The sequence below is a fragment of the Camarhynchus parvulus genome, chromosome 3, assembly GCF_901933205.1.
Source record: "Camarhynchus parvulus chromosome 3, STF_HiC, whole genome shotgun sequence".
Classification (NCBI taxonomy): domain Eukaryota; kingdom Metazoa; phylum Chordata; class Aves; order Passeriformes; family Thraupidae; genus Camarhynchus; species Camarhynchus parvulus.
Window position 1 is genome coordinate 95,041,826 of NC_044573.1, and position 144,179 is coordinate 95,186,004.

At 38.2% G+C, this 144,179-nt stretch overlaps 2 protein-coding genes across 6 annotated transcripts; both read right to left on the reverse strand.

Moving 5' to 3' along the window:
- Window positions 1–1,139: 1,139 nt before the first annotated feature.
- Window positions 1,140–13,852, reverse strand: SDHAF4 (succinate dehydrogenase complex assembly factor 4). Of its 2 annotated transcripts, none has more exons than XM_030946210.1 (3): window positions 13,271–13,852; window positions 8,523–8,675; window positions 1,140–4,815 (listed from the first exon to the last, which is right to left on the reverse strand). In XM_030946210.1, the coding sequence occupies exons 1-3, from the start codon at window positions 13,323–13,325 to the stop codon at window positions 4,706–4,708; spliced, it is 318 nt and encodes a 105-aa protein (XP_030802070.1). In that variant the 5' UTR covers window positions 13,326–13,852; the 3' UTR covers window positions 1,140–4,705. The 2 variants fall into 2 exon arrangements, with proteins under 2 accessions (XP_030802070.1, XP_030802071.1); XM_030946211.1 differs by lacking the exon at window positions 13,271–13,852 and adding an exon at window positions 11,021–11,100.
- A 1,591-nt stretch (window positions 13,853–15,443) lies between these two features.
- Window positions 15,444–94,894, reverse strand: FAM135A (family with sequence similarity 135 member A). Of its 4 annotated transcripts, none has more exons than XM_030944269.1 (22): window positions 94,207–94,893; window positions 79,584–79,663; window positions 75,815–75,935; window positions 55,919–55,998; window positions 51,609–51,751; window positions 51,423–51,493; window positions 50,935–51,108; window positions 48,553–48,679; window positions 48,040–48,193; window positions 45,175–45,252; window positions 42,962–43,011; window positions 41,080–41,235; window positions 35,285–35,358; window positions 34,839–34,993; window positions 32,295–34,596; window positions 30,117–30,277; window positions 28,377–28,468; window positions 26,218–26,315; window positions 20,932–21,083; window positions 19,903–20,013; window positions 16,789–16,902; window positions 15,444–16,041 (listed from the first exon to the last, which is right to left on the reverse strand). In XM_030944269.1, the coding sequence occupies exons 3-22, from the start codon at window positions 75,889–75,891 to the stop codon at window positions 15,836–15,838; spliced, it is 4,575 nt and encodes a 1,524-aa protein (XP_030800129.1). In that variant the 5' UTR covers window positions 75,892–75,935; window positions 79,584–79,663; window positions 94,207–94,893; the 3' UTR covers window positions 15,444–15,835. The 4 variants fall into 4 exon arrangements, with proteins under 4 accessions (XP_030800129.1, XP_030800132.1, XP_030800131.1 ...); XM_030944272.1 differs by lacking the exon at window positions 94,207–94,893 and adding an exon at window positions 93,727–94,172 and having other exon boundaries at window positions 15,836–16,041; XM_030944271.1 differs by lacking the exon at window positions 94,207–94,893 and adding an exon at window positions 93,337–93,714 and having other exon boundaries at window positions 15,836–16,041.
- Between the last annotated feature and the right edge of the window lie 49,285 nt (window positions 94,895–144,179).

A 144,179-nucleotide genomic window follows, 5' to 3' on the forward strand; every position in this document is an offset into this window, starting at 1 on the left:
TTGATAGGCCATGGGTGTCAGCTTTAATATAAATTAATGTATTAGGTAAGGACCTTAAAAAGCTTCTTTGAACACTCTCACCCTGAAAATGGCAACATTAAGATATGTGATTTTTTTAAAGTCACAAGGCTGTAGCTGACTGAGAGATTTAATGCCTGGAGAATGCATGTCAAAGACTTTCCCACTGCAAGCTCTTTAATTGGCACTTCTGATGCTATTTGAGGAGGAAAAATCCATTCTCACAGCAAAAAAATGCAGAGAGATGCTGAGTATTTCTGAAGAAAATACATATGGTCAAAGTCATTCAGCAGCTTGGTTTCCAAAGGATGGGAGGCCAATATCTGCACTGCCCCTACACTTCAAAAGTCAGTAATTCCAACCTATTCTGAAAAGGTATCAAGGAGAGACTTAAATTAAGTGGCTGCAAAAGAGGTCCAAATAATTCCTCTCGGGGGAAATGATGGGCAGAAAGATGCCCCTGGCCTAGTGGAGATAATGTCAATCAACACAGGAACATGGAGAAAGATGCTCAATCTGCAGGGGGTGTCAGACATTCATAGGAAACAGGACTTTGCTAGTTCCGCCCCTCAGAGCACTCATTTTAAATAGAGCTCTTTTCTCAGGGTTTGCCATTTTGTAACTAAGATTCAGCTTCTACTGGGACACCCTTTCTGCAAAAAAAGTGTTTTAGAAGATTACACATGACAACCCCTAAACAAGCAGCAGTTTTGGAGCTGGAAGAGGGAGCACAGCCATACCCACATTAGCATGTAGCCTGCACATCTCAGCTGGTCTGATATGAAACACTGACCACCAGCTAAGCAAAGGTATTTTATATTGCATTTTACAAAAGCAAGGAAGTGCCCACTAATGAGCATGGTTCTGATCTCCATCAGCACATGGAAACACATTTCAAACTATTTTCTTATGTTCTGATATATTTGATACCATATTATACCTTGATACTCACAAACAATTACAAAAACACAGAACTACCAAAACTGCTTCTCTCAGAAATGAATGCAGTTTTCCTCCTCTTCCTGACATTTCAGAACAGGATGGTGTGGTGCTTTTTCAATAAGAATACCAAAATAAGGGTCATAAAAAGGCATTTAATTTATCTGTCACTACAGACCACTGGAATTTGTCACCATTTATTGCAGTCAACTAAAAATGCAGTAAAGATTTATAACAGCATTCTGTGGTGCTTTACAAACATATGCTACCACCACAGGTAATTTTACTGTGATTCTATTATGTATCCTGTGTTTCAATTTACTACAATCAACACTGAAATACATACTTTCTAAACAAGGCAATATATAGCAAATATTTTCTTTAACTGTAAATTGAAACCATGTATTTTGAAATAAAATAATTATGGTACAATTCCTTCAAACAATAAAGGCTTCATAATTTTAATAATGTACCAAATCTATGTATCTATGTATCTATGCCAAGTAGCAGAAACAGGTTTAAAAGAGAAAACCTACTGCAGAAACACAACATACGGATTTTTATTAAAGAAAAGGAAACAGCAGCAAGCATCCTGCAGTACTGCAAGAATGTGCTTACACACACAGAACAATTTTCTTTTGTCTCACAGAAAGTTAACAGCAAATGTTAGGATTCAGCCCCTGCTGCTCTTCACTGTTTATACTAACAAAAAGAGCTAAAAAAAAATCCATCAGTATTTATGATAAAACCATATCTATGGCTGATCTAATAGCTAATGCCCCAAGCCATTTTCTTACCCTAATGCTAAATTCCAGTGAATTGCTAATAGTAATTATCTGGGAAGAGCAGGAAGACAGCTCCAAAAAAGTGCTGAAGTGCTGCTTTCCTAACTGCTGGCACTGCAAGAAAACAAAGAGAAATGATTGTTTATACCCTACAATATCATTGTATCATTTATTACACTCAATCCCTGATCACTTTTGACAGGTACAAGAGATTTTGCAGCGCCATAGGATTTTGTGCTTAACTGTTACTGGAGCCCAGGGCTCCTCTTTTTGGTAAATGCCAGATTGCCAGACAATGTAAGAGGGCCCCCTTGGCATTCACTCTTTGACTCTTACATATTATTTTGCTTAAATGTTCAGTTTCCTATGTCTTATTGACACAAGTTAAGCAAATATTTGGTTATTGGCATCAGCCTGGGAGGTGGTAAAAAAGGCTTGAAGTTGCTCAAGACTGAAGGGGTATCCTCTATTTCCCATGCACCAACTCCTTATCAGCTATTTATAACACGGGTTAAAAACAGCCTTTTTATTTTAGGAAAAAAATTCAATGAAAGGGCTGTCAAGCTTAAAACAGACTGCCCAGGGAAGTGGTTGAGTCACCATCCCTGGAGGTATTTAAAAGATGTGTAGATGTGGCACTCAAGAACATGATTTAGTGGCAGACTTGGCAGTGGTTGGACTTGATGATCTTACAGGTCTATTTCAACCTAAATTATTCTGTGATTCTGTTTTTTGAAGGAAACCAAAATCCCTGCCTTTATGAGACACTCTGTCCTACTGCTACAGCTGCTAGTGCTCTCAAAATTATCTTTAAAATCCAAGTATGTCATGGATACTGGCATGGAGTGTTTGGACCTGCCCGAGCTCTGACAGGAAGGGCTGCCTGCCTGTGGCTCTGACAGCAGCAGTCATCACCTGCATGAAAGAAGGTGACCTGGGTCAGCCCTTAATCACAAAGCTGAGGGAGACCAAAGATAAGCAAGTGAAATGTAAGGAAAATGATGGAAAGGTAAGACCAGTTCCTCATATGCTAAATCAAAACTGTAAGTCTGCATCCAGGGAGGAAGGTACCTGCAGTCAGCACTGAGTAATTAGATTTGAAAATCAGGAATGCCAAGAAGTGCAATTAGGTAAATATTCGTGGAGTGTGTGCTGGGAAGGGTAAAACCTGGTATGAGAAGATAATGAAGTAATGCAACAATCCATGAAGAAGATTTAGAATTAAAAAATAAAATAACTGCAATATTTCACCGCGTCTTTGTGAATTAAGATGTTAAGCCTATAAATAACGATGCAGAAAAGGCAGAAGCTTCCAACTAAAATTTCCACTTCCTGTTTGAAAAGGTGGTGTATTGTGTGACAAAGTATTTTCCAACACACCAGCAACTGAAAAGGCAAAACACTACTAGAAATAATTAACAAATTAAAGACAGCTGACCGAGCCTATCTTTAGGTAACTGAAAATGTCAACAGATTTTGAAAAGATCTGTCACTATACAGAGCGAAACCAGAATGAATCAGATACAAATACAAGCCAATTTTCCAATATCTAAGCCATGTTGCAGAATTTAAAGGTTCAAAATCTAATTACCACTAATTAACACCTTCTATGAGAAACAGGCTTTCGTTAATCTCATTTTTCTTGTCAGTGAGGTATTTGGTTGATAAACGTATAACTGAATAGGTTCAGTATTTTTGTAGAGAAACATCACAGTGAGACAAACATCCAAGCTCACAACTAGAGCAAGACTGTGTCTCTAACACACACACTGGATACACAAACTGTCAGATTTCAACAAGGAGCTCCTCCACTGGCTGCCAGTCAAGTGAGCTTGAGGGGAGGTTTAATGCTCAAGTTAAGTTAAACCATGCAAAGGCAAAGCTGGGCAAAGCCCACACCCTTCTCTTATTCTGTGACTAGAGAAGATCCATTTGTTCAGGCTATCAAAAAGAACTTACACAGAAATGTTCACATTTCAATAATGACAACTTACTCTCATTAGTAAGTAACCACACAAGTGGTAGATTTGCATGCTACTATTACTCTACTACAATACTTACAACTAGGCAAATTCTTGAATCAAGAACCGAGCTCAGTGTGACTGAAAGATATTTAGTTTGATGCCAGGCAACTTCATTTAAAGACCTGCAATATTAGATCACCGAATGGAATTTGTCCCCTTTGACCATAAGGTTTCAGACAATAATGCTGTATTTTTCCAAAGCAGCATTTAGCCCATGTGCAAAAGGGCACCTCCACTTACAAAAGAAAAGATAATGTAAGTAGCATGAAGAAGACAGGTGATAAAGGACAGTGTTGTAGAATTCCAAACAGAGCACCTCTACACTACTTGCAATCAAGAGCTAACCCTCTCCAAAATTTAAGTCTCCATTTCCATTGTGCTACTTACTGCCCTCAATCAGAGACAAGACTGTCCCTTCCCTACAAACAGGAAAAAAACCCCAACCCACTGAACAGGGACAGAGGGAAGGTTCTTGAGTAAAGGGGGTTTTACCAGGGAACCACTGTGTGAAATCAGTGACTTACTGATCTCAGAGTTGGTTCTACCTTTGATGAATGGTGTTCAGGTTCATGAAATGCAAAGTCCTTTCAACACTTTTACACCGCCACATAAATCTTTACATTCATGAAGAAATATAAGCCTTTATACACCTCAATAAGCTCCTGACTACCAATTTCACACCACTATACTTGCATTTATACTTGCACAGTGTAAATAGTATTAAAGATCAGGCAGACATTGAGCCACTAACAGCTCCATAATCCGAGCTGCAGCACTGTGTTTAATTACATTGCATTACTAAGAAAATTCATCACATGACAGAATGTGGTGGCACAACAGAAACAATAAGCTCCACGACAAATCCAGGTGAGATTTTTTCTGTACATTATATGTTTTAGCAACTAGAAATATTTTATTAGCAATACAGACATTTCAATATTAGAAATCTATACAACGTCCTTTTCTTTCCCAGTCTCCAAAACGTGTAGGTTCAGGGCCTCTGGGTCCACCCCTCTCTTTTGTAGTAGGATTGATTCCATCAGGGAATTCTAAAATAACAGGGAAAGTCCATTAAAATTTCTATAATGTTGACAAATATAAAGATGCTATCATTTATGATGTTTTCCTTTTAGTTTCATTTTCAAAGACAAAATCAATTCTTTTTTGTTTTGAAAGGCAACCTTGAACTAAATAATTCCCAGAGCCCTACAAAATGAATTTCAGTTTTTTTGACTGCAATATATATGACCATATATATTATTTATATATATACATATATATAAAAATACAGATATAATATTATATTATTTATTATGCAAATAAAGAAGCAACCAAATGTCCAGAGGCGTTAAAGGATCACAGCTTCTTAAGTCAGAACTTGCATCATTTGGGTATGCTGTACTTATGTTCATATAATCTAAAACCCCAGGTATCATTTGCTGTTTACCTCTCTAATTTTAAGTACTCTGTTTTAATTTTAGCTTGAATTTATTCAAGATTCTGTTAGTCTTGTACTTAAAACATCCAGGTTGGATGGCTGAGCCATCCAACCTAACCTTGAACACTTCCAGGAACGGGGCATCCACAGGTTCACTGGGCAGCCTGTTCTAATGCTTCACCACCCTCAGAGTAAAGAGTTTCTTCCTAACATGTATTGCAAGTCTGCCTTCCTTCAGTTTAGAACCATTGCCCCTTGTCCTGTCACTATCTGCTTGTATGCAAACTCCTTCCCTGCATTTTATAAACCCCCTTAAGGTACTGAGCCCCCTTTAGACATCAGAAGCCCACAATTATATCTTCCCAAAGCCTTCTCCAGGCTGAGCAACCCCAGCTCCGTCAGTCTGTCCTGGCAGGAGAGGTGCTCTAGCCCTTTGATCATCTTTATGTCCCTTCTCTGGACCCTTCAAACAGGTCCATGCCTTTCTTGTGCTGAGGACTCCACAGCTGGATGCAGCACTCCAGGTAGGGTCTCATGAGAACAGAGAACAATCACCCCCCCTTGACTCGCTGGCCCCACTGCTTTTGATGCAGTTCAGGATTTGGTTTTCTGGCCTGCAATGACACACTGCCAGACCATGTCCAGCTTTTGATCCAACCCCCTACCCTGCTACAAAAGAGAAGCACACTGTCAGCTTGAGCTACTTTCTTAAACACCACAGAGCCTTCTGTACCTCAGCCAACATTCTTACACTACTCAGTGCACCTTTACTCAGGGCCATCTCCTAAGAATAGTTAACTCAGGCCATCAAGCCACGAAGTACTTGTGGCACAGCACCCTCCTAGGCTGACTCTCATCCTGCACTAGACTGTGGGGTTCCCAGAAACTCACAGTACCCCACATGCCCCTTGCCACACTGATTCTCCAGAGCTTCCCACATACACACCTAACTTGGGAATCCCTCACTCATATCCCTAACTCAGCCCGGGTGGGCAACACAGGTAAGGAGGTGCAGGGCTGAAAATATAACAGGAAGACTAAACAGAAATTCTAGAGATCAGACAAAAAGAAAAGTGATGGAGGAAACTCATACAGCTACAGGCAACACAGAATGATACATACCGGGATACCTGTTTCATAACTGATGCTAACCAGGAAAGGAAACATCAGTATCTGAGCACCTCTGGCAGTACAAGCAGTGCAAATGCACCTGATATTATTTTGTACATGTTATCATCCCAATATCAAAGCACTAGTCGTGCTGGCAGTGGATGCTGATGCTCAAAAGATTTCTCCACTGATAGCTACAGCAGTAGGAATTCTAAATCCAGCTTCAATTCTTAGGTTTTTTTGTAATGATATAACAGGCAGTTTGCAAACTATTGCTAGTGTTACATGTAAAAAATACAGGTGCAACTAGAGAGACCTTGAGTCTTGCTCCAAACCTGGAACACCTAAGCAGATAACAAAAGATAATGATTATGCATGCTTTAAATGAAGCAGTAATGGCACTGATTTTCCTGGGAATAAAAAGACGAGGATTAAACAGCTGCTTATACTCCAACTGTGAGTTAGTTCTTAAGCGAGCCACAATCTGAAATTGCATGGAAATGATTCTATAATACGAGAATAATACAACAATATGACAAAGTTGTGGAGAAATTTGTGAAAGGAGAAGGAGCTTTGCACCATGATGCAGCTTTCCCAATGGCTGTGGTGGCCTCAGGGTAATACCCTCTGGAGCTGGCGACCGGTTTTTAGCTCTGCTGCACAAACTAAAATGGCACTACACAGTGCCATTTTAGCCTGTATGAAAAGAGGGGACTTCTGTGAAAGACTGTCTGAGGATTTTGGACGTGAAATTAAGGATTCTAAGGTGGAAGAACACAATCAGTTTCTTAAATGAATGTAAGGAATAATTAGTCTTTATGCTGCTATCATTCAGCTCTGGTGGCCTTACGGAATTAAAGAAGGGGCACATCCTCACGGACCAAACTATGCACGGCACTGGCTTGCCTGGATGTTGAATTTAGAGTCCCTGACAAATGTGACAGCTACACCATCTTTTAATTTTCTGGAGGTGAGTGGCAATGCTCTCATGAGACAGTATTACATCCAGTTCTGGAAAATTACTTTATCCAAGGCTACATCCCAAGAATTGAAGCAGTTACCAGCACTGTACAGAAGGGCACATTAATGTGTTTGAAGGATTTCATGAAGTACTGTCTACAGATGAAGGAAATTCTGCTTCCAGTGGGCACTCTGCTGCCTTCCTTTTGGAGACTATATATCGGTCTGTATTTCTTTTCCTCAGGATGTTAGTGCTTTCAGACTTGGCTTCCTGTTTACATGGTAAGGCAGAATATATTCTGTATATAGAAGAACGAGAAGAAAATATTTCATCAAATTGTTAATGCTTAATTCATGAAGATGTTGGGCAGAAGAAACTTGTGTTTCATTTGCTGCAAATAGTTAGAAGTTATTCTTTGCATTGCCTTTTTGAAAATTTTTGTATCATAAATACTTGTTTAAAAAAAAACCCAAACCCCACCCAGAGTACTGTGTTCAGTTGTGGAGTTCCCAACACAAAAAAGGGGTGGAACTCTTGGAACAAGTCCAGAGGAGGCCACTAAGACAAACACAGGACTGGTGCACCTCTCCTATTAAGACAGACTGAGAGAACTGGGGTTCTTCAGCCTGCAGAAAAGAAGGCTCTGGGAAGACCTTTTAGAAGCCTTCCCATACCTGAAGAGGGCCTTTAAAAAAGCTGGAGAGGGACTTTTAACAAGGTGATGTAGTGACACAACAAGGGAGATTGGCTTTAAAATAAAAGAGGGTAGGTTTAGATTAGCTATTAGGAAGAAATTCTTTACTGTGAGGATGGTGAGGCACTGCAACAAGTTGTTCAGAGAGGCTGTGGATGCCCCACCCCTGGAAATGTGCAAGGCCAGGCTGGACTGGGCTTTGAGCAGCCTGTTCCAATGGAAGGTACCCCTGCAAAAGGCAGGGCTGGTACTAAGTCAGGATACCCAGGCAAATTTGCTTATCTTCAAGAGCAGAGGAAGGTTCTCCGTGTGACTTGCTACAATGTTTGACCACGGTTGTTCTGAAGGTCCTTCTCCCCTGGTGCACCATTTGCTGCAACTCATGCCCACTGCCCTGCCTCCCTGGTTTGTTTTTCAGAGCAGTAAGCAGTAAGCTTAGAAAATTATTCTAAAGAGTGCTGAATGTCTGTCACCTTCTTAAACTGACATCAGCACAACATCTCACACTCTTGCCTTTAAAACACAGCTTCCAATTTTGTAAAACATTACTTACTTTCCAGGGGTTCCTTCTCCATACTGGACTCCTCTGGTTCATCAAACCTCCCCACTGGTAACTTTGGTTTCTTTAGCGGCTGCTTAGCAGGTTGAGATCTTCCTCCTGGCTTAGTGCTGGAGCTGCTTCGTGAGTGCCAAAGAAGTGATGACTCTATCAAGCAAATGGACATGCAGCATAAATGTGGGAGTTTAACAGTGAGTAATGCTGTGACTGTCCAGAACACCTCTGAGAAAAAACTACTTCAGGGATGAGGGAGAGGAAGGCAGGAAAACAAACTCTAAAAATTATTTAACATTCAACTCATGAACACCTAAGAAATCAGCACAGTAATTATTTTTGGCCCTAGAAACAGATGTAGGCAAAATTGTGTTAGTTGTGTAACTCAGTTCACATTAACAGTGTATTTTAAACTGCTTGAACTTATCTTTGCTGTTACTTTCTTGTATTTTAGACTCTTAAACAGCAATTATGCTAGCATAGACCAGTACAGTCTGTTTTCCATGAGAAATCCTAACCTCCCCCAAGAAACCTGCTGATTTCCATATCTTGGCTCATTTCCAGCAGCTTTTTAGTCAGAAAAAGCTTCTGCTTTCCCAAAGGAAAGTTTAAAAAAATAAAACGTTCCCTTAGTAACAGGTTTTCCAGAATGTCGGCAGAAGATAGCTGGGTTTCCCTTAGGATGGTAAAATAATTCAGCTGGTAGTCAAAAGAAGGAAAAACTTTGAGCATGTTTAAGTTCAATTATGTAACTGCATGCAAATGCTTTCATTAAAAGCATTAACTTTTTTTCCTTTAAGTCCTACTAATAGTTTGGTTTAAAAAGCCAAATGTAAATGTCCACAGTGAGCATAAACTATCCACTAAAAATACTTTGGCTGTGGACAGGTGCCTAAAGCAGTTCTAACATTTCTTAAGAAGCAAGATTTAAACACAAATCCTCCCTGTACCAGCTGGGTGCAAAGTACCTGAAAGAATTATTCTTTTACTTTGCTAAGGAGATTGAATCAGGAAGCCTTCTCGAGCACTGTCAATTTGACTCACCTTAATATACAGCAGCTAACAACTCACTTGTATTCCCAGAATTCGCATATTCATTCATTTTAAAATACCACATCTTTAATATCAAACCCTACAGCCACACAAACTGTATTATACCTGCCAACTGCTGCCAATGCCCCAAAGGAGTAAAGCATGGTGTAACAAATTATCAACAGTAAAGGATCCAATCTGTTGCAAACATTGGGTCTTTCTACTCCTGCCAAGCTTCTTGTCATTCTTCAGTAAGCTAGAAAGAAAAGCTAGCAAGAAAATTCAATTATAGCTGGTATTCTAGTCCAAATTAAAATAAAAAACAGATTAAGGTACTGGTATGAAATTTATTATCTTGGTCACTAGAGAAGAGGCAAAACCCATTTTCCTTGATAGATTTACTTGATATTCTTGACCAAAATACACTCTTCTCGACAGAGAGGTGACAAAAGTTCAACATTAAACATCTCTGAAAAAGATGAGATGAACTATCAATATTAGTAAACCACATTGTACAAACTGATCTTTGATTCCCTTCTCTTTTACACAGTGTCACAATGCCCTACCATTTGTTAATTATATAACTGAACTTGAAAATCCCAATTCTTCAAAGTTGCTGCGCTGCAATATTCCATCTTTTGAAGTGGCCCACACCATGTGATTTATCCTAACAAAGCCATCCATGCAGTGGGATTTGGGCACACATCGGGATGCTCAGAGGATTAGAGCATTAGCCACATCTTGCTAGGAACCTAACAGCCAAATGGAGCACAAACATCTAACAAAAATTTTTAACAGCTCTTGCATTAACATACAGTGTACTGGTTTGTTTTAGTGTATTGTATCAACAGCAGGCCAGAACCGCAGCTTTTGATGAGAGGGAAGCACCCAACAAAGAGCCCAAGCTAAAGCCTGCGGGACAGGCTCTGTTACTGAAGTCTGCCTTACTTCTCTAGAAACAAACCACCTGCATTTCCTCAGGTGAAGGGAACGGAGCAGTAACCTCCAGGTCCACAGCACGTTTCCTCCAGCTATTCTCCAAACCTTACACTCCTTTTTAACATTTTACTGCTGTTAAGAAGTACGAAGCAACGACAGGGGAAAAAACCCTCCGTAATAACACACTTGCCCGATAGCAGCAGGTTTACAGTACAGGCGAGAATATTAATATCGAAAGGGCGAGGGGGAAGGCAGGGAAGGGGTTAAGAGCAGGAAAACTGTGGGGCCACGGAAGGTGTGGGAAAAGCTGCGACAGCCCCCGGCCCCCCGGGCCGAGGAGGCGGGCCGTGCCACACTCCTCACCCGCCGCCATCTTGGGCGCTCTCCAGCCCCCACAGCGCCGGCAGCCCCGGGCGGCGCCCGCCCCGTCCCCTGGCTCGTCAGTTCCTGCGGGAGGAAGGGCAAGGGAGCCGGGCAGCCCCTCCGCGGCACAACCGAGGCCCTCCCGCCCTCCGCCTGCCTCTTACTCGCTGCCCCGGGAGCGCCGCGCAGCAGCCGCAGAGCCATGGCCGGGACGGAGCCGTGCGGGGCGGGCAGCGCTGCCGCGCGCAGGCGCCCAAGGGGGCGGCGGCGGCGGCTCGTGCCCGCGGCAGGCGGCGAACGCGGCGCCGAGCGCTGCTCTAGCGGCCTCACGACCCCCCGGTGGCCTGCGCTGCTCCCCGGCTCCGGCAGAGGCGAACGGCGCCTGGGGAGCCACGGTCCCGGTGAAGGCAGCTACGGGCTCATGGAGATGGTTGAGACACACGCTGTAACTCTGCTCCATGTTTGGCTAGGGGTGGAGAGAAAAGACGTCTTCTTTCTTCAATGCAGTGAAGAGTTTAGCGCTGCAAGAACCCGTTTTCCCCTCAATCTGTAGTGTAGTCCAGCTAGGGTTTTTTTTGTTTTGTTGTTTTTTTTTTAATAATAAAAAATTGTACATTGTTCAATAACACACAAAGGCTGCCACGGACATGAAGGAACTTTGGCTAACACCATAGTGATGTACAGACAGTGTTCATGCTTTCAGACAGCATCGTTCCAGTTTCCGAGTTTAAGCAGCGAAGTTGCTTTTAAGGCTCAGTATAAACCTAACCCTGGGATAAGTAACACCTGAGTTCACGGAGTGGCTCTCCATGATTAAGTACATAATCAAGTACAGTTAATGTTTTGAATATGCCAACTTTTGCTTTTTGTCACTAAACTTCTCCAGCTGACAGTGTTCTTAGATAAAACAGAATTCACTGTCCACACATACCAACCCGAAGATGATAACTTGGAAATCTGAATCTAAAATAGCATTTTTATTCACATCTGAAAGCTTTAAGAAAGTAAATCTTGGTAAATTAAAGAGCAGCAGCACTTTCTGGAGTTTATTGGAGCTACATCTGGCAATGCCTACACACTGAAAGTAATTAAATTTAACTGACTGCCTTACGAGTGACATTTTCTCTATCAGCCTTTTATAACATGGTTAATTAGACATTAAAGACTGAAAATAATGGAAACCCTTTCCTTTATTCTAACAGCAAGATGCTGGGCCTCTAGATCAGAGAGATAAAGATGAATGCAGAAAAAAATGCTCTGCCTGAAAGCAGCAAGGAGAAAACCTAAACAAATCTTGTCAAAGTTCAAGAGAACTTATTATTTATGTCTTCAGTACAATAAAAACATGAAATCCTTCCCTTAAAAAAAACTTACCAACCTGTCTGCAGACACCAAGTAATAATAAGCTCTGCTCCTAAACCGCTTAACACATGCCATGAGAAATCATACATGTATGCATACATCATACGTACAAGCACACATGTTGAATTTCAAATTATAAGAATGAAATAGCAGTGAAAGACTATTGAGGTACTGTTTATCCACCTAACAATTACCTGTTTTCGAAACATATTTCTCATCTTTATTGTACTGCTGTAAAAATTCACTTGTAACTCCTGAATTATTCATTTCTAGATCTTTTGGCTAAGGAGGTAATAAATCTTAACATTGGTAAAAACAACTGCAGCATACACCACAGGAATTTTCTACTTTGTGATTAAATGGACTGTTTTCTTGTTTTCCTTCCTCTGTTCACTGATCATTTATCTCTTGCACTGCAGCTTCCTTTGCAGGATGACAGAAACAATATTGTATTTAGCTTTGCTGTTTAAAAAGTGGGGAATGAAAGACTTACAGCTAGCACAAAGTTTGCAGCAGGTCAGTTCGGATGAGCCAGATGTACTGGTCTTGGAGACTACCTGGAAAGCACCACAAGCAGCACTGTCCTGGGCAGCAGGTGTACTGATACTGCCTGAATGCCCCCTCTGCCTCTGAGACCATGTCAAGAACCTTGGTTATCTGAACACCACACCTGGTCAGGGCTAAGCAAATAAAACCAGCTTGGAATCAAGGTTGTTCCATGGTTACAGAGTAAGTTTTCCATCAATGTCAAATCTCTTGGCTCTGCTGCAAATCCTGGTGATTTCCAGTATAATATGAACTCTTTTTCCAAAGTAGTAGCAATGCCTAGATTTACAGTAACAGAAAGTTTAGTTTGTATCAAAGATTCAAACACAACCCAAGGAATTAATTTCTATGCAGGACATGAAAACAGAGGTTCAGACACTATGTCATTTTATGCAGTGATCTCCTCATTACATTACTGAGAGCTTTCTGAAGTAACAGTACCAGCTTACTGCCTTCAGGGAATAAGAGAGTGACAGTTAAAGGAATGTTAAGACCTCAGTTCTTACCTTTCATTCTGTAAGCAGCATAATTCTCTTTGAAGCAACTGTGGGATACCTCCATGAAGGAGAGGTCACTATCTCTAAAGGAAGATGAAACCCTCTTTCAAACAGAAGAGCGGTGAGATGGTGAGTAGCAGCACTTTGGAGCTTCTGCTGCATCAGATGACACTGACTTATATTGACTTATATATACACAGATCTGTATTTAGGTCTAGGAAAGAGAAGGCAGAAAACTGCAGGAGTAGGGGGGAAATGCCAGGCAACACATACATAGCTGTCCAAAATATCCCAGCCTGCATGTGTTGTTCAGGGAGTAACTGCAAGTGACCATACATTCTGTGAGTGAATGTGAACCTCCTAAGCTTCAAGGACATGTTGGGGTCATCACGCCTCTCACTACGGTCAGATGGCACATTCCTTTGGGACTTTGGCATGTCAAACAGCCCTCACAAAAGCTACAGTACTGAGAGGGCTACCACACCACATATGGAGTAGGCAATAAAACTTAAGGAAGAGAGAATGAATGCCCTGTTCCTTGTGATACTTACACGCAAATACCACACAATGTCCTGCACCATCCATCTTCCTCAAAGAACAAACCTAATTCAAATTGCTTTAAATAGATAGGACCTACTGTTATGTTACCACCCCCCCCCAAAAAAAAAGAAAACAAAAAGAAAAAAGTGGATATTTCTGTCATGATACTTTTGCTTTCCTGATCACAAAAGCATGCTTTACATGTTCTGATTTCCAGAGACAGAAAGCAAGACAGACATTTTTCAATAGTGACAGAACCATTTAAATACTTTTTTCCTAAGAACAGTTTAAAGTCTTAATTGTGAATCAAGGAATATTTTGTAACTTCAGCTCCCTTCAACAGCTATTCAAAGTTGAGCCAGTAGCCAAATCCAATAATAATGTTAAATAAAAGACAGTTAAGATACAAGAACATAATTTAAACATTTAGAGCTTAATAGCAACCTCATAATACAAAATTAAAAACGAAAATAGGCATTTTTATAGGGAGAATGTATTAAAGATACCTTTGTGTCATAAGGATTTGCCTAACACAAAACTAATAAAATACTCTGCAGTGTATACAGTGCTGAACTGTAGATGCTCAGATACTCATTTCAGCATCTTGTAAGTTATAGGGAATCCCCCTATATATTACAAAGACTATTATACAACATTCCATATCAAATGCAAAATCATTTAATCTATTATAGAAATTTCATCTATATATAATCACTTCAACTATTATTGCTATATTAATTTCAAAAGTACAAAATTATTATTTATATACAAAAAGCCTCCCCAGAATTCTGGTAATTAGCAGAACATTTCAGTTTCTTTAATTGCTTTCATTAGAGTAATTTGTTCATTTTATTAACACCAGATGCAATAACACAATGCTAAAAATAAACATGCATTATACAACAAATTTATATTTTTCAAAAAATGTTCATTACAATTAGTGTACAATTAGTGAATGCACATATAACTCTTTTTCCCCACCTTTAGTGAACTATTGTTTGAATCAGAGAAAAGGGAAGGAAGAAGAAGCCAAACAATGCTATTCAGCACCAGTAGAAAGTTGGATCTTTAACATTCCTGTATATTAAAAACATTTTATCTGTGTCACTAAACAGGTAAAGTTTACAATAGTCTCACATTTGAAGATGTATTGATTTATATTTACAATACTTTATAGTCAATAAAACATTTTAATATTTAAAAATTGTTTAAATTCATAAAAGTATTGCAGAAATTTATAACATTTACTTATTTTAAGTATATACAAGGAAGTCCATGTAAAATTGTCCATGTTCATCTGAAGAACTGACAGAGTAAGGAACCATCTTAATACAGTTTGCAAAAGCCCAATTATTTGAAGGCAGCTATCATTGAACATTCAAATATCCTTAGTTGCCATTTGCTTCTGAAAACAAAAGTTCCAGTCTTAAAATTTGAGTATGTAAACTAACATGTTTTTGAGATCAGCAGAAAATGTATTCCCACAGGCATAATATATTTAACAACGACAGTAATGATTTTGTAGAAAACTGTTAAGCTGTAGCAGATATAGTAATTTTCAAATATTCAGTATTTTAGCAGCTCATTGTGTTTCCAGTTAAACTTCCTACAGTGCTAAAATACGACAAGTGAACACGTAAGACATTGTTAGAATTTTAAAATCCAATTTATTTTTGGCATCTAAAGCCTCTTGTAAAATATAGCCAAGTAACATTGACTTCTGTTGTTGGAAAGCCAATAACCGACCAAACAAAAGTACACACTGTGCTTTAATCTCCAAATAATTAGGTACCCAAAATTAAGAAAAAGGAATAGAAAAGTAAAAAGAACAAAATAAAAAAATATTGCACAGTCACATTACCTAGAAAGTAAAGTTGATGTTAAAAAGCCCTAACTGTGGATGATATAAATTATCTTCCATATAAAAAGTATAAATATCTCTTAAAATACAGCTGTAGCTATACTTTAACACCACACATTATCTGAATTCATTTTTTAATGAGGTAATAACCAAGTCTCTGACAATGCTTTTCTCTACTGAAAATATTTTAGGGCAGCAACAAGAAAGAATTTTTCTAAAAATATTTCTGAATCAAGAACAGCAATGTGTGCAGCTCTCCCTATGAGAGAATCTGCTGTATTGGGTAATGCATTAATTACATTATAACGAACCAAATTACATTCCTTGTTTTGAAGAACTGGCAGAAGCAGGTTCTGGATCATTTCAGCATAAATTGGTCCTGTAGAGGAAAAGAAAAGTTGTACTGTGTGAATTGCTAGAAACAAACACAATTCTTTGACCTTGAACTCAAAATGAACACATTTCAGAGTAAGAGAAGTAATGAAATGTGTTAGGCTGTGGTTCTGTTAAGATAGAATATAAAGAAAATTTAATTTCCTCTAGAAATGTTGGAAAAATAATTTGAAGCTATGCATTTTAGTATTTGTACATTTATAGTGAGAATGTACTTAACAGTATTAATTTATTATATTACATAAAAGTTATTTGTCAATATATAATACTAGAATGCAATTGTGCTAAGATATCTCAACAGTAAGTACAACAACTGACCCTAACTGATTATGGAAAAATTACCTTTTCTTCAGTGCTATTTTTAAGCCACAGCTAAATACAGCCCAGGGCTTGATGCTACAATTTGATATCCTCAAGAATCAAAATTATTTGTCCTCCCTGTTCATGAAATAGTACATCAAGGGCTGTGTCTATCTCACCTAACTTTCAGCGAAGTCAGTGAGCTAGAAACCTGTCTCATCTCCATCTGCATGTAACAGAACAGAACAGATACAGAAAGCAAGTCAGCCTCCATGTGGATTTTCTCCCTCTACTGCTACTACAAAGTAAGTCCAAAGTTTCTAACTACATAATAGAGGTGCCTCAGTTAAGCAGGCAAAATTAAATGGGAGGAGACTGATATGTGTGAGGTTTTAACCTGACTGGTTTGTTTATTTTGCAGGATATTTATTACCTGATTGTTTATCCTTTAAAGCCGTTTTACACATCTCAATGCGAGCAGAGTGATAAGGAACATAACGATCCTGCAGAGATCCTACTAACACAATGTTTTTGAAGTAATGAAGACCTACAAGAGAAAAGGTATCACTTATTGCAAATCCTCTGATCTATTGTTACTGAATAATTAAACATTTTACAATTGATATTTGGCACTAATTTATTACAGGATCTTGCACAAAAAGGAAGAAAAACCAATTACGACAGGTAGAGCTACAAAATAATGAGTTGTTTGGTACCAGCCTTTCCTCTGTACATATTTAATAGACATGGCCATGGCCCAGTTGTAGAGTTTCCCATTAAACTGAGTATGGTTCAAACCTTCATCTTGTTTCTTAGGAATACAGTGGTTGGTTTCTGGCTATACAGAAGAGAGTAAAGACTCCACATGGCTTAAAGACACCTAAAGATGGATGGTGCCTTGTCTTCACTGATGTTTCAGACAACAGCTGCATTAGAACTCGTGCCTAGCACTAATACATACATGATACAGCCCACCTAGTGCAGGTGCCTCTCTAAGGCACCGCCTCACTGTAAGGCTTAACCAGCTCAAGCACAGGTGCAGAATCCACCCAAAACAACCTTGAAGTATAATTAAACCTTTATAACTAAATCCAGACTTCCTAATTCCTGAACAAGCACGCTCATAGTAGAACAATGCAAAGGTAGGAACCCCCAGTAATGACAGAATTACAGCTCTTAAAGACATTGAATTGTTACATTTTCTGTAGAAAGCTGCAGCAGATTTTTGGCGCTGCCCATCTGCTTTAGACCAAACACAAAGGAGCACTTTAGGAAAATAGTTTGCCTTAGAACAGCCCCTTCTGAATATCATATTTTAGACATAAGTATCATCAGTCTTTCATTATGAATGTGTTTGATCAAAATCTTCAGCAGGAGTAAAGAAAGTATATAGGGTATTTCATAAGATAAGTGATTTTACTGTTTACCTATTCTTATCCATTTTGGGATTAAGCAACAGGATGTGTTTAACATGTATGTTCTTCGGCAAATTTAAAATTCAGAGTCACAAGCCACCATACAACTATGTAGCTGAGACCTTGACCCTCAAAGCATCACCTGCTGGATCCACAGCAAGTTTTAGGTTTTGCTGCCTTAGGGCAAAAAAAGCCAATGTCCAAAGAAGACATCACATTAAGCAGTAACAGTTTCTTCATCTTAGACCCCTATTTAACTCTATTTTTACAAAAATCAACAGAAGTTGCAAATTCAGGGCTACACTTCTCAAAAGTGTTGTCAATCTCTTGCACGTACCCTGGGGTTAAGTGACTTCTGGAAAGACTTATGTTTAGAATCACTGTTGAGACCAGCGCACAAATTCCCTGTATTGAGATTCTGAAAAGAAGAATTGTGCAAGTTGGGGAATCCCAAAATGCCTCTCACCTTGTGTCTGAGGGTCAAGCACAGCCAATACTGTATGCCCATTGAGTGAAGAGAGAGATGGCAGGACAGAAGCAAGCCTTGTACAGATATAAAGAGTTAAAGGCACCAACACCTACATTGTACATACAGTATATTAACTCAGCCCCAAAGGAAAACTTTCTTCTTCTCTATGAGTGAAGCATAAAACTTACTTTCTTTTCTCCTTATTTAAAATCATTAATTTTTAACATCTCTTTCTCCTTCTCCCTCAGCCTTTCCTTCTCCCTTACCCTGACCTCACTGAAGGACCAGGAAACAAGATGGTGTAGCTGAGTCTGTGGCCCAAAATACAGCTCTTTCCATCTCTTTGGCAAGAAAGAAAAAACTGAGCCTGAAGACTTTTATATTCCTCCTACCATTTATGGGGAACAAAGTCTGAAATGCACATTATGACTCTTGAGACAATGCTATGCAGGTCTTTCAAAATTCCTGTCATATAAAGGTCTGCCATCACATTTCTACAACAGACAATAGTACTCCAATGACAGTGTCTCTAGCTGTGTTGAGATACATACACACAAAAACCATGGAATATGAATTTTTTTAAAGCCAACTGATTAATTAATCTGATTATGTCTTAGCAGGGGTCCTACAGTCTTACTCAGCATCCAGTGTGTAACTTCTCACATAATGTCTATTTATATTCAAACATTTCTTTTCAAAAGACAGCAAGACTAGACTGAGTTCACCTTTAAATACCAATTCAGCTATAAATATTACTGTATCATCAACAAAACCACTTCGTGGTAGATTCTGAAGGGTTAAAAAACCCCCAAGTTTTTCTAAAATAAATGTTGGATCAATATTCCTATCTTACAATTTTTCTTTTTGCTCCTTCCTTATTATTTTCTGCTTCTTCCAAGCACCTCAAGAGCTATATGTCAGTCTTTTCCTGCCCATATATTTGTACTTCATTGCTCTTGACAAAATTCCAGCTGTGACAGCCTAGAAATACTTTGATCTAGGAGTGTGCCTGGATTTTTCACAAAACAGCACAAGCATCTCTGGCTCCACAACTGCTTGACTGACACACATTCACAAACATCTGTCAGAAACTACCCCACTGCTGGCACATTACCCACTGGCAAAACGCATTCTTGGCCAGCAGTTGAAATAAGGATATTCAACCTAGAGAAAACTGTATGAATGATATAGTATGAATAATCTAATTGGGGATTTAGCTATTATGCTAAGTACAACTTCTCCTTCCTTTATGAAAACAAGGTTTTGTTTTCCCTGACCATCTTAATGAGGTAATAAAAGATTTATAGTATAGATAAGAAAGGCAGATACAGGAACAGATAATCATAAATGTGTATGAATGTACTTGACTCATCACCCAGTGGTTCATAGATAGGTATTTTAAAAATGCCCTATTTATCTATTGGTATAGTGGGTGCACTCAAGTTCTGCTCATTAGTTAGGAAGGAAAGTCTCAAAGTAATATCCTACCTCTGCAACAGAAATGGTTCACTGTTTACTTTACTTGAAGAATACAGGACTTAAGTAACTCTTAAATATTAAAACTGAAACAGGAGCTTTTTGAAAATAAAGGGGTTTTTTAAGGTTTATATTTACATTTATACACAGCTGTCTTTAAGAGATAGGAAGCATTAACAAAGCTTACCTGCTTTTTTACTAAGTTTATATAAGAATGTCTGTCGTGGATCTGAATGGTCTCGACATGTCAGTTGCAATAAAGAACCAGACTTCTTCCATTTCTGCATAAACCACAGTCCTGCATTGTTAGGTACAAAATTAGTATAGATCCACAATAAAATATGAAAACGAATTAAACACAAGTATAGTATGTAAAGTTCATAACAGTCTCTCAGATGTTAATTTTACTTTTCATGTAAGCATTGTCAAGCACAGAAACAGTTTAAATTTTCATTTTCTTTCCTATCTATCTACACAATGAAGCAGGTAGGCCTTTATTTCAACTAATGTACATGCCTGCCCACAAAAAATAACTTCCAGAAAGTGTAAATACAGTAATGCTAGCCAGAATATACACATTCTATTTCAATCATTTGTATAATATTAGAACATTCTGATGTTCAAAAAACAACAGGCATTACTTCTCCAATTTCTAAACTGAACTCAATAAATGTAACTTGGAAAAAGGAAGCAGAATCTTCTCACAGGAATGCCATAGTAGAAACTTTTGTTTGGTACTATTTCTCTTTATTAGTCAATAATAATAATAGGTGGCTAACTGACTTTTCAGGAAATCTTGCCTCCCTCGCCATGCACATCTGCAGAAACACACTGCAGGTTGTAAGGCGTTTTTGAGAGAGAAAAGACACAATAGTTTAGAATTATTTTAATGCATCTTATATAATTGTTTGGCAGATTAAGTATATTTAAGTTCAATTTATTACAAATTGAGCTCAACAGATTAAAACTGGAATTTATTTTTGCTGCAACAGAAAATCTGACCCAAACATACTGGAAAATACTTAAGCCAATCTCCTCTTGCACATCCTTTTATTGATACTTTATTTTTATAACCCTTCTCTCTGCTTACGACAGTGAAATACGCGGTTTCTCACAATCACAGGAATGCAGAAATGTGCACTCCACATGAAATTGCTAAGTTCATTTCAAAGACAAGATTTCCCCTAAACTAACACTACTGAAAATAATACTTCACCTGTATTAACAAGAGCACTGCTGTTGTAGAGGGTACCAAGATGTGGTCCAGACAGAGACAGGAAGGTATGAAGTTTGTTGAGGTAATACTTAAATCGATGTCTTGTGAGCACTGAACGGATTATTAAATTACCCAGTGAGTGTCCAATAAAGCTGTTAAAGAGAAAAAGCAATATAACATGGAATTTTATAACAGGATGTTTTTTCTTTTCACAGAGAAAAAGAAAACTGGCGTCATGAAATGCTAAAAGAACATAGGAAAAAATTAATGAAAAGTTTCCATTCAGACCTGTATTTTACGTCATTCAGGAGGCATAGCTTGTCCATGTCTCTCAAGTTGCACAAACTCATTAGAAACATGTTTTGAACTCCTCCAGAAATATTTAATATAGCATTTTTGAAAAGCTAACAAAACCAAACTATCCTTCCACCAGCATCTACCACCCAAACCCAAGATTATTTCTGGGTTCATTTCCCTTTAGCACCAACTATTAAGAAAATATTTTATGAGCCATGCATGACTGAAATCATCATTACTTTGGCATGTGATGGCACTCAGTATGATAAATGTATGAGCATTCCTCAAACAATCTAGTGGAGACAGATTCCAAAGGTAGTCCTAATAGGGCTTAAATGAACCTGATTATTTAAAAACAGAAGCACCATCTCAGATCTGCTTAGCAGACTGACCAAAAGAAGTGATTATCAGCTCGAGCAAGCAATTGAAGAATATGTCTCTGTCAGGACAATCAACTTTTAGGTGTTTCCCTGGTTAAACAATTTAAGGGAAAGATGGATGGAACTCTTTAGCTTCTTGTATCTAAAGATAAATATTACTTAATGTGAGGTGCTTACTGTCATATGCACAAGCCTATATAAAGCATTTCTTTAAAATGGACACTATGAAATTAAGCAATTCTAGTTATTATGCTTACAGATCCCTGCTGAGATCAGGCCCACACCAGACTAGGCACTGACTTAAGAAGACCAGACTCACAGAGTTAGAAGGAAAAAGTACCTTCCTGCATTACAGATGCAACCCCAGAGTATGGTAAAAACAGAAAACCATCTAAAATATGTACAGTAGAACTATCACTGCTGGATCACATACGTGCTACAGTATACCTCTAGGATCATCCTTCCTTTTTGCTCTGTATCACTACATTCATCAACAAAAGTAGCTAAAACAAAGCTTCCTGCAGCATCTGGGTAAAACACAGTGCTAAAAGATTACTTGACTGTTTAAAAATTGGAAAATACCAATTTAAAGGTAAATAAAAAAATTCAAACAATTGGTTATAGAATGGCAGAACCATCCGGAACTCTTAAACTTGGAAATAATTATGCATTTCTATAACAGAAAAAGGGGTTTTGTACACTATTAATACAGAGTTTAAGCCTGCATGTATATTCTTCTCAGTTGCTTTTACTACTAGATTTCCAATATTATTTGTATGAGAAATCCTTTGCTTGAGCTTGCTATATTTGCCTAACCAATTCTGAAATGAAAGATTATGTATCCTCTGTGGTGTCAGCACAACAGCAGTGCATTTGCAAAACAAAACACTGAGCTGCTCTCTTGAATACTAAAATTTAAAACTATTCAATTGGAGGACATCATAAAAATCCACACAAGAACAATAAAAACACAGATTTCTTTAAGAACATGTAAATGCACACAGAAATTGAGTTGATCCTGAAGATGATCTGTGTGATGTAACTGCTTTTGAGTAAAACAGATTGTTTTCTAAAGAAGATCTGAATACTAGCAGAGATACTCTCTTGACAGTTCTCCGACAGTTCAGACAGTATTTACTAAAAGTCATAAGGGGATGAGAAACTCTTATACTGTACCATAACAAAGGGCATTTTCTGTGAAAAAGCAGCAATCCATCTATCAATTCTATCATCCCTAAGAGTATGGGCATACCTAACCAAAACTTCAGAAACATGAAAGATCCATTTTGACAAAAACCGGGAGCTCACAATCAGCTGTGTGAATGTACCTCAAAGACTAAAGACTTGTAGTTAATTTGAAAAGCCTTAGAAATATAATGAAGGTTGCAGTAATACATTGTGATCCAATTCAGATGCCTAGGTGAACCCATAATAAGCCTCAAATTTGTTTTTTAATAGAGAAAGGTTTTAAAAATTGCTCAAATCAAAAAGAGGAGGAAAAGGAAAATCCTTCAAATAGGGTCTTGAAAGTGTAAGACAGGAATGTAATCCATCTTACTCATGGGATGCTCTGCAAAAGCAATGAACACTAGGTGGCAATATCACAATCTTCTAAATATATCATTAACACACTGAAGTTAACAGAATTACAGTTTTTATACATGCTTTATGATACAAGTCTACCAATCAGATCATACTAGAACATCAGACACAGGAAAACCTTATTATTCTGTGCCAATAAACAAAAAATCCCGTCCAACTATAAAAATTAATGGAAGGAAGAAAAATCAATTAAGATAATCAATGAGGTGCTGAAACAACAAACAGATGTTTTAATATATACGTAGCATTAAAAACTTTTGTGGTTTTTTTAATGAGCCAATGTTACTTAGGGAAGAGGATGACAAGTTGATTAATCTACCTGAGGTCAAAGTCCAATACAAGTCATCGGAAATTTATGTAAGACCTGACATGTGCAAAATGGTTTCTGAAACTACTCTATAAGAGCAGGTACTTTATTCCCCAGCTGCCTGGTTACCTCAGGACTTCCATCCTCATAGATACTTAAAACTGGAATGGGTATGACTGAGCAATTTGACATGCTTCAAGGTTGCATTAACTTTGATCGTGGCATTAGTATGACTGGTCCAAATGACCTCCAGCTGTCCCCTCAACCTATAGCCTCCTGTGTCTTTTATTAAACAGTTCTTTTATAAAGCAAATTGTATTTGTTTTGAATCAAGCTTCCAGCTCATGCTTGCTCCATGCTTGTTGTGAGCACAGAGATTTTGTTGAGAGATGAAGGAACATGTTAGTGAATTGCTGCAATAGCTGGTATTAGCTCTGCAGGTACCAAAAATGTTTACTGAAGCTGACACTATGCCAGTGGTACAGGGAGTGTCTTTTCTCAGTACAGGAATGTAGCACAGTAAGTAGAATTTTGCCATTACTTGAGAGCATGAGTTTTACTTCTGCATTTATCCGAATCTCAGAACATCTCTGGACTTATCTTGACCTGAGCTGATTTTGATTTATTTAAGCTGTGACAACAATCATCTGCCAGTGAACTACCAAGTCAGGTCTAAAGTTGTATTAGTTTCACTACAGTTTCTATTAATAACAAGTAGTTATTCTTTGTGGCCTGAACAGTGTATCACTAGAATGAAGTGTGGTGTGTATGACTGTAGGTACAGGCAGCATATGGCAGAGGTCCCCAATGGTCACTGCAGGAGCACAGTTGTGTAACTTAGGAGAAAAAGTCAGCGTTAGGGATAACAGAGAATGGGAGGGAAAAAAGGGTAAATGGGAAACAAATGGCAGAGCATATGTGCCAAGTGGACATATAGAAATATGAAATTAATCTATCCAGACTCAAGGCCAAGGAAGCTGGAACTCCCACCATGAACATTACTGTCCTTATACTGAAGCCTGGGATGCTGATATCCAACTGCTTTTTTTGCCGTACAAAATCACAAATTTGGAGACTGATATCTATTTTGACTGGTTATGGAGAAACACTCATGGAGAGAACACTTCTTTAGGAGATGGGGAGATTTTTTGAAAAGAAACCAGCATCATTCAGGACACCACAGATAACTCCTACAAGGGCTGTTTTCTACAGTGGCATAACCAAAATGAGGCAGGAAAGCATTGGCTTCTTGAGCAGAGGATTTCTCAGCAGTACTTTCCCAGGCTTTCTGGGTCATCCCTTCAAGGCCTTGCATAGAGGCACATGTCTTTCTAACAGCTCTCTCATGTAAACTTTCTCATAAAAAAAGCTTAAGTTGGGAAATGAAAACTTCAGCTTCAGTAGGGCCCAAAACAAGTATACACCTTAAAAAGGAAACTAAAATAAAAATTCCTAGGTTTGTTTTTTTCTTTCAAGTGACAAGTAACAAATAAAAGTAAAAAATATTTACAAATCTAAAGTCTTATGAGAGAAGCAAACCAAAAGCAAACAAGAGTTCAGTTCTCAGGTATAAACAATGATAAGATAAGTGGGTGGGTTCGCTCATTACAGCCTTCAGACAACAGCATGGGAGAGAAGATCCTGGTGTATGCTGGTGAGTTACAGAACTCTTCTCTCCCATACCAAGGGTGCTACCCCTTGTATGCTACACCATGTAGCCTGTGAAACAAAAGTATGATCACACAGTGCTTTTTAAATTTTTAAATCAACAGTTAAGACAAAATTAAGATTGTCACATCTTGCCTATCTCAAAACAGAAACATTTGTTTAAATAGTGAGATTATGTTTAAATGTTTTAGATATTTCCTCCAGCTGAACAAGGCCTACCAAACACATGTGAATGCACACACTTGTCAGAAACACGTGACTAGCAAGTCAAAAAACCTTCTGGATGTATAATTTGAAGGTGCCTAAACAAATTGATAAAGTCAGGCTTGAATTAGGTCCTTTCATCTATTGATGAGCTAACTCCAGCAACACTGCTGAGTTAGTAAGGTAGTCTGCCCAAATGGTGCACCCTACCTTGAGAAAGTAAATACAATGGGCATTCCCTGGAAGTAAATGTAAAAGAAAACAGGAGTGCATGGACTGTGGTGAGCCCTCTAATGAGATGTAAAACATGTTCTTTAGCAGATGAAACAATCAGAAAACATAAAAAATAATGAAATATATTTTCATGCATCTGCCCTTCAATGTCACAGGTAAGATGTAAGTGCCCTCTAGGAGTGACAAGACAGTTTGCCATGTCATACTTGGTGAAGGGACTACAGAATCAGAAGGACGCTAACTTCATCCGGGCATAGTGCTATTACAGGTTCCTTTGACTTTCTCAAAATACTATCTGTTTTTCTGCAGAACTCTATTGTGCAGAATTTGTAGAAGCATAAGACAGCAATTCCTTAAATGTAATGCTTAACCTCTGCCCTAAAATCACCAGTAGATGAGCTTTCAACATTGTTCAGTCTTCTTTCATCTGGCAATTCCCTCTCTCTCCATTGTCCTCCTTTCCCCAACTCCTCCCCCATCCCAGACTGCTTTTTCTCATCTCTCTTTTGGCCTGCTCCTGAGCATCACAGTTTAAAACAACCCAGGGCTCTAGTTTTAAGTTTATTTCTGTAAATAGTATAGAACAGATATTACCTGATTTTTGAAAGGGGTAGATTATAAATTTGTATATACTGTATAATTTCATCTAAAAGGCGATCTGTCATGGAATCAAAATCAGCAAAGGTATCATTCTGTAAAATAAAAGAAATAAAAAATAATAACTGTATTTTCTAATGCAGCAATATACATTCTGCATTCAGTCTGAGTTCTTACTCCCCAGTGTTTTGATCAACAGCGCACAAATAAAAGCATCGCTATTAACTCTGAATACAAACACTACAGCTAGTTATTATAAATTTTTCATGTAATTTTCTTGTAACACGGAATAAAGTGATACACATTTTACTGTAAAACTACTTTCTTCTAAAACACCAAAACAAATCTTAACATTATACACCCAGCCTTACTTCTAAGCTGTTCTCTACGCTTAAGATTTGCTGTAGTGAAACAGAAGACCAAATTGTATGTTCAGAATTAAATCACACTGCCCAGGAAATAGAGATGAGTTAATTACTGCAACAGAATTCTACAGTAATACCAGTTATTCAAAATGAATCAAATAAACAAACAAAATCCTTAAGGCCTTATCCTCAGTTCATAGCTGATTCTCTCCAATGATCAGCAGTAAGAAATTAAAAGAGATAGGCAAAGCCTGCCTAGAACTTTTCAAAACAAGTTCCAAAGGATCTGTGCTAAAATCTGTAGTGTTCAACATATTGGTAAATGATCTGGGAAAGGAAAGAAAGAGATGAAAAACCAGTTTGTAGACAAAACTAAATATCCAGAGTAGTCAAATCTAGAACCAACCAGAATTTCACTTACACTAGTGCATGCCTGGGTGATAAAATGGCAAGAAATGCAAAAAAATGTTACACAGAGAAAACCAGCCCTAACTGTATATGCAAACAATAATCTACATGTCTGTGTTGCATATAATCAACATGTTAGGGAAGCAAGGAAAGAAAATAGCAATATAGCATTCTGTCAGTTCGTAGCGCAAAAGCATCTTAAATTCCCTGTCTAGTTCTGATCATTCAATTTAAATGACAAGAAGTTTCAAGCAGGCCAGGAAGGGTACCATGGAAGAACAGAAACTTTTCACGTCTAATTGTAAGAAATAATAAATGGACTAAGTCTCTTCAGTTGCCTCTTGAGGGCAAAATTGTACTTGTTTGTAAAATATATGATAAAAAAATTATAAAAACTGAAGCAGTGAATGAGGAATGATTATCAAGTATTTTTTCCAAAACAAACTGTAACGTAAATTACTTCAATTTCCTTGTTTGCAAGTGAATTACTAATGTGAACAAACCACAGAATTAATCTCAACTGTATGCTATGGATACAGAAGTAAAAAGATTCAAAAAGAACCAGCCAACATTAAGGAGAAAAAGTCTGTCAGCAGCTATTAGGCTCAGTGGTCTCAGTGGAATCCACAAATCAGAAAGTCTCACAGCTGCTGACTGATACAAACTATAGGGCTAGAGAAGAGAAAGCCTGGCTTGGTGCCTGTCCAGCCTGTTTCACAAAGCATCCCAGCAGCTACTGCCAGAAAAATGCTAGTGCACTTAATGAAGCTTTTGTTTGAGCCACTGACAAGACTTTGTTCTAGTTCATCTCTGAAGTATGTCTAATACAATATGTAATACACACATACACACAGACAAAAAGTAAAAATTGGTCTTATGTGCTTTGGCAAGTTTAATTCATAAGAAAATAATAAAATTCAGAAAAGTTTAACACAAGAGGTAATTTGATATTTGTTCAGTGTTATGATGTAGATCTTGCAGAATGCTGACAAAAGAAAAAGCAGCAGGAATTTTGTATTTCTCAGATCCTCTGAAATAACACATCTCCCCTCTTGCCACACAAGTTTTCACTATTACCATTTTTACCACCAGCATTGAGCATATTTTATCCACAATCCAAACTGCTTATGCTGAGAACTTAGGAGACACAGTACACACAACAAATTGGTAGTAACAAATGTTACCCCTTAAAATATTTACCTTCAATACCATACAAGATTTTGTAATTACTTTCACACAAGGCACAGATCAAATTATGGATTCCATGAGAATACAATAAAAATACACAAAATGTGGTAATCACAGTAGTGCAATTAAATAAACGTCTCTGAAGTTTTACACTGTTCATAGTTTTACAAAAATTCATTTTTAGTTGGCAAATACCTGATTCCTTTCAGACATAAGAAATTCAATTCTTCCTCCAGGCAGCCCTAGCTCAATGTAAGTCTTCACTAATCTTAGATCTGCGCTGTTACCTTCAAAAGAAAAACAATCAAGAGTTGGATTCTGCAAAGTTAACTTGCAATAAAAGCACTCAGAATACTGAAATGAATCTTTGGCACAGCTAATGAATATTTAAACACAGCTAATTATAGTCTGAGCCCTAATTAAAATTCAGTAAGACTTTGAAAGATAAACTACAATGTCAAATTAAGTGACAAAATGGTTTATGAAAATGACATTTGATGCAAACACTTTTAAAAAAGCAAGGATGTAGGAAGTCTTGTTTGATTCTGTCTTAGCTTCCAACTGATATATAGCACTGTGAACATTACATTCTTGGAAACCTTAATTTTGATAAAGCAATTTAAAGAACTCAAAGTGAGCTTAAAGAATTCAGTAAAGGAGTATTTAATAAAATGAAAAGGCAGAGTGAACTATCAGCAGATAAAGATACTTTTAGATACTGTGGTACCCAAAACAACAAATGATAGTTTAACTAGAATCCTGAAGATTTTCCCATCAGTAGTCACAGATGTTTTAGAAGAAAGGGTAGCCTTTTTTGCTTCAGGATTTTTATTTACATCTGTCATTTATAGGAAATAGCTTGTATAAGTTCGCCATTTCATAAGAAAATTTCAACTATGTGGACTTTCCTAAGGCTTCAAACATGTTTTTTTAACAACAGGCTTCTTGGTCAAGTTAACTTTTGTGCTGCTTCTACATGCAATAGCATGAGAATATCTACACTAGTAAGAGGGAATACTTCTGAGTCCTGTTTTTAAAAGTACTTAACAAAGGTTGCTTTCTGCCCAAATGAGGAAAGAAAAACTATGCTGTTATTTTATTTTTTCAACTTAGGAATTTGAAAAATGAAGAAGGTGCCTGTGCAGTGTTGGTGCAGTCCAGTACTCTATTCTACTGCCCTCTTGTGTTTCCTTACATTGTTAATTTAAGAAGTGTCTCAAAAACGCACAAAAGCCAGAGGGGCTATTGTTTCTTAATATACATTTATGCTTTGAACTAAAAGCAGATGAATATATTCAAGCTACTTAAACTTTATAACCCTTTCAATTAAAAAGAGGTTTTTCTCACTTCTACCAAAGTAGAATCTTTGTCCTTGGAAATATTCAAAACCCCAGCTGGGTTGCATCCTGAACAATCTCCTGTAGACTCTGCTCTGAGCAAGGAAGTTGAATGAGACAATTTTCAGTGATTGCCTTCACCCTCAACCACACTGTGATTCAGTGACTTAACCTTTTAAAACTTTATAAACACTTGACTGCATTTTACATGTACTGTTTCTTTTTCCTAACAAGACACACATATTTCATTTTTCTTGACAAGACAGCAATTATAAAGAAAACAGTTTTGTCAGTAACTCCATTCTATTACCAAAACATGAAACAATTCCTTTACAACATAAAAAACTGAAAGATACACCTGATGTGAACTATGGCATTAAACAGATTTATGTGCAGGGAAGTTTTATTAAAGACAGAGAATTCTTAATTAAAAAGATTTTATGGAACACATTGTCAAATGTAGCAGTACAATGTCAGATTCCCAATTCCCTCCACTGAACCTATTTCAGGTGTTCAGTTCAGAGTTTGAATGACCAAAGCGAAATCTCATTGGTAATCTGAACTGCTTTCTTGTACAATATCACATTTCCCAGCATACCATCTAGGCCATGGACACAAACTATAAGATGTACTCCTTCTTCTGAACACTCATCATCTTCCATACTGAAATAAGGTATTGAAGAAGCCAGTTTGAAAACATCACTATACATAAATCCAGGAAGTTTAAGTTGCCTCAATTCTTCTTTAGCCTGTAGGAAACTGGAACAAAAAAATACTTATTATACATTTGCTATTGCTAGATAAATGTGAGGTCTTCCAAGCTAACAGTTTTCTACTGTCATTTTGCTTTGTATTCTATGTAATTAATATGAAGGGAAAGATATTTATCAAATCACTATTTTCACAAAATAAGCCATTTCCTCAGAACATTTTTACGGCAGATTCCTTCAGCCTCTTTTGCTCTGTAACAAAAACCGTATCTCAAGTTCTACTCTCTTCTCATCTTTGCAAACTCTCAAGTATTTCTGAAACCACTAAAGATGATGCGTTCATTGTGGTCTTAAGCAAGCAACAGCTTTGCTTCCACACAATAAAAAAATTATAAAAATTATAACCAAGTGGAAGTCAAGATTAAGATTTTCACTGACTTTTGATAATTCTTGCCAAGCCTATTTCTTAGGTCAGAAGAGAGCTGGAGTCAGTGCTGTAATGTCTCACCATAAGGTTCCTGTGGTAGACTGAAAAACTGACACTTGCTTCCAAAACAGCCAGATCCGGACTTCTGATCTTTTACCTATTCTATGAAGGCATACACTATAAGGTTTTTAATAGCTGAGATCCTCACATACTAGGGGGTCCTTGGGTTTCTTCCTCCCTTTCTTCCACTTTGCTTAGCTTTTGTGCATGGCCTTCCTAATTGCATATCAGTTTCCCTGCAGCACATAAAGCTTTATGCTTTCTTATGCTTCCTTAATCCATCTGTTCTGCATGATCCCTCACGGTGTCACGCTGTACCCCATCCTCTTCTGCCTGCTCACTGTTTCCCTCCCATTCTACCTTTTGTTCTCTTGTTTTCCCTGCTTTATCTTTAGCTCCTTCCTCACTAACTGGCAGGAGCAGGCCTCAATGAACTCAGCCTGAACAGAAACCACTGCTGACAGCTGCTCTTATCACTCTGCAACAGAAGCTACTTGAGTTTGTACTCAAGGCATGTTTCCTGAACACACCAAGGGTGGTTCTTTATGGAGCAGACCATACCCTCTGGATTCACAGTTATCTCATATTCCAGTAGACTCTGCTTTTCCTACAGCCAAGTCCTTGATTTTATTCCAAGCTCCCTTTTATTGTTACAGAACAGCCTGAGTAGTCTCTGCTCCTCATCTTTCCCATTGCACACCAATACCACCATACAGTATTTCAGAAGCTACTTTTCTGGCCGCTTCTAACCTGTTTTCCTCTACCTGACTGCTTACTCCTTCTTTCTGTTTTCAAGCTGCTTTTCACAAACTATCTGGTCTTCTATCTCTTCCATCTGCTCAGCATTTGTTTCTACCTCTCTTTTAAATTTTCTCTCATAGCAACATGTTACTTCCTATACAACACATAAACTGCTGCTTCACATGTTTATTTAGCAGCAGGAGTTTATCAGGGAAACTCCTATGTTTACAGCAAGAAGAGGTACAATCTGGGATCCCTGACATTCCTCTAAATTTGGCTTTCCTGGTCTCCAAACTGCAGTGTAATCTAGAGCACTATGGTCTCTGAGGTGTTACATTTCTGATATTTGAAGTTAAGATTTAAAAATAAGGCCATTACCATAGCTTGCATTACACATTTGTTTCACTTAACTAATCTGATGTACAACAAGTTACACAAGGTTTTTTGGATTTCTGTTTTTAAAGTCAAAGCATATTTTGCCAAGCTAGCTATTTTAACAATTCCTATTTCATAAATCATCATTTTTATGCTCAATAGCATAACATTTTTTACAACATCATTCTTCAGCTGGATGATTATTTTTTAAACATAACAAAGAAAAATCCTGTTTTGCTTGTTTTTCAAACCACATGAAATTACAAGATAACTCATAGAAGTGTAGTGCTAAGACACTTTTTATCTGAACATCTAGAACATGTTGTTACTTGGGCATGCTGAATCCACAAGCCACAGTTCTGGGGCATTCTACCCAGAAGCCCAACCATGCTTCTTTTCCCCTTCTCCATTATATTAACATAATTTCCAAAAGTAAAAAGCTTGTTTTAAAACAATCACTTACGCTAACATTTGAGGTTTTGGGGAACTTTCATACCAGGAAACAGCTGAAGCTGAGTTGTAGGATGTGCTGCCTGGCTGTTGTGTAATTGCATCAGATTTATTCTTTGAAGAAGAGGTAACATTGCAGGGAGAGTCTCTTAGAGAAGAAGGGAAAGACAAACAGCCAGGAGTACAGACAGGGGGCACAGTCATTATGTCTTGCAGATGTCCACTGTCAATCATTTCAGATCTCAGGACTCTCTCTCCTGCTACACCATGATCCTGGTCAGCACTGCATGCTCCATCTAATATACTATAATCAGTTTCTTCATAATACCCATTTTCAATCATTTCTTGATCCTCCTCTTCTTCCTCATCTTGTTGGGAAGAACAAATAATTTGTTTTTCATATGCTTCCTTTTGAGGGCTAACAGGATTGCTCTTGTTCATAGGCCAAATATCTGAAATATCTGTGCTGCTTCGAGAGCCAAAATAGTTTTCAACAAGCCCTTGCTTTACCATGTCAGCACTATCAGTTGGAGAAGGATTATCTGTACCAGTTTCACTTTTAGCTCCTGACAGTTCTTCAGTTGTGCCCTTTAGTTCTGAAGGCTCATTATGTTTTCCTTTGTTTGTTTTTTCAACTGCTGCATTTACAGACGAAGAACCTGAAACAGCAGATGGCTCACTCATACAAGTTGTTTCCAAACACAACTTAACTGTTTCTTCTGTAGCTCTAGGAGGCCTTTCAAGGTCCTGAGGGTCCTTGCAGGTTGTGCCAGGGCCTGTTTGTGGGCTGTAACTTTCCACATCAGTAGGTGTGTCCTCATCGGAAACAACCAAGTGTAACAAATCTTTTTTTCCTGAGAGTGAGGAACGTATAGATGGAGTTTTGTTATCCAAGGGCCCTGAACACACAAGTTGTTGCTGCAAGTTGGTGTTTGATGTTTTATTGTCATCACATTTTGTCAAGTCAATTGCTCCTAGATCCAATACTGTTTTGCTGTCACTTAGCTGGCATTCAGGTACAACAGATATCTTTGAATTCTCATCAGGTGACAGCTCATCATCATCTGAAGGAAGTGAATTTATGGATGTCAGGGATGACTGTATTTCACTTACAGCACTTGTACTCTCAGTGCAATGGCTTTCAATTGTATTTTTTATTGCACAGTCTGGTTTTAGTAAAGGCTGAGGAAATGCTCTCTCACCATTGTGTGCACTTTGTCCATGAACATTTTCAAAAACATGATCAGGGTTGGGGTGAGTTGCAAAAGAACTTGGTTCACTTTCTACACCTGAATCTGAAAATCTAGAAGAGGCATACGTCACACTAACATCTGGTAATTTAGTCATGTCTCCACTTGCAGAGATTTGACTTTCTTTTGTTGAAAGAGTAGGTGGATTGCTTTTCATTTTTGTCAAGATGTCACTGGTATGCTGACAGTTTCTCTCATGGACCTCTTCCTTTTCAAGCATGGGGTCCTGTTCTCCCAAATTCAATTTGTTTCCAGATCCTGAAGACTGAATATTGGGTGTCAACAAATTCTCTTTGTGCTCTTCATCTAGTGGAAACTTAGCCCACGATCCAGTGTGAGCCACTCCTTTCTCCTCTTCATAAAGATCCTTATTATTTGCTTTGACCTCAGTTGTCCTGACTCCTGAGGAAGCTGGTTGACCTCCATGACAATCTTCAAGTGTACCTCTGTGTTGTAAAGCACCATCTGCTTGAACAGTTTCACAACCTGTCTGGGAGATGGTCAGTCTATCAAAAATAGCCTCATTTTCACAGTGCACAGGACTACTTGGACCTGGTTGGTCACCTTCAGTCTTGACAGCCATTTCGTCATATGGCATCAATGGAAGGTCTCTTCGAGTTATTTGCCTGATGCAGGCCTTTGTATCACAAGGAATTCCACTTACTCCAGGGTCCAGCCCTTCGTTAGCACTGTATGAAGGCTCACCATCTAACCTTCTACAGGCATTTTCCAGTGCTGCACTTATCAAACATTTGTATCCTACTAACACCACAGAGTCCTTTGAGTTCTGTTTTACGACTTTTTTGGTGTTTTCAGCTTTCATTGTTTTTATGAGCTTAGCAACCTTAGCTTTGGATTTATTTGTATCTTCATTTTTCCCTTTGAAGGTTTTTGTTAGCATCTTTTCAGCTTCTGAATGCCAAAAGACGGAGGCACCAGCAGGTCTCATTTTCAGTTCTGGGCTACTAAAACCAGCAACAAAACCTTCTTCAGCTTCTAATTTATCCAGTTTATTGGACTCTGCCCTTGGAACACTCTGAGCTACCAACCAGGGTACATCCAAATCTTTCACAGAAAAAGGGGGAAAAGAGAAAGTATGTTTACAATAAAATTATGCAGATAAGCAATGCTATAACACACTAGCAATTATAGAATTTTACACATCCTCAAAACTTAAGGTAAAACCCCATATTCTATCAAATAAATGTAGTTTTTTAAAGCCAGCAAGAAATTATAAAAAAATACTAAAGTTTTACATAATTTTGCTAATTTCTTCAAAAGGAAATTGTACTGTGAGCTGTGTTTACCTTCAGTAATTGAATCTAAATACCGATCTTCAAAGATAATAGGCAAGGAGTTCATATCTCCATCTAGTTCACTGCATTCAATAGGGAGGGGTGGAAGAGAACTGCAGAAGGAAATGTTTTTGATAGCTGCACACACCTGTAGATGACTTTGAGCACTGAAAAAAGGAAGCAGTCCTCCATGAAAAAAACAGAACTATTTCTTTTTACATTAACAGAAATTACCAACAGTTTAATTCATTTTAGTAGATGATTTTCTACTAATTAACTATTAATAGCTTGATCATTTAATAACTTCTTATATAACTACCACTACTTTAAATCTATATTGAGAACAAAAGTTTCTCATTAATTTCTTATGTATTTCTGCAATGCTACTTCTACACAATATAAACTATACAGTAACAGTACTACATGCTATATACTGTGCAATTTCAAAGGCTACTCACTGTAGTTCTTGAAAGGCAAGAGCAGCTTGCCTAGGATGCTCAAAGCAAAAGAATGCTTCAGCAAATCTGCGCACCTGCAAGATCCAAATGAAGGTAGAGCTTATTTTACCTTACAAATAATTTAAAAAAATCCACCGGCATTCCTATGCATCAATGTATCATTTGTATGTATAATACAGACAGTTACTTTTCTTTTCAGTTGTTCATTCTGGATGGGTGACACAGACAAGACTAGTGACTGAAACAATTTTAATTTGTGCTCTGGATAACTGGGAATTACATTAGACTCAACTGCCTGCTGAAAATTTTATTTCCAATAAATCAATCATCCAAATCAGGTTCAAACAATAATGCACAAAAATACTATTGGAATTTTCAATTGGAAGAAAGGAAATGACTCTTCAATTCCCACTTCTGAATGAGCCTGAATATTACCTTCAGAAGCAGAAATCCATTAGATATTCTGCTGTCTCAAAATATAGAGGAGAGTTTCAAACTTTCTGTAAGTATCCTCTAGCCCACAGTAAACTACTGTGCAAAAGAATTTTTGTTTGCAAAGATTTCAGATGGAAATGATGAAGACAGTAACAGAATGTATATTAATTTTAAGCACGGTATTAAAGACTTAATTGTATGTTTGAGGTCAATAAAAAATACAATACTGAAGTGATATTTATTAACATGTGGGAGTATATTTTTTTACCATCAAACATGTTAAACCATCAATATTTTACCATCAAATACCTGCTAAAATAGAGAATGTGAATTATACAGCAATTTGCTGCAATTGAAAGCATAATCAATGTACTGAAAATGTAGTATCTAGAAACCCCAAAGGTTTTGTACAAGATTTCTCACATTTCCAATATTCTACATAAAAGTTAATTCAATCAATATGCATTTTATTTTTGCAACTGCCAAATTACCTGCATCTAAAAAAAGCAAACCAAAGAGAATGTGCTGTGCAATGGTTGTTGGCAACAGCTTGTTCGTTAACATTGATTTGGTTGTATCAATTTAAACAAAATTTCTATCCCACTTAGAGAATTACATGTTAGTCTACCAAATCAATAATTTATTTACCAAGCACTTCCTGACCTCCTACATCTTTATTTCTTCAGTATACTCTGTGTCTTCCCCTTGAATTATGGAACTTCCTGAACAGACTGTGGGAGTTTTCAGTGCGAAATTGGCAACAAGTGTGAAGACCTAGCTCAGTTCCCTCAGCTCTCTCACTCAGAGCTTCAGCCAGCATCTGCCCCCACCCCAAGCACAAACATGGCTCTCTGAAAATCCTGTCCGTGAACTGGCAAATATCAGACTTTCAGGACCACATTAATTTTGTTCAGAGATAAGCACTTGCATGGGAGTTCATTTTCCCTCCTGATACACTGCCCACTATACTTTTAGAGAGAACCACTTGGATTAAGTTCTGTAGCTTCTACACTTTTTTGTTTTCTTAATACTAGAAGAACTGAGGAAAAAAGTTTTCCAAGGTGCTAAAGAAAAAACCCAATCCCAAATCACAAACATGTTACCCCCAATCTCTGACTTGCAATAGAAACTGAAAGTCCTGTCCCAACCTCCCAGAATTTATTGTACTGTATTACCTGAAATTAATCTTAGTCATAACATCACGTCTGAATAGTCATGGAAAATGCATTGAAGTAAAAAGAAAGCACACAATTCAACAGTTACTTGTAAATGCAACTTCCACTCTTGCCAGAACTCAATTTGCTTTCTTTCAGAATTTGTTGTTATGAGTTTATACATACACATGTCAGACAAGAATTGATGTTCCAAAATAATTTGCTGCATTTTCCCCTGGCTTTTCTAAACAGACATCTACCTTGCAAATATGATTTTCTTGAGAGATAATCTCTACCCCTTCCCCCAGGAAGGAGGGACTGTTATACAATAGACTTAACAGATAATTTTACTGCTTAGAAACTAGATTTTAGAACAATTGATCATGAAGGGTGGACATTATCATTTTAAATTAAGCAATTTAAAAATTAATTAAAGATCCTAATCAAACTGGTAATAGTTACAGGAACATTGCCAAATTAGTTGATGCCTGTGGTATATGTCAAGAAAAGGGCACACAGATGTTTCCCAGGAAGCAAGCCAAGGTAGTTTTGAGTTTACATGTGAGCACTTCACCACATAAAGTAACTGGAGCTATATGGCTAGTAGATCTTTAGAATACTACGCACTCTCCCACACAAGATGAAGGCATTTTTTCATTTGCAATAAATCCCATTTGTAATTAAGTAATTCCAGTGCTTCTGAAGAAAATCTCAATACCAGCTCCAGACAGCTCCACATAGAATAGCAACAATACAAAATTAGTCGAAAGCAAGCTCCTAAAGCACATAAGTCCTTATTAATGAGAGAAGGGAACCCAAATCAACAGTAGTTTATTATGTTTAATAGGTGCTTAACTTACTGAAGGACTGAGGCACTTGCTAGGACACTGTTAACCAGCCTCTGTAGAACCAGACTGCCAGCTCTGCTAATGACGCAGGAACCATTGACTTGGGCTGAGTACACAAGGACTTTGCAGGAGGAAATTGCAGCTGCTACTCCTAATCTCTAGACTTCCCAGAGGCATGGTTTTTATGGTCCTCCCAGTGGAAACAGAAGAACTGTGTATAAAAACTGCTGTGGAATACATATTGTGTGTCTGCATATTTATGAAGAGCAGTCAGAGATCTTAGTTTACTGCTCTCCTATTTTAGGACTAATCAAACTGAAATAAATAATTTTGGAAGAATATATTCAGACCTACCAGAAGATGTCACTACAGAATAAAGAGATGAACTAAGTTTAGTGTTCAAATGTTTTGTAATATAAAATAACATATTCTGAGCAGTTTTTTCAATAAAATACATTTGTAAACCTTATCAGGTTGATCAGTATGATCCATGTAGTAGATGGATGTTCAATTTTAAAGTATTCCTCACTTTTTAATGTACTGCTTTTCCAAGTACTTGAAAATAATTAAATAATGAAACACTAGAGTAAACATAAGTAAAATTATTAAAATAATAATTTCAATACTTGAATAACTCTTCAGCAGAAAGAGTTTATAAAACAGTTTATACCTGGTTTATAAGCATCTGTGCAAAGAGGGTGAAAGTAATTTGACCAAATACAGGTGGCAGGTCTTTCTAGGGGTATTTCAACACAAGTATCTTAACCACTCAGGTAATCACTCCCTAAAAGGGTTCATTAATAAATAGACCCAGTGAGAAATTTCCTGTGGAAGGTATAGTCTGGAAATATTGCAAGAAGAAAAAATAAAATGAGATTTAGCATCCAGTAGCGAACACATCAAAGTATCCATTTCCAAAATAAAAAGGTTTCTTATTCCAGAAAGGACAGGTTAAGTCTCTTAAGAGGAGAATTAATGGGTCATCTTTAGCCTGGAGAAATGGAGGCTCAGGGGAGACTTCATTACTCTCTACAACTACCTGAAAGGAGGTTGTAGCCAGGTGGGAATTGGTCTCTTCTTCCATGTCCCAGATGAAAAGATAAGAGAAAATGGGCTTAAGTTGTGCCAGGGAGGTCTAGGTTGGATATTAGGATTTTTTTTTCACAGAAGGAGTTGTTAAGTATTGGAAGAGACTGCCCAGGGAAGTGGTGGAACCACCATCTGTGGGAGTGTTCAAAATACATTTGGATATGGCACATGGGGATCTGGTTTAGTGCTGAACGTGGTGGTGCTGGGTTGATAGTTTGACTTGACCTTAAAGATCTTTTTTTCCAACCCTAACAATTCCATGACTCTAAATGTCAACATATAGTCTCCAAATAGGAGAATTAGTAGATCATCTTTTAAATGTCAATTAAATCCAATAACCAAAAAACGTGCATCACTTGGTATGTGCAGATAATGGCTCCAGTGGAACATACTCATCAATGTAGATTTCCTGAGGTATGTTTATACAATCCTTCTGAATATAAATTCTCAAGATATTATTAATAAAAGTTACAATTTATTATACTAAGCACTGCAAAACAAGGTCCAAAACCAACAACTGAACACACTCTTAGAAAAGGCTGAAATTTAGCATCTCTTTTTCATTTAAAGGTTTACTGAATTTATGGATTATGAGTTCCTGCTCTACTGCCACACGGGAAGCCCAGCGGAACAATGGTTTCTTACATATATTTTAATTACATGTATTTGCAAAGTATTCACACAAACTCATATAATCTTGGAGTACAGAAAACAAGTGTCCATTTAAAAATGAAGTAATATCACATTGCTGGTTCTAAGTTGGCTCAGGTAAAAATCCCCTCTCAATGCTGTATTATGCAATTCTTACAGAGTCAGCCTGCTTGCATTCTGCTATCAGGCACTAAATAAAAATGAAATTTTAGGATTACCCATGCCTTGCATCTCCTCTCCAGTCTTTGACTGATTATAGAGTATCTGCAAAGTACAGTGACAGATAACAAAAGGAGTGAGCATAACAGCAAGTCATAATGATGCAGGCCATGCAGATGTGTAATCAAATTATTACACATCTCAAACAAAAATTCAAATAGGAGTTGAATTTGAATTCAGACTCCTATTTGAATTTTTTTTCAAACTGGAAAGCATCACAGAAATACTTTTAATATGTGCAATATCTCAATTCCCATAGTATAGTGAAATACTTTGATTTATACTCCCTAAAACAATTGCAGGAAAACTCAATAATTAAGGCATTTATGACCCCAGGAGGATAACTTACATCACAGATTTTAAAAGAACCACATTTAAGATGATAAATACATAATAATTAGCAGTGTCTTTTCTGGGGCAGTAAAAATTCATATATTACTTCTTCCTTTGGTTTTATTAAATATAAATTATTACAAACACTAACATACCAGCAGCTGAATGCAAATGCAGGCTAAATGAAACAGTATTCTTGTTTCATACCTTCCACCAGTTAACTTGAGGGATTCCAGTATTTACACAAAACCCACAGAAAGGTAAGTAAGATTCATAGAGAGACAATAAAATGACACCTTTCTTATGGCTAGCACATCAAACTAATAACCCTTTGCATTCTTTCTGAAAGATTCCATTTATTCTTCATAACAGGCTACTTCCACAACCACGATTTCCTCACTAAACAATGTGATTTATCAAGTAAGAGTAATGCTTTAGTCCATATGTGATTATATTTCACTGTGGGAAGAGCACTGATGTGGTTCTGCTTGCAGAGAGACCAGAGCAACTGCACACACCCACAGACAAACCAACAGCACTACAGATGGATTAGTACACACACACACACACACACACTCTCACGTGCCAGATCATTTCACATACACTTCTTTTACAAATTCCCATGTAAAAGACTTTTCAAAACTTATTAACATCCTAAATCCTTAATTCAGAAAGAAATACACTTTGTTTATGATGTAAGCAGGCAGCCTCAATGCAGAGAAGTAAAATGTAGGGTGGGCACAAGACATGGCTCCCACAGAAAAGTACATCAGTCTACACAAATATATGTTATTCCACAGACTGCAATCTGTCTTCTGAACTGCATTTCTTATTCAAAAGAACAATGAATTACCTGGTTCATAAACATAAATAATATGTTTTATGCATTATATTCCAGCAACATTATATACAAGGTAACAAATGAAATGGAACAGCTCCCTTTACAATTCTAACCAGCTTTCCAAAATACAAATAGAAAAATGGTAATCTGGAGGCTCATTGTGATAAACATTGCCATAACAATGTGTCCCAGTGAGCATATGAATGTCCCTGGGTCAATACTTACTCTTAATGTGTGATGCTCTTGTGCTAGCAAAGCTGTGACCTCCTCTTGTAAGGTAATGACCTCCAGAAACTGCCCCCAGAGAGCCATCAGAAGTGAGCAAAGCTGAGCAAGATTCATATTTATAAGTTCTGCCAGTTCATCAGGATTTTCCATTTTCTGAAGTCAGGAAAAAATATATATGTGATTCACTGATGAAACCATAATGTACACACAGGAATAATAATAAAAAAAGTATACTGTATCTTAGGGAGAATTTTAATTTAAAAAGCATCTTCCAAATGAGAGCCATTTAAACTAAGTATCAAAACGGAATGTCCTGGAGTTTCCTCAAACCAAGACAATGGATAAATCTATGTTAAACCAGTAATAGATTATTTTATGTTGTATGAAATATTATCCCATTGCTTTTTTGAATTAGGACTCCTGTCCAAAAATTAAAGCAATAATTCCACTTATGGCAAAGATAACTGAGTTCAACTGCTGCATTTTCTAACATGTAAAAATCCTGTGTGCCTGAAAGGAAGAGGAATCAGGAAACCAAAAATTGACACTTGCTATGTTATTCCAACTTTGATAAAATCATAAGAATTTAATAAAGATATCTCCATTTCAGAATAATTATTAGTCACAATGACCTTTATAAGATGCTATGTATCTACACACATTTTATGCATAGCCAGGAAGCAGTGTTATAGCACAGCCTTCCTAGAACCAGATCACACCAGGACAAATTCAGTGTGAAACAAGTTTTGCTTTTTTTACAACATAAGGTAATCCTGTGATACAGTTCCACAGGAATTGTAGATAGCTAGGCTTATGTTCCCTGCCATTTTAGAAAATAACAGTTTTTCAGAAACTCATTGTAGGCCCATAAGGCACTGAGGCAAAGGGTTTAAAATGAAAAGATAGTAAAGAACCAACTCTAGCAATATTACAGAGCAAGTAGAAAAAAGGATTGGGAATATAGAAACACCAACTTAACCAATCATAAGAGAAATAAGAGAAACTTTTGATAAGAATTGTACAAAACAGAATGAAGAAAACAGAAAATGTTTAGCAAGCTAAGGGAGAAACTAACCAATTCAGAGAAGCTATGTAAATATAAAAACTATTTTATTACATAAAGTAAGATTATTAGTTGCCCATAGAGAGCTAGCAGGGCTGAAGTGTCTCCAGTTACACAAATTAGATCCTTTAAAAGGCCACATTACACTTTGCTGCAGTTATACTACTACTGCAGTAACTAAAGGTGAGCTTCCAAGCAGGGCCCACCTGCCAGCAAAGGGTGGATAAACTTTCAAGAAGTTTTAAAACCTGTCCTTCAGACTTCGCCATGACCAAGAAATCAGTTATTCAGCTGGGGCTAGTTCTGACTAAGGAGAGAGATGGGGAGACAAATCTAAGCCATTTAAAGCAGACAGTGTTTCCTTAAGAATGTAGGGAAAACAGGAAAAGGAGACAGCATCAGAACAAGTTCTTTTAGATGAGGGGATGACTTGCTGAACCTCCTTTTGTAAAACTTACTACTGTTTGATCTTGCATCATTGTTATTTGATAACATCAAATTCCAAAAAATCAAATTATAACTGCAGAAAATTCAAAGTGTGATTTTCATACAAGTAATCCACCTTTCTAAAGTTTCAGTTTCATGATATAAATAGTTACACAGCTACCACCAACACACCAAGCCACCAGATCAACAGTTCAGTTTTGGTGTCAATTGCGCAATTTCTCTTTGGAGGAAGAGTTTAAATAAGTGCTGGAAAAACAGAGATGCTGTCATCCTGAAACAAAAAGTTTATTCCCAACTAGCATATAAAATCAGCACATTCTACTTTTATAGTTATTTAACTTATTTAATACATGAAAAAAAGCCCTGTACCTTGACTTCTTCACACAATTCTGTAAGACGAATTTCTACATCTATGTTTTCTGGAAAGATGAGAGGACATACCCATGAGTAATGTACTTTCCAACTTGCAGACTGAAACAAATTATCTCACAAAACAATTTTAAGACATGAAAAAGAATTCATCAAATAAAACTTGAAGCCATATTAAGTGCCACAGTTATTAAGTAAACTATAAACTTCCATTAAAATTCTTCACAGCAATTTCTGAGATTGAGGACAGAACATAATTAAGAAAAAAATTTGCAGTTATCATGATTGCTTATCATGACACCATGTCAAGGACAACAATTTTCTATTCAAAATTAAATTTGAAAATACTGCAGTTTAGATGATATAGTTTTCAGATTATCCACTGCTATTCAGCAGCAATGTCATCATTTCCAACCAAGGTAATACAATTCCTCTCCTATCAGATTTTCTAGAGAAGCCTTATTCCCATATCCTTTTTCTAAAGGTATATAATTTACAAGATACATGAATATAAATACAAATCTTTAGTTGTATGAGGAATTTCTTCAGTTAATTAAAGTGTTCTTTAAGGGATCTCTCAGTAGCTCAATGTTAAGAGCAAATCAATCTAACACAGAATGACAGCTTAAACTGGATCTGAACTTTGAGTCACTCATTTTTGAAGAGAACAGATATATTCCTTCACAAAGATATTTTTCCCTGTTAAACAGCCCTGTTTACCTTGGGGGATTTGATAAATCAAATAATAATTTGGTATTATGTTTAATTTCCTTCTGCATCTGAAGTATGAGTAGTAAGGGAACAATTAATAAACCCTAAAATTGCCTGTAACAAGAATTTATATTTCATTTTTGAAACACAGTATTGAGGACAAAAATGTTCAATATTTCTTGAAAATGCACAGCAACAAAATATGCCTTGAAAGTCCCAACAGTAACCTCAGGGTATGGATAATGAACAAAGGTTTACAGAACAGCAACAGTGTGTATACTCAACTTCTCTCTAATTATGTCACCTATACTTGGTAAGCATATATTGATTTTGAACTAACAGCATTCATCATGCTTAGGTTTGATCTTAATGCCACACAAATTAACTCACACAACACGAGTTCTGAGGAAAAAACAAATTGCAGAAACGTATGATGTTCTCAGAAATAAGCTGACAAAAGTTGTTTAAAGAAACTACATGAACCTTTTGCTAAACAGCACTTCATGATAATTTTTCTGAAAACACGTGAAAAAAATTTAAGCTATAATATTAGTTTTGGTATGGCCACACAAATCTTGTCATTAGTGAAAAAATTAAATGGTTTACTTATGAAACCATACTGATTATTTGGTTGTCACACTTCAATTGAGAACAGGCTTGTGGAACAAGATTTAAAACGCTGAAATCTAAAATCATTATGGAAAACCCCTAACTATATTCATACCCCAATGCTATATTAAAAAGAGAAGACAGAATAGAGCTAACACAACACAAAGGGAATTTAAGCACTTACATTCTATAGCAGTAATGTTAACCCAGCAAACATTTGATGCAATTTTGCTGGCTCTGCTAAAAACCAGTTTGGTTTCCTTTTTATATTAAAACCAAAACACACTTATAGATGATTAAAGTAGTGACCTGCTATTCTATTCTTTTCCCAACAGAAACTTCCTTGTGCTTAAAGAGCTCTGTAATCTTTTGTCCAGCATCAAGCCCACACTGATGCTCCAGTGGGAGGACTGGCCCATGTAGATATGGACAAATGCACCCTAAACACCGATAATGCCTTGGTAGTGTTTGGAAGAATTAAGTCTTGAGATAACAGAAGGAATCTGAAAGATTTCTCAGAAAACAAAGGTATTAATTATCTTTAAATAGCTAAAAATCATGAGTCTGTGTTGCATTAAATGAAGCTATAATTTTAAGCTATTTTTTAAAATGTTGATGACTGACTGAACTTTCACTCATTTTTGTTTAGTAAAGTAGAACAACACTAAATTAAAAAACAGCAATAATGTCTCATTTTATCATCTATTTATCAGCCTAAAATTTAGTAGCTCAATTCTGCAGACTTCAGAGTTCAACATATGTTTGCTATGGCTGAATATTGAAATTGATTCTCTCTACAAAAGGAGTAACATTTTATATCATCAATAAGAATGTAATATTTTATAATATCAATAAAAATCTGAGGGATTATATCACCTGCTTTGGAAACATACCTAGGTAGGCGATTCTCTGGGTTCGTGGATATTTTCTTCTGAGAAGGCGTTCATAAAGGACCTGCATGCTGGCCTTGGCTAGTTACAGGGATTGTACACACATGACTAGTTACTATACTCCTTTTTTCACCTGTGATTTATTATTTGCCTTAAAGTTAGTAAAAGAGCTTATTGCTAGCCTAGCAATTAGTGCAGTTAGATCAGTACATGAAAACAAATCATTTTAGTGTAGTTTCTAGATTATCACTTGTGATACAAATTAAGATAGTGTTTTTTATTTCCTGAAACCAGTAATATTTAAATGCTCAATTACAGTTATAGAGTCTAACAGCTGTCTTCCCATGCTTCTGCAAAATCAGTGCCTTGTGTTAAAATTTTATGACAGAGAAATAGCAAAGCAAACAGAAGAACCAAAATTAAAGAGAGAATAATTTTATCTTAAACAAAAAAGTGATGATTCTGAAGTTTAAACAGGACTGGATATTCTCTTCTGTAATGCCTATTTAAACTTCACAGACAAAATATGCACTATAAAAAAGTTAATTTACTTTAAAAATTAAAAAAAAAGTGCAAGTTACAATTGTGTACTTTGTGAAGTCCAGTGAGCCTCAATTTCTTTACAGAAACTTAGCAGAAACATAGCTTTTTTTTTTGTTAACTGCTGATGGATTTTAGAAACATTAGTGTTAATGGCAGGTATTATTTTTCATAAGCAAAATGTGAGTAATAATTAAAGCTTACATTATTAGTACTTTTTATTATATCAATTGTCCCAATCAATGTACAAACAAAACAACCAAAGTAAATGAAAAAGATATTTATAAATATGAAAAAAACAAGTAATTCTAGCAGAGACTTAAAAAATAAAAATAAAAAGTTAAACCCACAGGAAACAAACTGTCAGTAGACTATGTACAATGAATGTTAAATCTAAGTTGTAATTTTCTCTTCAGATATTTATTGTGAGCACTTCTGTTCGAAACTGCATTCCTGAAAATAAGCTAAATTACCCATATAGATGAGAAAAGGTCTGATTCAAGTTCCATTGAAGCTTTTGAGTGGTTTTGGTGACTTCAATGTGGTTGAAAGATACAACCCAATATTGCATTGCCAGTATGCAACTAAATGGCAGCTTTTTTCTATGACATATATATTTTGAAGGAATATTTTAGGGGAACTGAAGATCATATCTGAAACATTTAGGTATCAAGATTTAGTCTAAGCCTATCCTTAGAACAATAGTGCCATCAAACTCAATACATTGAGTTGGTAAAGCAAATCCAGAGAAGGGCAAGGCTAGTGAAGGGTCTGGAGCACAAGTCCTGTGAGGAGCAGCAAAGGGAGCTGGGGTTCTTCAACCTGGAGAAAAGGAGGAGGCTCAGGGGAGATCTTACTGCTCTTCCATAACTGCCTGAAAGGAGTTGTAGCCAGGTAGGGGTCAGCCTCTTCTCCCAGGTAACGAGCGACACAAGAGGAAATGGTCTCAAGTTGTACTAGAGGGGGCTTATATTGGATATTAGGAACAATTTCTTCACTGAAAGGGTGGTCAGGCATTGGAACAGCCTACTCAGGGAAGTGGTGGAGTCACCATCCCTGGAAGCAGTCTAAAGGCATGTGGATGTGACACTTGAGAGATGTGGTTTAGTGGTGAACATGGTGTTGCTGCCTTAGTTGTTGGACTTCATGATTTTTAGAAGTCATTTCCAACCTAAATGACCCTCTGATTCTATGGTTTGAGAAAAAGTATATTTTCACCTTACAAGGAAAACTAAGAGCTGAATCACTCCTTTAATAAGGTGTTTCCCTCCATATCAAAACTAATATAATGGGCAGAAAAGTGTAGCAGTAACTGTAGTAGTATTTTTGCTTCTATAAAGAAAACACCTCAGTTTCTAGTATTTTTCTTTGGACAGACTTGTAATACACTTCCTGAATTTTTTTCCACAACAAATAGCTTGGTGTTTTGTAATACAGAAGTGAAACATTCTTTGAATCACTAACTGACCACATCACATTTTTAAAATATCTTTCATATCTCAATCACCAACTAAGCACTGTTTCACTGTGCTTAGTTTTGACACTGATAAAATTAAACAATACAAAAATAAGTAAGTATTGTCTACAATCCATACAAATGCCAAATGATCCTTTTTTTCTTTAGTAGACCATGAGTAAAAGGAGTATATGGCTGCTGAAGAAAAGTCTAAATTATTGTTTAAAATGCCAATGTATTTCCCTTTCTTACTTCCACTGCTCTTCTAGTGCACAAATCAAGGTTAGGCTCTCTAATATATCTTCATTCTACAGAAAAGGAATGTACATGTACATTTCCATACATTACATGTAATACATTTGCAGTTATTTTTATCACATGTGGTTAGCTACAAGTCTTCATGGCAACTAAGTCTGCTTAAAAAGTTAAACTACAAACTAAGCCAGCAGCAGTTTTTTCTTGTAGGTCTTTTTTCATGTAAGTTTTCAGTGAAATATTCTCCTCAAAGCTTACAGAATTTAGATTTTTGTACAAATATGCAATGTTTCCTTACAACAAACAAAGTGCGGTGTGCTACTTGGATTACGAGCTTCTCTAACTTTCTCACCACTAAACACAGTAATTTGAAAAAAGAGCAAATCAAGATCAAGAAGAAAAATATATATTTCTATAGATTAAGGCTGTTATCTCCTTATTTTATTAGAGATGAGATAGTACTTGTTCCTTTGTTTTTCTTCAGTTATTAAATTTCAGATCAGTTTAAGCAAAGAACATTTTAGATGTAAGAGATATGCCATCAATGACAGTTTAATCTAGAAGAGGTCTTATAAACATTCACAAGAAAGTGATAAGTTTTATAAGATTGAACATACCCAGTTCAATTCGGTGAGAAGAGGGGAGATCCTTGGTTATTGTAATGAAATATCTATGTAACCCTTTGAAAGCAAGCAGCAAAGTGGCACAAAGTGTATAGTGGAAATTATAAGCATGACTGAGGAAAGATTCTGAAACAACAAAACTGCAACCCTAGAATAAAAAAGAAAAGGCACATATTAATTTTGTATAATAAATGAAGTGTTAGCAGAATGACTGAAAAGATAAGCAATTGCCTCTTTTCACAAACTTGATTTTTGTGATTTTCAATGGATTGCGAGACATTAAAAAAGGAGGTCAAACACTTAATATTGCAAGCTTCCCATATGTACATTCCTGAAGCAGGTAACATAGTCTCTTGGAACATTTTTTCTCATTTCCCTTTCCATATGCCACCCCAAAATCACTTTAACAAAGTTCATTCTTTATCAAATAATATTCCTGCAGAAAAGACAAAATTCACACCTCCCCACAGAATACAAATAAAATTTTAAACTGCTATTTAATCTTACGTCTGCTGATAATTGTTTTGTGTAGTTATTGCCAAAGACCACACTTTCAAGAGAAGGAATCACAGAGTCCCTGTTTTGTGCTGGTGCATTCCTGTTCAACCACGTATTCTTCACTGGGCGAGGAAAACTGCAAAAAGCACAAATGAACTGATAATCTGAACATAGTGTGCCTCATTACTTCAAATGCAAACTTCAATTAATTTAAACAATATTCCTGAAAGTTTAAGCCAGAAAGATAAATTTTGAACTATAACAGGTATAAAGTATTCATTTTCTGTGGATTTTGCTGTGAGGACTTAACCTCTTAAAAGTGAAGCAGTAGCAGGAAGTTCAAAGCTGTTACACAAGCTGACATTGCTGTTTTCCTAAAGGATGCCTGACATCTGCCTGCTGAGGAGGAGATCCTATCCTGAACTCCTGGAAGAACAGAGCATCCTGCAACAGTAGCCTTGTGATAAAAACTAGGAAAGATGAACGAAAAATGAATGAATGCAGAAAGTGGAGACTATTAGATAACAGGCAGAAATAAGCAATTACAGATTAAAGAAAAGCATAGATTATACAGGAGTCCAGGGCTGTACCCAAGTAGAATTATCTTCTCTTTCAAGGGAAGTGTTAACACTGGTTAACAGTTCCCAACAGAAGGTGAATCTGAATGCTACTCAGAAGAAGAAAATACTTAAAAAGTGACCACTCCTAGGAAAGGAAGAGGTGCCAATAATGTGAGCATGATCCAAACAGACGACCAAACTGTCACCCATGAAAGCTCAAAGGACAAAAAGGAGTGGTATCTGCAATTCTCAGGTTTTTCAGAAAGAAGTGCTAAAGAAAAGTGAGCCATATATGGATACAGCAACCATCAAGTATTTGCTACATGGGACAGCTCAGCTGAAATAAAACACTGTAAATATTAAAGTTTCTTCCTCTCCCCATCATAAAGGACAACTTGAATACCTTATGTTGTGGACACAGCAACACCCTACTCTCAAGATAACAAAAGCAGCATAGAAGATGCTGTTTTGTTTCAGTATCTCCTTACACAAACTGTATCAAGCTGAGGTTTAAAATTAAATAGCATTACTGAATCATCACTTGAAAAGCCAGAAACTGAGGAAAAATGCACAGGAAAGCCCTCAGATTTACTGCAACTTTTGAAATGGTCAGTACAGACAAATATGTTTCTGCATAAAAATTAGTATCAAAACCTGTTTTTCATTTTCTAACAACAGATGATCAATATAAGTTAAATGCCTGTGGGACAGTGTGATCATGTACGTTTTACACACATGATGCTACTTTAAGTAAATTTAAAAGTGCATTTATCAGATTATGTCTTCAACAACAACGATTCCCACCTTCTCAGTACTTGTTTCTTTCCCAAATAAGGCTGCGCTATCTCTTCAGATGTGTTAGTTCATTTACTATATAACCATGTATGTCTAAAACACATCACCAAAACAATTCAAACCAACTTGCAGGGGGAAAAAAGACGAAAAACCCATGAAAGTCAGCTGAATCCTCCAGACCAGCACAGCCCTACAGCATAGAACAGCTGTCTAACATACTCAGAGATAGTGTTTTCCATGATGTGAAGACAGGCACAAGGAGTGGGAATACCTGAAGCTAGAGGTCTGGGCATTTATGGCACAGACCGGCCTTGAATATGAGGAAACTTGAGAGCAGTAGCATGGAGTACTTGGAGACCACGAAAGAAGGAAAAGATAGATATGCTAAAAAAAGGTGTGCAAAGAATACTTCATATGTGTAACTGAGTGTACAGCCCTTTATCACAGAGAGAGAGATGCAAAGTAAACAGAGATTGCAAAGGTTGACACAAGTAGATGAAATTAAAAGGCTCCAGCAAAAAATAGCCAAAATATTTTTTAAAGAGAGAAGTTAATTCTCCAGCTCCTTTTACTGAATAAAATGCTAAATGTATCATTTGCAGACATCACTGCCATTGCAGTAGTAACTGAAAACTGTGAAGATAGTTAACAGAAGGTACCCTATTTGTAATAACAGCAGCTATTTCAGTCAGTGTGTACAGCAGATCTTCCTGATTAAAAAAAAATCATAAATATTTATACATATAAATATACACATACAGATACAGATATTTATACATTCCTCCACTTCTCTGGCCTTGGGCATTCTCTCTCTTCTACACTACACACTCTTATTTCTAATTAAAAAAACCCTCAAAAATTGTTTCAGATAATTTTAAAAACAAAAAGTTTCTCATCCATCTGGACCCTGAATTCCAAAATCATCATAGAAAACAATGCTGTCCATAGATTTAACTCCTTATTAAGTATTCTGGTTTTATAACATTTCCAACTGGACATTCAAGAATTGATTTGCATTTTATTAGCGAGAGATTACCTTATCAGTGGCTGATGCAGAGCAACCAAAGAAGCATGGACTATAACCGATATGACAGAAAGGTGGAAGTAATCAAACATAACATTGACGTAATGATGAAGGCCCTGGTGTAGGTTAAAGTGCAACTTTAAAGTTCGGCTACTAATTGGCTGTAGCGTGCTCAGGTCATCTGGTCTAAAAAGAAATCAACAGAACAACATACATTTAGAATAATCATATTCAAAGTGCAAGTTATTAATAACTGACTCAAACAGCAATTTATCGTAAGTCCATACTTTGAAACACAATGACATCTCCCCCAGAGAAAAAAAAATTAGAATGAGACAAACCAGTTATGAAATCTTAAGCTACTTCAGCATTAGATTTGTTTTTTACCATCATTTATGTCTAATGTGAACACACCACACCTATAAATAATACAGATTTAAACAGATTAAGAGGTTAACATATATTCTTGCTTTAACAAAATCTTCTATATTTAAACTTACGAGTAGTCTGTATCCGTGAAGTGTAAATCTAATGTTAGCAGAAAATTCATTTCATTAAGCGACTCCTCAATCTACAAAGAAATTGTAGAAGCATGAAATCTTTCAGGTCCCTTATTTGTACTAATTCAAATTGTATAAAACAAAGCCTAAATTATCTGAATATAGTAAATTTGAACAGCAGATTACCTTCCTTTCATCTAACAGCATTTTTATTTTGAAAATCATCACATCATTCACAGAAACTTCCTCATTTTTGTAAAGAATCTGAAATGTTTTACTGCAAACTATATTGTCATGGACTGAAGCAGGAAAGGCGAGATCTGTTGCACCTGAAGAGAGAAACAAGTATTAATATAACTGGAAAACTCAGAGCAGCTAATAAGTGTAACTATCATTTCCATCAGCTTCTTGATTCCTATTAAAACTGTAACAACATCAGTAATGTAAGTGGTTTTCAGTCAGCGACTGATGAAGTTTGAAGGGGTACATTTTGTTTCAAAGAAACACTATCAGTATTTTTAATATAATTTGTTTTTAATATACGTTCTGAAAAATTTTTGCTTTGTTACAAACAAAAGACATTCTAGGCATCAAAAATTGCAATAAAAATCCTGAATTCTGTCTTCTTTCATCTAGCATTCATGTTAATTTGCAGGTTTTAACCACACTGAAAACAAAATTACCTACAGATGAGGCAAAGTGGTTAAATGACATATACCACTCCACTGAATCAATCAAGAGCAGAGATTGTTTGTTCTTTCTTTCAAGATCTTTGCATCCTACTCTGGCCAAACTAATTCCGAGCTTATCACCTGAACCTGGCACTGCACATGGAATATGGCACTTCAAAGGCTACTCATCACAAAGAGCTCAGAAAAGTGTGATAAATGGTTGGGGAATCTTTTGCTGAAAAAAAAAAGAGTTAAAAGATTTGCAGAAGAAATGAGAAAGGGAATGATTTAAAACAGTAATTGAGGAAATATTTATCATAATAGCGAAGGATTATCACACAGGAAGTATCACAATGGGTACTATCCTCTGAAAAAAACCTAAAAGAAGTTGGAACTTGGAAGAACAGAAGTAACAGAAATACTGACACTTATAACTCCTCTTAAAAAATGGCTCAATGACATCAACGTCTTCCAAGACAAAATGTCTTAGAAATCGTGTAAATGTGGGTGCAAAAGATTTTTTAAAATTCTTTTGATTCTTCTTAATAAATTACTTCAAAGAAATCCACAAGAGGAAAAAAAAAATCCGCAGTTTTCAGTCTACAGCTTTGGGGCCTCTGATAGAATATTACTGCCCTTGGCAAACATTGCCACTCTTAGTAACATCTTAATTCAACTTCTCTTCAGAATTGTACAAATACTGAGTTTTGCTGAAGTGTTTTCATACATATCATCAGTTTAGGTATCCTGGACAAAGTGCTTACAAAGGCTGAATCATTACTGTGTAATTCCCCTATGAATAATGCCACTTTCAGCTTACATCCATCTGTGTCATTTGTTACAGCTGAAGGGCAGAGCAGGTATGGTTTCACTTGGCACATAATCTGATATAACTGCACAGCATCAGCAAAAGGGATCTCCCACTCCTGTCTGAAACAAAAGAAGTAATGGAGACAAATGGCTGAGGTCCCACTTCCTCTGCAGTGTCCAACCCTAAGTTACAGCCCTGAGCTCTGCTGACCTCAGCGGAACACAAACCGGCACCCCCAGAAGAGAGAGAGGAGCTGCAGAGCAAAAGCTGAGTCAGGAACAGGCTGAGCCACTTCCACATGGGGAGCAAGGTCTCACAAATGTGGGGTCATCAAGGCAGAACTGCTGTCTTTTAAATCAAAGATGCACTGACTGGCCAGGACTATTCCTAAGCTTCTATCCAAGGCTGTTTCCACAATAGAGGAGAAAAAAAAGTGGGATTTTTTTTACTCTTGCCTATAAATGACATATTTACTCTTACATATTTATTACTCTTGCATATAAATTTATTTTATATATATATATTTATTTATTTATTTATTTATTTATCTATATTTATATTCGTATTTTGGAAGATAATTTACTCTTGCATCATAAAACCAGACACCTCATTTCTTCCTAGTCTGCCTTCACTGGTTTTTCCTCTCCCTTTTATTTTTCTCTGAAAACCAGCCATGAATTTTTGAGAGAAGGAGGAATTTAGAACATCCTCAAATCTGAAACAACCTCATAAAGGCTAAAAATACATATGTTTTTCTTTTCATTTTCTACAGCACAACTACACCTTCCTTCAAATTACAAGAATAATAAAAGACCTTCACAAGACTGGAGCTAAAGCAAGTGAATTGCTTTATCATATCTGTAATGACACTTGTGCTGTGTCCCAAGCAGTTCTCATGAGCTACTAAAAGATGTGAAAAATAGAAATGGAAAAAAATACTTATTTAAATTAATGAAGAACTGCATGAAGAGCTGGGCAAGGGGTGAAAGGAGATAAAAATGAACTGGAAAAAGAGGAAAAACTGAAGACTGTGTATTTGACGTGAGAAAATAAAAGGAGGAGAGAGACCAAACGAATGGTCTGTAGGAGAGGGGAAAACACAGCCAAAGTAAGGAAACTGTGGATGACTTGTGCCTAGAAGGAGGCAAAATTACTTGGAGAGGAGTGGGAAAATCATGACATGACAAAGTGAATAGGATTTAGAGTAGGCAAATATGAGAAAGACTGAAAAGAGAGGAAAGTACAGAAAGAAGGACCTGATCAATACAGGACAGCATTCCCAAGAGTGGGTATCCTGACCAGCCTCCTCTGTGGTCAGCAAGCAACATCTTCACACAGTGAATCAGCACTGTGCTACTCTATGCTGAGACCAATAGCAGCTATTTTCTACACATAACAGCAGTCTCAGGAATTGCTATCAGCTATTCCTCCTCCTAGAGCAGGAGGGCTGCATGTGAGCCTACAGCATCCAGCTCTGCTAAATCAAGCAGGTGGCTAAATGGAAATGGAAAGCACAGTTTCTCAGCAAGACCTAGCACTACCACCGTGTCCACAAGAAGGACAAACGAACCCCCTTTCACTGACCAGCCTGTACCTTTCCTTCTGCTTTGTTGCGGGACAAACATTATCAGTAACTACCTGACAACAGAACTGAGAAACTGATCGAAAAAGGGCCCCAAAAAGGGTTTGAAGGGGTTTGGGTTTCTTGCAAAACAGCTGCTTGTCAACTGAATGAGTTCCCCAGTTGAGTTTCCAGACCAAATCAAACATTTGTGTCGACAGCACACAGAGCAATATGAAGGTAAGACAGAGTGGCCAGGGGAATCAAGCACTCTTTTTTTTTTCTCTGTCAAAACTGCTGATCTAAACTCACACCAAACTGCTGTCTTAATGTTTATACCCCTTTATGCCTAGTAACAGGAAACAAGAGCTAACACACATGTCACAATTTGCTAACAAGACTGCAGCTTTCTGAAAAAAAAATAACCTAAGACCATTCAAAAATATACCATGAAATGGAAAAACTTTTTTTCCAGCAATATCAATCGTATTATTCAGCATCACTTCCCAAAAAGTGTGTTTTACCAAAGGATGTTTACCAGACCCAAATTCTCTAAACTGCATCAAACTTTGCCTTTGAAGTGGAGTAATCTTGGCTCGTCAGAACTACTCATTTATCTCACACAAATCCAAGAGATATTTAGGAAGCTTGACCAAAATCCAGTATCTACATTGTTGCTGTACTCAGATCTACTTTCAAAATAGCCTCAAAAATTCCGTTTCAGTTACATCCTATCAGACTGTATTCAGTTACATTTTCTCAGACTATATTGGGTTTTTCTTCCATGAAATTCCCATAATTCCATGTAACATTTGAAAACTTAATTAATTTTTTGCTTTTCACATTTTTATACCATGCTGAGGTGTGGCCTACACAGAATTAGGTGAGTCCCAAGAGGTTTCTCTGGATTTAGTTTGCATGGACATAGAAATCAAAAGTGAATGACACGTTTAAAAAAGAAAAAAAGATAAGGGAAATCTGTTCAGGAGGTTAAATCAATCTTCAAGTGTACCACTAGAGAACAACAGAGTAAGTTTGAAAACTGCATCCTTTCAAAGTGCTCTTTTCAGAAAAAGAATGGGCTTATCAATCTGTGTAAGAGTCTGTATCTGAAATTCTCCACTGCTTTCAGATATCTACTTAGATCTGCCCTTGGTCATCTTAGCCTGAAACACGGAGAAGACTGAGCTCATCAGTGGAAAAAAACAGAAGACACTCATATAAAGGAATCACCATATTTTACTACCAGCAGAGACAATCGGCAGATGAAAAATAGTAACACAAATTCTGTAATCAACTTTTAAGTCCTGTTGTTAAGAACAAAATATATTTGCATTGTGTTAGTAATAAAATTAAAAACACTTCTGTATTAGTTATAAAAATATACAACAAAAATTCCTCAATTAGCAAGGCAAGATAATGACCTAATTTACTGAAAAGTTTTTACACTTACCAGTTCCATGTAACAAACTAGCTTCCAATATGTGTGGAATTCTTGGAGGAATTTTCATAGATGCACGAATCTGGTAAAAGCTAAAGCAAAAGAGTGATTTGCAACAGATGTGTTACAGTACATCTCATTTACCATATACAGATATATTGGTAAAGGCAGGAATGGATAATGGGAAAGAGGAACAGATCAAGGAAGTCTACAAAGCTTAATACTGTCTTACTTGACCCTTACCATGTTATATTTTATTTTTTAAAATTATTAATTACCAAAGTACTAGTCAAACATGAATAAAAAGTCCCAACACTAGCTTTTCCATACCCCACGGAGTTGGGGCAAATACTTGTAAAGACCTGCAGCAAACTACACTGGGAAACTTGTATGAATGAAAAATCAGGATTATCACATACACTACAGTCATCTCAGAAGGATCTGCCATGTAGCACATCTACAGGACTGCTATAATCAGTTCTGACACCGAAGGAGGTGAAACTGCAGTTTGTACAACTCCCCCCTGCAGGATCCTCTGAAAACACATCGCTTACCAGACACTCCCTGTATGGTCTGTGGCCACCAGCTATGCAAAAGTGCAAATAAAAGGTCACACTAAGCAAAACATGATAGTACCTTTATGCTATCAAAGCCAGGAACTGCAGGCTTCAAACCTAAAATTGAGAAAAACCCCAACACAAGTCTTTGGGGTCTCCACCCCATCTCTAAACCATTTTTCATCTTATTCAGCTCCATACCATTTCCAACTTTGATTTTCATCTAAGAAATCCTTAACTGTCATCAGACTGATTTTATGGAAGCCTCTACATAACACAAGCACCCACAAATACCCTTAGATGACACCTTCTAACCATCCCAGCCCATTTCAGATAATTTATTTTTGTTTGAAGAGTTAGCTTCAGCTCCTCAGTGAGCTGATGTGACCTACCACACAGCTCCGCAAACACTAGGACCAGTGAAAGGGAGGCAGCCCAAACACAGGTACAGAGAGTAAGAAAACCCCACCTTTTTTGGTAGCAGCATTGTCCTAAATGCCCTTAGGAGTACACTTTTACCCCTCATATTTCACTCACAGTGTACACCCAATCACAGTCATGGTTTTCATCATCCCCAAAAATCCAAACCCAAACCAATGTATTTGTTGTTTTCTGATTTTGACTTCTAACATTTCAACTGAAGCTCCCCATCTGGGACTGAATGTGACTGTATTAGCCTAACAATCAGCCAATGAAAAAAGCCCTTAATTTAATTCTTTCACAAAATTAAAAGTCAACTTTAGACTCATCAAAACTTATATATCAAAGAATGCTTTATAATGAACCAGTAACATTGTTAGAGATAAGAGATTAAGTGATTCCTACTTTTAAAAAGTAGAGCAAAACTTAACCTATTGCAAGCTACTAGTTACATTTCATTTTTTGAAACCCACAGGTCAAACATGATTCCAAATACACTCTCTAAGTGATTAATAAATAGTAAATTAATTCATTTTGTATTGGGTTAAAGAAACATGAATTAACATTAAGCTTTCACTGTTATCTTCTCCAAGAGTATACAGAATTGAGAAGATTAAGAGTGCCCTCTGAACAGTAACCCAGGAGGATGCAGCATAGCACGGTGATGTACTCCTTTTTTTCTGGGTCAGATGAGACTTCCATCCTTCAATTAGTGACTCATTTCACCTATACTGAAGAAACATGACACATGATAATGTACAATAGCCTCAGCAAGGAGATACTTTCCACCAGCCCCAGCTTCACAGTGTCATTTTTGGATCCACAGTAAACATTTATCAAGAGACCAATGCCTTACCACTACTGGCTGCATCTTCCCATGATCCTAATGACCAGCTTGTTATGGTAAAGCACACTGTTTGCTATTTAATTAAAAGAAATTATTTCATTGTATTAAAAGAATGCAAAATTATTTATATGGTTTACATGAAATATTTTGTTGCAGTCTTCTATTAAAACATCACATCTCAGTAAGTTCAGAGATATGCCACATATTTTAATTCACCTTGGCTTTAGCCTACCAAACTATTCATACCAAACTGTCATTCTATTAGAATTTTAAAAATCCAAAATCTGCATGATTCTCAGCTGATGTTCAGAAGCATGTGACAGTTCTGCAGAGCATAAATTTAACTCAGGATTAACAACTTTATCAAATGTGGATAGATTACTGAATAAGGACTGTAACAAGGTAAAATGAAAGGCAAAGTAAAATAAAAATTGAGCACTGAACAGAAAAAAGGTGCAATGGGATATTCCCATTACTTAATCCAATAAGGCTCATTCACCCTAGAGATACTATTAAGTGACTGTTTACAGTTTTTGCCTCAAAGAAAATGATCAATAGAATTGTTCATGCTTAAAATGTAATTTGTGAAACCAAAAGGCTGTTAGGACATCCTTTCTTTCTTATTATTGTTTGCTTGCAATTAATCAAGAGCAGACCATTCTATCCTTTTTCTTCAGCAAACCCTTTACCTGCCTGATATTTTTATTTGGTTCCATAGGGAGATGAAGGTGTCTTGTTTGCTTGTTTGAGACAGATGGGTTAGATTTTCAGCAGATTTATACTTTAAGCAGTTTAGAACATAAAACATTCACCTGTTATGCTGAATAATAAAATCTTGTAGAAGTTCAGCTAAGGCCAAATATGCAAACACTAATTCAAAATCTTATGCCTAGATACATGACAAAACTATTTAGCTGCACTAAGTTACTTAAATAAGAAAGACAGCCCCCTACACAGTATTTACCTGAATTATTCACTGTCATTCATATTTAAATGCTGTATACATTAAGGACCTATCTGCAAATGAAGAGCTATTATACTGAAACAGGATACCTGATTCACAAAGGTATTATATTTGCAATTTGTAAATAAGGAAATACTTTTTTAAAGTTATGATATACATTTCTCATTTGACAGCAAATTTTAAAAGTAATGAAAAAAAATGGATCAAGTTTAATCACTCTTTTCCCCAAACCCTCCCTTCCTCATCTTGCCATCTTTTGTCCAATCCACAAATCAATTTGTGTTGCAATGCTTGCATTTCTATTAAAAACCAAAACAAAACCAAGTCACTTTCAATTATTTCCTGGCTGTACTATAAACATTGTTTCATTCTCGTCAGGACAACTGACACATAAGCCTGATCTATGGTATTTCCTTGGGCCTACACATAGCAATTCAGCATCAAGGACTTGTTACTCACCTATCACATTCAATTCTCCCAAATATCCTTAAAACACTCCATAAATAAGATCTGAATACAATCAGCTCTCCACTGTTTCATGTATCAACTCTCTGCTATCTAACGTAATGAGAGAATGAAGGTATCCTGCATAGTGGAAAATTCCAGATGACAACAATACTACAGATCACACAACCCATGGTGCAGCAAACGTGCCCAAATCGATGAAGTAAACTCCAGGTTACCAATGCTTTCAAATCCCAGTCCAGCTTCTTCCAAATGGTGGAACATGGCAGACTTAATCACACACTTGCAGGCTTACCACTAGAACTTTTCAGACATAACAGCTCGGGTCCATCGGTGTGTCTATACTACACTGCTTTCCTGAAGCCCACTGGAAGGGAGACCCAGCACAAACATCTCAGAGCACGGCCCGTGCTGAAGCAAAGCCAGTGAGACTCACATGCCCAGTCTCAGTACAGCACATTTTCTCTAACATGCATCTCTAAGTCCCAGGAACATGACAGGGGAATTATCAAACTGATCCTGCACCAGTCTGGTACTTTTTCAAGTACTGATTCTGAGAGCAACCTAGACAAATGCTCTAGTGGTAACAGAGACGGCTTCAGGTTCATATAAAGATTTATGTAAAACTGTTTTCCAGAGCAGAAATACTAGAAAAAGAAAATAGCTCAAGCTTTGCAGACAGCATTAAGATTCCAGAAAAGTACTAGGGTTCTTAAAGCATAGACTAGCTGTGTTTTTTATGTGAAGATTTTTAAAGAATAATTAAAAAAAAAAAAGTTACAGTCTCTCCCTTAATCTCTGTTTTGACTGCATTACATAAAAAACCACCATTTTCAGATTATTAACTGAAACTGCCACATCATCATTGATTTTTTTAAGATAACTAAGAAGTCAGAAGTGTTTTGACAAAGACACTTTAAAACTACTCTGTTTTGAAGAAAAGAATTAGTGGTATTCAGAAAGGGGGTATACTGTAAGAATCACCTGTAAAAAACAGCAATATCCTTCAGACTATCATTTCTGCCACCAAAAGCAAGATTACCCTGTATTTCACTAAACAGAGAACAAACCAACAGAAATACCACCAAGAACTTTAGTTTACAGTATGACAGAAAATGCACTAAAAATTAATCATGAGCAAGAGCCTGATATGCATTAACGTTAAAGTACCCTGACAGATTATGCCATGATGTTAAGAATCAATACCTGATAATTCAGCAAGATACTGTGATGTTAGAAGATACAGCTAGTGTTTGTCACTTTAAAAGGCTGGGCTACAATGGCAGCTAAGGAAGTTGAGCCTTAACAAGAGTCACTGCAGTACAAGCAGTGCAGGGAACACAGCTAGATGAAGGTCTGACTACACAAAGGACAGATTTTGAATGAGTCTTGAGAATAATTTTTTCAAGACAAGTGGCTTGATGTTCATGGGTGTTGATATGATTTAAAGGACAGGCTCCAGAAGGAGGCTGAGTAAATGGAACTTGAAACAGTCTTAAGGATACTTTAGCACTGGAACAGATAAGCTATGGAATCTCCCCCTATGGAAGCTTTCAAGACATGAGGGGACAGTGCTCCAAGTAATATGGTTTGTAACAAGTTCTGACCCTCCTTTCAGCGGGAAGAGAGTCAGAACTGTATGATACACTACTATCCCTTTCAGCCTGAATCAGGCTATGATCCCAGAAGTTAAAGGAAACCTGAAAAACAGGGTTCAGCAATTTCCAACTTGATAACAGAAAGGCAACACAGTAAAAAGCACATATGGTTGGGAATTGGTACACAGAACAAGTTGCTGACACACCTGTGAACAGAGCATATTTCAGCTCCTGGTCTTCCTAAGTCCACACAGGCAAAATCCCTCTCAACAGCTTCTCTGAGAGGCAGCATTTTTTACTTCCTATAAAATTTCAAATGTCATTGACTTAGGAAAAAAGAAAAGATGACCTACAACACCACCTCTGAAAATTTGCCAACCTCTCCTTCTCTAAATGCTTACAGCATTTACTTTACTTATCTTGGCAATAGACATGAGGTCTAGGATGAATAAATATCAGATCTCTTGCTCTAGTTGTACTACTTAAAACCTTTATCGTGAAACAGTTTGATATCCATCCCCCAAAAGGTACCTTTGCTTTTGCTTCAATGTGGGAGATAGTCTAAACATTTGAGATGTCTACTGAGACAGCATACAAGCAAAGCTGAAGTAGACAGCTTATAAATATCCAGGTGATTTCTGTCAAACCCAGCCTATGCAGTCATTCTTCAGTAAACATATGCACGTGCCTGCTCGTGTCTGTTTATGTCATTTGGTCCTCAATGTCACTGCATGCAAATACACAACCATGATATTAAAAGGTTCAAGGATATCTGGAGCTTAGTGTCCTTGCTACAGACCTTGTAGGAAAAGGTGTTCTGAATCAAACAGCTAGAATTACTGCTCTCCTTTAGGCAGAGGACATCTCTACTGTCCATCCTGCGTATAAAGGATTAAATTTTGTTCATCAAGTTGTATTAAAATCTTGAAGATTCAAAAATCTGGCATGTGCCATAAATGCTTTCCCACACAGGAAAATTTATATGTTTCTTTTTTTTATCCCCACTATCAGCGAACTTCATTTAGATAGGCGTAAGTAAGGGAGTTTTTACCACATTTGTGGGAAATGGTAACTTATAATTTGAGCAGGAAAGAGGTTTATCAATAACTGGAATGTATCTTGCTACTGACAAAAATAGAAACATTTGAAGTAATAGTGATTTGACTTTTTAATGCTCCCATATGGAACTACAGGGAGTAATGCATGCAAATGCAGTCATAAAGTACAACCATTATTAAAATAAAAAAAAAACTCATGCATTAAAAAAGCATATGACTATTTATGGTAATAGCTGCACAAGACTTTACTTGAAAAACCACTTAGTTTGTCAGCTAAAGAACATTCCAAGGCAAGTGTACATTCTGAAAAAGCTTCATAACACACTTCATCATTGAGGTAAAACTTTTTTGCTGTTCCTCTCCCACAAAAACTTTTTTGCTGTTTCTCTTGCCAAGAAGAGGAAAGACAGAAGCGTGTACAGCAGAGTCTGAGCTTTCCCCTTCCTTAAATCCCACTGCACACACCGCACACTTAAATGTGCTCAGTCACATTAACAACAGCAAGCACTGCATGTCATGGACTGTAAAACTCACATGCACATTGGGTCACCTGCAGGGCAGATTCTAAATTTATCAGTTAACCAAATGGAAGAACAGCTGTGACTCTGTATATGCAAAACCTCAGGAGAGCTCTTGGGATCTACTGAGTGCAGGGCCCTATTAAAAACACACCCTCCACTGCAGACTGCCACTAAGACTTCTCTTTTATCCAAGGTGAGCTGTGGCTCAGGCAAGCAGGACTCATTTGGTGCAGGAGGAAACAGAGCTGGAGATGAAGCACTGCTTTGCAACTATGGAATGTGGCAGTGAAATGAGGAACTGCAAGGAAAACAGAGAGAAGAGCGAGGCTCCAGAGGAACAGGCAGCTCTGGGGGCAGTGGTTCCATGGAGGCAGCGTCAGACTGACCCCGGCACAGCTGAGCCCTCCAGATCACACCTACGGATCCCCACGATAGCAAACGGGCACTGACAGAAACTCCCACTGCAGCAAGAGGCTGAGTCAGCAAAATACTGAAAGGATCCAACCATGAGAAAAAATATTAGGTTATTTCTGTTCAACAACCCTCTGTTCTACAAGATAAGCCCCTTCCTACTGCAGAGACCCTACATCCCTAATTCTTCCATAGATTTGTAAAAGAAATCTTAAAAGCAGTAAAGACATTTAGCATTTCCCACAGTTACAAGCCAATACTGACAAATGCCAATGTACTTTTCTAGGCAATCTGAGTACACCTGTAACATTCAAAGCATTCCATATGATTGTGGAACACAAATACTCTATCTTAAACATTACCACAAATTTGTCAGTTTTTTTTGTAACCTCCTAAGCATTCTGTAAAAAGGCAACCCAGGCAAAGAGGAAAATCACAACGGAAATAAAATAAGGTGCAATGGAACAGAAATAAGAGAACAGAGAAAGACACAATAAAGCACAGGCAATAAAAAGTTGATTATTGAAGTGCAAAATTAAAACCAGAATTGGTTAGACTTGTTCCTTATCGGGAGACTTGCACAGTTGTCTATAAAAATATAATCCCACCAAACCCAGTTGGGGCCCACAGAATACCAAATGGACACCAAACTAGGTACAGGGGTTATCTAGACAGGGAATTATTTAATACAAGTATAGAATGCACAGAAAGATTTGTATCTTGCAATCATTTTGTAATAAGTACTTCTAATAGGGACTAATATGAGATTTACATTCTGCTATGATTGTGGGATTTATCTGAGAAACTCTAATTCAGATACTTGAGTAACAGGAAAACTTTCATGCCCTATGTTTAAAATCTTTTAGCAATCCCTTTAATGAAAAATCCATGTAACTCCCAGCTGACTTTTATTAAGATGAATAACACAATGGGCAAACTTACAGAAAATAGATAAGAGGTTCTCATACATTTGAAAGTAAGTTTCCTTGAAAGTTAATTATTTTTTTGAAGTACCTCACATGCCTAGAGCACACATTTCTGAAAATTAGTCTTATATATAAACAAAATAGTAACTAGACCAAAAGTTTGATGAGAATTATTATAGACTAATACCTCAACTGAGTCAGAGCAGCTTGTTATGAAACAGGATTAAATACATGAAACAGGATTAAATACGTAAAACAGGAGAGAGGAAAGTAAATGCAACTGGAGATTTTGCCTTATTATTACAAAAGCTTTTTCACCATGTTCTTTCCACAAAACACACTCAGGCAGAATTCCTGCAATGCTTATGAACATCTATTAAAAAACTTGAAAGGGGAACAGTCTCAAATAAGTACTGCTTTTTTAAAGATGCACATAAACATGCAGTACCAGATGAGTTCTTATTTAATCAAATATATGTTAACTTGTATTAGTCTATGTTTATAATTTTAGTTCCTCTTTTACTTCCTGTTCTTACTGAAGAGAAAAACAAAGAAATCATACTAAATTTACTTACATCTTTAAAGTACATCAGTCCCATAAAGCTTATCTTCAAGAGTAACGATTTCTCATTCTCCTATGACAACTTCTAAACTGTATTTATTTAGCTTGAAAGTATTTTTTGTTTAACTTTTTGATTCACCATACTAGACTTGCAAATGATATATCACCATTGTTTAACCACTTTGCGGCTTGGAACTTTTCCGTTTTCTGGGGAGAAAAGTATGGGATGCTAGGTTCTCCTAATACACAGGACCACAATTTTATAACTTCAGCCCTTGCAGACAGACATCAGTTTTTACTAAGACATATCATAACGTGGTAATTTCGAAATCAAAGTTTAGCAAACACAGCAGATGGGAGACCAGGAGACAACTCATTTTCCGGCATTCACTAGTCTTTCAAATGTAAGTTTTGCAGCTGTGCAAGTCTGTTCCTCTCATCTGTCAGTAAACAAGTATACAAGCCTTACAATTCACTTTGCATCTTATTTTAATGAAAGACAATCACTGTTTTAATAGAAAATAGCAAACATTTAACCAGAGGGAAAATCAGGTACCACAAAGAAAACTGTTGCAAAAAATCATGACAAAAGATCCCATGTGAGCTACTGTATCTTATGTAATATAAATCAAAGAAAGGTAGGTCACTTTCACTTTCATCACTTTCATCCCCTACCAACATCTTCATATTTTCCCCTGTAGTAAGCTGTGTAATTCATGGAAGTCACATTAGCTCCTGTCATTTAATTTTTTACATTGAAACACTGTAGTTTCAAATATAACACACTGCTCTGAGATGTTATTAGCACACTAAGAAAGAAATCTCTCAGATTTAGAAGTGTGTTTTTTCCTTCAAGCAAGGCACATTTTCATGATTCATTTAAATCATCCTAAGCCAGTACTGCCCCAGGTAGAAGCATTTTGCAGACCAAAAACTCTTTTACGTATTTTTGTCCCGCCTCAAATAAGTTTTGATGTTCCATCAGCTCTATGGTAAAAGAAACCAACATGCTCATCCACCTGAAAAGGGAAAAGAAGAATCCAGTAGGGGCTATTAACAGAAGGCAGGATCACACAGCCAGAGGAAAAAGTGTTCCCTTCAATGACATGACAGGCGCTTAAGAAAGGCTGAGCTAGTGGTGGGGCTCCATGCTCACAAATAATATGAAATTGTACTGCCACTTCTGGTAAATTATTTTTTCCTCAACTTCAAGAGTTTCAACTCCAAAAGCACTGAAGAGCAGAACTGCTGGCTGCAGACTGTATTTATTCATTTATTATTAACACAAACCTTAAGAAATAACCTCAGAGAATATTACCAGAACAATGTCACAAGAAAGTAATGAAAAGTTAGCAGCATAATTTAAGACCTGTTTCTCTAAATTACGATGATCCTAAAAGTTTATGAATGTCAAAGAGGAAAGTGAACATTCAAGATTGGAAAGCAAAAATTCCACTTCTTTCCCCTTCAAAAAAAAAGAAGAGTTACTGTTCTTGAACAGACTTTTTGACATGATAGAGCCACCTCCTACAGCAACAGTATCTTCCATCTCCTAAGACCTACCCTATCCAGTATACTCACAAGAATTAAATTTCTGATGCCAGTTTATGTAAATTAAACAAATTACAAGAGAACAAACACACTAAGTAGTCAAATCCCTTTTTCTCTTGCCAGGTTCCATAAGCTGGATACTCTGAAGACACACAGTACCTGCTGAACCTGTTCAACAAGTTAAAAAGAAATCATATAAGCAAGCAAAAAACCCACTTTGTTTTTCTAAAGTCTACATTTTTCAAAGGCTTCTGTTTTGAGAAAATGGTAAAAAGCACCACAGAAAACCTCAAATGGTATCCAAGATATTTTGAAATCAATTTTATGTAGGAATGTATTCAGGAAAGGTAGGAAACAAACTGCTGAAAGGAAGGCATGCAAAAGCACTATGAGATGAAAACTGAGCATAATACAATCAGGAAAAGAGAAAAACTCCATAGAAGAAGCAGTAACCCATAGTGATATGACTGAAGTGCAGAGATGGTCATCAAGGTGATCATATGATTTACTTTCTACATACACTGAGGGGCCTCAAACTTTCCATGCATCGGGGTACCTAACTCATTTTGTTCCCCTTATGAGGCTGACCTCCCACCACTGCTCCCTGTAAGCTGAGATCTGCAAAATTCACTGAAGAAGAGCCAAGTTCTCCTTCAGAGTTGGAAGCTGAGGGTTTCTGCTGCTCTGAATGCCTTTCTATCATCTCCTCCTTCCCCCTTTCAGAACTGACCTACAGAAAAGGGACTTCGCATTCTGGACGTGATTAGGGGTCCTTTCTCTGCCAAGTACCAGAGCTGGATCTCTCTGACTTCTGCAATAGTCAAGCAAGCTGGCATCTGGGAAACACTATCCTTTCTTATAGTAAGGGAATGTCAAGAATATGTCTTGAAATTTACTGTGCTTTTACAATATAAGGACTTCTGCAAGAAACTAAGTTTAAGGAATTCCGTTTACCCCTTTTCCTCTGTCCTGTTCTCCCAGGCACTCAACTCTTCCCCTGCAAGACATTTGACACCTTTCTCAATTACACCAATGCACCACTTGCAGAGCAGTTCTGGACACCAGTCAGATGCAGCAGCTCAGCCAGCATAACCCACAGGGCAGGGCACTGCAGTGGCACAAAGCTGCCAGCAGCAAGGGAGGTGGAAACTGCAAACTGGCATTGCCAGGCAAACTCTCTATCTCCACATGAGGGCTTAGGGAAATTAGAATTGACATACCTGACGTCTGTCATAACTCTGTATCCTAGGGGCAGGGATGCCAACTGAGATGAATGCAGAAGTTCAAACAGAGGTTTTGTTTCAAAACATACTGATCTCTGGGCTGCTGTCATTGAGCAGATCATACTGACATAATGGCCTCTCCTGTGCCAGATATGTCTTCCTAACACAGAGGCTGAACTTTTACGGACATTTCTCTCAGGATTAGTTGTAGTCCAGGATTACAGTTAAACCAACCCAAAAGCTAGCTGGTGACAGAAGTAGGCATCCCCTTCCTCCTGTGTACTTTATACTCCTTCTGCACCACCACTGACAGAATATCTGATGCTGATGTGGACCAGAGAGATTAAAAAAAATATAACCCAGAATGGTTCTGGTTTTGCCAGGTTTTTTTTTTTGAGCTGACCAACCGTAAGGTGAAAGAGCATGACTGGGGGCACACAGGAAGCACCAGAAGCAGGATAACTCTACTCAGGCAGATGCTATCCAACAGATCTCCATACCTGTAAGATCTATACCATTAACCCTGTGTTCCTGCCTGCTTAACCCACTCTCTGACAATACTGCTGCCAAAAGCAAGCCCATCTGACTGACCTGACTGCAGGAGCAAACAAAGCAGGAGAAGACCATGCATATCACACCTTTTGGCAGATACATGCTCAGGCCCAATATAAATGCATAGAATGCTATTTCACACCAGATTTGGGTTCATGACACCAACAGCGGGCCATGCTGGGTATACTCTCTTACCCCCTCCCTCCACCAAAAAAACCCTGGAGCTCAGGCACAACCATCCACATCAAAGAAACATGCACAAGTGAAAAGTACACCTCTTTTTTCTTCCCAGCCTGATCATCTCCAATGACTTGGATGCTACTTCTTGCAGTAAAAATACAGAAACAGAGAAAAACTATTAGCAGCAGGTATTGATCACTTAATCTAAGGTATTCATCATATTTTTGGAGAAAATATGAGACAAATTCTTAAAGCAATTTTAAAACTTTGCAAATCAGCAAAGGAAGTTATGTATGCATAAGCATGAACACGATGGTCCGGTCTAGAGGGCCTCTAAGCATTTGGAGGTATTTTAAGCTTCTTCTCCCCATGGCCAATGTGAGTCAGAATCTGGGAAAGGCTGAACAAGTGGAGTGGGCTGAAATAAGGGTAAAAAATATTCAAAAATCTGATGAGTTACTTTATGTGGAGTACAGTAATTGGCAGGAGGCATAAGAAGTAGAAGAGGAGAGATTTTGAAGCAAACACCTGACTGAAGTGGAGACAGTGAGTCTGAGTCCGCGTCTGGTGGTGGGACTGAGCCTGGTTCCCTATTTCAAAAAGCTATATGCTCTCTGCAGTTTGTGATGGTCCAGTAAAGTGCTGTTTGTGATTACAGATACAGGTACACATCAAGATACCATTAGTTTGTATGAGCAGCAAAGGAAGCACAAAAAAACACCATACCAGAAACTTCTGCTGTATTGTGAGGGATTCAAGACTTTGAAACACAGGATGAGCATCTCTGTCTCTCTCTTCCGTCAGATAGCTGTGGATGGTAAACTAAATTAAAGAATCATATTTCTGCTGTAACTATTATGTGTATTAACCAAGTACACATAAATAAGGCAAAACACCCATGAATGACAGATTTTTCTGTCAGGGTTTTGCGACCATCTCACAGTGTCAGGTCTGAACTGTAAGACTATGCACAAGCTACAGGCCTTTGCACATAAGGGTGCTAACACTTGAAAGAATCTCAAAAGTAGCAATTTTAGTAACTAAATATGTATTCAATGCAAAGTTAAAACCGTTACTGCAGTCACATGCCACTCCATAATACTGAACTCAGTAAAACTCAATTTAGAAAAAGATGCATACTCAAAAAATCATTATTGTGATGCCTCCAACTAACACCTATGCCCATTCTACCTTCATATTATACACAGCTGAGTGCTATATGTTCTACAGAATAAAAGAATGGGTCTTCTCCAGATAAAATCCTTTTATACTCATTTCTGTCTTACACTGTCATTTACTCCCTCACTAAACTAAACTCATTGATCATGTTTCTCCTGACAGACTTCATGGCAAGGCATGCTGAGGTACAATTGTTACTTTGCGGCGTGAAATGGTACCTGGTGTTACTTACACAAGACCCCTATTTCTTCAGCTGCATAAAGAAAGAAGGAATTACAAAGACCCTCCAAAAGCAGTCTCAAAGAACAGCAAATTATGCCATATCACTGTTGCACCAAAGAGCTGTGCCTACCACAGCACTGTCAGGTCCAGAAAAGCAGCAAGATGGCACAACTAGGCATCTGAGCTCTTCATCTTTTTGTTCTTAAAAATGGAATTTTGCCAAATTGAATGCCTGGAGGAGATGGGATGCCATTAGACAGCTTTAATTCTGAGTTGAGAAAATGTTTTCCATTGCAAAATCATATTTTCAATTGCAAAAGTTGTTATTTTTAAAATGTCCAAAAGTACTACTTCAATGTAAGAGCTAAAATCTGAATAAAATTCAGGTGATTTGAAATTTGTACCCCATATTTGAGAAGTCTAGAAGATGCAATGAGTATCCATGAACATTATAAAACATTGAAGTAATATTTTTGGAACATGGGGAGACGCAGGAAAAAAAATATATCCTCAGGACAACTGCAACTACCAACTCTTAGCTATAACTCTATGTATAATGACTGAAGAAACAAGCATCTGTACAATCATCTTTATGGGTCAGGATATGTAGCTAAAATCTGCAGCATCCAGATCTCATTTAGCTTCTTAAGCTGGGTATAGTCTTCTAGAAATTACCATGGAGAAGAGCAGGGAGGAGGATTCAAAAGTAGGAGTCCAATTTACAGTGGCTGTAGGTGACCCCCAGACAAGCTTCCCCGTGCGGCTGGAAGTCACAGATAACTGAAGTCTTCAGATAACTGAAGAAGACAAGCAGAACAACCTACCCATGTCTTCAGTTCCACTCAGTGTGCTTCAAAAAACCTTAATTTCTCAGCTAACTCAAAGGAAACAGTGCTCAGTTTTCTACTTACTTTTCTAACCCCTATTTTCAACAAACCATGTCATTGGTGTCTCAGACATGCTGCATCACATGGGCTAATAGGATAATTGATGATACCAAGTTTCAGCTTCTGCAGCAAGGGCAATTTAAAATAAGACTTCTCCACTGCTCATTCCCAGTCTTACCCTTTCCCACCTCAAAGCAAGCAGGACCTGTGTGTGGGCATCTACTGACAAACCCGAATCAGAAACTGATCCACTTAAAAAAACCAAAACAATGAAACAACAACAACAAAAAACCCAAGACCAAAAATATTTGCATAATTTTTCCTAGACAGATTATTCCACTCAGTTTACAGCCTAGCCTTCCAAATCTTAAACCTGTATAATTGCTATTTGTGTTGCTGTAAAACCATAACTGAAGAACAGAGCTCATGTTACAACTGTTAGACAAATTTGACAGCTTCTCTCTTTGTAAAAATGCATTACATTAGGTAAAGATCACAGTACAATACTTCAAAAGATAAGCTATCCTGTCAGAAGGCAATTCACAACACTTATTTCCAGAAAAATATGTCATACAGAAACATAGTTTGAAAGTAAAAGTATGTCTGAGCTGTATGAATTAAAGAGAAAACCAATCAGGTGAACCTGAATGTTCCTTGTCCATCAAGAGTTTGTTATTCCATCATATGCTGGCAACACAAACCATTAGCAAGGGCTACTTTATTTAAGGACAAAAGCTTTTCATTTCTGATATAAACAGGAGGAAGAAATACGGTCCTGCTGGAAGTGTACATTTTGAATTTTAATTTCTTGCTAAAAATTTTAAAATTAATGTAGGCAACTCACTGGATCCAGAAAACAATACAACTTTTTATATCTTGCATTATTTCTCATGACATTACTGAGTAATCATAATAAGATTTATTAAATTTCATACTCTGATTCAGTGTTATTTTCTTTTAAGCTACATTACACAATCACATGCATGAAAGCATAAAATGTCAACGCTGCTTAGACACATCAGTGAGTATCTGGACATGGAAAAACATAAACCTATGGAACAGAAGAATATCATAAGGCTAAATTTTCAGTAGTCTCTGAAGCTTAAATTCCTTTGACTTTTAATAGGATTTAGGTTCACAAGCAACTTATGCTGCAATCTTACCAATAACCTTTCAGATATGATACATCTCCAAAAATACCTTTTAGGTTAGAATCTGCCAAACTGTCTCCTGTGGAAGTTATCTAGTATTATTCTTCCATCTGTTACCCAACAGCTAAAAGCGAGAAGACTTTAAAGAAGTGTGGCAGACTTACATTACTAATTTAAATTCTTCATATGGTTTTATAAGAATCTTTTAACCCAAAACAAAGTCAAATAAAAGAAAACTAAGACACACTGAGCAGTAAATATGCAATAAAGAGCTACTGTTACTACTTTATTTGACTTCCTCCCCTCATAGTTCATATAACAACAAATTTACACAGCCTAAAAAACCATTAGGAAGTTCTTTTTCTGAAATCCACAATGAAACTGCAGGTATTGTACCTTAGAAATTAAAATGGTACCAAAAAAAAAGGCAAAACACATATAGACAGAATTATTACAAGTATTCTAAACCCAGCTTTGGCCAGTTTTGTGTGCATGCATACTACCAACAAAGTAACAAAAGATTAGTGAGAAAGTAAGAACTTAACACTGGGATTATAAAAATGCACAGAGATGGGGGAAATATAGATGAAAGCTGTTTTCCAAGCAGATCTTGCAGCAATGTGTGCACTATGCTAAACTACAAACTACTAGCTTAGTATTTTTAGCTCATTAGATTTGCCATTCACAGGTAAAAAAGCAATACACAGCTCCAGGGAAATGAAAACCTCACATTCTCACAAGTGAGGGTTACCAGGAAACTCTTCCTACCCACAGAAAAGGTGTGACTCTCCCAAGCTGGACATCAGGACCCATCATCCCATGGTGGAACATGGGAACTTCAACTGAGCACTACAAAGTACTGAGGCACTTTCAGTAGGCAGTCATTTGGAATGAGATATTCTGCACACATTTATATCTCAGTCCAGGATATATATGTATCCTGACACATACAAAATGTATGTAAATGAGGGGGTAAGCAACCTGTTCTTACAGCAAAGTCTTTGAAATTGAACTGTTTTAAGCTGAAGGAGGGTAAGGTTAAATGAGATACTAGAAAGAAATTCTTTCAGTCAGAAGGTGGTGAGGCACTGCAACAGGCTGCCCAGAGAAGCTGGGATCACCCCATCCCTGGAAGTGTTCAAGGCCAGGATGGATGGGGCTCTAACTGTTCTAATGGAAGGTGCCTCCCCCATGGCAGAGGGTTGCTACTGGATGATCTTTAATGCCCCTTCCAACCCAAGTCTATGATTCTGTGCAAAGACTGCTGGGATCACTGACCAGTGTCAGTCCATGGGAGGTGCCACTGGTCACCAGCTTTAAGTTGGACTTAGCACCACTGATCACAACTCTTTGAGCCAAATCATCTAGCCAATTTTCAACTCAACTCATTCTCTACTTCTGTAATCAAGTTATGTTATGCTTCCTTTGTCTTCATGAAAGATCAGTACTATCGAGCCCCCACATTACTGGTGTGAACTTTCATGAGCTAAGATGACAAAACAGCCTGAAACTTCACTATCTCAAACTATCATTCTCACAGGTCCCAAACAAATACATTTCTTTAATTCATTTTGTCACACAATACTCGCATATCAATCACTGTTTGAGCAAAAACTCCTATAATCACATCTCACTAGCCCAAAACAAAAATTGTGTGAAGCCTTATTTGAATGTAATAACAGAAAAAAATAAACCAATGGAGCCATTTGTAACAAGCAAATGGCACAGTTATAAGAAAATGTAACAAAATAGCTGTATTGGATACATAAGACAAATGTTTTATTACAATGCACTGTCCGTTAGCCCTTCTTGGAATAGTAAGTCATCTTGAAGTAGAGAAAATAGTCTGCTTTAGAGGGTCACTTAGGAGGAAAATATAGTTATAACCCTTTATATAAATATGATCTTGAGTAAAGTACTATGAGAAATTTTGGCTCAGTCTGCACTATTTGGACCAGTTTAGATCAAAAGAGTGGATTTGAGGCACCTTCCCCAATGACCCCAGTTTGCTGCATGGTTCAGATCACTGAGAGCTTTCCAGTCATAGAACCTGGATATCTCCTAAGGAAGTCAAACTATTTTGATCTACGTGTCACAAAACGCACTTCAGCCCCTGGGGGCACAAAACAGCCTGAACAACTCCTGATACAAACAACTTCAAATTACACTCATGATACAAACTATCTGGTCCTCATCAGAAGATGAGGTTAAAATCTAGTCTGAAGTAACCATGGAACCACACAGATGTGTAGACATCAGCACTGCTTTTAGTAATTCATTCCTTAAATACCACATTTAATTGTTAGTGTAAACACAGTCATAAGTGCTTCTGGCAACTGTAGTGCCACTACAGATACAAATCCAAGAAAATATGAGACACTTGGGATGCAAGAGTTGGCAGATCTCTTCAAATAGTTAAAAAAGCAAGAAGACAGTAAAACGAGTTTGACTGAATATTAGGGTATGTGGACTCTACAGAAAAGGAAGGTAGGGTGGGGAATATGCCACAAATTCCAATGACCAAACTCATGTTAGCTCATATTTAATAAAAGGGACAAAAGACTGACATCTAAAATACATAAGGGCGAACTTTCAGACTGATAGAGTGATTCACAAGACAAAGCTGTTAAGAAAAACAACTAAAACTGATTGGAAGGAAATTTAGGCTAGGAATGATGACATCTCCAGTAACCAAATGAGCGAGAATCTGGACTCACTCAGCAAACAAATACTTTGGAGTAAGCTCTTGTATGTTCTAATAAGGAACTTGATGTGTTTACTTGCAGTAGCTGGCATTTTATTCTACACAGTTCAGAAGGTCATGATGTTTCTAACTCCATGAGACAAGCATGCCATGCTGGGAAGGCTTGAATGCACACAATACAATCAATTCTGTACTTGATTTTGGCAAGACAAATCATGCTAAACACAGCAATAGCTAAAAAATAGGAGGCTAACAATGAAACTAAAGATTTCCTTTTCTGCTCATTCAATCCATTATCCAACAGCTCCTCCAGCAACTGAAGTATTACATATGGTCTCAAATAAACACAAAGACAGTTTCCTAGAAAAATACTGGAGCCTATCCAAATTGAATTAATTGCAATAGTCACATTTCTTGGTCTGTCAAATTATTCTGCAAGTTCTCTCTTCTTCCTGATATTAATTTCTACAGGAATGCCCAGAGTTTAAGGTTCAGCTCGAAACCAGAGAAGTTGTTATCTCCTCACATCACTTTTCTCTTTATGTCAGCATTCCACCTCTCTGAACTTGCCCTGTGAATTTACTGCTTTTTAGCTTACTGCAAGAGTAAGCTAAAAAGAAATACGCCAGGTAAGGCACTGGTAATTATATTGCTGTGCTTTGCTTCTCAACTACCTTTCTGAGGAACCATTTGAATTGTAAGCTTAAGACAACCAAAACACTTTCTTCTCTTCAGGTTCTCCATTACAGTAAATGTGCTGCCATGTTCTACCCTCTCCTTGCCCACTGATTTCAAAGATTTTAAAAGGCTACAGTTCAAAAGACTGTGCTTTTTTGTTGAAGTAATTAGAATATTTTCAGTGTTTTCACAGATCTCTTAAGCCTTCCTTAAGCCTTCTCTTCCACTGAAGAGTGAAATTACAATTTTCCCTAAAAAGGGGTCAGTTTGTTGTATATACTTTGACTGCATATAGTACCAAACATAATGGGTCATCACTTCTGTCAAAACAACCCCCCAACTGTACTGAAAACAATACTCCCATGCACACCCACCCACCCCAGTCTTGAACTAAGACAAGGCTAAAAACACGAATATATTTCTTATCACTATTTCTGAGGAAAGTTACTCTACAATGTTTTGGAAAAAGCAGCTATCATAAATCTACACTGATACACCTTGTTCCATCTCTGCAAACACTAACACAACCTGAACTCTAACATGCATTTTTACTGTTGTCTACTTGAGGATTGACAGAAGGCTAATGTACCACAACACTAAAGGACCAATAACCTTTAATAGCTCCAAAGCAAGCTCCAAAGGATTATTTCCTGCATAGCCATGGGAAACAATGACCTTAGAAAGTAATCTAGGACAATCACATAATATCAAATGAAAGGAATGTGGAAAAGAGTTCTGCAGAGATAAGGTGGAGTAAGAGGAGGTCAGGAGAGCCTAAAGAGGCAGCCTGGAGTCCTGTGTAACTGGAGGCACAGCACAGGGAGAAGAGAGAGGCTGGTGAAATTCTCCACTGCCAAACTGATAAACAAGTAGGTTAAGTGGGGCAAGACCATTTTTTAAATATTGAAGAGAAACACCTATCATATTTCAAACAAAAGGGGTTACAGAAATTAACATACGCAAGGGTAAAAGTCTCGGTAAGAACATAATGCACTCTCCGTATCTACAGGTTTTCCCTCATCTCCAATTAGACAAAAATATTGTATTACAAATCAGGTTTTAAGAAAAAATATTTAAATATTTAAAATTAAATCCTAGAAAGAATATGACTTTCCAATACAGAATAAAAAAAATCAAATCCCTATGAAAATAGTCAGTAACACATGAAGCAACACTGCATGACAGAGTACCCATTAAGGTCTTTCCAACAAACCATCCAAAAGAGTAAAGTTTGAAAGAACATGCTACCTACCCTCTTTGAAACAAATCCACATTGAAGAATTTGTGGAGTTCCACAGAGAATTCTACCATAGCCTGAACTTCACTCATGTTTATGAGGATGAAGAAGTCAAAACTTGTCAGCACCTTAGTTACTGAAAACAAAGAGAAAACAAACTATTTAGAACACAAGCTGGGGATAATGCACATCTGGTCCTAAAAAGGACAATGTTTACACACAGTTTTGCACAGCTTCCTTTAATATGCAGGACCTGAGGTAAACAAGAATAGAGGATGTACAAAATCCAGCTCACAGTAACTTCTACCTTTCTTGTGAAGGAATCGAGTGTTATCAGAGAAGCATCACAACACATCGTCAGCATAATACAATCCTGGCACTTACTGGTACCTACATACTGCAGCTCTGCTCAGGCTCTTGGCTGGAGAGGGGAAAATACTCTCTGACAAGGAGAAAAAGAACATGGGCTGCTTCCAGCCCTTGTTGGTGCAGAATGTCCATGCAGGCAGCAGAGCCTCAACTCTGGCATGAGGACTGCAACAGCTGAATTAGAGCATAGCCAAACAGTACAGAGAAAGTGTCTGACCCAGGTCATGTAAGGCTTAGACAGAGAGATTCCAGGGTAAGGCCGGAGTTAAGGAAGGCAACATGCCTATTTTTAGTAATTTTTTTTTTTTGTAGTAAAGTGATAATTCTCACTGCCATCTTCACAGCCACAGACTAGCAAGTTCCTGCTACTTTACAACTGCCTGCTGAAACCTACATCTAAATCCTACAGATTTTACTAAATTCTGCTGGTTTTCCTTCAACACTAGATTAATGAAACACACTACACCTTCCAGCAACACTTGACTTCAAACTTCCTAGTTTCTGCAAGCACTGTCTGGTTTGAGGACTAAGCAAACAAAAAAAAAATTGAGCAGGCTGTACTTCATACACGTTAGTCAATTTTTCTGGCTCTGATGTAGAAGCAGTAGACATTGTCTGGAGCTTGAATGGATTATGGGTTTCTTTTATTTCTAAAATTTTCAACATGCATTTGGGTGTTTGTGGAGTAGCAGGCAGTACAGAGACTAAACAGAGCAGGCGGCAAAAAAGTCATGACTGCAGCAGGCATTATTCAGCTGAAAGCAAAGAGGTTTAGCTTTGACCTTTAGAGGCACAACCTCTAGCCTACCAACTAAATTGTCTTAGAATATGACTCAAGATAAGACTTCCCTTTCTGTACTCACTCTAGAGGAGCTGAAAGACTTCAAGCACTGTAACACAAGTGTAGATTTTAAACTCTAACAAGATGTTAGTTCCGACCTTGGTTTAACAGCCAATATAGGGACTCTGAATGGACTTTACAAAAACACAGGAACAGTACATTATTGGTGTAACAGGGGACGGGGGAAGAGGAATTTTACTGCATTAGGACAACATGAAGAACTTGGATCAAGGGCCCTTACCACAAGATCAAAATTACAGCACCTAGATGACGCTATTAACCCAGCTTGTAAAAAAATCTTGTCATCATTTGAATTTCAATCAAAGGACTTCAACAGACTAATTGAATGATGCCATAAGTTTTGCTAAAGTTTTGTAGTGTTAGGACTGGCAGTGACAGCCTACAGGGTTTTGCAGCAATTTCCTCTTCCACTGCTTTGTCTGTAGTACTATATAGGGATGTCCTCTGTGGTCTTTAAAGCTAGATACAAAATGTTCTGCACTGTAATTCTCTGGGGCTGCAATACTGCATTATCACACAGGCATCACCTACCAAAATGCAAGTGTATATTCTGCAAATGAAACCTGACCGGTCACAGAGCAGAGATCCAGAGATCCTAGATCCACTGTGACCTTTGGCTGCTGGGCAACAAACTCTGTGCACTATGGATTAAACTGTCCAGTACTCAGAAGGAAGCCACTTCAAAGTACTCAAGGAAAAGGAAAAGGATCTTTATCTTTTTAAGGATGTCATGGGGCAGTCTCACCCAACTTGCATTTTGATGGAACTACATTCTCAAGAGAGGAAGACATGACAAGGCTCTGCTGTCCTGACACAATGAGTGGTGCTAACTCCCTGAACAGTTTGCCTTCATTAGGTGGAGGGGAGACTGTTCCTGAGGTTGCTTTTGGGCCTTGATCAGAGTCCCTCAAGTCCCCAGCAGGAAAACTCAGAAGAACCTCGAACCAGTCCAATTAGGTAAGCTCAAAGGTCCATTTTATGAATAAGTTAATTCAACAAAAAAACCCAAAACTTAAAAGAGCCACATCTTGCACGATTGCCAAAAGGGCTGTCCAGTGAACTTGTGGTATTCCTCCTGGGTATAATATGGCTGTAGCTGGGGCCACTCCTTCCCTTCTTTCTCTACTGAGCTTACTTAGCACTCCTAGCCAGTTCACTAAAAACTGCCTGGCATGCAATTTTTCCCTGCAGACCAAGCACAGGGTCCAGCAACCACAGCCCTGCATGACACAAGACCGTGCATTTTAATCCAGTAACACAGCTCTTGCTCAACTACAAACAGCATTTGGAAAAAACAGTGTCTATGCCTTGCTCCAGTACCAACTGCAAAACCAGTAAGAAATACTGTGGCACAGTTCACAGAACAGCACATCCAGCAAGCAGGTACCCAGCTGACCACTGAGAATAGCTTTTGCTTTGTTGAGCTTCAGCATGTTCCACGTGCACCTTAAACTGGAAGAAGGGGAACATTCACTGCCCTGGGCTGACATAAACCACATCACTACTTTTCTGCCAAAGTCTTTCATACCAGTGCAAAGGAAAACAGTTGGTACGGAACAGTTATAGTTCTGTGAACCATGTAACAGAAAGCGTTATGCAGTGAATAAATATTTTAAAGGAGAAACTCAACTTGGACAATGTCTTAAGCTTGTACACTAATCATACAAAAGCCAACAAAAAAAAATTGAACTCATGTAGAGGTATTTGTTGTATAGATTCCTGTCAAACTTACAGCTGCACTCCACAAACTTCAATTCAATATTTAACGAGTTTACTGTTGTATTTTAAAGCACATCATTAGCATTTGGAAACCAAGATATTAAACTGCATTAAGAAACAAAAGATTCCCTCAGTAGGAGCTCTCTACATGAGAAATGGAGTTTAATGCAGCATATAAACCCATACCAGAAGGTCTGATAATAAACCACAATACCTTAATACATAAATTAGAAAGGGGGGGTCTAAAGGGGTAGCTACTAAACTTTTACAATCCAAACAGCATTTCTATATTCAAAAGTATTTAGAGCACTGAGACTTAACATTTCCAATAGTTAAAATGTCAGTTAAAGCCATTTGATCCTACACTGAGGGCCAAACCTTTCCTTTCCTTCATACTTCTGAGGGTTTACTTATTTTCCTAAGCTGGAAAATCTCCGATATATTCTGGCTGCTCCATGTTGTTCCCACATCACCTCACCACTTTCTTTAGTTATACAAACTAATATTTCCTGAGGCCACAATACAAAGTGGATCACAGGATTACATATTTTTAATATTTGTCTGAAGGAAAAAAAGGATGTTTCTTTTGTTTCTTTTTTTCTGGTTTTTTTTCCTTAATTGATCATTTTAGTACTACTTTACAGCAGCTGCATCAGAGCACCTGATAATGAACTGAAAATACAGAAACCTCCTAAACCAGCTCTGTTTTCAGAAAAATGATTGTGTAACATTGCCATTAATCTAGCTATTTACACTGGGTACTGCAAAACAACACTTTTGCAAACAAAAAAACGAGAACTGAAACTGCAAAAGGATGTTAAAAAAATGTCTTACCTGCACTGGTAAATACTCCATTTTAGTATGTCAATCAACCAGTCTTCCAGTTCTCTGCTGTCAAAAACATACTGCTTGAACTGAAAAACAAACAAACAAACACGTTTTACTAAGAGCAACATCTCTAGAATGTTTCAGTACTTATGTACTCCATTCTCTTTTCCTGCATTCTAATAACAACCTTTATCATGTCCTCTCCAACAATCTCACAGGAACTGCCTACCAGCATTCTCCAATCTGACCTTGGGTCCTGCACTGCAATTTTCAGCTCTCCTAGTGTGGCAGTCTGATATGTATTTTTACAAAATAAGTAAAAAATATAACTTCTCATGAAGCCAATACTCTGGCAAAGCTGACATTGCTATGTCCAGCCAAACTATCCCTGTCTTCACCACAGAATTCTAAGCTCCCAGAGGACTCAGGTACACCCCCAGCCACCCCACAGCCTCCCCAGTCTTCAGAGAGACTCTCAGCTCTCCAGGAGCAACATAGCCCCAAAGAGGTAGGAGGATATTCTGGCCTGAGTCATCAAATACAGCTCAAGCCCCCACACAGCCTTACACAGCCACCAGGGAGGAGACAACTTACAAGAACAGGTCTGATGAGATTTTCCTGGTAAATCTCATGTCCCTTCTCCACAGGAGCCAAAATTCAGGGGACAAGGAGAAGACCACGAACTCACTTTCTTAGAGCAAACAGTGCAGGTAAGTCAACACCACCTAATATGCTGAAACTCTCTCCTGATAAACCACTACTTTAAACTGTTTATTAAGAAGCAGTTCATCTCTCCTGCACTCTGAAACCATTAGAATACTTAAAAAATACAATAAAAAATTGCAAAATCTCTTTTTTATCTGATGACCTTTAGATTTCAAAGACACAGAAAAGAGAACACTTAGTTCTACCCTCTTAAAGGAGCTTTGCATCTTTCTGTATGTATATTTCAGAGAAATACAAAGACAAAATCTATCACAGCTTGTGCCGGCAAGCTGTGAAACTAAACTGGTTTTGCATTAGCTTGAGAGGGAAGAAAACAGAGAAAGTAGAATACAAAAAAAAACATTATCTGGATTTTTTTAAAACAGATTTCACTTGTGCATGTCATGTTGGTATTACATCTTTGATACCACACATTTTCAATAATAATCTAGTAAAATCCTGAAGGCATAATGCCACATAAATACGGCACCGACATTTATTACATTTGTTTAACAATGCATTACAACCTGTGTCATACCAGTTCTCTTTCAAAGAAGACTGAGTTCTTTTTTTTTGAAAGAGAGAGAGAGAAAAAAATGCAGAATTCTGAGGAACTGAATTTTTTCTAGCCTTAGATTTAGTATTCTATATTCAGTGGAAATCAAAAGTTAAACTAAAGAACCTACAAATTAAAATAGAACAAAGCATTCATTTTGCTCCAGTCTGTTTCTAGCTGTTCATTTAACATTCAAGTAGTATTTTTCCCCAAAGTTGCTGTAGAAGCCTTGTCCACCACCATTCCTGAGCTTTTTTACCAGACCTCTTCTCCTGTATGCTCAGAGATCCAGCACCTGCCAACACAAACTCAGCCACCATCTATCTCTGTGCTGATGACTCACAGGTTCATCCCCCCCACCTGAGAACTGCCTTCAATCCCAATTTTAGCTGTTTCTTGGACACTGCCTTCCGCTGAAACTTAATGTGGTGAAAACAAAGTTCTTGACCTGACCAACAAGGCTATTCCTAAAGCCTATTTTCTGAGTGTGCACACTAGCACAAACTGACTGGAAACCTAGACACTGTTTTCCATTTAAATTTCTCTGGGTTCTCATAGACTTTGGCAAGACTATACAGAAGATGTACCAAATTTTTCTGCATGTGATTAGAAATATGTCCCATCTATCCATATATCTAAAACTCTTCCAAGCTAATATCCTTTTATTTTAATTACTGTGAGGCTGAAAAAGCATAATTCACATAATTTGTAATTCACTGCATGTATTAGTTCAGCATGGTGCTGCAAAGAACCAGTCTGTTATTTTGATCATTTCACCTTTCTCTCTGCATTCCCTGCAGAGAGCCTGGACTACTGCAAGCATAACTCCCCTGTCCTTTGAAATCCTTTCAGAGCTGTGCAGCACTCAATATCACAGTGTTCTGGTTGAGACTAGAGCTTCCCAGCACTAGAAATAAACCCTGCTCCTCCATAATTCAAAAGGTGAGGGTGTAGAAAAGAAATGGTGGTTGAATTTTGGATTGCATAATCATCATGTCGTAAAACAAACAAAACCCTTATGCAGAAATATTGAGAATACCTTATTCAATTCATTACCCCAATTTTAAAAAGACAACATCACCAGCACTAGAAAAATACATCAGAACAGACTGTTTTACATCACGATTTCCTAATTAATTTTTTTCAAAGCTTCACAGCTATAATAATTATGTGAAGTAAATAACTACACATATAGTTAAACAATGACCTAATTTTCATGGGCTTAGGGCAAAACTCAACTATTACAATTTTCTTCACGCCCAGTTCTCTAAGACTAGACTACTTCCCAGCCAACCATAAGGTTTGATTCTAACAAAGGTAATGCAAGATACCTATGACATTTTAATGGGCTAGATAAACAACCAACTTAATCAGGCATTAAAATTCAAGTTTTCATACTTTTTGCTTTAAATTTAGCACCAATATCTCATCCTTTATGCAGCACACTGATAAAAACAACATAGTCACTACTTTGAGCTGACAACTTGATTATTCCCACTGAGCGCAGAAGTCATTAAGATGTTGCATTTATTTCTTTTCTTCTCCCTTATTAATAGATCATACATGTGATACAATAATTCATCTTGAACACTTATTAGGCTTATTCCCTTCTATCCTAGCATTGGTCTTTGTCTGTTTGACAAATGACATGTTATTTCTAAGCTTCCTCATTAAAAACTTTAACAAGAAAAGTTCTGTGGGAGCACAGTTAAAAGCTCTCTTTCTTATTGATGTGTTCTCTGTTCACCACAAAAACCCCTGCTGCAAAACAGACCCTATGCTTACAGATGTCAGTATTTTTCCTCCCAGTATGGACACTAACTTCTTCTCACTTCAGCCAACCATTTATGCTAAACAAAAACTGCGTCATCTCTGAGATCCTTTCTCCTCTTTCTCCTTAAAATGAATTGAGCAATGGTTTCAACAGTAATTTGCATAGAAAAATGGAAACAGAACATGAACAAACCAAACTGAATGCTTTATTTGCCTTTTACAAAGACCTCCCATAAAAATAAAACCCACATTTTAAAAAATTAAAGGGTTATGAAATACCTTGCACAAATGTGACTGCTTTTGAGTCAGAAACAACTAAAATGGAGTGTTTTGATGATAACCAGTAGCAGTTCAGGACGTGCTACTACATTATGCCAGCCACCTTGTCCCACTTTGATCCCACATATCGGCTGAGTGAGAAAAATGAATTTCCACATACTCATGCCAAGATCCATGGAGAGTGGACTATGAAAATCAGCAGTAAAGCTGAGCTACCTCAACAACAGCGATGAAAATAAATACCTCTAACTACAGCAGCAGTAATGTAGTTATGTAGAAAAACACCTGCAAATGTAGAAATAAGTCTGTAAATTAATTACGTGCTTTGCTTATCATTTTCCATTTATGAACTCACAATCTATCTTTTTCTAATCCATTCAGAGGAGCATTATGAGGAAAAACCAAAATGAAGTGCTTATACTAAACAATCAATCAAAGTCTTTTGGAACTTTACATAAAAAGCATATAAGGATTTTACAGTAAATGGGAAAAAACCCCAAAAAATTGCAGGCTGTAGTATTTCGGCTTAAAAAACACCAAATTGCATAGCCTAATACATTCACCACCTTAGAAACTACCGAATTTATGAAGGATCTATCAGATAAGAATTAATAAAGTAGGAGAGGGAAGCTTATTAAAATAATTTGATTCCATCCAGTGGAATAGGTTCTTCATAAAACCTTAAGGGTCTATCTAAGTGTACTTAAAAAAAACTTCACTTTCCTACTCACACAAATGAAGAAAACTCTCTCTCTTTGAATTCCATGTCCCAACAATGTCATTAAATAAAAAATAGCTTTCATATGGATGAATTTGGCATTAAAATCTCTCCAATGACTGTTAATGTCATTACTCTGCCATATATTATGAATCAAGTCTCCAAAAGAAAGCTGCAACTTCTCTCCCACCACAAGGAAACTTGTTTTCAAAAAAATAAACCCTTGGTTTCAAGAGAAATGAAAAATACATCTAACACTATATGATCAATAAATTATTTTTAATAGGTAATAATTCTGTATTATCGTCCTCTGTAAATAAAACAGCACAATTTACAGAATTGAGTCATTGTTCCAATACCTGCTCTGAAGTCATTCTTTGACAAGACAGTAAATACAGTTTAGATTTGACAGGTTGATTTTGTATTGGAAGGCTTTATGCCAAATAGTTACTGTATTTCCTCCCACAGTAGGCATTAAGTTAGCACAAATGATATATTGCATACTCTTATTAACTTAAGAAATGTGATAGCTTGGCTGCCTGATCGAAGCTACATTAGGGGATAATCTGATAGTAAACCTGATCCAGGATCAGTGGTCACAAAACCACTTCCTTAGTAGCTCCTACAGTAATAGCACTGATGGTGATAAGGCTGGATCAGCGAACAAAGAAAAACAGTGACTCCGACAGGGCATTCTTACAAATATAATTTCTTTCAGAAATACACAGGAGTACTGTATCAAAAACTATTTTATTTTTCAACACTTAATGTTAATAACCCAATATAAAGGCAGCTGATTTGGGGATGTCTACTACATCTTTAAAAATATAATCCTTGACTTCACTTTTTTCACAGAATCACAGAATCATTAAAGTTGGAGAAGACTTCTAAAATCATCAAGTTCAACCTTTAACCAAACACTGCTATCTCCACCACAAGACCATGTTCTCAAGTGCCAACTCCACACTTCTTTAAACACGTTTAGGGATGATGATCCCACCACTGCCTTAAGGTACCTCTTTTCAGTGTTTGACAAGTGTTTCAGTGAAGAAATTTTCCTATCTAAACTTTCCCTGACACAATTTAAAGCCATTTTCTCTCATTCTATCACTTATTACTTGGGAAAAGAGACCAACCCCTATCTTGCTACACCCTCTTTCCAGGTAGTTGTAGAGAGTGATAAGGTCTTTCCTGAGCCTCCTTTTCTCCAGGACGAACATCCCCAGCTCCCCAGAGGACTTGTGCTCCAGCGCTGCTGCCCTCCTCTGGACTCTCTCCAGCATCTCAATGTTTGTCTTGTAGTGAGGGGCCCAGAACTGGGCATAGGATTCCAGATGCAGCCTCATCAGTGCTGAGTACAGAGGGACAATCACTGCCCTGGTCCTGCTGGCCACACTATTGCTGATTTCCCTGTGGTTTGGTTTCCAGTTTCCTACCATTTTAACAAAAAAAATTGAGGTAAGCATTATAACACATAAATTTAGGTTAAAAGTTTAACTTTGATCTTCAGTGCAAAAAAAACAAACCTAAAAACTGGAAATATAAACCAATGTTTTTAACATCTCATGACATCTGCCCATAGTTTTTATTCAATATCTACCTGAAAAGAAGTCATATATTCTTATTTTGTTCTTCCTTTGTTAATGATTTTCTGACACTGAAGAGTGTCAGACCCTCTCTTCAACTGACCCCTCTTCTAAGACCCTGTCTGTAACCTCTCTGCTACACAAAACATGCACTAATTTTACAGTCAAATCCATATTATTCTAGTACAAAGTGCAATTTAGTTCTGGTTGAATGATACAAGTGCAAAGTTGAAGGACAATTTAGCAGACTGCCACTGCAAGCTGTGACCTAATGAGGTCATAAAAAAGCATTTCAGAACGTGCTTTAAAGCTTTTAAAAAACATATTGTAGCAAACAAACACCTACATGTCAATTTGGCCCAAGGCTTTAGGCCCTCTTGATGCTCACTTATCTTCATACTGACCAGATGAGGAAGAAATACTTTTCTCTGCAACCTCAGGTGGTACCTCCAGCAGCTTGAATTGTGCACTTCCAAATCTAAGAGCACTAAGCTGAAACATATCTAAACTAATAAATTCACTTAGTTATTACCCAAACCAGCCAAGCACAAGATTTTAATGCTCTGTCCTTAATGTTCCATACTCTTTTTTTCTGCCACTGAAGCCTGGAGCAAAACAGATCTGACCTAACAGAAAACAAACAAACAAACAAACAAACACACCACCCAAGCAAACAAACAAAACCAACAAAAATCAAACAAAAACCCCACAAACAAATAAAACCAACGAACCCACACTTCCCACTCCCAAGAAAAAAAAATGCAATAAAATTTAATCACTTTCTACTTTTTTTTGCTGTTTAGAAGAGAAGGGACTAAACACAATATGCAGAGTACTGTGCGTGCTTTTTTATTGAGAAATGCTCAGGCAAAAAAGTCTTTAAAGAAACAAGTGTCAAGTAAAGATAACACTGATCAGCACTGGCGGACAGCTGTGATGGTAGCTTGAACAAACTGAGCAGATCTTAGCAGGCACACTATAAGAAGATTGGATGCCAGTAAGCACCCTGAGAAAACAGCATATTATATATCAGTAGCAAAGTCTTTAAATTAAATCCTTTTGCTACCCTTGCAGACTTGCTTGCACCCACGCCACAAACAGCCATATCTGCAATTGTGCTAGCAGTTGTGGGAGGCAAAAAGCCCCACAGCATCAAACCAAACCTTTACAGATATTTTGGAGGTTACTTTGTAAGATATTGAGGGTTATGGGGGGGAGGGGGGGCAGTTGGTTAGCTTTTTTCATTTTTAATTTAAACAGCAACATTTCACTAATTTAAATACAGCATGATTCCACAAACAGCTGCACTGATCTATCTCAGAGTATGGCTATATTAACATCTAACCCTGAAGAAGTGAGTGAGGGCACAGCAAGAATTTAAGCCAACTTTGTCCAGGAAACTGCACTGAGTCTTCTACACTACAAACAGCTTCAGAAGTTTCTGCCTCAGGTGCTCATTCACATCTTCATAGCATCAATACAATCGCCCCCTCAACACTGCCAACACAATGCTCATGGGACAGTATTTTAAAATTAATTAGTTACCATTTTAGAATACTCTATTTTTGCAGGGCTTGATCAAATCACTTCCTTATCCGGTTTCAAAGCACAGCTCCACAAATAGCAGTGCCATGGAGCACGGGGAAGGGAAGCGCGCAGTAGCACAGCACAGCACTTCCCTGGCCAGTTGTCCCCTCAGCCTCCATAAGCCACAGCCTTGGCACAGCAAGGCAAAGAGGTCTCAGCAGCAGGGTGAAAGAAACTGCCCCTTCTCACAGCCATTCCTGAGGTGGTATTTTTACCCTCCATTCCTTTCTTTGATTCACCTCAAAAGCTGGACAGTAACGCCCTACTCCTGCCCCACTTCTTCCATGGATGGACACAAGCCCAGAGCCCAAGCAGCAGTCTAACCTCCCCCTGCCCCACAGGACAGTTCTGCTCTCTACTCACAGGCCTGGTTTCCCAGGGAGGCAACGTCTCACCTAGGAACCCTCCTTGGCACCCCAGGCCATCTCCTTCCAGAAGGAGGCATGGAAGGATGGAAAGCTGAGCAGCTTCCAGCAGCTTTGTCCCAAAAACATGCTCTGCCTTCAGAGAAACCAACCAACACATCTGGTGTCAGGAGACAGGCACCATTTTCGCTGAAGAAGAGCTCTTCTGCTCCCTGTCACGGAGGAAGAGAGCGACAGGGCTGCCCGAGTCAGCACAGCCTGCTCCATCTGAGCTCCACAGGCTGCAAGCCTCCCTCAGAGGGCTGGCATTGCTCCTCCCCCACTGCACGGCGAGAATATCTTACTAAAGAGTCCCTATGAAACAGGCAAGTAGAGCAGCATTAACAAATTCAGTTTCAAGATCTGCTTTTGTTTATGTTGCAGCTTGAAGGCTTCATGCTCCTCTTACCTCCCGCTCCCCACACGGCATTTCACTAACAGAACAATGCTGACGTGTGATAAGCTGCTAAAAACACTGACACAAACCTAAAATGGCAAGACTCTGTTTCCAAAATAGCACATTGGAAACAAAACAAATCTAATAATCACCTTTAGCAACTTCAATGAGTAGACTTGCAGGGTTACATCAAAACAAATCAGAAAACTGTTTTCTGAATTAGCTTGAACCATCACCAATGCTACTTAAACAACTTTTGACAGTGTTTTGTATGGAACAGTTTTTGTTCACTCCTTTTCTCCTACCATTTACTTGTCATGTTTAGTTAGAAATTCTTGTACTAACGTTTTGTAATCATTAAATCCCTCACATGCTGCTTTCAAATTTGCTACAACTAGAACAAGTACCACCCCTTAAATACAGCACAAACATTCAGGGAAAAAAAGGCCCAACAACTAGGAACAAAATCATCAGAAGCTTTCCCTACCCAGCTGATAGCATGGCTAGTTGGTTTTCAAAAGGTTGCTGTTCCTTCCTCTCCTACCTGAGAAGAGCAAAGTGACTGGCAATGAAAATTCATCATTCTAGCTAAACTTCATTAGCTTTTACATATTTCCATCAAAAGGCAGGTAACATCTGTTAGAGCTTTGAGTCACAGACTCAAATTCAGCTCAAACATTAGTAGCATTAGCTGGCATTCAAACCAGTTTCACAGATACACAATGCACCTTCCACAGGTTGTCTCTTAATGACATGCAAAATAAAAATAATAACAGGTAAAACCCTATGGCTCAGAGCTTCTGCCCCAGCAACAAGGGCCTTCATTAGAAAAAGAAGCCCAGCATGAAAGAATGGCCACAAATGTGGAGATCTAGTCCTGACTTCCATGTTCAGATCTAGTATTGACCTCATTCATTAAAAGGTTTTTTCCTCTAAGCTGTTTTACATGTAAAGCAGTAAAACATATTTTCTACTATCTATGGTTTCTTGTTTCAGTACTTCAAATATCTTCAATACCTTGGCATGTTTCAATCGGGATTTCTTCACCACAGTGAGGGACTGAAGGTCAGAGGTGCCAGAAAACATCAGCTCTAGAATCATCTGATAGCTATAATCTCAGAATTTACCCAGAAAATCTTTTAAAAACATATATATGCATTTATAGAAAGCTAGATGGGCCACATATAAATAGACAGAAAAGCAAGTGTAAGTTTAAAAGCTCTACATATGCAACTACTACTACCTCTACTACTAAAACTCAGGAGCATTAATTACATTGTTCAGACTGATTTTTTACATGGAAATACACAATCATTATGTAGAAAAATAATCAAGCGATAACAGAATTGACAGCCTGGGGAGAAAGTACAGCTTCTTCTACAGAAGCACAAATACTACAACATTTTCCTTGTAAATTTCAATAGAAAGAAGACAGAAAATGTACTGCAGGCCATTCTAATATGAAAATTGAAAGGGAAACCTTTCTTATTAACTTTAGAAAAATTATCTAAAGCATAAAGGGAATTCAGTTTATTTTATAGCTAGAAAGCATGAGAAAGCATTATCTCTCAACATCCTTTATGCAACAGGTAATAAGTGACCTATGGCATTGTCAGTAACATGGATTAATTCATGAGGTCACAGCACGTGAACAGGTTGTGATTATAGTAAGCAGACTTGCATCTGGAGAACAAGTCAGTTTGTTATTTCAAAATGTCAGAGGTCAAGTGTAAATCCTACTGCAAAATTAACTGTTGAATGCTATAGATTTCTTCTTAATTTGGGGGTATGGTGTGTATGGGTTTGTGATTTATTTCACAAACAAGATTCAGCAAACTATATGCACACATATGTACGAATATATATGTATAATTCCATAGTTTTAGAGCTAACAAATTTATAACTTTTCACTAGAATATAACTTTTCACTAGAAAGCTAAATACAGCAAAATCTGGATGCTTTCCTTCTGATACAAGACTTGTAATTCAGAAATGTAGACATGTTTTATTTAGTTTTAGTAAGAAATATTGGTAAGCAAAACTTTTTATCTTGTTTCCAACAAAATTGCTTGCACAATATAAGGTTCAAAATTCTTCGCATCAAAAATATTCCCAATTTCAAAACGTCTACAGAAAATCCATTACAAAAAAGCACTGAAACTATCTAACAAAAAATAGAATTGATGCAATTTCAATTTGCATTAGCATTTTCAACTTTTGTTCCACTTGTAAGTTGAGCTCTGTGAGATTTGATTGTTTCTTATTTCTCTGTCTGTTCTTTCCAAGAACAATGCTGTCACACATTTCCTGCTTGAAGTAATTTGCTCACCTGACTTCTTCCTGACCCAAAACTATGGCAAACTTATTTCCTCCCTTTCAGATTTTTTTCTTGTATACTCTTTGTTGTATACTCTTGTTACCACAAAGGTTCCACGCATTGTTCTTCGAGGAAGACGGTTTGTACAACAGACTTTTACAAATATCAGCAACACCACATTACTAAATACCAACCGCTTTTCCTATAAACGAAAGCATAAATATTTCATTGTGTTCCTACTTCAACAGTAACTTATTTTTCTACACACAATACTTAATGACACGTATTCAACAAATTAATGTGTTCAAAAGGTGCTTAGCAAAATCCTAGAGAAGGCCAAAATCAGCAGATGTGTAGCAAACATAAAATCATGTGTCTTGCCAAGGAGAAAACACATGGCACATTAATATTAACAGAATGTAAGGACATACTTTACTGCTTTGCCTAGCTGTGGCAGAAAAACATAGAACTAGTATTTTTTCAGAAGCATTGTATAATTGTAACAAGCTCAAAGGGACCAAAAATGTGACTTTTGAGTGGATTTCACCAATCTCTCATTCCTGTTTTAAAGCAGCAGGATTGTGACTTATAGAACCATAGAATACAATCATCAAAGCTGGAAGAGATCTTTAAAGATCATCAAGTCCAAATGTCACCACTGTAACCACTGAACTGTACCACCAGGATCTAGGAACTTAAAAAAGTTTTGAAGATTGCAAGATAAACTTTTCATTAACAAAAAAAAAAAAAAAAATCACATCTTCCATGCTTGTTCATTAGGAGGAATATTGAGTGCAAAATTAAATAATTAATAAGTCAAGAAATTCTGAGCTATGTTCTTAGTTAACCAAAAGAAATTCCTGTGCTGGTACTTGACACAGTAGTACTTATTTAGGCTACGGGTTCTCTGAGCAACAGCCTGTCAGAGGTAACTGACATACAACAACAGGCTGTCAAAACAAACATCCATCAGGGACAAAGGCTGGTCAACACACAGGTACTACTCATCTTTCCTGTCATGAAAACAAAGCACTAGTGAGATTGTATTTTTCCATACAAAGAAAAAGGGGAAGGGGAAAACCCACACAATAAAACTGCAACTCTTCCACCTTGGCTAACTCGAGAGTATATTCTGCCAAGACTGTCCTATAGTGTGTAGGGACTGGGAGATGAAAAAGAACAAAAAAGACTTCAAGACAGAAAACACAAAGTACAAGATGAAACAGTTACCAAGCAAGGATGAGTAACATTAGTCTTTATCGCAATAACAACTTCAAACACTGAAACAAGGTCAACAGTAACAAGAATTCACAACCCTTAATTGTTGATTCTCACACTGAGGTCCATCTTTGGTACTGATTTAACTTTCAAATTTATTCGGGACAGCAACCAGGCCGAGACACAGGCATCAGTACTCTCAGCATTACATTAATAAACATTTGGGTACCTGCCTCCTAGGCTGGTGTAGGCAACCAGGTTCTCTTCAGGGAAAAAAACATGCAAGAGTCAGAGCTCATGAAGGGCTCCCATCCCTTTACCTGCAGTAGTTCAAAACCTTGCCACTCAAAGTAATCTGCCTCATTCCTCTGCCAGGATTTGCTTTCCTGTGCATCTGCCCAGGCAGACAGATGGCTGTGGCATTCATATCACATTCTAATCACTTCCAGCAAGAGAGCACCAAAACACCAGATTGTAACCTGGTGAGAATGAGATCCTGATAGAAACATCCTGTCAAAGAGTGCTTATCATATCTCAAAACCACAACCAAGTCCACCAGAACTTGTCAGTGTCTTTCTCAGCAGATAACTGACTAGCAAAGTCAAGAAGGAATGTCAGAGTGAGCAATGGTTCTCAGTTTTCACATCTCTCCCTGCTTGGAAACTGAATTCACTAATTCTGTATTTGTGAGGAAAAAAGTGCCAGAGACAGCCCTGGAACTGAACTTTGAAACCCATGGGCTGCCAAGGGAAATGCTAAAACCACAATACTGCAGCGTCAGGTAACGGTGTCACATCATCACTGGGGATTCAGAAGAGATGCAAGGGCTTAGCTCTTCTGAAATCTGAACAGAGCCCAATGTGTTATTTTTGAGGTTTTGCTTAGCTCAAAACAAAAGTAAATTCTATTGCAATGGAATCAAATTGAATCAACAACCTTGTTGGTTTGTCTGGCACATTTTCAAAATCACAGTTTTGAAGACAGATTTTGGTTGCTGTGTGCACTTCACTATTACTGATTACTATTCATGCCAAACCTTATACAGGCCAGTCAAATTGACCATAATTTCAACTGAAGGTAACAAATCAGTTTTATTAATAAAGGGCTAATTTAAGTCCAAAACCAGTATTTTCACATATCAATCAACTGTCAACAGTAGTGTAGGATTGTATTTCACACAAGGGATATTTAAACCACTCCAAAGAATGAGTTCAAATTTGTATTCTCTGACTTTTATCAATTGCCAAAGGAAAGCTTAAGAATTGACTTATGCCACTTACAGGGGGAAAAAGAAAACAACTGGTCCACCCAAGGAAAATGCAGACTAAGATTTATAGCTGTGCTCTGACATACCAAATGCAGGTACTCAGACTGTGACTAGCAGAACAAGATCACAACTCTGTGCTTCACTCATTTAAAGCACTTGCAAAGATACAGCCAGAGCCCAGACTATTGTCCACTTCTTACAAAACAATTCAGTTCTAATGGGCAATGAACTGTTGAACAGAATAATAAAAACTATGCTGGAGTACCTAATTTGTTCCTCCACAAATCCAGAATTCTTTTATTGTAAAAAAGCTGTGATGTTCCAGCAAACCAGAGATTCATTGAACTGGGTTTGGGCTGTGCTATTTATCCCTTAGCAAGGGCCAAGCAATTTTATCTTCACAATCAAACTGCTAAGTTGGAGGTATTTAATGGATGAAAATGTAATGCCTTCCCTTCCAGAGCAATACAGATTCTGCAGCATCTGCTACTTGCTATCAGGTAAGCAAACCAAAGGTGGTGCGTGTGGAATTTACCTCAGGCTTTGCCTATTTATAAGACATTAAGCAAGTTGAAAGAACAACTTAAACAAACAAACAAAAAAAGGTAAAACCCAGTAAAACAAAATAGGCATTTATGTCCACTCTACTTGATAAAATGTAAGATCTCAAACAGTAGCTTATTTACATTTCAGTCAGCAAAATTCTCTGCAACCACGAGAAAGGGGAAGTGGGTTTAAACACATCAGCACAAATATCTCCTTGGTTATAGTATCAACATGATTGTAAATCCCCCAATTACAATTTTGAAAAATCTGTTATGCTACGCAACTTCTCTTACAAGCAGTATATTTGCAACGCATAATTATCAAATAAAGCTTTCAAATTGGTTCTGTTCGAATTTTTGATTGAAATAATACAAGAAACGAACACTATTTCCACCAGAGCGCTTACTGATCATGCAAATCCTGCCGAGCGCGCCCCGAGGTTAACTGAGCCCTGCCGAGATGCCAGGGTCGGCAGCGGGGATGAGGAGCATCTGCGGAAGGCAGGGCACCGCCGCCCCAGCCCTGCCCCGCTCCGCCGGCGCTCCGAGGGGAACGGGCTCTTCCCGCTCGCACCGGGAGGCGGGAGCCGCCAGTGCCGCCCTCCGCGCACCAGGAAATAGCTGGGACTTATTCCTAACGCTCGGCCAGCAACTTTCCACACTGCACGCAGAAACCGACATTTAAAGTAAATATATAAATAAGTAAAAAATTAACGCCCCCTCCTCGCCCCCTCGACTCTGTTTCAAACCCTGTGAGGGTCCTGTATGTCTCAGGAAAGGAAGGAGGGGAAAAGCACCATCGCCTCCAGCAGCTCCTAGTACCGCGGCCGGCCCTCGGACACTTCGCGGCGGGGACGAGCGAGACATTATTTCTGACCTATTTTCGGCGCCGCCTCGGAGCGATAAACAATCAACAGCGGCGGCGAAACGCTGCCTGGGCAGAAACTTCTCCGGCCACGAGCAGCTCCCGGGGGCCGCGAGCCACCCCCGACCGGGGGCTCGGAAAGAGTCCCCAGCCCGCGGCGGAGGCGGCCGAGCCCCCGCCCCACCTCGCCACCCACCCGGTCGGGCTGCGGAAAGGCTCCCCGAGTTTTCCTGCCGGGGAACGCGGGGTCAGACCGACACAAACAAGTCCCCCGCCCGCTATGCCCGCAGCCCCGGAGACAGGCCGGCCACGGAGGGGTGCCCGCCTGCCCCAGCCCTCCGGGAGGGGACGGACACGGTCCCGCCGCTCTGCCCGACCACCCTGCACCCCCTCGGCGCTCCCCGGCACCGACCTGGGACACAAAGGAGCGGCCGCCGCTGCCCGCCGATCGTCCGTGCTCCCCGCGGAGTCCAGGCCGCGGCAGCACCGGGATGGCGTAGCGCAGGCATCCGACGCCAGCGCTTGCTGCTCCCGCGACAGCCCGTGCCGCCGGCGCCCGCTCTGCGCTGGGCGGGGAGGGAGGGGGGGCGCTGGGAGCCGGCCGAGCGCCGCTTCCTGCTGCCCGGTGCCGAGGGGCGGCGGGTGCCGGAGCGGCCGCCGGGAGGGCTGCGCCGGCGGCTAAGCAGAGGCCGGTGGTAGCGGCCGCATCCTCGGCTCCCGCGCCGGGATTTCCGCGCCGCCTCGCTCCGGCTCCGAGGAGTCTCCCGTGCGGCTCCCGCGGCGGCCGCTGCTGGCAGCGGGAGCCCCGCTGTCCCCGCGATGCGCCCGGCTGGCGCTCGTGCTCCCCCTGCCGCCGGGCCGGGCCGGGCCGTGGCTTGGGCCCCTCCCGCGGCTCCGCGGGGCCGGTTGGGGCGGCCGCCGAGGGCCGGGAGAGCCCCGGGGCGGGAGGGAAGCGACCCAGGCAGGGTTCAGCCCTCGCTGCTTTCCCCCCGCGGCCCGCTCCCCAGGGAGCCCTTCGTGGCGCACGCCGTGACTGGGGAGGCCTGCCCTCTGCCGCCAGCGCTGCCTTCCCCGTGCTCGCTGTCCCGGCCTGGGCACGGAGCAGAGAGCGGCCCGCAGGAAAAGGGCTCCTCGGGGGGTGGGGGGCAGCGGCAGGCGGGCCGGGCTGTGGGGCACCTACCAGCCGGTGCAGGACTGGAGGTAATGAGCCTTTATTGAGAAAAAGTTCTCTTTCTGAAGTAAGACTTTTTATCAGTACATGATACCATAATAGAAGTAAATCGGCTGTAAACGGCTCTAATAAAACTGGTAGTCTTTAACGTTGAGGAGGAGGGATGCTGGGTACTACTGTCTCATTAACGAGTGTGACATGTAGCTTGAAAATTAGTTTGTTCAGAGAACTATTGCAAACAGAATGATTGTTTGTCTGAAGAAAAATCCTATTCTTCTTCCCCTTGTATCTGCCTGCCTTTATCTGAAAAAAAAAACTTGGATGTAAAGAAAATTTGTATAAAAATAGTTTTTCAGACTCCCAGTGTGTACTTCTTTCTCAAGACCTCACCCTGTAGCTGTTTTGCAGAGAGAGGAATTGGAATGCAGGCAATTTGCTTTTAATTAAAGGGGTATTCCAGTCCAGTCAGGTGGCAGCAATGTTATATTTTATGTTAGTGTTTGCATAGAATTCTTTCAATATTTTTGTCATCAATTGATTTAGCATGCAGACATGCAAACAGAAAATTGACTGTGAAGGCAAGGAGCCAGATTGATGCTGGGTTGGGACAAATGACAGAGGGATGAGAAGCTGATTGCCATGAAGTACCAAAATCAGCTTTGTGAGACATCCTTGCGTGTTCTCAGCACCTTTTATTTCTGTTAAATATGGTTGAGATTGTACTGCTGGCAGAAATTTACTGCAGGCTGAACCCATGGCTATTTGGAAATTTAATTTTTGTGAAAGAGATTTCAGTTCATGGGAGATTAATGATTTAAATGAAACTTGCATCTGTTTTATCAGGAGCATGTGAATGTCTCAAGGTTTTTTAAAAAGGCATTTTTGAAATTATCAGTGGCTGCCATTTTTTGGTTTGGTCCTTGGTTATTTTGTGATAGGCTTTAGTAACTGCTTTGTGGTCCCACAGAGTCAGTTCCAACAACCAATAAAATACTGGAGCAGTTGTGCATGGCTGACACAAGGTCTCACCAGGCCTAAACATGCCTCAGATGTGCCTCAGAAATTCAGCAACTTTGTACTAAAAGATGCTCAGCACCAGATAATGTCTGTGGATCTCAAAAGCCAGATTTTATTGAAGATCTTCTGATTGCTGAGTAGGCCAGAAGCTGGCCTGGCAGTTTGGATGGGCTTTTATATATCTGCACAGATAAATTCTTGTCTGGCTTGTAGTTTTTTTGTAATTTTATCTCTCCTTAACCTTGGCGGGACTTCTGCTATTAGGAGAATATATCTTGCAGGCTTCTTTCCCATTAGATGGAGGAAGCATTTCTTGGTAACTGTATTGTCCACCGATATGAGCAGAAAACTGGCAGCTTGCTCCTATAAATGGCAGAACTGCCATTAGAGAAATCTAATTTCATCCTTCACAAAAAAATCCACTTGTAAAGATGTATCATCAATCAGCCCAGCTGCCAACCTTGTCCCTCTTTGCTGTGTGGCAGTGCGTGCTGGGGAGGGACGGGGTCCACCGACATCCCACACATATCCCATGTGCTTTCTGCTGCCTCCCTGTTTGTCCCTGTAAAGAGGGATGATCTGACAGCCCTGAATGAAGACAACCTTGGGGAATAGCAGCTCACTCAGTCCAAAGCTGTCTTTGTTTTCAGCAGATTTTTAAAGTTTGGGTGCTGTACATAAGAACTGCCAAAAAAAAGGGTCTCTTGTCCAGCCTGGATGCACTGATGAGCATTGCTTATTAGAGATATCTCTCATGAACTTATGGATTATTCTCACTAATAACTAACATAGGGAAGCCTGGAAGTAATTGATTGCTTAGGTATGATGTAGGAGCCTCTAGAAACCACTTCTTCAGTTTGAGTTCTGGTGAAGCTGCCTTTTCCATGTGAAATGAATTTAAATCCCTAGTTCATATGGCTGGGCTGAGCATTCTTTCTAGTCCAGGATTTTGTTAAAAAATAGATTATTGATTTATAGATGTGTCTGTCAGGTTCAATACAGCACTAATACTGGTCTGTATCCTCTAGCTAGCATCAAATTCATGCAGACTCAGAAACCAGAGCTGTGGAGCCACCAGCAGCTGAACTGAGAAGCAGGACTGGGAACCCACATGCAAAGCCACATGAAATCAACTGCACAGCTTCCAGTTTCAGAGCCAGCCTCTCAAGTGATAACCTGCGGCTCTTCCTGCACTGCTCCTGTGTGTGGTATAGACAGGCACACTGTGGAAATAATGTGGTAAAGGGCTAGTGAAGCCGAGTGGAACCACCAGTCTGGGAATAATCTGTGAGGCTCAATCCTGATTCCTGGAAAAAAAGCCCCACCATAGATACTCTGGCAAGAAAACTTGGTAACTGTGCACAAGTGTGTATCAGGAGGCCATTCAAGAAGAGTGTGGAGTAAATAAAATGTTTTTCTGAGAAGTTTATATAGGTGAACAAAGAGAAAGCTTGAATCTCAGAAAAATTGCCAAAGACACAGCATGTAGAGTAGGATGGTAAAGATTGCCAGATTTGGAGTGAACATTGTATCACAGGAATAGTTCATGTATTACTGTGTCTAGGATTTAAAACTGGGTAAGTATGAGTGGAGGAATGATTCCTGTCAGAGAAGCAGCTGTTGATTGTGCTTGTTCGCTGTCAAAATATGGAAAAATGCTGAATGAACGTTCAACTGATTGCTCAATAAAAACACAATTCTAGACAACTGCCAGATTTGGCTGTGTGCCCTAAATAAATATCCAGATATAGGATACACAGCACTAAGCACGTTCATTTTCAGATAACAGATCTGTGTGAAACTTCCTCTGCAATGGCTTTAATCATAAGAAAACATAGAAACTAATTACATTTTGAGACTATTTTGATAACTGTGTGTTGAAAACAGTGAATGAAAAGATGCTTCTGTGTACTGCAAGGGATTGCAAAGTTCTAATTAGAATATATAATTACAAAATCATAATTAAGCTAGTATGTTACTAAAATAGAAAGCGTTTCACTTACAATTTTTTTTTTGCTTTAAATAATGTGGTCGAAACAATCTAAAGTAGTTATTACTTAGTAAACAAATGCTTATAGAATTCACAGAAGATTGGTTAAAAGCTACTTTTCCTCATATGACAAATAGTGATCATTTTTTGCATGTTTGGGAATTGCAAAGCAAATGGGGGAAAATTAACAAATTGTTTATGGAGAATAAATGAGAGATATAAAAATACAGCAATAGAAATTAAAAGGTCAGCTTCCTCTTGTCAGCAGAGGCTCTCTAAAGGCTGTTCAAGATTGGGAACTCAGTGCTATAGCTACCTTCAGCTTGCATGGTGTTAGGTTGATGGAAAAATAAGGAACTGGCTTTTTTGACACACAGCATGCTAAGAGTGATATAGGGAAACCTTCACCATTGCTGTTGTTAGTGGTTTCAGACAAAGCCACAGGAGTTTCGGTTTAGATGCCCTGACTTTAAATAAGGGGTCTCTAAAGTGGCTGGAGGCAGGATTAAATGAATGGACACAGGTTAGATGTTGGAACTGTGCAAGTAAAGATGGAACCCGAATTAATGCAAGAAGATCAATTGATCAATTGTGAAGTTGTAGTTGTACAGGTGATGATCCAAAGGTGGAAGCACATTCAAAAGGAAAAAGGGAAGCAGAGAACCCGCTAGAAGACTGCAATGCAGGCTTGCAGAAAAAAACAGGATTTAAAATACAGCATGTTAATTACCCTTCTAAAAAAAAAAAAGAAGAAACAAGGATATGGAAGAAATATAGTCCATAGGATGTTGGAACAAAGCACCAATAGTCAGTTAGAAATGCTGAGAAAGACAGATTCTGCAGAGAAAACTGCATTTGGTTTTGCTTTTCTTTACATAAGAAAGAACTGCAAGCATCAAGGGCACAGCATATGTACTTTCATTTGATATTAGTGTTCATCAAATGAAAGGCAGAAGGGAAGGAGAATGAGGGAAGAAGATGTAAAAAAAACCCCATTTCTGAGTCCTTTGGCTAGGATTTAAGAAAGTAATCTACTTGAAGATTTGTTTAAAAACTCTAATGCCAAGAGAAGTTACTGGAAATAAATTTGCATTTACTGTCATTGCTCTTTAGCAAGTTCCTATGTAGCAAACCTAAATATCTCAATGCAGTAATACTTAATAATCATGTCAACATCTTACAATTTCAAGTCTCACCCTTTCTGGGAAGGCAGCAATAGAAACTAATTACACTTTCCCCAGTGCAGCAGCAGTACTGTTTGAGCAATTCTCCTAGGCAGTGAAGAGATGGAAAGCGCCTTGTTTGCAGGGTATTGGGTGGACTCTTCTGTGGAGTCTCTGAAAACTGTTTCTCCAAGTTGCTCCCTTGCCCTGTCATGGGAGGGCTGGGACCTTGTGTCTCTGGTCACAGCTGCACCCACATTGAAATTGCACCCTCCTCTCAGTGATGCCCAGGGCTTGCTCCTGCTAACACCCAGCAGTGGTCAGGTCATGTGCCAAGTGATTTCTGCCTTGGGGCCTTCTGCCCTGGCTGTTGGAAGGATATTCCATAGCCCAGCGGATCAGACCTTAATGCTAAGTATTTTCCTATACTCAAATCACATTTTGCTTTATCCTAGGTTGCACTTAACATAAACAGTTCTCTTATGCTGTGCATTGAGTAGCCTAGATCATAGAATCATAGAATTGTCAAGATTAGAAAAAGCCTCTAAAATCATCAAGTCCATCTGTTAACCCAGGACTGCCATGTTCACTACTAAACCATGTCCCCAAGTGCCACATCCACACATCTTTTGAACACTTCCAGGGATGGTGGTGTCACGACTTCTCGGGCCAGCCTGTTTCCCTGAATAGCACCATACACTTATGTTTCCACCAGAAATCTCTGTTTAGCATGTTGAACTTCACAAATTTAGGGTTACCAGCTCTTCCCATAAGGTAACTTCACTTGGTAACTGGTTTCTGAATTAATTCTAATATTCTGTAGAATTTATGTGAAGGAAAACACAGTACTTGAAGTATAACCTGGCTGGTGCCAGACGGAGCAAGACTACTGCATGTAGTGATGGGTCAGTCTGAATATTCAAGTCAAATGCCCCACAAATTTTTAATTTGTGTTTTGGCAATATGAAATGAGATTTCCACAAACAATTTTATATCTAATACCAACTCCACGATCTTTTGGAGTATTTTCTCTCTTGTGTTATTTGGCTGCATTTTTCTGAGGTCAGGGGCAGTTTGTTTTATCTAGTTTCTCTGGAGCTATGCTTTCTTTCTACTGATTTTTTTTTGCACAATTTGGATATAATTTCTAAGATTAATTAAGTTATTGTTTGATTTTGCTTCTGAAATGCAAATGAAAATTTTTGAACAAAAGAACAAACCTAAAAACAACAGTTAAAATATTCAACTAGATGCTTTCCCCCCACTTTCTATGTTGCTATTTATCATTGTCTTTTGTGTAAAGCATCTTTCCCAACTTTGTGTTTGATTAGGTAGTATAAGATTTACCATTCTTTTTAAAATGAGAGTGTATCCTTCTGAGAGCTGGGAAGCACAGCAATACAATAAATCCATATGGATTTATTCTACAGCATGTGTCTGATGGTTCAAATGAGCACTCAGCTCTCATAATAAGCTTGAAAAGAGGAGAGAGAGAGACAGAGAGTGTGGTGTGACAAGATGGAAGGAAAGACAAGAAAAACCTTTTGGGATTCAACCCTGTTTTGCTCACTCCTTTGCTCTTTTGTGTTTGTCAAGGACATAAACAGTCATGTATGCCCCGAGGCCAGAGCTTAAAAAGCGTGAGTCCTCTACTGGTTTGTTACAGGACTGGCACAAGAGATCCCCACCATTGTAATTGCAATCACATAAAAAAAAACCAACCAAAAAACCAAAAACCCCAAAAATATTACCCCATAAAAACAAACAAAACCTAAGAAGAATAGAGAAAAAAAAAGACTTTGTTGAGATTTCAAAGTGAATTAAAGCATAGGTCTCATTTATTTACTCGATTTCCTGAAAATGCACATCTGTTAGCAGAAATGTTTTAAAAGCTTTATGTACATCTTTGGTGTCAGTCAACAATGAAGTTTCTAAAGCATGGGAGTACAAAAGTATGTAGTGTAGATAATCTCAAATCTATGCTATTTTTGGTTTTGAATATATTAGTAGGAGGTTAGTAGTAATACAAACAACTGTGTGTTATTTTTTGTTTGAGCTGTTGTATTTAATATTTAGTTAGAATATGAAAATCACTAAGATATCCTGATGGTCTTTTACTTGATCTTTCCAGATCTTCTTTAAGTTTACAACCTCAACTGTTAAAAAAGTGCATCCTTGCTAAATTTAAATGGTATTGCATAATTTCAGTACTGTCAGATCATATGTTTAAATATACCACAGCTGTACATATATTTTGGATTAAAAAATACTGTCTTGAAATAGAAAAAATTGCTTAGATAGGAACTTCTGAAATGCTGAGATTTTAAGATCCTAATGATCATAATAATTTAAAAGGTATGAAAATGGAAATACACAGGTGAAATGCCATTCTGAAACAGCAAAGTCCAAAGAGAGATCTTGTTTTTCTAATATCAGGCAAGCATTTGAACAGAGTCAGTGGAAATAAAGGGTTTTTGCAATAAAATACTGTGGGTTTCCAAGTTAATATATGAGAAATAATATTCTGAAGGTTTCTGGCCCTTGCATAGCATTAAATGACATTCCAAGGTGAAAAGAAAGTTGCATCTGAGGGCAAATACTTTCATTATTGCTACGGTCAGTCTGCTTCCAAATTTCACTAACCATTGAAGCCATCTCATCTCCACTGAATCTGAAAGTGTTTTGGATTTTGATTGCCTGGGGGAAAAGTGAGATGATGTGTCTAGGTCAGGCCACTTTGTATCTCCAACAGAAGAACATTTATTTGTTTTTCTCTTCAGCCACCTCATATATGAGCTGGTTCAGGTATCTACCAAAGTGGAAAGATGTAATGCTCTTTTTATAAAGAAGGATGAGCGAAAGCATTCCAAATTCTACTCACAACCAAGAGTCATAGAAATACTGCCACTTACAGAAAAAAAATGTGTTTTTCAGGTTATTGTTCAATTTTATGCTACTGTATTACTTCAGCCAGTTCTGGCACAAAATAAATTTTGCAGCTCACTAATAAAATGAAAGAAAAGTCCTCATCATCTACCATGTCTGCTATAAAATATTTTTTTTCTTATTATTTTATTATAAGTCTCACATTGTCTCGGATTTGAAATGCTGCATTGCTGATCTTAGACTTATAAAATAGACTGGAAAAACAGGAGACCCAGAAGCTGAGACAGTTACAAAGCAAGTGAAACTTATCCATTAATTCAGGTTTTTTTAACTGCCAGATCTTTTGGATTATTGAAGTGTTGCTATGGGAAAAAACCAGTATATTTATTCAGGTAAACAAAAGAGTTCCAGTCAAGATAATGGCTTTTACTACTGTCTGGTCAAGACAGTAAGAGTAATTGGTTTTCTGTCTGTTTGTGGTTGCCTGTACATTGGGGCTAATCTTTATAGTTTCATAACATAACATATAGTTTCCACATCATAACAAGATGAGCTGAAATGGGCAATTGTGGATGCCAGCCTGCTCAGGGAGAGAGAAACAGCAATCATTTCTCACAGTGGCATGTGAGAATTTTAGGGAGTTGTAGGAATGTAATATCTTGTTAGTATAAACAATCTGCAGGTCATGTTTTTCCACTTTGTTTTCCTGTTCTTCTCAAGGATGGTGTGTGAGAATGTTTTTCATTAACTAGCCAATCAAGTAGAATGTATCATATCGGTCTATATAAACAAAAAAAAATCCTTTGTAATAAAGCTTCTTTTTCTCCTCTTGCAATTGGGTCTCTTGTCTGTTCTTGTGTCATTCTAGGCTCAAGGGTGACAGACAATAACTTGGCTCTCCCCATCCCACTCCCTGTCCAGGGCAACAGAGGCAGAAGCAGGTGTCTGTCTTTACAGCTGGTACAAATCCAAAGCAAGCTGCCATTACCATCTCAGAGAATAGTCTGCATTAACAGAGCTTTTCCTGAATGCCTGCAAGGATACTTTACCATTGTGTACACAAACCAAGCACCGAAGGAGCTTATCCTGCCACTGCTAAATCAAATTAACTGTTGTTAAAGTCAGATCAAAATGGTGTTTTACACAAGTTGTTGTGCATCCATCCTGTGAGCTGCTATAGGGAGCCAGGACTAATACCGTGCAACTACTGAGCTGCAAAATGACCCTGAGATACAACTTTGGACAACAGCAAGAAAGAAAACATTTTAATTCTTCAAAGTGCAACACTGAATTGTCCAGTATTCAGTCTACACACTGAGGGGCTTATCATGGTGCTGAGACAGCTAGACACGAGTGCAAGAATTGGGTAAAGAGGATGCAAAGTATGACTGAGTCAATAGGTACAGTGGTACTACTTGCTGCTGTGTGGTGCAGAGAGCTGTGAGCTAGTATTGATGGGACTAATGTTCTGTGTTCTGAGTCAACATGAATGTGTCACCCTCAGGACTGCTGCCAATAGATCTGCCTTTGGAAACCCCATAGAGCCTTGGCAACGGGGCTCAGGCCACAGGCTCTACTGCGCTGTGAGCAACGAGCCTCACGGAACAATGGGTACATGTTCAACACTGGCCTGTGTGCAAAGGTACATCGTGTGCCAGTCCCTTTCATGCAACCCCCCCATACTGGCTGAGTGGGCCATTCTTAGTTCAAATTGCCTTTTCCTCACTTTGGACAAGGAAGGATGAAACCGAGTTTGAGGGAGAAGAGGAAAGTGATCATTATCATGAGGTATGATTGGTTTGCCTGTTTTTCTTTTGCACAAAGAATGCGAAATTTCTGGGTGGGTTTTGTCATACAATTCCTTACTTCTGCAGCAGTGCTCAGAGGATATTTTTCCCATGCTGCAGGCCAATTCTGCTCAGACTTTATTCCTTGCTCATGCTATTATTCTGCTTGTAGTGATGGGAAAACCTTTCAACGTAGCCGCAGATAGTGGTTAAATGCAATATATTACAAGAGATGGGAATGTTTTGCTTGCACATGTGGATGGCTTCCTTTCTTCAGGAAAATCTTTTCTCCATGCTTATGTCTGAACATCACAGTATTTATGAATTATTAGCCTATTGAAAAGGATTTAAAACACTGCTCTTCCTGCTGGGCCCCTGTCCTTGCATTCATATATATTTTTGAAAGATAATATACACACAATTAATTATCAACTTTCCACTTTCTTTCCTGTGGAAAACAACTCAATTCCAGAATTTTACTATATGCAGAAGTTGACTGTCTCAGAGATTCAGCTAGCACAATGGATTCCTTTTTTACATAAAAGTCATTACTTCTCAGTTATGGCTGTGTACTGCAAGCAGGGAATTACATTATACTTTACAAAACCCTATTTTTCCCTATCAGGTTCGTGTACAACAGGATTTATTCCTTCAATGCTAGTGATATTCTTCTAAGAATAAGGTCAAAGTAATGTAAAATCAGGATGTGACAAAGTTATATGCAACGTTTTCATTTTTCATCATTATCAGACAGCTATTTCACTCACATTGGATGCCTGAAAAAATGCTATATTTAAATACAAGGCAAGTGCACCAGTGAACTTTAAGATCATTGAATGTGTTTCAACATATTACTGGTAAGATGGGGAATTAAAATACAGGTGTTCCTTATCATCTTTGCTGAGACAGACAATGCACCTTTGACAGCTTTAAGTATTTGGTGGCTGCAAAGCTTTTTCTTTGTTCACAAAGATATTGTGAAGGGGAAATCATTCTCAGTATCCAAACAAGAAAGCAAACAGACCCAATTTGTTGTCAGTTGTCCAGGATCACATTCCAGCACGGTACTCTGAGCACCATTACGCTGCCACTTGTCCTGCTGGCACATGTGAGGACAAGGCATCTGCAATCAGGGCAGCAGATGGTTCTTTGGGTTGCCTAAAATCAGGGTTGGCATGACACATCATTTATGATGCTGCAGAGAACAAAGTATTGGCCTATATGAACCTAATAACAGGTCTCTGGATATTGAAGGCATCCTGTATTCCATTAATCCCTTCACACCGAACCGTAGCCCCCAAGTTTCCGAAAGGTTTTTCTATTATTGTGCTTGCTAGTTTCATATGTGGTGATACATATGCATTCAGTCTATAACCCCTCCATTTAAACCCAATTAAAGACAACTGTTTGGGGAATATTTCTAGTTTTGACTGTGCTGGTGAACAGCACAACATGAGCTGCCTTGAAAACATCTGTGACTGCTGGGCCAACGATTGAATTGCTAACACTCAATTCTTGGCCAATTCATTTCATTCTGTTGTGCCAAGCTCCAGAGCAAAAGCAGCACAGTTCTGAGCAGTGATGACACAATGTTTAAACCCCCCCAAATGTCTCAGCATGGCAGAAATTTCATGACCCCACTGCTGCTTGTATCCCATTTTCACTATGGTATTTCTGAAAGAAAGGAGTGAAATAGGAAAGAATACAGACCTTCAGTGTGCCTTTTCCTGCCACGTCAGCTTGAGTTGTGCTGGGGTATGTTTCCAAGTGTTAGACTGTTTCATATTTTAATGTTCACTATACATTGGCTGAGAGCATTCCACAGAGCACTGAGTGATGATACCAAGGGTTAGAGAACAGACATTCTCTTAGCTGAATTGCTTGTTACAGCCAAATGCAGATACAGAGTGCAGCTATCAATCACTGCACTTACATTAATGACGTGATGCTTCTGCAGTGGATCAGGCCTCTATGCCTTAAATAATCTGCAATTAGTATTAAATAACTTTTAGCATGCATTATCATTGAAGTTCTGAGGGGGAGGCCAGTTATCAGAACCTCACTCAGACATAGCATGAAAATGTCTTCTGAGGAAGAAAGGGAGAAAGGAGGGAAGGAGGGGGAGGGAATGGGAGAAGATTATCAGTTGCTTTCTCTTCAGAGCTGATGCCCTCTCCATGTCCTACTGTGTAAGGTCCTCTTCACTTTGGAGTGGGGTGACCAAGAACACAATATTTACAAAACAAAGGAGAACAGACACCCAAATATATATGGCCTGCAATCATTAGCAGAGATTTAATTCTTCTGTAAGGTGTTCCCTCTCTCCTGCCTCTGTCACCAGTTCAATTCATTTTCTGATATCTGCTCCTTGGAAATGGACTGAGTGCTACGGTTTCTTCCATGCCTATGAAAAATATACCTCATGTATGCTATACCTCAGCCTCTTTACTGCCTGTTATATATGGAAATGGTGAGGAAGGAAAGCTTTGTTTTCTTCCTTAAATACATGTTTTCCAAATTACCATTACTGAACTTTAAAAAATGCTTAGGCTTTACCTAAATAAACTATTGGTGTATTAACCCTTTTCCCCAGTGGAACCTTTAGAAGTCACTTCTTCCAGCTTACATCTGTAACACAAAAGCCACAAAAAGCTTACTGCGAGTAGAAGCTGAGATTGTCATGACTTCATGAGTGAAATCACCAGGTAAGAGAGGAGAAAAAGATCAGAAAAGGTACCAGAAGAGATGAAAGTGAAAATGGCATTAGTGCCAGCTAGACCACCTTGGCATTTCACATAGTGAACTGAAATCACAAGTGAAATACACACACAAGTACCAGTTGCTTAATTATTCACCTCTGATGCCATGTTATCACATTTAAATGTGCATGCACACCTAGAAGCGTGTGGGTGTATATGCTCAGTCCCACTGATGGCAGTCCCCCATGGATGTGGGACTCAGACAGCCTTGCCTCTGCTGGACTTCCCATTTGGCAACTCCTAATAATAAATCCAAACTGTTGGGAATTACAGGTTTTTCCATTAGAAATTAAATTTTTCTTAGCATGCTTAAGAAAGAGCAGTCATCTGTGGATGACCGCAGTTTTGAGCAATCTGATCTAGTGGAAGATGTTCCTGTCCCCAGCAAGGAGCTGGAACTAGATGGACATAAATGTCCCTTCCAGCCCAAACCACTTGATTACAATGATTATAAAAGGCAAGGGGGTTGGAACTAGGCGATATTTAAGGTTCTTCCAACCTAAAGTGATTCTGTAACTCTATGGCTCTATATTTTATAGGATACCATTTCTAGTAATATAGTTTGCTTTTAATACGAATAAAGATCTTCTGAAAGTTTTGTATTATTACAAATACAGGGTATGTTAAAGGTATACAGGAAGACAGTACATTAAACTCTTATATAAAACATACAGAAATGAACATATCCACTTAATTTCTCACTTTTCATGGGTTATTTTAGTTGTTGCATTTGTTTTCTCATGGATCACGATCAGAGTGTATTTTTAATTACTCCTGCTATGGAGGTTAGTGTCCATTAACAGGAAAAGTTTATTTTATGCATTCAAAAAGCACATAAATTTTCAGCAACTAAAATGTATTTTAAATCCTCAAGCATCATGGTACTGGCAACAAATTTTACCCATGTTGGATAAGTTTAATTCAAGTTCTTTAACAATAACTCTGGTGCATTGAATACAGATGAAAAGATGGAGCAATATATTGAATTATGCCTATCATCAGTCTAATATACATCGTCCTGTATTTATCTGAATAAAACCTTGAGCCTAATTTTCTGACACATGCTCTTGGTAGAAGGTGGCAGGAGAAAGCAGTGCAGAAATTACTAGGTGATATACAGCATCTCATTCAAGTAGCAAATTTGACATTTGAACTCAGACAAAGTAGCTAATTCTCTGATGTGGCAGTTCCTGTTCTAGCTTTCCCTTTTCATTTTAATTGCTGTGTTGTTTTTTACTTTGGGGTTTTTGTTGAATTTTTTCCCCTTTTGAATGAGAGATTCTGCTTTGTGATTTGCAAAGCAGCAACTGGAAACATGGCTCTGCCCATTTTCTTATCTTATCTTGGCTCTGACTGCATTTAAATTATCTGAATAGGCTGTGGTAATGCAGCACCAGTCTCTTGCAACAGGAGAGGGATGAATGTTAATTCAGCTTGCTGGAGGAGGAGAATCAGCACATCTGTTGTCTGCTTTACATACTGTTCAGTATAACAGTCGGAAATATTTAAATTGCAATGACTTACTATGATGTGTCTAAATATTACTGGAAAACAGCTCATTTGTTCTGCACCTCTCAGATCTTGAGGCATGGGGCTGTGGTGAGGAGCTCTGCAGAGGCAATTCCAAGCTCTCTGCTTGGACTTGGATGGCATGCACCACAGTGAAACTTGAATCCCTGATCCACTGAGATCTTATGGGAAGTGAGGTATGACTTAAAGAGTTAGAAGGCTCTCAATTCACTTACTTGGGACAATTTAATAATTTTTATCATTTGCTACTTAATATATTAGACATAATATTTTTAAGGACATGAGTGTAATGTTTCTCCTCTATCACATCCATCCATGCAGGAACAAGTATCAGTGACAGGAAATATGATGTTACAATCACTTTTTTCCCCCCTAATTGCCTTGGAAATAGAAACTATTTGCTAATCTTAACCGCTAAACAGTGAAATTAATAGAATGCAGTGTGTTTGCAACCTGATAAGAAATTGTTTTGGAAAATTGTCTATCCATGCCCAATAATAACTGCTGAAAGTCCACTCTGTAATACAAAATAGAACTGCATTATTATAGAAGCATAGAATTGTTTGGGTTGGAAAGGACCTTAAAGATCATCAACTTCCAAGCCCCCTACTATGGTCAGGGGCACCTTCCACTGGACCAGGCTGCTCAAAGCCCCGTTCAGCCTGGCTTTAATCACTCCAGGGATGGGGCATCTACAGCTTCTCTGGGCAACCTGTTTTAGTGCCTCACCACCCTCACAGTAAAGAATTTTCCTCCAATATCTAAGTTAAACCTACTGTCTTTCAGTTTGAAGTAATTCCACCTTGTCTTATCATTACATGTCCTTGTGCAAAGTCCCTTTCTAGCTCTCTTTTAGGCTCTCTTTAGGTATTGGAACACTTCTATATGATCTCCTAGAACCTTGTGTTCTCCAGATTGGTTATTATGTTGAAGATATTACCCCAAACAAGGTATTTGTTGCAACGAAATCCAGCTTTGAAATTTCCTTTGCACTGTCAGCAGGCCTGCAGGCCAGTTTCCCTGTATGCTGAACAAGCCTAGACAGGTCAAAGTAGATACTAACTTAGATCCAGCATGGTTAGCCATCCAGTGCAGAGCTCAGAGCATGTTAGGATTTGTGCTCTGCTTTTCTATTGAGAGCTACTTCCCACCTAGATCTTGCACAACATTGTCAGGGTTTGTATGACCAAAGCATTTTATGTCTGGATGGGAACACTATCACTGAAATGTGCAATTTAGCCAGATTATGACCTGCCCACACTAAATCCTGAAGACTACATAAAAAGTTTAGCTGTGGGTATGTATCCTTTCCAAAGCCTCTGTGTAAGGCATTGCCATGCTCTGCAGCAATAGCTCCTGTGAGGAATTCTCATCTGCAGTGGCATGTCTTAGCTTCAGTTATACATTATTAACACTACATCTTTTTATTGGTCTGGAAAATGTGGTGACCTAAACTGTGCGGTATTTTCTGGGTCCCCCGTCATTGGGAGGAATGATAAATCTGACTCCATGTTCTTAGAAGGCTAATCTATTATTTTATGATCGACATGATATTAAATTATAATTTAATTAAATAATTATTTAATAAAATTAATTAAATAATAATTAAACACGAAACTAAACTATATTAAGGAATAGAGAAAGGATACAGACAGAAGGCTAAAAGATACTAAAGAAAAACTTGTGAGTCCAACTCAACTCCAGAGTCCAACACAGCTTGGCCATCATTGGCCAAGAAGCAAAAACAGTTCTGTCATGGTTTGATGCCGGCGCAATGCCAGTGCCCCCATGAAAATACATTCTCAAACCACGACAAGTTCACATGTTGGATAAACAATCTCCAACCACATTCCAAAGCAGCAAAACACAGGAGAAGCAAATGAGATAATATTGTTTTCCTTTTTCTCTGAGGCTTCTCAGCTTCCCAGGAGAAGAATCCTGGACAAGAGGATTTTTCCAGAAAATATGACAGTGATAAAACTGTTAGCCTGGCTATCCAAACCATCAGTGCTGAGCTGGAACTTCTAAATATGAGGAGATCTCTTGGATGGATCCGCAGCTGTGGGAGCAAGTGCAGAGGGCAGGCAGAGGGCAGATGAATCCAAAAAGGGCATCATCCACATCCATAGCTAGTAGGAGTTTAAAACCCCAGCTGATCTGGTCTAACACAGTCAAATGTAAATGCAGATTTACACAGTAAATAATTAATTCTATATGCTTCCTGCTTCATGTTCTTTTCCTTGCCTCCGCTAAATCACGTCTCACTTTAAAAAGCAAACAGAGTAAAGCTAAATGTCAGAAGAGTATTTCCAGATGAGTGATACAATTATTAACAAGCAAGTAATCAAGCCATCAGATAATACACAATTCAGAGCATACCTTTGACATTTTGCCTAAGAGTATAAAAAGTGCAATTAAATCAATGCACTTCCCGAATAGAGTTCTTGCCTCAAAATTCTGCATGGCTAAGGTTAACTCCTAATGATTAATTAATTTTTTTTAAAATTATACTTGATCACTACTATTTGTTTCTGCAGAAAATCATTAATACTTTTTGGTGAAACTGGCTATCCATCACAAAGATTATCCTATCTTTTTAATAAAAATTTAATGGAAATTTGTATGTATTATAAATTTCAGAGGCAAAATTATGTAAAGGTGTAATACAAAAGACATCATATAATAAGCCATTTTAAACAATGACAGATGCTAAATAGCCTCAAGTGTATTTTATTCTCAAGATAAATACAGGAAGTTTTGTTTCAGGTCCATAAACAAAATTTATATCTCTCCTTTATGTAGAGAAGTCACGTAATATAAATCACTGACAACTAAATATATTTGGTAACATGCCTTGCCTTCACCTATTATAAAGATTAAATTAAATTGCAAAACTCTTGTAACATTAATGAAATTCAGATTTCACAATTATACATTGTCTTAAAATGTCAGAATGATAATACAGTCCAAGGGATTTAAATACCCATTTCAGTTTCTTCTCTCCATACCCCCAGTTTTATTTTTCTATCATCTGGCAGTTGAATTGGAACACTACAAAAGTACATCAGAAAAATATACCATTCATGTACAATTACTCTTATGCAATATTGGTATAAACCATGGGTCCAGTTACTCACTGAAATCATATATCAAACTCATTAATCCAGCATTTTAGAGTAAAATTGTTCAATAAGACACCTGGTTTTGAAATTATGAACTTCTCAACTGGAGTTTCATCAGCTTAGTGGAGATGGTTTAATCTTAGTCTCTTGAGTAACTGGGTACATTCAATCTTCCTGATGTTTCACAAGTGAAGTTTCCCAAGGAAATTTTATTCTGAGTGGACTGATGGGAAATGAAAAGCAATAATAGAAAAAAAAAAAGGCTATGAAACATGGTAAGTTGAGAAAGTGAAGATATTTCACTGTTTTCCAAATACTTTTAAAACATTGTTTTAGAATAGGTATGCCTAGAAACTACTATTAAACAAAACCAAAACATGATTAAACCTGAAGCAGGGCGTAGTCTTTGTCTTTAATACTCTTTAGAACAGTTTGATAGTGTTACAATTACTGAAACTTGATTTTCCCATAGGAAAAACATGTTGTCATTAGACAGGTAAGTACCATGGCTCTTTGTACCCAGCTATCTTTTCCTTCTGACAGCTCCCATGTATACTATTTTAATCTACTCCTCTAGCTTTTCCGAGTTTTAACTGAAAAAATAATCTCAAACTCAAACTCAGGAGTCCTATGGGACCAGGATAGGATTATTTGTTGAAAAATATTCAGTGCCTGCAGGAGGTCACTTCTGTAGTGACAAAAATAGAATTAATAATTGAGGCTGGTGACCAGGAAGATGTGAGTAAACATTTGAAATGGACTTGGGCTGAGGTTCATGTAAGTGATCAATGTACTGTTCATCACACGAGGGTAAAGCTGTCATTGATGCTGTGCTGTGTTGTGCTCAGATGCTACAGTAATTACTACACCACAGACAAACTGATACAATAACCATGGTGGTGCAGACACATTAGATCCCTTTTTGATGAGTATAATTGATGCTTACTTGTTAAAAGGAAAGGGGACCATCTTTACTGAAAAAGGAAACATGGCAAATTCTTTTGAAACGTCCTCTAATAAAAGTTGAGTGAAAGACATTGGTTTTTATCCCCATGTTTTCCCTTGTTCTCTATTAACATGTATTTCAGTCAGGATGTAGGTAATACAGTATGAGCCTCTCATCAAAACAGGAAATTATTTTAGCTGAAGCATCACCTCGATGATGATGCTGTGTTTGATCTATATGTAGATTCAGCAATTTTGGGGAAGAATTCCATTATATTAAAGGGACACACAAACTCTGGCACCACCAGTAGCAGCCTGAAGGAGGATTCAGAGGACCCAAAAGCCATGTATGGTGTTGGCATTGAGTAGCATTGGTGTGGAGGCCAGTAGGCCAAGGTAAAGGATAGACATCTATTTGTTCTGCAGCGCTATAGATGATACGCCAGACCAGAATGCAACTCGTAATTTAATGATGTCCATGACTGTTTTGAATGGTTTTAGGAACTGCTGCTATATCTTTGTAGTCCAACCATACGTAGCCTAAAGCTATTTCAGCTCTCTAATTCATGCTCAATTGTTGTGTTCTTTATTATGCCTGTGGGTACACAATACAGATTGTCTCCTGGTCTTCTGAGGGAAAAAAGGGATCTAAATTTAATGCAGACTGGCTATATTTCAATTATGGTCAGACTTCTTTTCAGCTGAAGCAAATCACTCTTCTTGACATGCCATCAGAGTCACAGATGACTGACCTTCAGGCTACAGTGCAAAAGATATCTGTTGTATTGACTAGTTATGGATCTTTTTCCTTGGTTTTGTTTTGGCCAGCAGCATATCTATTTTCAGTTTTAATATTTTTATTCAGTGCCTAGCTTTCTTAGCAGTCCACTTGAAGAACTAAAAATGAAACATATATATTTTATGTCTGTTGTTTGTAATTAATCCTCAGTGCTTATGATGTGTAATTATTTAATTCAGTATCAGTAATGGATGTATATTAAAGTTACTTCAGCCATCTGCATATTTTTCCTGCCAAGTACTATTCAGATACCAGCTTTTGGAGACATTTTTAAGCAGAGAAAGATGGCCATCTGCTAATCTTGACCATGCACATATTTTAAGATATGTTGATTAGATTATGTAATGGAATTGTAAATAGGGAACCTGATATATGCAGTTGAAGACTGTGTTATCAGTTCGTTGGTCAATAACTATTTAAGTAATTTCTTACCATTTTCCCTTTCTAAATCTTGGAGATTTCCCATTTCTTATTTAGATATTTTTGAAGCTTCTGAAACTGTTTGCTATTCAAGGCAGGATGTTTTAGAAAGAGTACACTGTACCCTAGTAAACAGAGTAACTATTCCTCTGTTTATTATTCTAATCCCTTTAACAGTTTATTACTTTCAAATTTAAAAATGCTGCCTGCATTTACGACTTAGAGTATATTTTCAGGATATTTTCATTGCCCATTTAAGTAGTAGTAACCACTCAGCATGTAAGGAGTTCACTTTGAAGTCTATGTTAGATATTATTCATCTTTAGATCCCACCTTCCTCCTGAGCCTCCAAAGAGTCCCCATGAGTAAGGATCTGGCTTCCTAGCATCCAAAAAGTGTAGTGGGAACAATCTGTAATATCTTATCTTCAGCCATTTCCCTGCACTGTCTGAACATTGTAGAAAAAAAACATGACTCTTCTGTCAAATTATGCAAATTCATTAAACTCTTTTTATTCAAAACAATACTGATCTGACCTTTTACAATTTCTTCTTCTCTCTGTGACTCCTTTTCTGTCTTGTCCTTAAAGTCTCCAACTGTTCCGACAAGACCTACAACTTTTATTCATGGAAAACTCTTTACAAGGGGATTTGGTGCAGCCAATAATGAATTCCCAGCCTGCTTTATTAGTTTTGTTTTGTTTTTACATGAAACTAATTTATTTATCTGTTCACTTACTGAAATATGAGCTGATTCAATTTTGAAATTATATTTTCACTACACTGAGTATAGTGGACCTTTCTCTTGACTATAGATTTTGATTAAATGTGAACTTTACATAGAAATATTTGGCTATTTCCACCTACTAGAAAAAGCCAGAATTAAATGCACAAATAAAGTTTACTTGTGACTGATTATTAAATGTAGTAAGATATAGTTTTTTTAAAATAACTGATTTATCCTTGTGAGAAGAAAAATACAGAAAACATTCTTAAAGACAGAAGGGTTTTGAAAATTAAGAGTTAGCAAGATAGTAAATAATTTTAAAATGCTTACGCAAAGTGAATCTGTATTTCTGATTTAACTACTAGGGGTTTTTTACATCAAAAAAACACTCTTCTCTTTTGGCAAAAACTTTTCATTAAAACATTTGACCCACCATTTTTTTCTGCAGAAGTGAAAATTAATAATTTAAAAAATATTATCGGTAACTATCACAGATAATTTAAGACTTGATTTCTGAAATATCATCCAATAATCAAAGAAGTTACTCTTCATTTTTTGATGTGTTAATCAAATGTTAATAAAATCCACATATTGCAAGATTCACAAGGTAATGCTAGACTTTTAAATTCAGTAAAGAAAGAAAATTAGATAAAGCTATGATCTCAAAACACTTTTTTGTTTGCTTCATTTTTTACATGTAGAATGGGAATGTGAAATATTTTCCCTAGTATTTGGAATTATTTTCTAACTGAATCAACCTTATCAAGCAGTTAGAATTCTGTCAGGTTAAGATTCTGCCCCAGTCTCTCCCAATTCTCTGAGTTATAAACTACAGGTGCTGTGAGAGATTTACTGTGTCTGTTTAAGGTAGCCATATGTCACTGTGGTTTGTCTTGCTCTTTTACTAGAATCAGTGATTCAAACATAGGTTTGGATGATCGCATGGATTATCACACGTGCTAATTTTAACTATTTATCCTTTCTATGGAAGCATTGTACTGTAATTATTCAATAGAATTACAGTACAATATATTGTACTGTAATATATTTTATTTTCTTTTTTTCTTTTGGCCTATAATTAAGTACTGTAACTTCGTAATTGTTTTAAAGTGGGTAAAACATCAATAAAAGGATTTAAAAAAATGCTTGAGGGTAAATATTTGGACTGTTAATGGTACACAGTTATCTTTCTTTTTCCTTTCCAGTGTGTTACAATTTCAATGTTTTCCTTTCATTGACTTTGACTAATCTTTTTATAGAATAGCATGCATGGAGCTGCCGATGCAATCTAAACCAGCATGTGACAAGTAGCAAACAGCCCATCTAATTTTAACCTTCTCTGCCTGCATACATGGTTAGACAATAGGAATTTTTCTCCTAATTCAGTGTGTTGTTCCTCATACCAAGAGCATTTAAAGGAAGATTTGATTTCTGGTGATATTTCTATTCCCAGATCTGATATTCATGTTTCTGTTGTCTCTGCTCTTCAGCACAAATATTCTCTCTTTTTTATGAAAATAGCTAAAATCAGAGGTACAATGAAATGTCAAGAAAAGCAAAGATTCCCTTGGCAGTACTGCCATGTTTTCAGGAAAATGCATTTAAAGGAAAATCAAGAAAAGGGGAAAATAATGAATCTGAAGGGTGTAAAAGGGAAAGAAACAATGAAGAAAGAACATAATTTTATGAGAAATATTTATACTAGAAACATTGCTTTCTGGTTGCCAGTTTTTCTCTGGAAGCCAAATTATGCAAGAAAATCAAGACTAAGTACATGACAAAACCACATTTTTCTAATATTAAAAAAAACATAGTCTGAACAAGAAAACTACTGATGTCTGAGAAATCAGAGCTCAGAGCCACAGAAGAATTTTCATAGTACAACTTTTAATAACATTTGGTGTAAGATAAAGACATTATTCTAGTAAACATTTTCTGCACCTGCATACAGGACTCAGACTTGGATGGAAAGACTACTAGCAGGTGGATCCAAACAGTTTTAGGTAATGAGAAGCCTACTTTTGTCCACAAAAAATAACAACTCTAGGTGCCCCAAGAATTGTTCTGGTAAAAACAGACATGCTCAAAGACTTTAGGACAAATAAAAGCATTGGTGGAGATTAGCTACACCTTGATTTTAATTCTCCAAACAAAGCAAATTAAAATCCTAACAAAGGAAACCTTTCAATTGACTTTGAGCAGGTTTTGGGTCCATAGCTTGCTTAAAAAGTCTGAATTATAGAAAATACTGCTAGTCACACTCAGCATGGGGTTCAGACAGAGTGCTACGTCCTCTATGCCTTGACAGTGTTAGTGAATGGCCAGAGCCAAAACTACAGCAGAATTTTAAGTGCTCTATGCAGCACCCTAACAACAATAGCCAGAAATTTGGGGCTATTCTTACTTTCTTGTTTTGTTTAATAATTGATTTGTGTAGTGAAGAGTGTAATTTTATGGAATCATATATAAATTTATTTCCTGATAAATAATTGGTGAGTATCAAGATTATGTCTCCGGGGGCATTCAGTCAGTGTGCAAGTCAGTCTGCAAGGTAAACTTGGCCCTTGGCTCTACTGCTGTAGGGTACAGCACCACTCCAGCCAAGATGCTCCACACCATCCTCAGTCTTTCAGCTGGATGAGCTAAGTGAGCACATCATCACTCTGGCACCTCCCGGGATCAGCAGCTTTACTGTTCATGCATGTTCTTGGTCCTGCACAGGCACAGCAGGATCAGTCTTCCCTGGAAATGTCTGGCTTTCTAAGCAATGTGAAGCACACTGAATCCAAGGTGAAAAACACGAGAGTTTTAGGAACCAAGGAGTAGCAGCAGAGAACCAAATACCCAGTATACGCTGGTGCAGGTTGAGGGTCCAGGCACCTGGGCTTTGTGTGACATCCTGGCATCTACTTCTCATCTGCACCAGGTGACATGCATGTGGTGGCAGTGTCCCACTGTCAAGCTCCAGTGAGCAACAAGCATAAGCTCTGCTGATCCAACCCTGGGAAGTTATGGATATGGGGTTCCCACTTCAATACCTGGAAGAAATGGAGTATTAATCCTGCAAGGAGGACAAGGAGAATAGAAATCCACCTTACTTCTACTTTACACATTTTCAGGGAATCCAGATTCCTGCTGGACCATGTATACATGAATATTTGTCCTGAGTTTCATAACATGACTACAAATCCACCCTCTGCTCCCTAAAGCATATGTGCACTTTGGCATTATTTAGGATCATGATTTCTGTAAAATAGTGCTAGCACTGAGCTTTCATATCCTTGACTCCTCCAGGAGAATCCACAGCTTGGGCTGGTGTCCCCCAGCTCTATGCATAGTGGGTGATGAGATCTGGGATGCATCAGTATGAGAAAATAGAAAAAGAAGTGAGGAACATACCTTACAGTTTCAGTACCCTCAATAATCATAAATACAATCTGCATATTGCTCCATACATTTCTCAAGAGAACATGGGAAAAATCTTGTCCTTGTTGGTCAGTCTCAGATACCCACTGCAGCTGACAAACATATACATTTTCTTTTTCCTTTTTTGAGATTTTCATTTCAAAGGCTCAGCCGTTAATGCATCTGATGATAATCCATTTCTACCTCTGTGTTTTATATATCTTTGATCTTTACCAAAGCACATCCAGGGGTGAAAGACTGGACTTACCAATTTGCTAAACAGTTTACATTTATGCCTCAAGACCTGCAAGGGGAGTCCCAGTGAGGCATCTCGAGGCTGACTGGCAGTGGCTCTGCCTTGATACAAGCCCAGGGGATTGAGGAGACTGACTGCTGCATCCGTGTGTCTTTTAGCCCAGGTACGGACTTGACTCGCAGCTACAAGCTTACATTGTGAAAGTATCTGGATTTTGTAACATTTTGCAACCCACTTATTCTATGTATCTTTTAAAGAAGTTACATCTGACGCATTGATAAATTGCTGTCAGTCTGGGGTGGCCAGGCTGAAACGTTTCCTTTACATCTCTTGGGCTGTTGGGATTAGGGTCAATGTGACATAGCAGGGCCAAAAGCAGAATGCAAGTCTGGGCATGGGCACTTGCATGGGAGAGACAGTTTCCCTGTCATGCTCTCATTTCAAAGGAGGAGTAGTTGCAAACAGAAGCACTGAGTCACCACACATCACTTATGAAAAATTAATCCTCCCAATTGCTGTCCTTACTTTAATGGTACCTATGTACCTTTCGCAGTGACACATCCTCCTCCTGCTCAGTCTGTGAGATGTGAGGAGGTGATGGAAGGCAGATGGTTAAAGAGATTTACAGTTCATAGGGGGAAAAACCTTCATGCCATAAACACAGACAATAAAAAAGCTGAAAGATAATTATGTGCTATCTCATGACTCATTTGATTTGGTTTCTATGGATTTTTCCAATCCTTGTAAGAAAATGCTTTGGGTTTTTTTTTTTTTTTTGGTGTGAGTTTCTTCATGATTTTTTCATTTTACATGGCCATCAAAGCAGTAAATGAGAGGATGTCATTTGTGTTTGACTTATGATGTTGTAATGAAGCATGAAAATGTACATGATTCTACCAATCAGTGACTCAATAGCTTCTATGAGCACAACTCTTGTATCTGTACTATGGTGTATTAGAACATCTTAGGTATGGAAAAACACATTAGGTGTATTAGAATACAAGATGTATTAGAATAAAACACTGTACATCTGTACACAAAGGAAGCAGTAAACACTCTTGGATACTTGGTTATAAGAAATAAATGCAAGAAATCTAGGAAGAAGAAAAATTTTAGATAGGCATTTTCATTTTTTTAGAATTATTGTCATTGATGAATGTGGAAGACAAAGAAGATACATTCTTGGCTTGTGCACATCAAAGCTATTCCAAATAGCTGCGGCTAGTATCTATATGTTTTATAAGCAAAAAGCTTGTATATAATAAGTTAGTAGTTTGTTTTTGTCCAAAACTCCTGAATATGTTTAAGCAGAGAATCTAGCCAGCATGACTGAGAGCCAGGTTGGTTGAAAGCAGAGCACATCACTGAGGCTAAAGTGTACATAAGGTGGTAGTGGGGCCAGGTTACATGGGAGGAGTGCAGAGGCATTGCCCAGGCATGCAGGGAAAAGCCAAAGCTCAGCTGGATTTAAAACTGGTGAGAAATGTAAAAAACCCATTTTTTCAGCAAGACTGACTGTTGAATGTGGTGGTTGAAAGAGAACATGAAAATCACAGATAAGAACCTTCTTCACCTCAGTCTTCACTAAGGTATTTCTCCAGACCTCTCTGGGTCTCTGCTGACAGACTGAATTTGAGGGAGAGGCACACTGCTGTACTGAAAGAGGATCTAATGATGGCCTACTTAAGCACTTTGGATGTAAAGATATCTATAGGTGCAGATCTCATGCTGAGGGAACTGGCCAGCTGTGTTGCAGAATCAGGCTCCATCAGCTTTGAAAACTGATGGTTAGGGGAGTTTCCCAGTGACAAGAAAAAGGCACTTTCATAAGTGCACAAAGGAAGCTCTATCTACAGGACAGCTATATGACACTTGGCCCCAAGTCAGTTCCTGGGAAAGTTTACAGAGCAAATTAACTTGAAAGCAATTTCCAAGTGCATGAAGGCCCAGAAAGGGACTGTGAATGGCCATAATGGATTTATGAAAAGCAAACCCTGCCTGGTTAGCATGAGTATCTTCTGTGATGGAATGGCTGGCCTTGTGAACAATTGGAGAGCAGTAGATGTCATTGACCTTGACTTGAGCAAGATTTTTGCTACATTCTCTGATAGCATCTTAACAGACAAACTGAGGAGATTTCTTCCAGACAGGTAGACTGTAACATGGGTGCAGAAATGACCTCATGGTGTTTGTAGTCAAGTTGGTGTCTAGTTATTAATGGTGTTTCCCAGGGACTGATACTGGGGTCAAAATTGTTCTACTTTGACATCTATTGATGACTGGGATGATAGGGTGGAACACACCCTCGACAAGTTGGCAGACAGCACCAAAGTGGGGGGAACAGTCTGTGTGCTGGAGGACAGGGTTGTCTTGAAAAGGAATGTTCCTCGCAAAGAGAAACCTCAGGAAGCTCACCAAAAATAAATGCAGTGTCTTGCACCCAGGATGTGAAAATACTGCACAGTCTTGCAACTGGGACACTGACTGGGTGGAAAAGAGGTTTGCAAAAGGGAACCTCACTGACAAGAGGTTGAGCAGGAGTCAGATGTTAACCTATGGGATGAAGATGTGCTGTGTGGCACTGGCCAGAGCACGGAGAGCAACTGTGGAAGGGCATCCTTCTACTCCCAAGGCTGCTTCTGGGGCAGCAGGTGTTGTTCTGTTTTGCACTTTTTACTTGCTTCAGCTTTTCCCTGTAGTTCTTTCTAATCTGTGTTAGAAGCACTAGGCAAGCCTTGAACATTGGGATTCATTTGACATACCTATTGGAAGTTTTTTGTTGGAAGTTAAAAATACATTAATAACCACAGATTGTGAAGGTGCCTGATATTGGAAATAGTCAGGAAATAGTCCACAAAATCTGACAGCTGCTGTTGAGATGCTGCTCAAAAATCTGACAGCTGCTCTCTGATTGAGAGAAAGGATGGGAAATTTCTGCCTTTCCAGCACTGGCATGTATGTGCTCTTTACCTCAGGAAGGCAGGCTTTCTAATGTGTTTGTGTTTTAAACATAAATTTTTTTATTTAAAAAAAAAAGGGCACCGTGAAGAGATCTGGCTGAGGACTGTAGGGTTTTTGCAGGACTGAAAGCAGCCCTGTGATGCTGCCACGCTATTCCAGCAGCTGGGGCAGTTCTCTGGGGATAGAGCGGCAGGGAATCCTCAGGGGCCTGGCAGGGCAGGGTCTGGCAGCCAGGGCCACCCCAGTGCCCAGGCAGGAGCAGCAGGGAGCTGAGGCAGCCCCAGCCCCAGGCACCTCCATGGGGATGGACTTGGCCAGGCCAGGATGTGGGACCAGGTGAGCGGGGCCCATGGCAGGGCTGGGGGGGTGGAGACCAGCCCTGCCACAGCATCACTGAATGGGAATGGGGGCTCCAGGGGGGTGACATGGGGTGCTGGGCAGGGACATCCAGGGAGCTGGGCAGCCCATTACTGCTCTCAGGAGTACAATTCTTTCATTTTCCATTTTTTAAAGGCTGTTGAAATTTCTTCTTACTGGAAACTTTCTTCCTGCTGGTAACATTTTGATGACTTTCAACTCAAAACAAGCATTGACCATTCAAAATTTTCTGCCAAGGTGGTTTGTATAATTTGTCTTCTCTTTCTTGGATGAAAATCTTGTTTATTTCAATGTTTGAGATAATATTTCTCTTTTCAGATTACATGTGAAATGCTATATATCTTAACACGCTCTAAGTAGCAATTTTTTGGTACCCTTATTATCTGAGTGCATATTATGTACTGTACAGCAAGGTGTTTTTTTTTTTTTAATTAAGGAAAGGAGCTATTTTTGTTATTTATATTAATTGGGAAGTAAATTTGGCCAGTTGTCATACACAAGTCTTTGGCTTATGCAACTCAAAAAGAAATGACTCACACGACACCCACTTTTCCAACAGAAAAAAGATTATGAAAACAAGAGAATGCATTCTTGAATAGCTACTTAAAAGTCAGAAACTCTTCATTAATTTAGTGAGATGAAAGATTTTCATGAACAATGTTATTTGGATTTATTTGAAACACATTTCAAACTCTGAAAATATAAAAAGTTACTGTTTTGAATACAGTTTAAATGGAGAGGGTTTATTGAAAAAGTTATCTTCATAACTTCTCTTAGCTACCATTTTCGTAGATAATATACACAGATGAAAAACAATATACAGGTAATAAACTGCATCAGTTGTCTGTAATATAGCAAAGATGATCTATCTTTCCACAGTCCTTCTACACATATTTTCAATTATTTCTGAGATGTTCAAATTAGACTTTTCTATTTATTAAGGGAAAAAGAGATTAGACGTCTAGAGTAGCCAATAAATGGATTTCTGTCCTACCCCCAGATTTACAGCTTTTAACTCCCTGTCTCCATTGAGATCAAGATTTTTTAGGTTCCTCCAAGAACAGACTCATTTGCAAAGCCACTAGCAGCAGCATAAACTTTCTACGGAGGGGCGAGGAAAGCTAATCACAAGGCCTTCTTAATGAATTGTTTTATTTTGCATTTTTTTCATTTCCAGATCCTCAAAATCTCAAATCGGTACTCCCTAAACAAAGATTGCCAAGTCAGAGTTACTTGCAAAATAACAATACCAGTATTATTTTAGCTAATGACTGAAAAATTTAACTTTTCTTTCAGCATAATAATGGAAATCTATTATCCCAAAAATATATTAAATCACTTAGATACTAACAAGACAAAAATCTTACTAAAGCTTTTCTATTCCCAATATGTTATGTATTTGGTGAGTATTACATTTTTTTACTTAAATGATTGTGTCAAGGTGTATGAATTTCTATGAATTCCATGCATTTTAGAGGGTAAAATGGGGAGCCCTCACAATACATGTACATAGTAGGAACCTGGCTGCCTCTCAGTCTTGGTTTAAATAGCCAAAAAGAATATCTCACTCCTGATAGAGAAAGGAGCAGATGCTGAAGATCCACAAAAATCTGGTCTGCAGTGACAGACTCCATCCTGGCACACAGGAGCATCACAGGAGCAGCAACAGGCCAAGGAGGAAGGGCAGCCCCCTCCAGCCTGGGAGTGAGGCTCCCCTGCCTTGTGACTGCATCAGCTTTGAGCCTCTGCTGCACAGGGCACGCCTGGAAATACTCAATTCATCAGGCAGTGCTGACAGAACACCTTGACATCCTGCACTCTCCTGAGGGCTACCAGCTCCCCAAAGCACACTTCACCTCACTGTGTCAGGACAAGCCTCCCAAAGACAGGTGGCTGCATTCCCAGCTAACTCAGGTAGCTTATTACCTCTGTGATTTATTTGTTTGCTGTGCAAAGCAGGGGAGCAATTTAAAACCAGGGCAGTGAATTCAAATAATAACTGGTGTAGTGTGGAACATTCCATTGAATGAACTTGTGCATTTTGAATGTGACTCATAGCCAGCCCTCTTGTACGTCATGCATAAATCATCTTTTCACAGTTTTGCAAAGTCACCATGCAAAGGAGAGCAAGAAAATGTGAGCAGATAGGTTTCTGCATGAATATTATCATGCCCAGAATTGACAGGGCCTCTCCAGAGCCAGAGAAAGGCCAAGTTTTACATGAAACTGTCTCACCTTTTCACTTCTGCTTCTGCTCATTCCCACAGTACTTGCTGCTTCTTTAGTTGGAAGCAAGTATCAGAGAGAGACGTAGCAGGACAGCTTAATCCTAATGAAGCTAGTATATCAGGCTGCACAGCAAAAAAGCAGGTAGCTTGTAATATTTTTGAGGTTTTCTTCATATCCAGACAGAATTTAAGACGTTTTCTTTTAAAATAAGCACAGGTAGATTGATCTCATTTTGTGGCCTTTGGCCTTGCCCAGGATTTTGAAGCGGCACCTCCCTTGTCCCCACCCAGGTGATTGCTGCTGTATCACTTCTCGGCAATGCCTGCGCCAGCTCCAAGCTGGTCTCCTTGTCTGCATGACCCAACAGTAATTACTCTGAGTTCTGATATGGGGCTTTGTCACATGAATGAATCATGACTTAATAGATGAGCTGCCTGTTCTTACCTATGGCTTTCGTGAGCCATTGTTTCCTGTTGTCCTAGATTTCTAAATGTGTCTGCTTTCACCCACACAAACCTGCCACTGCTATCAGCACAACTGTCCTACTTCATACTGATTGCTTCCTGCTCACCCATGCAGCCACACCTATTTGTGTGCATGCATTTGTGCATGATATGGTGTGGCCTGGTATTCCTTGGTAGCCTGATGGAGACAGAGGAAGTGTGGACATCGTGGAAGAACTAAAAATGCTGGCGGTGTAGGGATGAGGAGTTGTGCTCACATCCTTCATACACATATCTTTCCACACCTGCTTTTCTGTGTTATGTTTTCTTAAACACTGTCTTGCATGGAACATAGTATTTTAAAGAGATAAGAAAAATGCTGATATAAAAAGGTTTCTATACTTTGTTTGCACCAATTGAGGCGTTTCTACAGTAACAGTTCAGGCCAGAAAGGTCTTTTCTCTTGGGGTAACAAAGCTTATTTTTTGACCTTTATAGTACATTAAAAGAGTGTTCTAGTGTTAGTGCCTCAGTTTTTCATACAGCATATATATCCTCAAAGGTCACTCATATATTCCAAGTGAAAGAAGACTTGTACAAGTTCAGAAAATAACAACTGACTGCATGCAAGTATTATATTAACAGTAAAAAATAGGAAATACTTATATCCATATTGTCTCTTAAGGAGAGCAATAGACTTGAAACGTGTGGTGCAGAAATCCTTAGCTCAGGTGCATCCATCATCATTCATCCTTTGCCATATCCACCATGAAATCCTATAAGAAAGGTCAATGTGCTTACCCACATACCTACAGGCCATGTGCCACTAACTCTGCAGAAACTGGAGACTAAAATGGGGGATTTTCCCTGGCAGAGGGAGCAGTGCCCACGCCAGTGTGTCAGGAATAAGGGTCCTTGGGCTCCTTCCACACTGGGTAAGCTGGGACTCCTCCCTTTCTCTGCTCCTGTTTTCTCAATGGCATCACCTTCAAGTGCAGCCGAAGGGGAAGGAGGGGAGAGCAGCTTTTACAAGGCTGTGCTCACTTCTCAGGCAGGTTAGACGTAAACTGCAGGCTCTGCCAAGCACTTCTGAGGGGTCTCAGTGGTTCTCCCTAACTATAATGGTGAACTTTTAAAGCATGGAAAATGTTTATGAAGGGATAAAAGGGCGCTTCCAGATTATGACGGGTAAAAGGTACAGACTGTGTATACATTTTAAGTTAAAGAGACTTCAGCAAATTTTGGAGTGGCACAGAAGAGTTAGGCGAGTGACTGAACATTTTTTCCAATTTCTGGGATCTAACAAAGATCTTCAAGAGTAGGGAAGGTGGGAGAATCCCCACAGCTTGCAGTTGGCAAATATCCTATCCTTGAAAGTCTCCTTCTTCATGTCTCTTCTTATTCATGTCCATTAGAACTCAAACTTTTCAATTCTCATTCACATGGAAGTCTTTTCTTGAGTCTAATTACTTTTGTCACTTTCCTCTGAAATCTTTTAATTTCTTGATTAAAATGCAGCCAGTCACTTTATGCAGAAAGATAGCCTTGTGCTACTGACAGTGTGCAGTTGTTGCCATCAGGTTCACTAAAAAAAAAATTATTTAAATGAGAAGACAGGTTTCTCTATGTAGCAGTTTTATTTCAACACACTGCCAAATAAAATGGTAATTGTCCTCTGCATAAGGCATGCTCAAAATTTCAACTACAAATTCTGTAATAATTTGGTCAGCAATTTCAAGAAATCTAGCTCCCAGACCCACTGTCTCAGAATTTATTACTGAGATTAATCAAGGTCTCATTATTATGGATAAACTTAGAAATTAGACACTTAACAAGCAAACTTGGGGGGAAAAATCTCTTTTTTGGAACATAAGTGTGCTGTGAATTTTCTCATCTCAGTTTGTGGAAAATTATCTCAACTTCTTGGCTTAGGTAAAAACTGTAATGCCACCTTCATTACAGCAGTAACAGGATCATCAGCACAATAATAATTTGTTTTCTAACATCTCTCTGCTGAGTATCCTTTTTGGCTCAAGAAGGTAATCCCTCCCTTTCTTTGAGTGAGAAAAATGGATTAAAACTGTGGGAATCATCTATCCAAAATATATTATGGAATATGAGCAAACATGACAACAGATCTTTCAAACCTCTTAACAGCCTGCTATGAGTGCCAGCATCAGGATTATAAATACCAGCTTCACAGAGAACAAGTTTGGTAATAGCAGGAAATGACTCCAAGTCTCTTCCAATAAACCAGCCATTTTTCGGTCTTCCCCTGTTTACCTTGTTATTTACATGAACATCCATCTCAGTATGAAAACAAATATGTTCCTTCACGCTTTGCACAGGCTCCAAAGTTCAAGTGTCCAGTCAACAGGGGCTCCTTCTTTGTAGTGACTTCTCAGGGCTTGCAATGAGCTGACAGAAAAAAGGTTGTGTTTGTCAGAAATGAGCATGCATGGCAGTGCTTGGCATGAATTTTGACCTGACCAGTCACATAATGTCCTAAACATTCCTGGAAGATATTATGTAGGATCTGGAGTGCCAACCAAATCTCAGTTCTAGAAACAGGGAGAAATGTTCTACCAAAGGTAAGGGGAGCGCAGCTCCAATGGATGACCACTATGGTATAACAACAGTATCATGTGATATCCTACCTTAAAGGAAAGGAGGAAAATATCAGTGCCATGAGTTGTGCATGTAAAATATTGGTATAATAAAGAAAGCTTTAGAGTGTGACTGAATTGGAAGGTTAAAAGAGGATCCAGCAAGAGTCGACTGGTTGGCAATCTTCAGGACAGATCCTGTATGTATGAATATTACACTGTGCAAAAACAGTAGTAAAAAGGAGATTTGAACTTAAAACTCCCTCAGTTATGTTTTTTAAAAAAATAATATTGTACTTAAAGGAAAAAAAATATTTAATAGCAGAACTATGATCATGGTAATATAGAAACGATACATTATAACAGCAATATACGTCACATTCTAAGGTTTGACGGGTGGTTTTCAGAAAAACATAAAAATCAGAATTTCTGACATACTCTGAAGATCTTTTTACATTGTGAATTTAAAGGGTCAGCTCCTTTATGCCTCCAATAAACGAAGAGATTAGGAGGCCCAGAGTGTGTCTCTGTGTGTGTGGTTATCATACAGGATAAAGCCGTGCTGTCTTATCACACTGATTTTAGGATTTTATAGGTTGAGTGCAGTGCTACTAACAAAAAATCCTAAATACAATTATATGAAATAGAAACAAACAGGAACTAGCATATGGACTCTAGTCTATCTTCCTTGTACTTCCATGCTTTGAGTATTACAGATATGTACATTTTGTCTATTTCAGTGTTCACAAAAAACCTCTTGAGTTGTTCACAACTAGTATGACTTTTTCGCAAAGTACTGCAGGGCACATGAATGCCTAAAACTTCAGTAATTTTGAAAACTCAGTGTAGTAATGGATTTTTTTTGACTGAAAATATAATTTTCAGGCAGAAAGCATTATATCTACGCAGAGATTTTAAATATCTCTAGAAATGCCTGAAAGGCAGACTGGATTGAACAGGTATCAAACTCTATTTGAGACAGCAAAGGCATTAAATGCAGTCTCCCAATAACCTGCAGGGTTACATCATATTGTTTAATTTCTTACAAGGGATATGTGTATAAGACTTGTTAATTTTTTAGTAATACACAGTCATATTTTACAGCCTAAATTTTATTGCATACTTGCAGCTCTTATCATGTTAATATTTTCTGGCATTAAAGTGTGTGCATAGTGAAACGAGCACTGCAAAGACACATTGCCTTCAGAAGGATACAGTAAATGGATTTTATAATATTGATACACTATTTCCTTACTATGTAAATGAAGAGTTTGACTTTGAAAAAAATTATGTATTTTATAAGATTTAAAATGAATGGAAGGAAATCAGAAGTTAGAATCAGGACTATTAAAATACAACATATTTCTTAATTTTAAAGAATAATTTAATATTTAACATTTTAAAATTAATGCAATATTTATTTTAAAATGTGAAGAAATTACTCTCAGAGATCCATAATTTATTTTTCACAACAGATTTGGCTTTATACTTTAAAAAATAAAGCTAACCATCAGGGCATTTTAGAATTTCTGAACTAAGTGTGATTCATCTGGTTAATTAAGGGGGCAGACTATGAGAAAAAAGATGAGGAATAGCAAATATATTTCACTGTTGTCATCTGTGAAAATGGTATGTATCCACCTTCCCATTCAGGAAAAATACAAAGAACACTGGGAGAGGTAGGAAAAAGGAGGGGGGTTGAATCTCAGATGGATTCTCAGGAATCTGGTAATAGACATTTATAATTGGTGAATATATACAATATATAGTGGTGAGATCCTTCTCCAAACACATTTATGCATCTACTCACTCTGAAAGATTGCTAGCACAGCAAATGTACTGTTCATATTATATTTTCTATTTGCTTCTGTGATGGTTCCCTTCCTCAGCTGAGACACAAATACTGACATTCCGAAAGAAGTAACTGTAAGTAACTCTGAATAAAGAATTTTGATTGCACAATATATTTTTCAAAAATGTAATACCAATTTATGATGAAAAAATATCACATTTTTATTTTTCTTTGAAAGTCGCAGTATTCAGTTTATACAAAAAACACAGCCTCAGTTCTTGGTTTGAATAAAGGAAAGCAAACATTATATATGTTCAGTGACTTGATGGACATAGAACAGCAATATGTCTAATTTCTTTCTTTTGTATGCACATATGTATATTTAGGAGAAAAAACAATAAACGCTAGAACTCTAGTCCTGCTGAAGACTGGAGGATTTAGCAGGAAAACCAGGATTTTATCCAAAGGACCGTTACAGCACTGAAAACAGAATGGTCCCAGGTCTGGGATAAACTGAAACTCTAAGAGCAAGTCAGGGTTCTGTCTATCCTGGGGAACTTGGGGATGTTTTCAGCCTCATGAATTCCATCCACATCTGATCCTCACGAGTCACCTCCATATCATAATGAGATACCATTTTTCACCACACCTTCCCTCTTCTCACCCATTCTTTATATACTCATGGAAAACCTCATTTTTCCTGGTATCTAGAAGAGAACAATGGAATTCCCAAATAAGGTCCCTGTTGTGAACAACCTAAAAACTAGCACCTTGAGGTGCACCTCCTACCTCCCTTATCCCTAAAATGAAGAACGTCAATATGTTAGAGTATCCCAGGTCAGAGCGCTGGGGCTGTTTGCTCTACCAGCCAGGCAATTAGTACAGGCCAGGATTTCTGGCTCCATAGCAGATCTGAGCATGAAATGATTCCGTAAAACAACAAGTGAGCACTGTCTGAACCCCCTATTTGCCATGTTTTCTTGACACACTAGAAGTAGTGACCCATTTTTCCCATGACCTTATGACATCTGCACCAGCATGAAAACTTCAGCTAATGGTATTTTCTCATTGTATGTACTTACCTAAAACTAAACAGGAATTGGTCTGTATTTGTACACTCTGAATTCAGGATTGCTTAATGACACTGTTTTGCAACACTTCTTCTTTAGCACTAAAACTTACTTTGTAACCACAAAACCAGATTCTGACAAAACAGACTTCATAATTTACCGAATACAAACTTGGCAAGCATGTCGTATCTTGTAAACAAATAATTAGTTTTCCTCCATAATACTAAAGATATTTATCAGCTGGGCTATGCATTCTGTGGTAATCTGAGAAGCTGGAGTAGGAAGCAGCTGCAGAGTATTGTGTGACAGCTGCCACAAAGGCAGCCTGGGCTCCGGCTTGGGCTTTGCCACCTGCACCCTGCAGCAGCTGGCTTTTACTCCATGGTTTCCCTTAAAATGCCCACCTACAGCTGTGCTGTATATTCTGCAGCCTGTGGTAACTGGGCTTTTTTTCTCACTTTTCATCTTATAAATCTGTACCCAATAAGCAATTTGAAACCCACCAGGAGAGTGGCTGTTGTGTTATCTGTGAGGCAGTGTGCAGGAGATGGAAGAGAAAAAGTGGCTGTTTTGCAACACTGAGCTCAACCCTGGAGGAATTGGACAGATTCAGAATTCTTATATCAGATGCCCTTCCACTAAAGCATTTGATGGTCATCTGCTCCCATAAGGAAAGATCTTATCCACTCTTACTGTTTTATTTAATTTATTGCTATTGATGGAGAATTCTTTCTTTCTGAGCTGCATGGAACCTGAAATAAGAAGGAAAGCAACCATGAAGCTTGGAGGAACAATGCTAATGAAAGCTGTTGGAAATTCTACCTTCACCAATTAGCACAAAATGTACAGGTGTTCAGTGTCAGTATCCACATTTTCTTTGCCCTTTTCAACATCTACTTGCATCCTCTAAATTTCTTGATCACACAGTATGAAATGCATCAACCATCAACACACATTAAACAATTACCTTATCACATACCATGTGTTTATGAGTAATACATCCCATGATCATCAGGTGCCTAAAAGTTTCTATCCTACTCTGGTAAGCACTGAGCTGGACTCTATTCACACCTTCATCACCTTTTAACTGGAGTGGTGCCTATGACAGGCCTTTGATTATCTCTAATAGAATCTTTATATTCTAAGGAGTGCATTGTTGAAAAACAACAACAGGAAGAGCATATTGCAGTGCATTATAGGCCACTCTGGATGGCCTTCTATCAGCAAATGCCATCATCACACAAAACACCTTAGGAAAAACTCCTATTTTCTTAAGTTTTTACAAACAAAACAGTCAAGAGAGAGAGAAACCATTTGATAAATCCTACAAAAAAAGAAACCTATGAAAATATCCCGCTCTTTCCACAATTTTCAATTCTTTTTCTATGAAATAAATGGAAGAATGTTTCAGTTCCTGAGGTTTTTTTAAAAGATAATAAGTGGACAAATAATTAATGAGACAGATAAATATAGAGAAAAAAGATGAGGAAATAGGCCAGAGAAGAGGAAGGTAACAAAGAAGTAACAATGCTGAGGATAGTTGAACTGATGTGGTTTAAAGAAAATGTGAATAAAGTATCTGGAAAGCTTTATAGTTATCAGCCAGCATAAATTAAAATAGAAACAGCAAAAATCAAAGATACTGAATGCCATTCCCAGTGTCTGTTGTGAAGGAGGCTGCTCTCTGTATTTACTCACATGTGGTTGAATTTCTCTGGTCTGTGGACACTGCCTTTTTTGCAGTAGAAGCCCATGGCCGTGTAGCACATTCCTCCTCTCCCAGAGCTGGTGTGCCTGCTGGGTAGGACTGCCTGCTCCTGCCCACACCCAGCTGTTCCCATACTTTCAGGTCAGTCCAACACTGAGGCTGCAGGAAGGCCAAAACCCATGACAGAAGAAAGTTGGCAATCATGAGGACAAGGCAGTGAGGCTGTGCAGTAAGACTGGGTAGAACGGATAGAGAAAAAAATGTAAAGTTAAAATGTGGATTGAGAGACATCTATTTCTCTTTAAGCATCTATGATCATGTGAGGCTGTGACCCATCACAGCTGCTGAGAATGTAGTTTGCAGTACAAGACAATAGCACATGAACAAATGCCTGTGTTTAAGGATAATCTAAACCCAGGTAGTTTCTGAGGACATAATCACTGTTCTTCTGTATGCCATTTACTTGCTTTTGATGTAAGTGAAACATCAGTGAATGTTTGAAATAATTTCTGTAGAAGCAACAGACTACTCTTACCACCTCATTGTTTCTCATTAACAGGTACACAGGCTACAGGAACTGAGAGTTGTTACAAAGGAGCTGCCCTGGTGTTTTGGCAAATCTTGTACATACAATAACAGTCAAAGTGTTTGCTTCATCCATCTAATCCGCTGTGTCACGTCTCAGTCCACAGCATCTATTCACTGTGAGAAGCCACAACTGAACTTTATCAGCCTTACTCTACTTAACAGGAGTGGTTTTACTTCTCAGAGACAAACATTTTGTAGGCTGAGTTTTGCTTGAGGGAGGTCTTATTACAAGATTAACAAAATTTTTAATGAGAAAGATCAGTATGTGTTTTAAATTAATAGCTCAGCACTGAAATCTGTCATATTTTCACTTGTAAGTTTGTTCAAGATTTCAAGAATTTTTTTTCCTTGTATGTTGTAATGTGTCAGTGTATCATTCAGCAACTTGTTATAAGTTTTAAGCTTTGCCACTCTTGCCTTGGGGCTTTTTTCAGTATTATGTTTGCAAATCACCAACAAATTTACTCAATTACAATCTCTGAGTATCACTGTTACAAATATCCTTCTAGCAGCAGTTTTAGAGTAGTGCTGATCCCCCCAGTTAGGTTTCGGACACCCATGAGCAATTTCTGCTTCTGGGACCTGAAGTCTTAAACAGGCGTGATGGAGAGAAGATGAGAAAAACATTTGCAATGTATGAATGGAGGTGTCTGGACACATCCAAACTAAAGAAGAGTTAATGTGAAAATAAGGAACAGTTTTATTTTTGCATGAAGAAGGATAAAAAGGAAAGGACAATGGAGGAATGAGAGAGGGTGAGAATGTCATAGTGATTAATGGCTTAACAGAGAGGGCTGTGGAGAAAAACATCTACAATCTAGACTGGATGTAGGGTTCTTGAAACACCTTGTAATTACTGGCATGCAAAGCACATGCAAGAGCTCTTGGGGCTAAAGGGGCAAGAGGAAGTTTACTAGTGTAGAGTGAAGGGTTGTGTGGAAGTTGCTGCATTTGGGGTGTGTGAGAAGCTGCTTGCTTCCTCTGGCATGCTCTGATCGTGCAGCCTTACCCTCCTTCATGCCCTGCCTGCCCTGGAGCAGTCAGGCCAACTTTCCCCCCTTTGCTTGGAATGAGCATCACAAGAGCTGCAGGCTGAAATGCCGAGGTTTAGATGCTCTGTGATGCTCTGTGATTCTGTGGTAGCAGTTATTAAATACTATTTGGCACGTAACTGTTTCTGGACCAGAGAATCACTCAGGTGTTTGAGGGTTCAATAGTGTCTCCCAAACAGTGAAAAAATACCTGAATCTAAGTGGCTGAGCTTATAGCTAAAGACATTAAGAGCAAAAATATAGGCTAACATTCAAATTAACATTGGCAGCAGTATAATTGTTTGTCAGAAGATAAGGAAATAAAGATTAAGTCCTTCAAATGGATTCACTTTGGTCCCAGTTCAGCAAAACCTGTCCAATACAGCAGCTACAGTTAATGCAGCATGATAACATGATTTCCATTATCTCCCTTCCTTCCATTCCCTCCTCTGCAAAGTGATTCGAACAAAACAAAACAAAACAAAACAGCACACCTCACAAACAAACAAACAAAGAAAGTCCCCAAATCCCACCCCCGAATTCCAAGACCCACAGAGAAAAAATGATGAAACCATTGAGAAAAAGACTAGGGAAGTTAAAATAGCTGTCATAGAGGAAATACTGCCTGTGCTTTCTTTTTACACTTAATCCCTTTGCATCAAACAAGAATTTATGGGAGAAGAACTTTTCCTCACCTGCTATTTTTCTTTTGCGTCATGAATCCAGATGCAGGTTGAGGCACAGACACATGAGAAAAGACAAAACCGATGTTCACATCCCTTAAAAAGAGTTTTATGTCCATGAGCTACTAGGATATCATCTGACAAATCCTCTGGTGTTTTTTGACTTTAAAAATCTTTCAAACTATTCAGGAAGTCAGTGTCTTCAGCACAAAGGCCAAATGCCCTAACACTTTGTTTCAAAAAAGTAGTAAATTGCATCTTCTTAGCATTGCTCAACAAGTCAACTTTACATCCTACATGGGCATGATGCAAATACAAAATTTCATTTGTCTGAACTGCAGTCTTCAGGACTCTGGCCTTCTGTATTTGTTTTGTTGTTATTGCACTGCCTGATCTTTGATACACTAGTTTCCCTAAGTTTTTTTCACCTGTAAAACCAAAATGAAATACATCTCCCTGACATATAATTATACTGTTATGGTTTGTTATTACTTGGAACATCTCTTCATGGTTTTGGATGGAGTTTGTTTGGACTGTGCTATACATTGCTGCTTTTGTCAAAGGACTTAGTGAGTCACCCTCCTTCACTGGAAAGTTAATAGCAAAGAAATCAAGTGTGACCCTTGTCATGTCAGGATTAAGGCCTGTTAGTAATTTTTCTTTTCTAAAAAGAACTTTATAAAGCTTATACATTTATTATGCATAGTACATTTTCAGCTAGATGATTGAATTTGTAGCATTATGGTTAAGAGAGTAACTGACCTAAATAAGGACTCTCAATCAAGTCTTGCTTCTAAAAGGACACATAATATGTTTAACATCTCACAATGCTCTTCTTACATCTCTGTTTGGGGTTGAGAATGAAATTAAGGTTTTAATGATAAGAAAGAGATGATGATATTGATGTGTGCTCTGTTTTTACTGCATTTGATGTCATCATCAGCCTATGGACTGAAAAACAGCTGTATAAACACCTCCCATACGCAGGATACCAAATACTTTCAGAACAGTGAGCTCATTTTCAAATCAGGTGGGATATATATTAAAAGTGCTAAAGGCTTTAGTTATCCATTTTTAATGACCTCTGTCCATTAACATAAAGGTGAACAGAGCAGTCCCATATTTTGCAGCAGATGTTCCCTCACAGATGATTTGTTTTGTTACATTTTATTGTTGAAAGAGAAGGTGGAAGTGATGTTGTAATGCCATTAGTTAAAAGCTGGTAAGCATCTCTTATGCAAAGACCCTGGGGAGTTCAGTAAGCAGGAAATCAATAAAGAAGTATCATATCAGGAAGAGATAATCTTCTGAAATTGATAGAGGATTATCTCTTGTGTTATTTCTTAATGGACTCCAGTGAGTTCTGCACCATAGATATTTATTTATTTTACATAAAAAAGATTTACAACCATTCTGATTCATACGATACAAAATAATTGCAAAGTAATGTAAGCTGGGATCAAAACCATAAAAAAACAAAGGAAAAAACTTCTTCATTTTTTGATTTAACCATAATATTCATAGCCATTCATTGCAATAATGCTTAGTAGACATTGTTTTATCTGCTTGCAATGCTTTACGCTTACTTTATACCAAAAGTAGCCATTGGAAATAGGTTATGTGGCCTTCCATGCATAAATGTAGAAATAAAAGAGAGAAGGGTTAAATGAACTCTCTGAAACAGTAAGAAAATACCAGGGACAGAACCAGACATGCATCAATTTTAATCTAGACTTAATGCACTGCAACACTGGCCAAGTCCAGAGGGGTGGTAAAAGGTAAAACACTTTAAACAACATTATCCATAACCAGTGCAGTGGAAACATAAGGGATGGTCTTTATGACCTTTACGTTGGTTAAATAATTTTTTGTGCTTATAATATTCCAGAATATATTTTTTAATATATTTCAATATAAAGTGAAGGCAGGAAAAACACAGACCTAACCATTTGATACAATCAACACAGAAAGAATAAACCACACACTAAAATGGTCCCCCAAGATAAACTACATCTGGAAGAGTGCTACCTACATTTGTTGGCTCACATCCCTTCTCTCTCCCCTTTTTCACTGGTATGTCTCTGCTGCTTATGTCTAGTCTGGCCTTGCTAAAAAAGCCACCAGAAACAACATATTTATGGCCACTGAGTAATGTCTTTTGTGGTTCTGTTTGCATTTTTATTTCAGCAGATGATTTTTGTTCAGATAAGTATGAAAATGTTTATTGAAGCGTTTATTATTAAGACATAATTTCAAAATTCCAGCTGCCTGTTTTTCTCAGAAAAGTCACTTCTTACAGCCAAGTGAAAACAACATTATTGTGTTTAATGCTTATCCTTAGTATGATAACGGTGGACAAGATGACTTATACAAGAAGTGGTCATTTTTTAAGGGAAATTTTACAAATCTTTTATTCTATTATCCAGGCTGACAATAGCAGAACATGATTTTCTTTCTAATTTGCAGGACATTCACCCAGCACCATTTCACCCAATACGTGATGGGTGAAACCTCATCATTTTCTGAAATGCATAGATACTGGTGATTTAGAGATCTGTAATATTCACAACCTCTAACTAGCATATAACCTAAAAACAGGCACTATTTCCCCATGTGGATTTCTTTGTGGAAGTTTTATATGTGCACAAGGAGGTGCAGAGGTTTCCATGGCAACTAAGGGTTTGCAGAGTATTCAAGAAACTGTGCAAGTTAAAATTAGCTTAGATGGTCATGCATAGATGATAAGGGCCCTGGGCCATGCAAGTCTGTGCAAATTGTTTTTGTGAAATTTAGTGGAGGATGTTACAATCTAAACCCAATGTATGGGATTTGTCAATGGATAAAGCCGTGGTACATCTGGAGTGAATACAGAGAGCTGGCTGACTGTGGGCATCTGAGATAAATAGATGGCATTTTAAAATATGTTTACAAGGAAAACCTAACTTTGGAATGTGTTAGGAAATGATGAAAAATCCATTCTGATTAATTAGAGTTAATGGAAATGAAATGGCTCAGTAACCTTCCTGTTTTCATTAAGTGAATTGTTCTTAAAAGAATCCAGTTTATTTCTGAATATATTTTCCTTTCCTGGACACGCTATAGGTTGATTTGTTCCATGGAGACCTCCAAGAAAGCATAGATTTGTGTCCTCTGGGTCTTTCTTTAGAGTAAACATTTGTTTAAATATATTCCTCCTATAATACTGTGGGGTCTGTGGCAATTGGAGTAACACTAAAATTAACTTGTTGGATCTGTGTCTGATCTTGTCTTATGTACCAATAAAGAGGAGTATTTAAAGGTAGCACAACGAGGACACTATGTTTATCAAATAGAACAGTTTGTAATTATATATCTTTGTCTTATCTTGCATGATGAGTTGTGCATCCTAATGCAGGACATGGTTTCATGCTTTGTGGATACTATATTATGAGGAAATTAGAGGTACTCTTTGGGTGCTTCTCTGAACCAGGAGGTATAAAAAAGGTATATTCTTACTTCTACTATAGTCAGAAAGAGATCTAACAAAGGTGTGTATTGTCTGGCCATTGCTTTAGGAGAATAGAATGTACAATCAGTTATGTGTCATTGCCTGCTTTCTGTCTGAGCTACATTTTTAAAAAATGTTTTTTAATTTATTACCATTTCATAAAGGGTATAGTGAACATGCTCTTTCCCCAAATCATTTAGGTGATTGAAGATACCTAGAAGGAGCACGCATACATGAAATGCTGGGAGGAGAGGTTTCCCATTCTGATGTTATTATTTTGATGATTTCAATAAAGCATAAATTCCAAAAAAGTAGAATTCTTTCAAAAATATTTTTTCTTCCACTCTGATAACTTCTGTATTGCTACAAAAATACATTCAGTGAATGCTAGAAAAAATACATCTGACAATGAAGTCACTGAGAATTAAGTGGTAATTGTCAATATGGATGCTTTCTGTGGCTGGAGGTTGAAAAGTGCTCTCACTCACAGACCTGCCTCCTGTTTCCTACAAACACAGAAAAAGAGCCCAACATCCTGTGTGAAAAGAGCAAATTGTAGCAAGAGTTGTATGATACACACAAGCATCCAGGCACTGAAAAACAAAGCCATGTTAAGAAGGAAGGAAAAAATATTCAAATAAGAAGAGAAGGCAGCTATTAGCCAAATGCGTGTTGCAGTTTGACATGCATATTCTGTATGATGCAGATCAACTTAACTCAGAGAGTCTGTACCTTATGTAAGAATGAGAAAAATGACAAAAGTGAAGGAATATCTCTGCACTGAAGAGAGGCTGAAAATACTGGCACTGCATATTTTAGCAAGAAGACAAGGATACATGATAAAAAATATCTTAAAAGCACATGTAAAAGGGAGATGTGTCAGGACTACTCTTGCTGCAAGATAGTGAAAGAACAAGAAGATAATTTACTATTTAATTTCCCCCTTTCCAGCTCAGCACTGGAAAAGCAGCTTTGTGGGAGTTGCTGCCTAACTCCTTATTCCTTGCCTGTCAGTGTCTCATGCTCTGTTGTGGGTGATAAGGAATTGTAGCAGACGACTGACAATAGTGCATTGTCAATAAGTAGAGTTTTCTATCCTCTTAAAGTTACAAAGGAGCCAGGGTAAATCTCTCTGTAGAAACTGGAGGAAACAGGGCATCAGTCCTGACCAAATCTCAGTCTGATCCACTAGGATTGCACCGATACACACTGACATGCTGTTTCCATATCCTAAATATAAATGTATACAATTTTTCCTATCATATTACATATTTGGTATACAGAAACACAGGGTGCTGTTTATTAGGAAGAACTGGGAAGGCCTGCAGCAAAAAGCTGTGTATTACAGTGAGTAGTTAGAGGAACAGCTGCTATTGGAGAAAATAGGTGATTCTCTTAGCTGTGCGCTCGTGCAGTATTTTTCAATTTTAAGTACTCATTCTAAAGAAAAAGATTGGTTTTTTTAGAAAGAAGTTATTTTCAGCAAGCTGTGACTTGGCCAGATCTGAGCTGATTTTCATCAACAGATCATCTAATTTTCCTCTCTGAGGGATATTTTGCTAAACTCTTTTCTAGGCAAGCAATTGCAGAACTGCATCTATTCAAAAACATACATATGTACACATACACAAAAATAATTACAATATGTTTCTTTACTCATTTAAGATCCAAAATTGCTTTATCATGGGCTACAGTGACTGGCATCCAACAGGCAAAAATCTTCTGGAAGGAATAAAGGGAAAAAGAAGAACATAATGGGAGCACTTCAGCATCTCTCTGAAAATGTTTACAGCTAGAATGTTCCTAGTCACAATGAAGAAAAGCACAACTGGACTTTTTTTTCCCCACAAATACAGGTTTTTACAACACTAAGCAGCAAATTGACTTGTGGATTTTACCCTATAATAGGCCCATCTAAGTACAATTAATGACCTTTCACAAGTTGTATAGGGGATCAGAACATTATAGACATTGGAATAGGAGTATCCTATGCAAACCACATCCGATGCTATTTTGGACCATTGTACTTGAAACAGACTGCTTTGGCAAACAAAGCCCATGAGGATCTTCTCCTTGCCACATTGTATACAGGAAGTGAATGACAGCTAAATCCTAGCAATTATGACAATTATATCTTTATCTTAAAGGGTGACCATAGGAGTATGCAATCTGCAAGGCAGTCATAAAGCAACTGCCATCTACATTAATAATAATAATGATAACTGAAGATGAAATAGGATGTGACCTGCAGCAAGAAAAATGTGAGTGACATAGGGAAAGTTTCCATGGGAACAACATAAAAAATTCTAAAATATCTCTGTGTTCAGCGAAAAAAAATTTGGTCAGACATAAGCTTGTCTCACAGCAGAGTGCCTTTCACAGCTAATGAGCTCACTGAATAGGTGCTGCCCAAGCCCTGTTAGCATCACTGCTCATGTTTAACCTACATGTCTGCTCTCTCTGTCTTCCCTCCAGCAGCTCTTACAGCATCTGCTGTGCAAGCAGCAGGCAGAACACACACAGACCAAGCAGGCACATGAAAGAATCCATTACGTATTCAGGGGGCTTTCATATCAATGTGTCAATTAGCTATTTTGAAATAAATGTTCCTGGGCAAGATCCTAGTCTTGCCTACATCTCTGAAAATTGAGATACTTCCATTCATTTCTATGGATATCATGGGGACTAACTGGGGAAGAGAATAAAAGAGAGCAGTAGTGAAATGTCTAGTTGCATGCTTTGAAATTTATAAATCTGTTAAATGTTTTAAACGTGCTTTATTTTGCCAAAGACTGGTATTTCTTCACAGAACAACTGCAGGAGAAACAGTGCAAATCTGAACACCCATTTTCCCGGCTGCTTTAAGTGCTTTATGTTGTCTTCCTTTCATACTTTTTGACTTTTAAATTCTGGATGGATTTCTGTTCCCATTGTTTTGTAGGCAGCTCGTGGACATTAGTGCATGGTTACGTTAATGTAGATGTTCTTCTAAGACAGTGATCTTAGAATGTATAGAGGGGTAGTTTCCATCACAGTCTAGGTAGCACACAAACTTCTTAGACTCAAGGTTTCACACAGAGTGAAAATACCCTTTTTCCAAGGCTCTGTTCACTAACATGAATCACATCCTAGGAATCATCTAAATTTTCCCTCTACTTCTCTCATATTTGTGCCCAGACAAAAGTCTGAGTTTTTTCTTTAGAAAAGGCAAAAAAAGGTTGCTCTTAAATCTACCATCTCCTAATCTCTCTACTTTTGTGATTTTGTTGTTTCCATCTCCTAATCTTTTTGATACCAGGAATTACCCCACCCATCACCATCCATCTCAGATCCTGAAGCTGTGTGTTTTGCTCCCAGAACACTAGCCCTTTTTGGAGTAACTTCCCATAACTATTATTGAACTACATGTTCCATAAGTTCAATAACTACATGTTCAAACTCCTCATTTTCTGGGCTCTAAATAGAAAAAAGACTGCATACTCTCATGATGCATCAATTATTAAATCACTTGGCATAGCTGCAGCCAATGTCACTCCCAGACAAGCTATTCCCTGTGGGCAGAGTATCTTCCTTTGCATGTTAAAATTGTTTTGTGGGGCTTAGCATTAAGGTTTTTTCAGGGAGATCTGGTGACTCTGGATGTATCACCTAAAAATCAGAGGCCTCTAGTGGGGGCCATACTTCATCATCATCATCATCATCATCTAATTGTTTGGTTTGGAAGGGACCTTAAAGGTCAGCTAGTTCCAACTCCCTGCCATGGGCAGGGACACTTTCCAGTAGCCCAGGCTGCTCGAAGCCCCATCCATCCCCTTGCTGGAAGACAGCTCAAAGGTGTCCCTGGACCCTTCTCTTCCTCAGGCTCAACAGCCCCAGCTATCTCAGCTTGTCTTCACAGGTGAGTGCTGCAGCTCTCTGATCATCCTCAGGGTCCTGCTCTGGACTTTTCACATCCTGCACACAGGTCCACATTCCTCTTATGTTGGGGCCGCGGAGCGGATACAGCCCTGCACGCGAGGTCTCACCAGAGTGAAGGAGAGTGGAAGAATCACTTCCCTCAACCTGGGAGTTACTTCTCTTCTGGTACTGTCCCAGCCTGGCCTGGCTTCCCTCACCCCTGCCCTGGCTCAGGACCCCATGTCAGACCCTTGGGGCCATCAGGCCCTTCCCCAGTAATGCCACAGCAGTGCCAGGTCTGTCCTGGGGGACCTCCAGGGAGTTGTCAGTCCTTGGTATTCCAGGTAGACTCCTTCCAAGGCCCTGTTCCCTAAACAGTATCAAGTATCTACCCTCTCCAAATCAGCTATCTAAAGTTGCAACTCATTAAAGATTCATCACCATCAATATTTTCTTCCATTTTAATCGTAGCCTTTTGGAATAGGAGTTGCATTTTTTATGGTTTCTACAAAGCAGTTTAAATAATAAGTGTAAAATTTGTTCTAGCCCTGAGTGTTTAAAAGATAAGAGAAGTTAATACATTCCTCATTGCTGCTGGTACAGAGATGGGCAGATTCCCAAAAGGAATCTGCTCTCTCTGGAGACTGTAGTCCCTTCACGTGCATTTGGTGTTCTGGGCTGAGAACTGCAACCCAAAGTCACGAGCCAACATTTAGCACTTAGCATTTTCATTACACTTCATTTCCAGATGTCCAGAGAAATGGAAATCTCTGCTGAATCATGTAATGTGGTGTGTGTTCTTTGGGACACCTGTTTTAAGGTGGCTGATAATGAGGTAAGGAACAACATCCACTGATCTTGCACAACTGTTCAATGTTTTTGGATGGTTTCATCCAAAAGGTAAAAGATGGAGATGTACCAGTGCTTGGGGGATTTACACGATGTGCCTACACTGTGCACTGTGAACATAAACTCTGGTCCAACCCTATGTGCCAGCTGTCCACTTCGTTCAGGCCTCAAATATATTTCACAATGGTAGAAAAGTGACTTTCAGGAACTACTGGAGAAAACTTGCATTGTATGTAAATACACACTAGTCCTGAGTGTGTATTTATTCACAGTGTAATACTCCATATTTACCCAGCAAGAAAAATGGTATGGATCTGCATTTCAGAATGCTGGCTCTCCCTCAGTTATCAACATACTATTTCACTGAGCAAGTAATGATGAATTCAGCATCCCTGACATTTATTTTTGAGAGATTTTATAAGTATCAATAAATGCAGTTATAATTCATTGAATAAAACCTAACTCTATCTCTTTTTTACCACTTTTAAGCACATGCCAGACCACAGCATTTGAATGTGCACACAGCGTGGTATGTACTCACTCATTTCCTTACACCTGCAGCATTTACAGTATTTTCTTGGCCTCTTTGCTATGAGATACACATTTCTATCCAAGTAATATCTTTCTATTTCTGAATGTCAGAGGCACTCTGAGATTATAACTGCTCTGGAACACGTGATAATTTACAGACACTTCTACCTTTGGCTTCCATCCAGTTCAATGTACCTAATAGGAAAAACCCCCAGCAAAGAAAAAACCTGCTAAAGCTGCAGTGTCTCAACCCTGGTTGCAAAACAGAAAGATGTGGCTAGCAATGGGCGATGCTAGTCAATTCATTCTTTTCTTTAGCTTTTTTAATAGTTTATGATAGCTGGTTGAATAAATTTTTAGGATTAACTCAACAGAGGGCATTGGAAAAGTCTGGAGACTCTTGCACAACTAATGTGTTCCATCAAGCCCATTTCGGTGTGTTTCCTTTTTTTCCTACTGGTTTGAAGCATTTGTACAAAATGTAGCATTAGATAACGCTCCCAGGAAATTCCTAGGGTAAATGTTAAGGTTATGTAACAACTGAAATGCCCAGCAAGTTTTTTTTTTAAAAGAATACAGAAAGCAAGAGATTTAACTGCATGCATACTCAGAATTCTAATGTTAAAGCTCTCCTCCTCAAAAAGGATCCAGGTTGTGGAATTCAGTGAGCATAAAGAGAAATAGACATAGCTTAATGCCTGTGGGTAACCAACAGGAACATGCTTAAAATCCTCACCTACAGCTCAAGTATCTGCCTCAAGACCTGAGGAAGTTTCCTCCCTACTTTTGGCATCCAGAACATGGAGTCCACCGTGGTGACCAGGACTTCACACCTCATCTTGGGAAGAATGATCAAGTTCCAGCCTTTTCAAATCAACAATTGGTGTGGCTATAGGCGATGTTACCACAACACCTATTTTGTAAGCAATAGCCCACAAGTCTGCCCAGATGTCCAGCATGTATGGAATCAAGCTTCAATTTCTTCTTGCATCTGTAGGGAGTCACTGAAGTCCAGCCATTCCATGTGTGCTCCTGGCTCACTGTATGCAGGGAGTGATTTGAGATTCATCAGGGTAGAAGGCAAAGAAACAATAAAGGAGTGTGGAGGGATAGAATGTAAGACAACAATGCAGAAGGTAATGTCACACCTGAGGAGCTGCAGCTGTACTAATCACCAAAGACTAGAAACAGGCCTGCCCTTAACAGGCCACAGCTGTGTCAAATAAGAAGATGAGTGCTACAAAAGAATGGGTTTGCTGGTTGAGAATGGTGTTGGAATTTGTTGGCTGTGCTGTGAAGAAGAAGGAGTCAGTGCTGTAAGGAGATGCCCATGAGAAATCACTGAGAAGGTATGGGACTTTTGAAATAAGACGGCAACAAAGGAGCATGGCTTAAACATGAGAATTTGGAACTAAATCCCAAAAGAATGGATCTTGTTCCATTGGTAAGGTTGGGAATGGCCATCAGTTCACAGCTCTTTATCCAGCTATCCCAGGTCAATCCATAATCGCTCTACTGGCTGTTGCACTTGCATCTGTTTTTCAGAGTTTTTCACTTGTGATAAGGCTATTACTGTGTTGCAAAGCTAATGAAAACTCTTCAAAATCCACAGTATTAAGCCAATAAGAGATGTCAGCTTATTCAAAGTATGAGATCTTTTTGTAATTAAAAGGTGGGCAATCGTTGACATGTTTTTATTATTCCTTCCAAATATGCAGTGAGTGCAGAAATGAATGAAAAGTCATCTACATCAGATGTGTAATAGTTAACATAAGAATGTACAGCTTACTAGTATTTGACAGAGTTAATTGTTCTGATATTTTTGCAGCAAAACTGTCTTTAAGCAAGGTGTAGGTAATATTAGAGTACTTGAAAGCAAAAATTTAAAAAATCACATTTCTTGAATACCTCAGCAGTATAACTAAAGATAGAAACTGACTTTGTGTGTTTTAACAACCTAAATACTCATAATGATGAAAATGGCCAATAATTAATTCATGTCTGAATATATCCATCTGGAATTATCAATATCAAGCAATACTAATATGTGGCTAGAACTAATTTAATTTATAATGAATGAATAGCATGGTGTGAGAATCTGAGCATTGGTGATTGTAAAACTCCACCTGTTGGACAGATAAGTCAGTTCACAAATT

Excerpts from the sequence above, each read along its gene's own strand:
- SDHAF4 (XM_030946210.1), bottom strand. The coding sequence starts at position 13,325 with ATGGAGGTATCCCACAGTTGCTTCAAAGAGAATTATGCTGCTTACAGA. Across the intron at positions 8,676-13,270 it reads TGCTGCTTACAGAATGAAAG|AGTCATCACTTCTTTGGCAC; the intron begins GTAAGAACTGAG and ends TTTGCTTGATAG. Across the intron at positions 4,816-8,522 it reads GGAGAAGGAACCCCTGGAAA|AATTCCCTGATGGAATCAAT; the intron begins GTAAGTAATGTT and ends CTGTTATTTTAG.
- FAM135A (XM_030944269.1), bottom strand. The coding sequence starts at position 75,891 with ATGAGTGAAGTTCAGGCTATGGTAGAATTCTCTGTGGAACTCCACAAA. Across the intron at positions 48,680-50,934 it reads CTGCATCAGCCACTGATAAG|TTTTCCTCGCCCAGTGAAGA; the intron begins GTAATCTCTCGC and ends TGCTTTTTGCAG. Across the intron at positions 28,469-30,116 it reads TTGTGTCCATGGCCTAGATG|GTAACAGCGCAGATCTAAGA; the intron begins GTATGCTGGGAA and ends TTTCTTTTGAAG.